At 47.1% G+C, this 141,460-nt stretch overlaps 5 protein-coding genes across 16 annotated transcripts; 4 read left to right on the top strand and 1 right to left on the bottom strand.

The window, feature by feature from the left end:
- Positions 1-12,497: 12,497 nt before the first annotated feature.
- On the top strand, positions 12,498-21,132 carry LOC137453616 (neuropeptide Y receptor type 6-like). Of its 4 annotated transcripts, none has more exons than XR_010990426.1 (5): positions 12,498-12,751; positions 14,899-14,990; positions 15,082-15,114; positions 16,064-17,355; positions 18,686-21,132. XR_010990426.1 is itself a non-coding variant. In XM_068163002.1 (4 exons), exon 4 carries the CDS (start codon positions 16,082-16,084, stop codon positions 17,201-17,203), a length of 1,122 nt encoding a protein of 373 aa, XP_068019103.1. In that variant the 5' UTR covers positions 12,498-12,751; positions 14,899-14,990; positions 15,082-15,114; positions 16,064-16,081; the 3' UTR covers positions 17,204-21,132. The 4 variants fall into 4 exon arrangements, 2 of the variants coding, with proteins under 2 accessions (XP_068019103.1, XP_068019111.1); XR_010990427.1 differs by having other exon boundaries at positions 16,064-18,778; positions 20,703-21,132; XM_068163002.1 differs by having other exon boundaries at positions 16,064-21,132.
- A 27,124-nt stretch (positions 21,133-48,256) lies between these two features.
- On the top strand, positions 48,257-62,108 carry LOC137446200 (myopalladin-like). The gene is made up of 7 exons (XM_068148594.1): positions 48,257-48,271; positions 53,576-53,638; positions 54,903-55,044; positions 55,605-55,628; positions 56,120-56,239; positions 56,793-57,051; positions 61,910-62,108. Exons 1-7 carry the CDS (start codon positions 48,257-48,259, stop codon positions 61,923-61,925), a joined length of 639 nt encoding a protein of 212 aa, XP_068004695.1. The 3' UTR covers positions 61,926-62,108.
- On the top strand, positions 61,408-74,695 carry MYOT (myotilin). Of its 2 annotated transcripts, none has more exons than XM_068162989.1 (9): positions 61,408-61,505; positions 65,757-65,907; positions 68,293-68,394; positions 70,365-70,414; positions 70,982-71,114; positions 72,179-72,386; positions 72,848-73,013; positions 73,516-73,649; positions 74,098-74,695. In XM_068162989.1, the coding sequence occupies exons 2-9, from the start codon at positions 65,770-65,772 to the stop codon at positions 74,268-74,270; spliced, it is 1,104 nt and encodes a 367-aa protein (XP_068019090.1). In that variant the 5' UTR covers positions 61,408-61,505; positions 65,757-65,769; the 3' UTR covers positions 74,271-74,695. The 2 variants fall into 2 exon arrangements, with proteins under 2 accessions (XP_068019090.1, XP_068019080.1); XM_068162979.1 differs by lacking the exon at positions 61,408-61,505 and adding an exon at positions 63,231-63,833.
- Positions 74,696-76,502: 1,807 nt separating this feature from the next.
- Positions 76,503-86,398, top strand: PKD2L2 (polycystin 2 like 2, transient receptor potential cation channel). The gene is made up of 13 exons (XM_068148584.1): positions 76,503-76,593; positions 76,808-76,941; positions 77,409-77,665; positions 78,435-78,653; positions 79,236-79,464; positions 80,157-80,327; positions 81,779-81,960; positions 82,384-82,504; positions 83,176-83,277; positions 84,393-84,460; positions 84,547-84,595; positions 85,321-85,433; positions 86,169-86,398. The coding sequence occupies exons 1-13, from the start codon at positions 76,503-76,505 to the stop codon at positions 86,278-86,280; spliced, it is 1,848 nt and encodes a 615-aa protein (XP_068004685.1). The 3' UTR covers positions 86,281-86,398.
- Positions 86,399-87,361: 963 nt separating this feature from the next.
- On the bottom strand, positions 87,362-138,594 carry FAM13B (family with sequence similarity 13 member B). 8 transcript variants are annotated; one of them, XM_068162921.1, is made up of 25 exons: positions 138,287-138,593; positions 128,346-128,512; positions 127,183-127,373; positions 126,535-126,747; positions 122,582-122,759; positions 121,099-121,243; positions 118,327-118,484; positions 111,544-111,585; positions 110,556-110,711; positions 108,330-108,465; positions 108,080-108,103; positions 104,740-104,807; positions 103,496-103,550; positions 102,940-103,087; positions 100,323-100,388; positions 99,050-99,260; positions 97,173-97,302; positions 96,566-96,647; positions 96,066-96,295; positions 95,615-95,698; positions 94,379-94,474; positions 91,978-92,061; positions 91,709-91,881; positions 90,904-91,005; positions 87,362-89,843 (listed from the first exon to the last, which is right to left on the bottom strand). In XM_068162921.1, the coding sequence occupies exons 3-25, from the start codon at positions 127,337-127,339 to the stop codon at positions 89,720-89,722; spliced, it is 2,862 nt and encodes a 953-aa protein (XP_068019022.1). In that variant the 5' UTR covers positions 127,340-127,373; positions 128,346-128,512; positions 138,287-138,593; the 3' UTR covers positions 87,362-89,719. The 8 variants fall into 8 exon arrangements, with proteins under 8 accessions (XP_068019022.1, XP_068019029.1, XP_068019035.1 ...); XM_068162928.1 differs by lacking the exon at positions 138,287-138,593 and adding an exon at positions 133,728-133,747; XM_068162934.1 differs by lacking the exon at positions 94,379-94,474.
- Positions 138,595-141,460: the final 2,866 nt, after the last annotated feature.

Here is a 141,460-nt window from a genome sequence, read left to right as displayed (position 1 = left end):
CTCACACCTCGGTTTCCTTCCTCGGCTTCAGTGCCGGACCCCTGCCCTCTCAGAGGGCTTAACCGTTCCCTTTGGCCCAGTACCCACCTGCTCCCTCCTCGGCTCTCTTGTCTCCCGTATTTGTGACCATTTTCCCCTTTGCAGCGTGCTCCTCTCCGCCCGGGCTGCTCCCTCGGGCAGCTGCCTCCCTGCTTTCCCTGCTGCTCCTTCCTCCTCTCTTCCCTGTCCTTCCAGCGCTGTCGCTGCCTCCTCACCCTTCAATCTCTGCAGCAGGAGGTGTTTTTGTGCAGGAATAATGGGAGCGCTTGGAGGGCGTGCAGACCCTGGGAGATGACTGACAGCGAGATGGATTTTCCCTTCTTGACTTTAACGGTACCTTAAACAGCTTGAAGACTGCAGCTCTGTTTTCAACACACTGGCATTTTCACCAGGAAGAGGATTGTCTGGGGTCTTGCACTCGCTGAGGTTTGGGTTAGGCATAATCCAGGAGCTAAGGCCAATTTTTGCTGTTGAATTGTCTTGCTGGAAGGTGAAAAGGGACATCCAAGGTCTCACTAGGCAGGGTAGCACCTGCACCCTCCAGTCCCTGAGACTTAGTCCTCCTGACAGATAACTGTCTAATCTTCATCTGAAACCTTCAGTGAAGACAATTTCACAACCTCTTCAGGTAGCTTCTTTGCTCATTCTTTCCACAATGAGACACAAGTTTCCATTTAGACACTGAGACACCAACCAACCATAATCAAATAAAGTGAGCACACACCTCAAGAACTCGTGAGGTGTCCAAGCAGCTGTACAAAGAGTACTCAATCCACTCTCCCTCTTGCTTGAGTAGATGTCATGCTAATAGACAATTATCTCTTCTGTTTGGGCACCTGTCCCTGTTTGCTCTATTCAGAGAATCACAGAATTGTCAGGGTTGGAAGGGACCTCAAGGCTCAGCCAGTTCCAACCCCCTGCCATGGCCAGGGACACCTCACACTACAGCAGGTTGCTCACAGCCACATCCAACCTGGCCTTAAAAACCTCCAGGGCTGAGGCTTCCACCACCTCCCTGGGCAACCTGTGCCAGTCTCTCACCACCCTCATGGGGAACAATTTCTTCCTGACATCCAATCTGAATCTCCCCATGTCTAGTTTTGCTGCATTCCCCCAGTCCTATCCCTCCCTGACACCCTCAAAAGTCCCTCCCCAGCTTTCCTGTAGGCCCCCTTCAGATACTGGAAGGCCACAATTCGGTCTCCTCAGAGCCTTCTCTGCTCCAGACTGAACAGCCCCAACTCCCTCAGTCTGTCCTCACAGCAGAGCAGCTCCAGCCCTCTGCTCATCCTCATGGCCCTTCTCTGGACACTCTCCAGCACATCCAGATCCCTCCTGTAATAGAGGCTTCAGAACTGGAGGCAGTACTCCAGGTGGAGTCTCACCAGAGCTGAGTAGAGGGGGAGAATCTCCTCCCTGCCCCTGCTGGCTATCCCTTGCTGCTTTGCTTTTTCTGGTATTAGATCCTGAGAAGCAAGGCCGCTGACGACGGAGTATGGAATCAATACAGATGACCAGAGTCTCTTGTTCGTTTACTAAGGAACCTCTACAGCTTACATAGACTCCCAGAGTATCGTTGGCATGGCTTCATTGGCTCCCCATAACTGACCCCACATCCTACTGTTAGTCACTATTGGTTGAGCTACTAATATCACGTGAGGTTGTTGATCAATGCATGTGTCCTGTTATTCCAAGATAACTCTCTGTGTTTGTAGCTACCAGTACCTTGCTTTAGTTACATACTGCAGGCACAGCACTGTTTTGCTAAACTCCTAGATACTTATGCTAAGTATGGCCTACCACTATGTCAAGCTCTAAGCTTATATTGCCAGATGCTCACACCACTTACTGCTGTGATTGCCACACAAGGCTGTCCTGTCTCACCCACGATAATAATTCCACAGATCTTCCCCCAAACTGTTCCCTGTGAGAGGGTCATATTATCTTTACCAATTAGCGCAGCCTGAGTGTATTTCTGACCACTGCAGTATTGTCAGACACTTCAGAGTTTGTCTCCAAAGAAAGGGTTTGACCTGCAAAGATCTCCCTTGAAATCCCCCATGTAATACCTGCTTGATCCCAGTGCCTGGCTTTTGAAACTCTCCTGTTCTCTACACCATCCAAGAACACTGGCACCAAGTTACCCTGCCCTCCTGATGGGAAATCCAGATTAGTGACCTGGAAATCAGGTGCTGGGGACTGGGTTAATAAAAACATTACTATCAGAACACCTGATTTCCAGACAGATCATAGCCTGGGTCCCCTGACAGTTACATTGCTGGTCCCTTGCTCAAGGAGAAGAGTGTAAGTCTTCCCTCCAACACCAATCCTGGAAGCCTTTATCAAGGTACACACTGAATATTCTGACCCTCCTGAGCTGGTGCTCACAGCTCTGTGCTAGGCACTGGATCAGGATGGAGCTGCCCAGCTGTCCGAAGTGATCTGTGCTGGGACCGCTGTGCTCCAGCCCTCCAGCCGTGCGATCCTGCCTTCTCCCATGGGCCAGCCCTGGTGCTTCTGCAACGCAGACAAGACAGCCAGAAACAATTATATCATGGAAAAGGGCTTCGGGTTTATCTGCCTTAGCTTTCTCAAACAGTTTTTGGCACGATCCTGTGGGTGCTGGTGTTGGCAGAAGGGAGGAAGCAGAACTGCAACATCCCCCAGATTTACATCAACTGCTGTGGAAACGCAGCCTTGGAGACTCGCAGATACAAGCATAACATTGACTGTGCTGGAAGGTTTCTTAGCTATAGCCCAGGAAGAAACCCAGAGAGACTGAACATTTCAGCACAAAGATTCTTCATTACTCTTCTTCAGATGGTGTCAACTCCAGAGATTAACACTGCTGGTAAAATCCTGCCCTCGTTCCTCTCGGTGGCCCAAGTCTGTGTGCTGCAGGCTGTGGTTGTCGTTATCAGCAGCATTAACACTTGCAGCAGAGGAATGGGATTTTTGCTTAAATTGGGTATTATTTTCTTTCCTGTCACAGCCACATCTGTTAAGAGTAACTTATTAACACGACTGGGAGATTAAATGGCTGTGTCTGACAGCTGCCTACAGGGAAAGGGTGGCACGTAAAGGTTAGATGCATTTGTCTCAATGTATGAGCAGACACAATCACTTTGTCTCGTTGTAGCCAAGAGAAGATGCCCATAATCTCAGATTTGTGGGTTTCAAATACACAAACACATCCTACTCGATTGAAAAACAACCAAAAAAAGCTTCTTCCCTGAGGCCATCTGCAAGCTCCACACAATTACAGGAAATACAAAACTACATTTTGCTTACCCCTCATTGTAAAACCTGTGGGGCCCTCCCCAAGATAACTCCCTTTCGTGTAGGAAATAACCCACAGGAGCTTGGAGTTTTAACAGACCTCTGAGAATTTACAGCAAAAATGGAAGAAAAGAGGCCTCAACCTAATGGCCTCAACCTAACAAAGACAACAGAACACGTGTTCATGGAGCACTGAAAGCAAGACAGACAAGGAGGCCAAGGAAGAGAGCAAAGAGCTCTCAGAAGGAGATGAGGATCTGTGAGATGTGAGCAAATCAGGCAAAATCAATTGCTGACACAGCTCAGGTATAGCCCAGCTGATCTTTTGCACTTCTGACTGCTTGATTCATGAAAGGAAAATGCCTTAAAAACATTAGACAGATGGATAGATAGATAGATAGATAGATAGATAGATAGATAGATAGATAGATAGATAGATAGATAGATAGATAGATAGGTAGGTAGGTAGGTAGGTAGGTAGGTAGATATCTTGCAGGTAGAACTGCCTCCTCTGATACTGCAGAAAGGCTGAACTCCACCTGCCCTGGTGTCCTGCTCACTGTCCTTTCCCAGCATTCAGGAGTTCTCTCAAAATCACACCCTCAGAGCTCAGCCTGCACACTGCAAGGGCCAAGCACCCCGCACATGTAGAAGTTTCCCGACACATACCATGAGGCTCCAGTGACCAAGAGTTTCCTAGACAGCTAAACATCAGCTCCTCCTGCATATCCCACAGACCTTCATACTTCTGAAGTCATCTGAGCCACCAGAGAGTCTCCAACCAGACCTCTCCAATTCCTGTTGGATTCACGCCTGGTGAGGCAGCCAGTCACCCGATCAGTGCCCCAGGTCACTTGGTACACACTCTCCTGTGAACAAGGTGCTCCTGAAATGTGCCCTTTCCCTCAAGCTGCCTCGTGATCCACCACAAACGTAAGACACACAGGTCTGAGGAACCAAAGAACCAGCCTCACATCATGTGAGATGTGACAAGTCTGCTGCAACAGACCAACAGCTACAGCAGCTTCTCCACCAGATTTTTCAACTGCTCTCACCTTTGTGTGAAAGTAACTGCACACTATCAGCCTACGTGTTCAAATGTCTCAGGCAGGCACTGTTAAAAAAGACACACGCTCCCCCCCAACAGGGCAGCCACATTAAAATGTTTCAGTTTTGATAGTTAGCTATGGAATAATTCCCCATAGAAGCAGCTGACATTCCTCACACAGGTGAAAGCTCCACCTCTATCACCTGAAGGAATTGTGTTCTCAGACCGGAGGCACTGTGTTAAATGTCTTCATGTGGTGTTTCAGTTAGTGTTAGAGCATTGGAAGGAAAACCTCCTTGTAGCAAAGGGCTGTGACAACGATTAGAACCCCTCTCCTATGAAGAAAGGCTGAGGGACTTGGGGCTTCTTAGCCTGGAGAAGGCTGAGGGGGAATCTGATCAATGCTGATAAATACTTCAAGGGTGGGTGTCAGGAGGCCAGTCTTTTTTCAGTGATGCTCAGTGGCAGGATGAAGTAATAGGCACAACCTTGAAATAGCAAGTTCCATCTAAAGAGGAGGAGGAACTTCTTCACTTTGAGGGTGGCAGAGCACTGCCCAGAGAGGCTGTGGAGTTTCCTTCTCTGGAGTCATTCTGAACCCACCTGGACACCATCCTGTGCAGCCTGTCTGGGTGAAGCTGCTTTGGCAAGGGGATTGGACTAGGTGATCACCAGTGTCCAGCCCCTATCACTCTGAGATTCTGTGACCGCTTTCATGCACAAAACATTTCGTTATTCCAGTATTCTACTGCCTAGATCCACAGGAGGGCATCACAGCTTAAGAGATCACAGAGCAGAGGCACCTAACAGTCTCTTCCTAGCTCTTGGCTTCCTCCTTTACTAAGTGTTCTTACTAAAAGCTGATATAAAATAAATTAAGGAAATCTTATAGCCATTCTTGCCACTGAAGAAACATCCTTCTGACAGGTTTAATGGGTCCAGACTGAAGTTCTGGAAAAGAGTATCAGAAGGACATAAGAAAGGCAAAAGAAGCTCTTGTAAGTTATAAACATTATGATTATCTAAGCCCTTGTGTAAACACAAAGCCTTTTAACTTGTTTCAGCTTCCTTAGTTTGTATCAATGTGCTTGGCTTCATTTCTCAACAGGTGTTGATTAAGTTTTTAATAGGATTTAAGTGTATTGGAATTTTGATGAGTTGAAGATGATCTGTTAGTATAGTGCAAGCCTCCAGGTTTAGGTCTCCTCTCAGCATTTCCAAACCTGTGGGAGCAGAATATCTGCTGCAATCAGCTCTGCATCAACATTATGCTCCTTGAAGGCTGCAGTAACATCACCCTAGCTATAGACAGATTCCATCTCCATTTTTTTCATCACTGCATAGGTGGAAACAAGTAAGAGTAGAGAGGATTCAACCATAATTTCCCAGATCACTCCCAAGATCCACACACAGAGGCAGGAAGGATTTTTAATGTAATTACAGACAGACTTTCAGCGGGCTCCCTCCTAAGCAAATCAACACCTCAGACAGATCTTTGATGAAACATGCTGGAGCAGCAGCACAAACTTCCCCATCCTGGCCCCTTGCTTTAGCTACAAGTGTGAAGATCTAAAAGAGATACAACTGTCTTTGAGGGACCCTCTGCTTCATTGGCAGAAGGTTCCTCTTTCACTCTTGTCTGCAGCTTGTACTTTAATCTGTACAAATGTCAAGTATGTGATCTTAACTTTTGAGACTGCCATGAAGTAGCACTGGTTGGGAGAGGGGTTTCATTGACTAAGACTGATTGAAATGCACTGTGAGGAAACTCAGTAGGCTTTGCCCACCTAAAGCGTGAACATGACACTCTTCAGGGTAAAGATGCAGATGGGGAATAAAACACTGCCCCTCTCTTTGATTTGCTTGATGCAAAATAAGGTATTCTAGAGATAAAAAGGTAACTACAGAACAATGCAAAATAAGGTACTCTAGAGATAAAAAAGTAACTACAGAATAACCCACAGGAACCATTTCGTCAGTAAGTGGCACCAAAAGTTCATCCCACTGAACAAAATCTTCCCTGAGCCCTTTGTAAGGGGAGGGACAAAGAAACTCAGCTTTGAGAAGGGTGAAGCAGAAAGTCATCAGAGAGTTCAGTCTGCATCCTTTTCTTTGGACTTCCATTATCATTTTCCTTCAATCTTGCCCTCCTTCCCCTTCCCCCTGAAGCTCAGATTCTCTTTTCCTCTTTCATCTTTCCATTCTTCTGTCATCATTGATTATTTCATTTCTTCCCTTTCCTAAACATTTATGTAGGAGCTGGTCAGAATTTGGAGTGATGGGGTGAAAGTAAGAGAGCAAAGTACCGTCTGAGGAGTCAGGGTTCTTGTAGAGGATCAAAGAACCCAGCACTGCTGTGGCAGCTGGGAGAGGGTGGATCTTTCACTGCATCTTAGTCCAAGACAGACCAGGATCATAAGTTTTGCCAAAAGAAGACCTGGAGCCAGCAGCAGTCTCAGCCATGCTCTGATCTTCTTCTTCTACAAGTCTGTCTTTATGAATTTTCCAGTTCAATTAAAATCTACTTCCCTTTTTTTTTCCCATTAGCTATTCCTAGACCTCATTTATTTCTCGCTCCACAGAACCTCTGTAGGGTGTTTTTTCGTGGTGCTCTTTCATGCCTGACATTTAGCTTTGTTTGAAATCAGCAGGAGGACTTTCCCCACGAAGTTCAGTGTGTACCTGCTTGAAATTAGCTGTAAGATGTTCATGCTTATTCAAGAGATTTTAAAAGGAGGTGGTGCACAGAAGTGAGGGTTTCTAGGCACAAAATAGCCATCCAGAATTGATATTCTTAGTTCAGAAAATCAAACCCATTACTAGAGTGTGAAACATGTAGGGAAACTGAAACAGGCTGAGATGAACAGGAAAAACCTTTTGATTGTTTCAGGATTTCTTCATTAACAATTAAGAGAGTGAGAAATGCCATGGATTGGGAACAGCAGGGTTTAGTGCTCACAGTGTTGTTGTAAAAAAGCTGTGGAATAGAAAGAGAACAGAGACAGAAATTATCCCATTCCCCCCCAAGAAGTGTGGCCAGCAGGTCGAGGGAGGTGATTCTCCCCGTCTACTCAGCTCTGGTGAGACCCCACCTGGAGTACTGCCTCCAGCTCTGGAGCCCCTATTACAAGAGGGATCTGGAGGTGCTGGAAGGTGTCCAGAGAAGGGCCACAAGGATGATCAGAGGGCTGGAGCACCTCTCCTATGAGGACAGACTGAAGGAGTTGGGGCTGTTCAGTCTGGAGAAGAGAAGGCTCCCAGGTGACCTCATTGTGGCCTTCCAGGATCTGAAGGGGGCTACAAGAAGGCTGGGGAGGGACTGCTCAGGGTCTCAGGACTAGGGGGAATGGAATGAAGCTGGAGGTGGTGAGATTCAGGCTGGAGGTGAGGAGGAAGTTCTTCCCCATGAGAGTGGTGAAGCCCTGGAATGGGTTGTCCAGGGAGGTGGTTGGGGCCCTGTCCCTGGAGGTGTTTAAGCCCAGGCTGGATGAGGCTCTGGCCAGGCTGATCTAGTGTGGGGTGTCCCTGCCCATGGCAGGGGGGTTGGAGTTGGATGATCCTTGTGGTCCCTTCCAACCCTGACTGATACTATGATACTATGATCTGTGAGCTATTGAAATAACTCACCTGTGGCAGAGCTCACTCTTGGAAAACATCAGCTGGAGAAGTTCTGAAAAGCTGCAAAGGCCTGAATCAGGCTTTGGAAAGTGGGAACTGTCCTACAATATGAATGACTGCTGTCATGTCCTATTAGAATTGCTCACATACCTTCTCTTTGTTTAATTTTTCAGTAAGAAATGTAACTTGGCTGACCCAAAACCTGACCTTCCAGCCAGAGAGTGCATCACTCTCCAGCTCAAGTGTGTGCCAGCTGAATGAGGTCCAGGAATCAGATGAAAGTTGGTGGCATGATAGGATTTTTTAACTGATTTTTAAAACTCATTGACAGTTCCAGCAGATTTCAGACCAGCTGACTTCTCACTCTAAGCATGACCTGCCTGAGAGGCACAGACCAGAATGAAACATCAAGGACACAGCAAAGCTGTCTGCAAATACAATGGAGTGAAACCTAAATGCCAGGGAGTGAACCTGAGTGCTTGCTTCTGAGTCACGGGGCAGTGCTCCAGCTCACACACAGACATCCATCCTTCTTCACTGCATGATCTCAGGAGAAAAATTTACAGGGAGTTCTTAGTTGAGACTCAGATGTTGCTCATTTGGTCAAATCATAATCTCTCTGCTGAAGATACCTCGTGGGGGTGTTGCTTTTGCCACAAAATGGGGAAATGGGAAGGGACTGTGGGTTTGCCTCCATCAGAACATATTACCTTACTTTCCTGACATCAACCAGCACATCTGGCACAAAGATAAGAGATTTTCCTGCTTATTCCTCTCTGCCTCTTTGAAGAGCTCCAAAAAGTAATACTTATGAGGAAGAAATATTCCAGAGCCTTCTGAGATGCTAGAGGTCACTGAACCAGCTCTTAGCCAAGCTGCTGCAAAAGAACTCCTTCAGCTAGGAAGCTGAGATGTCCTGTGTTTACATCTCTACTCAATCTTGCCTGCTGGAGGAGGAGGCTGCACCAGGTAAGAACAAGGACTGCTGCACAGCGGTGTGGGAGAAGCAGCTAAGCAAAAGCCAGAGGCTGGAGTGGTCAGCCAGCAGCAGAGCTTCCTGCTGGGCGAGGAATCGTGCAAGTGCCAAAGCAAGAAGTGAGCTCAGAGAACTTCTGCACCAGAGAATTTGTCACCAACAGGCAGCTGCCAACACAACAGCCCCTGGGACAAACTGCACATCTGAAAACCTCTTTACTAGGGCACTTAAATCACTTGACCTGGTTTTCTACACTGCCCATGGTTCATATGCCATAGCCTGGGAGCCAGAGTAACTGCTTCAATGTAATCAGGATGAGACTGCACTTCATAGACATGGACACTACAGAAGCATAGAACAATTCAGGTTGAGAAAGACCTTGAAGCTCATTAAGTCCAACCATTAACCCAGCACAGCCAAGTCCACCACTAAACCATGTCCCTCAGCACCACATCTACATGGCTTTTCAATCCCTCAAGGGATGGTGACTCCACCACATCCCTGAGCAGCCTGTTCTAGGGCTTGGCAACCCTTTCAGGGAAGAAGTTCTTCTGTTCAGCTATGAGCTGGCAGGTTCAGATGACAGTGCCCTCAGATCTGTGATTTCATGGTTAATTGCTACCTGCTTTAAAACTAGCTCAGGAACATTTACACAAGCTGAGGTCATGCCTCCAGCAGCTGTAAAACCAGAGGCTTGGAAAAGATGTTCCAGTTTATTTCAAGATGAATATCATACCTGGAAAGCCTTTAGGATCAGGCTTGTATTGGAATGATTGTGATGAGATGACAAGAAGTATAATGGTTGGCAGGCAGTACAGTCCACATTGGTTTGAGGTTTCTTGTTTGTTTGTTTGTTTGTTTCCCAAACAGAGACAGAAACCTCTAAGAACACTCTTTAAAAACCCCCTCAATATTCCTACTGTTTCCTATGAACAGAGACCTCTTGGAGCTGCTGAAATCCCACAAAGGCAGAGGTACTAAATTTACACCCCAGGCTGGCAAGTCAATTGCAGCCTTATCTGCAACGTATTCTAGTTTTTTGTTATCAGGTCACACATGAAGTTTGCTTCCCACTGCAGCTGAGCCCTGCCTTCCAGTTAGCTACCAATGTCTCCTGATAAAGGCTCTTTTTCCATCACTCCATGTTGAACCCTTTGGAAATAACACCATCATTTAGATAAAGTTAATGCAATTCTGCTATCCATTAACCTTTTTTTGCACAGAGATGCTACAGCATTTGCCTGAAAACAAGACACCTTGATCCCTCCAGACACAGCCACTGATTCCACTTACTATACACACCTCTGACTTCAGCATCAACACACAGAGAGCAGCTACACCCACCACAAGCCTCTGACATCAGATAAAATCCAGCTCACAACTGGTTACTACAAAATGCAATCCACAGAAGGCAGCAGATTGATGCAAGTGTGAAGGTGAGGGGATCACAGGTGAAACACTTTGGCCTTTCCACAGATCACAGAATCATTCAGGTTGGAAAAGACCCTCAGGATCCTCAAGCCCAACCAATAATTCTCCTCTACAAAATTCACCCTCCAAGCACCACATCCAAACAACCTTTAAACACCTCCAGGGCTGGTGACCCAACCACCTCCCTGGGCAGCCCATTCCAAGGCCTGACCTCTCTTGCTGTGCAAAAAGTTTTCCTAATGTCCAGTCTAAGATGTCTAAGTCCAGATGGAGGACTGCATGCAGAGTTAGATGAGAAGCAGAAGCCTCCATCAATAAGCAGCCTGACCTTTGTTTGAAACCCATGAATGGAATGAGAATATCTTTTATTTACTGACTTCTTTCCCTTACCAACAGATTCCACCTGCTGTGATCTGTTCTGGAGCTTATTTAGCACATTTCATTTTGAGGTCTTGATCCTCTTCCTGGGTTCCTCTACAACCAGAAGCAGAAATTCTGAAGTCCTTTGGAAAAGCTTTGGGTTTTGACATAATCAAACCCACCAAGTGCTAGAATCATTTTACAGAGTCATAGAACCAACCAGGTTGGAAAATACCTCAGAGGTCATCAAGTCCAGCCTATTACCTAATACCTAACACCTCCTGACAACTAAACCATGGCTCCAAATGCCACATCCAATCCCCTTTTGAACACCCCCAGGGACAGTGGCTCCACCACCTCCCTGGGCAGCACATTCCAATGGCCAATCTCTCTTTCTGTGAAGAACTTTCTCCTCACCTCCAGCCTAAACTTTCCCTGGCAGAGCTGCAGCCTGTGCCCTCTTGTTCTGGTGCTGGTTGCCTGGAAGGAGAGACCAACCCCCACCTGTCTACAACCTCCTTTCAGGTAGTTGTAGAGAGCAATGAGAGCTCCCCTGAGCCTCCTCTTTTAGAAAAGTATCTTCACATTACTTGATGCTTAAAACGTCAGGAGTCCCAGGGGACTCCTAGGATAAAAAGCAGTGGGGTAAAGAGAGGAAATTTTAGGGGGAGGCATAAAGGAAATTTTCCCAACAGCAGATTAGTCACTTGAATACCTAACTGAGGATGTTTAAAACACAGGTTAGACAAACACACCGTGAACAGGTACAGCCCTAGCAGAAGCAGGAGGTTTGGCTGGCTGATCTCAGAGGCTCCCTGCAGCCCTGTTTTCTCCCCATACAGCAGCATGACAAAAGACTGCTGTATTCTCAGACAGTCCTAACCTGCACTCAGGGTACAGCAGCAGCCTGCCCAGCCCAAAATCCTGCTGCTGTTCAAATGCAGGCACACTGCCTAAGCCAGACTCCAGCATCCTCTCAAATGTTTTGTCTGTGAGTTTCTACTTTTCTAATTGAAGAGGGAATCATAATCTCATTTCCTGAGTCCACTCCCAGGTTCTAACCCTGGGCTATTTGCTGCTGACCCTGCTTCTGCTGCTGGAGAACCACAGGATGGTTCAGAGAGAGAGAGATTGGGATACTGGGGGTTAAGTGGACCCAGGTGTGAACTGAAGAGTTTAAAAAGCTATGTACCAAACAGCCCATCTGGAGAAGGAGCAGTTCCTCAGCTCCTTTCCTGCCTCATGACCACCCACTCTAAATACCTAGCAGGGAAACACAGCATGCTGGTTTTTGTAAGGCAGCAGCTATGAAAGGTGCAGATTTTTACTGGAAAGGCAGCAATAGCAGAGCAGCTCCTGTTCAACACGTGCTGGGGTAGTGTGCCACGCTCTGCTCTCCAGGAATATTTCTACATCTCCGGAGGAAGAGCGAAAATAGCAATTTAAAGTGAAAATAGGAGCATCTTAATTGCCATGGAGCCAATGATACACTCAACAGGGTGTGCATGCTCTCTCTAAACAGCTTACTGTCTTTTCCTATCTGCCTCAGCTCACAAAGCAATAAGCCATCTGCAGATGTTTGTGTATGAAATCCGACAGAAGGGAAACATTTACCCGCCAGAGGAGATAAGATAACCGAAATTGCATAAGGTGTTTGACAGGGCGGAGGGAAGCCACGCAGCGCAGGAAAATCCATCCCCATGACTACTGCTCCTTTCTCCTCCCTGCTCATTGCCGTGCCACGCTTTTCGGATTCCAGAGCTTGTTCTATTCCGCAGCAGCCTTTCTCCGGATTCAGGCACAGTCGGAAATTGCGAGGCTGTGGTTTGTTGTCGGAAGGAGAAGAAAGGAGAGTTTAAGTGCTGCTCTAGCAGCCGATGGCTTTGCTTTGGATTCTTTCAGACACAAAGGAGATGTGTTTGCTGGCTCTGTAATTAACTCAAAAGGGGAAAAGCAAAGCTGTTAACGGCAGTGTGGATATGACTTGAATTTTTCATCAGGTAAGAAGTCGGAACATCCATAAAACTGTGTCCAAACTTACCGAAATCTGTCTTTGGAAGGATTATTGTCTCGTGTACAGCCTGTACTTAAAACTGAATGGGAAGTATCCTCCAGGTTCTATCAATGCAATACTTTGGAACTTAATAAACAGACCATGTCTGCAACCAAAACATTTACTGCTCACTTGGAAGGGATGGGACTATGCATCTTGGACATAGGTAAGAAAATACTTAGGGAAGAAAGCCTTTGTAAATCTCATTTTATCTTAGGCTAGCAGAAAGCCTTTTTAAATCTCATTTTATCCTAGATGAGGCTCTTGATTTGCTTTTGCTTATGCACGTTTCAGTAATGTTTCTGTATCTGAAGGGATGAAACAAAGTCGATTACCCTTTCTTAGTGTGAAACTCTCTCTCTGGTAGAGAAGGTTTTTCAGAAGGCATGGATTAGGGGCTGAAGTGATTAGTTCTTCTTCAGTCTCATTCTGATATCAGCTGTGGCTGCAGTTCAAAGATGCTGATTCTGCTGATATTTATTAGCTTGAAAAAGTGCCACTCTGCATTACAATGGAGTTCAACAGGCTGCAGGAAGTGCTGTGGAACTCATTGTTATGCTACAGATGTTTAAATAAGACAGGTGTAAATGGCCTATTGCCATGCAGTATGACAGGCACTACAGACTAAGCTTTTTAACTCTCAGCACAACCCAAATGACAAGAAATTAATCTCTTCTCCTTTTTTTCCCCCCTGAAAAATAGGACAATGTAGATGATCAGTGTGCCTAAAGCTGAACTGATCATAGGGTCAGTACAGAGACTTCTCCTTACCAGCACAAAGTGCCAGAGCAGCCCCACCAGCAGCACTGAATTCCTGGGAGAGGACATTCATCGCTCTCTAGCAAACTGTGCTGTGCAGCCAAGCAAGCTTGGCAAATAGTGCAGAAAATATTACAAACCTGGCTCAGCCTCATGTCCTTTGAGTCCCCACAGCTTCTCCTGCTCACATAAAAAGCAAGGAAGAGCAGAGCTTGTCTTTGAAGGCTTCTTGCTTCCAAGCCAGTTCCCCTGCTAATGCTGACCTCTCCTCAAAGGGCAGGGCTCAGATCTGTGTGAGTCTGGTGAATACCAAAGGCAGAGCAAAGAGAAAGATCACTCTTAGGATCAAGCAGCCAGACTTCAGACCCTTACTGCCAAGAGTGGCAGTAAAGCTCATCAGGGCAATATTCACCACTGGCTGCCCTCTTGTTCTTCCAGCACATGCATCCTTCTGTGTGAAAAACCCAACCAGTGCTGCTCCAGGGAGAAGTGGTCTACAGTGCATGCCAGGAAATCGGTTGCCTAAAGGTGCTGTCTCCCAGCATCATCATCAGTTTCTGCAGGGTGTGACTGCTGGCTTCAGAACCCCTTTCACCTCTCCCAGACTCACTAGGAGAGGAGTTTTTGCAAGCTGGTGCACACACAGTAGGGTACATAGCTCTTGGTTTCGCCCTCCTGGAGCAGGAGCAGCTGTGAGGGACTACAAAGACTATCTGAGGCACTAGACTTCAGCAGCTGTTGCAGCACAACTGGACAGGTTTCTATGCCATCCCCTCAACAGGGCTGTAACCAAGCCAGGTTGGGTTATTTAGGGAGACTATAGGACTTAATGTGAGCCCCTGACCACCGGCTGGGTCATATTTGGAACATCAGGGCCACATACAGTCACTTAAATCTACAGACATTTCTCACTCTGACATGAGCACGCTAGCTGAACAGTTTATGTTCATCTGAACAAGAATAATGAATGCTCCAAAGGTGGTTGTGGCTTTGATTCCCTTTAGAAACTTAATTTGAAACACCCAAATTTAAGTCAGGCAGAAGTATCAGGGTAAAGCAGCTCAGGACAGAACTCAAGTCAGAATATTCTCTGAGTGCCTGGGCGTGAAGAGTTACAGAATCATAGCTCCCAGCTGAACCCTGGCTTTGGTGCTTAGTCTGATGCAAGCAGCCAAGCATTGCTCACTCCTTAGTAATTAAATAGTGGCAATCATTTCTATTCAAAGGTTGGCAAATGTACACGTGGAGTATTTCTAGTAATAATAAACCATCCACCTCTCCTCTTCCTTTCCTGCATCCTCTTCCCACTGCTGCTTCATGCTCCTCTCTCCACAGGCTCTCAAGGCTCTGATATTTGTTACTAGGGGTGAAGAATGAACATCTTCCAGATAGTTTCCCACTAATTCCTGCTTCAGAAAGGAACTCAGGTGAGTTTTCAAAGGTATATAGGTAGATCATACTTATCTCTCTTTAAATTTGGAAAGTAATTCTTCACATCCTTTTTTTTTCCTCCCCCAGGTTGGAAACAACCTCTGGCTGGCCAGAAAGCTGGTGAGCTTCTGATTTAAGATTAACTTTCTAACTCAGTGATAAATTCAAACCCATCAAGATACTCTGCTGAACCTAATTCTTCCCACTGCTGTCTGTTTTGCAGCAAGAGATCTGTACTAATATCAAGTTTTGGCTTGACACTTGGTTAATTTAGAACTGAAGCGAGAATCAGCTCTGTGTCTCTTGAGCACAGAGTCTTGCATTTACCCACAGAACATTTTGGGGCTGTCATTCATCAACCTTGTAAACAGTGAGCAGTGTGTAGGGAAATGAGGCAACCTTTGGCAGCTCCTGCTATGGAGATAATTGTCTGTGTAACTAAGATGTGATCCTTGGTTCACATTATTATCAGATGAGACTGGGGGGAGAAGGCCATCTGATCTTTAATACATGAGCAGAACAGGAAACTCCAGGGAAGATGTTGTTCATAGAGGTGTTAAATATCACTCAGCACTTTGATTAAGCTGCATTATCTCACACTGCTTTGTACCCCTAGAAAATGTGTGTGATAGCTAAGCTAGCAAGGTGATGGCAGGACCCAGCTCTTTGCTGATCAGAAAAAGCAACAGCCAATCCTCACTGGAATTCCTTAAACCTTCAGCTGAGACAGATCTTAAATATTTGACTTTGAAAAGCAAAGTTTATCCCCAGCTGGCAAAAGAGGATTTGTATGGAAATGTGCAGAGCAGTGTGATCAGAGCTGTCTCTGATGTGCCTGACACATCACCACCAGTTCCAGGTCCCTAACTCTGTCAGAGAGGCAGCATCAGCCTCCACCCACATAGATGCAAACCCACTAACACTCACTCTCTGGCTTTTCCAATTCTCTAATAATCAATAAGATTAGATTGGCCTAAAACTTCAAGGACACCAACAGGCTCACAGTAATCATTGTCTTGGAAAGCTCCTTCTGAAGTGTCTTCTAAGTAACACCAGGTTTTGTCCATAGGTTGGGAGAAGCCTCAGGATGGACAAAGCCATTCAGCACCCCAGTGAGATTCTCTCTAATCAAACCCCCTCTAACATTAGCTACTCACAGTTTCTGAACTTTGAAGCATGCCAACTGTCCTTCCTTGCAGAACTCCTGCTTATCACAGCCTACACGTTAGTTACAGCGGTGGGGCTCTTTGGGAATCTTTGCCTGATCGTTATCATAAAGAGGCGGAAAGAAGCTCAAAATGTTACCAACATTCTGATTGCCAACCTCTCTTTATCAGATGTCTTGATCTGCATCATGTGCATTCCTGTCACAGTTGCATACACCTTAATGGACTACTGGATATTTGGGGAGGCTCTGTGTAAAATCACCTCTTTCACACAAAGTGTGTCCGTCACGGTCTCCACCTTCTCCCTTGTACTGATTGCCGTTGAGAGGTACCAGTTAATTGTGAACCCACGTGGCTGGAAGCCTACTATTTCCCAGGCTCACTGGGGAATCCTTCTCATCTGGGGCTTTTCCCTCATAATCTCCATCCCTTTCTTGATATTTCACCAATTAACTGATGAACCCTTCGAACATCTGTCTTCCCATAGCGATTTCTACAAGAACAAGGTGGCCTGCATCGAAGCCTGGCCATCTGTTGCAGCACAACTGACTTTTACCACTGCCCTGCTGGTTTTCCAGTACTGCTTCCCCCTGGGCTTTATTTTTATCTGCTATCTCAAGATCTTTGTATGTCTTCGAAGGAGACACTGCAAAATAGACAGGATGAGGGAGAGTGAGGGCAGGCTGAGCGAAAACAAAAGGATTAACGTGATGCTGGTGTCCATCGTTGCCACCTTCGCCGCTTGCTGGCTGCCTCTCAATATCTTCAATGTTGTTTTTGACTGGAACTACGAAGCGCTCATGAGCTGTAATCACAACCTAGCGTTTACAATCTGCCACCTCGTGGCCATGATCTCTACATGTATCAATCCCATCTTTTATGGCTACCTTAACAAGAACTTACAGAAGGATTTGGTGGTATTAGTCCACCACTGCAGATGCTCAGCATCGCAGGAGGAATACGAAAACATTGCCCTGTCAAATCTGCAAACCGATGCATCTAAGGCATCTCTGAGACTAACTAATCCCCCTGTGGATGTCTAAAATAATCCAACAGCATTTCCAAAACTTTACATTTTGTTGCAGATGGCCTCTGTCTGTGTGTCCTGATCCTGTTACTGCTGGGTTCAAAGGAAGTCTTTGCCATTTAGCTCTGCAAAAACAGGATTATGCTCCCACAGGCATCCTGTTAACAGGTACTTTATGGCAGCATTACTGCTAATAAACACCTTCCAAGAGTCTTAAAGATCAATAACAATGAATTGTAAACAGTATTAACATCCCTCTTAATCCACAGTTCCCAACTCACTGATATACTACCTTAGCACCGATAAAACTATCTGCATTTCAGCCACTGATTCAGTCGTCCACCCTGGCTTCACCCAAGCAATCCAGGAATACCAGGGCATTCCTCACTCCATCAGCCACACCACATCCTGTTTTCTGGCCTTTCCATTTCCCAGCCCCACATTGTTCCCACCTCCCTCCCTTCTGGATGACAGTTTATGGGCAGTTCACACTTTTAGTGATCCTAAGCCTCCAACCATCTTCCTTTCCGCCTCAGCATGCAGTTTGCTTTGGTTTAGTACCAGTTCAGCCTAGACACGGTATTCTACAGGGGGGACTGTATTCAGTCTGGAGAAGAGAAGGCTCCAAGGAAACCCTTATTGTGCCCTTCCAGTATCTGAAGGGGGCTACAGGAAAGCTAGGGAGGGATTTTAGGGTGTCAGAGAGTGAAAGGACTTGGGGGGAATGGAGCAAAACTAGAAGTGGGGAGATTCAGATTGGATGTTAGGAAGAAGTTTTTCACCACGAGGGTGGTGAGAGACTGGCACAGGCTGCCCAGGGAGGTGGTGGAAGCCTCATCCCTGGAGGTTTTGAAGGCCAGGCTGGATGTGGCTGTGAGCAACCTGATGTGGTGTGAGGTGTCCCTGGCCATGGCAAGGGGATTGGCACTGGATGATCCTTGAGGTCCCTTCCAAGCCTGACAATTCTGTGATTCTCTGACTGGGCCAGAACTGGCATGTCTTTTTGCTTGTTTGGTTTGGTTTTGAGCACTAATGCAGCCCCCATTTGATGTTCAAGATGAAATTTCTCCTAAAAGCATTGTGCTCTACTCCAAACCACCAGTCCACATTACTGCTCTCTCTGGTACCATCATCACTGGTCTTTAAGACACACCTTCCAGAATCTCCATTATCAAACAGACACACCACAAATTGAGGGTAAATTCTCTTTAGCTACTTACCCAGACTTCAGATTCCTCTTGGAGTAGAAAATGAGGTTTGTGGTTCAACTTCAAAAAGATCTTAGCCCAGCCTTCTGCCCTGGCAAGTGGCCACACGTGAGGCAGATGTGGTCACTTCTGCTGGCCTGTGTTTGGAATGAATTCCTTTTGTTACACAGTGCACAGAAGCCTAAAGGTGTGATGCTGCACTCAACCTTCACAAAGTAAAACCTTTCACAATACACTTTCCAGTCTGGCCATGAAAAAATAACCAAACCTATTCTTCATCCATGCTGCAGTGCTACACAAATAATCAGTGAATATCAGGCTGTTTAAACACCACACTTGGAACACTTCAGTGCTACAAGCCACCATGCTTCCTCTTGTTCAAGGTAAATATAATTAGTCACCTGTATTGCTACAGCCTCTTCTCTTTTTCAGCTCTAAGTATCACCCTCCTACATAAAACTCCTTGCAATTTATTCTCTTAAATCCAGCAGTTTACCAATGCCCCACTTAAGCAACGAGAATGAACATACAGGTTACAATCAGCTCCCTGGGGACTCAGCTACAATGAGACTCACCTGAAGGCTGTAAAGTTCTCTTGGGTAGGGACCATTACTTTCTGCACTCACACAGCTCTTAAAGGATTCCCTCAGTTCTTTTGTTCTGTAGCTGCAGCCTCAGTGCAAACTGTCTGCATCACTCAACTCACCAGAGGAGCTCTGTGGGAAGAGCCTCCCAAGCTCCTGCAGGTATGTTGGGTTGTTAAGTGCTTCCTGACACACACTGAGCAAAAAGACCTCCTTGACTTCTACTAGTGCCCAATGCCACTGAAGTCTTGGGGGCAGCAGCACTCCCAAGAGCAAGGGTGGCAGCACTGGTGACGTGGGTAATCAAGTATTTGAGTGGCAGGACTGCATTAGTGGTAGCATGAATTAGTATTTTCTTTCTCATTAGATCAAATCTCAGTGGTGTGAAGCAGAGCTCATGAACCATCACTTAAGCATCTACTCTGTGCATCAGAAAAAAAGGCCAGGAGAGGGATAACTCCCTAATAAAGGCTCACTGGACTATTCAGAGTATCTTAGTATTAATTGTTTCCATTAACTTCAATCCCTAGTCACTGGACTCCCTTTATTGCTGCTACAAACCCTCTGCTTGTCCAGCACAGCAGGTATTTGCCCAAGCAGAAAGCAGTAACTTACAGCCAGCAATACTGCAGACACTCCATCAGAGGGGCTGGGACCTGCTTTGGTGAAGGGCAGGTGATGGAGTTGGCTCCAGGTTGGACTTGATGATCTCTGAGGTCTTTTCCAACCTTATTGACTCTATCTATGACTTCACTTACTTCATGAGAGCAAATCTGATCCAGGATTTCCAATTTCCTTGGAGATTCCAAGTACCCACAGAGAAAGCTACCAAATGTTGTCAGAAGGTCACCCACTGAGCAGAGCATTTTAACAAATGGCAGTGCCACACCTGCTGGAGGGCTGGGATAACAGATGGATTTCTCCCAGAATGGAATACAAACCTCTACCATCATCTTCCTCATATTTAAGCACATGATTTACAGCTTCAGGTTCCATGCTTAGAGAAATTTACAATCATGTGACATTCCTAATGTACCCTCAGTTGTTAATATTAGGCACAGGAGTCCAGATTTGTCTCAGTTCTCATCATGGCAAACATCTCAGACAGTACTTATTGTTTGAATCAGGCCCAGTTGAGATTCCTAGGTGTGAACTGGGCTTAAGTGGCTCCCAGGACTGAATGGGTCAGGCCCAGCTGGGATTCCCAGGTGTGAACTGGGCTTAAGTGGCTCCCAGGACTGAATGGGTCAGGCCCAACTGGGATGCCCAGGTGTGAACTGGGCTTAAGTGGCTCCCAGGACTGAATGGATCAGGTCCAACTGGGATGCCCAGGTGTGAACTGGGCTTAAGTGGCTCCCAGGACTGAATGGGTCAGGCCCAACTGGGATTCCCAGGTGTGAACTGGGCTTAAGTGGCTCCCAGGACTGAATGGGTCAGGCCCAACTGGGATGCCCAGGTGTGAACTGGGCTTAAGTGGCTCCCAGGACTGAATGGGCCTTGATAATGAAAGGAACAAAGACAAGTTACTTGGGTTTAGTACATCAGCGTTATGGACTTCGTGGTGGTGTGTGGTGGTGATGTGTGTGACTGTAACCTGCAAGCATTAAAGATTGCTGCCTGTGTTAGGTAATGCTGAGCACTTCCTTTCCCCTGATTTTACTGGTGTAACAAGTAGACAGAACTACACCAGCCATGCTCACCAGACTGTTGTTCCTTGATGCAGCCAGCTGAGGACTGTGAGCTTCCCCGGGGAAAAGAGCCATGGAACCGATTACAGAAGGCTAAAGGGGGAGCCTGACCTCCACACAGCTATCCCAATGTACAAACAAAGCCTTAGCAGCGATGTTTGCTTAAAAAGCCTGCAGCAGAGCTTTGTTCAAGTGGTTCAGCCGTGTGGAGCAGATCAATAAACTCATAAACATCCCTGTAAATGAATATATCCTTAGGTGTATTTGTATTTGTATTTGATGGCTGGTTGGTTGAACTGTAAATACCTGGGAAATGGCAGCCCTTGTGAAAAGGATCCTGCTGAACAGGCAGCTCAATGGATCCTTGACTGCAGTGATGTACATGGACAGAAGCAGTGCCAGTGCTGTGTGTTATTTAAATAAATATTTTGACTCCTCCCTGTCTGCTGAGAAATAAATATTGCCCTGTGTGAAACTGCTACGGTGCCCAGCTGGTAAATTTTACTGCCTCTAATCCTGATAGGACAGAGCTCATGCAAACAGCTCTGGAAGGGGGCTTAGCATTTCATATGTTCACTTATTAGACAAACAAAGGCCAGGGGAAAATTAGATATTTATGGTTTCCAGAAGAGAGAAGGACTTAAACCCAGACAGAGAACCTTCTGAGGGATGACATACATCTGGTGAAGGTCATGACACAGACCTCAACTGAATTTATGCCTCAAGGGCAGAGTGACTTCTTCCTGTGGTACTTCATGGTTTGCACTCAGCTACAATCCATGTGTTCAGAACACTCTTTGCTCAGGCATTCTGCAGGTACCCATAATACTCTGTGCACTTTGCCAGTGTGGAAGTTTCCTTTCAGCAGCTCAGGAAATTCTCTCTGTAGCACAAATAGCGAAGGAGCTCCTCGGGGTGCTGCATTGCAGCCCAGCTGCTACACATTCAGTTCCAAAGCAACAGCTACTACTGTGCTTTAATTCATCAGCATTTAAGTAGGGGAAAGACACTGGCAGCTTTCCTTGCTTAAGCCCAAACAGTCCTACCACATTTGCCTGCATCATCAATATTTTATCACAGCTGATAAAAGCTGCTGGGCTTTATCAGTGACACAGACTACTGGGACAGATTCCAGCCTTGAAGATGAGCTGCTTTTACTTTATCCAGCCCTGATCAGTGGGCAAATGAGAAGCAGCTTCTGCTTTCCACATTGTATTTTTCTAATGTTAGCTCACAGCTGCAGCAGTTGCAAAGCAAGAAGGTTTCACCCTGCCATGATTGTGAGTCACCATTGCACTGACCTGTACTGCAAGAGGTAACATTGAGAACACCAGAGCTGCCTTTCAGGGGGATAGATTTTGCATCTAAAAGGTGTCTGAATCTCACCCAGAAATAGAAGTTATGGCAGGCAGGTAAGTACAAACTTGCAGACATGTGGCCAGGTAAGGAAATGGCAACAGATCTTTAGCAAGCTCTACTCCACACCTCTGCAAACACACCTTGGGTTTAGCCTTCATCCCCATAGAAACAAACTTCACACCATTATGCTTCTGCCCTTTTGGCCTCCATGACATCTTAGCCAAATGTTGAAGGACAAATGTCTCCCAGGTGACTACTACACTTCTAGCTTTGGAAGAAGTTGCCACCCCACTGAAGGTTACACACACAGCAGCACAGGCTCAGCTCTGCACCACCTGATCAGAAGATGTACAGCTTCAGACTAGCAGGAGCAGATGCTGTCCACCACCCAGAGCTTCAGAGAGCTGACACAGCAGTTTTGCCCCAGCACTTGGGGTCCTTCGAGGTCAAGCAAACAAAAACCAAACAAGAACCTGCACGCAAGCTGCCACACTGTGTCCCCATCTCACTGCTGGAAATGCATCTAAACCTTTGCACTGCTGCAGGCAGGAGTGGCATTCCAAAACATCTGCAGCACTGTGGCCAGGCCTATGGGGCAGAGCAAAAGCAAAGTCAAAAGCAGATGACAAAACCTCACCACTGACAGAGCTCTTTTTGCTACGAGGCAGTCTGGAGGCTCCCCGAGTAGCGCAGTTTGACTGCGGCAAGTCCTCCAAGCTCTCACCTCCTTGCACAGGCTGGGAGGGGTGAGAGCTGCCTGACACGATGCACAGAGTGGCCAACACAACCTGGCCATCAGCTCTGGATGTTGATTAATGGAATTAAAAGAGGGTTTGCCTGGCAAGGGAAAGCTCATTCTTTACGCCGTCAGACTCACCTTTTCCCCTTTGTTACCTCAACACTCCACCTTCCCCAGGCCCAGCACAGGAGATGAAAGCTGAGCCAAGCTATTAGGTGTACATGAAGTTTGCTCCATCATATGAATATTTGTTTGTCTCCTTCACTGTTCTGAACAGCACTCTGAGAGGAGAGCAACTCTGTGCAGCAAAGCTGTGAGTGACCTCCCAACAAAGGGTGAGCTGGGCAGCAGATGTACTTAGGGGGACCTCTTAGACTCCATAAATGCATAACAACACTGCCCTTGCAATTCTATGCTAATCAGACACTTTAAAATGTTCCAGGATGGCAAGCTTAGAATTAACTTGTCTGCTATCACTCATTTTAAACAAGGTTCCTCTGGCACAGAGCTTGGTTCCCATGCAAATGCACTGCCTGATGCCTTTTATTTCCTTTCTCCAGCTCCTCTATTAGTCACAGACTATTTACATAATGTGATGGAATTGGCACCTGTGGGGAGGTAGTCTCTGTGCAGGATTCATTTTACCCTCATACCTGGTGAGGAAGACTTGTTAATTCAGGTAACAGCTACAGGAATTAGTTCTTCCCACCAAGAATGGCTACTGGAGTCAGAGAGCCTCTCAAAGTTCGAGGTCCCTCTAAAGAGAATCACTTATACTCCCTTGGCAGCTCCCCTGTGAGGCTTGAGATTTCTGCTGTGCTTACCTCCATGAAGCCAGAGCAGGCAGCTCAGGGGCTCAGACATCCCAGGTACACACTTCTGTCATGGCTGCTGCACAGCCTCCACCTCCACAAACTGCCAGGCCACAGCTACATTTACCAGCACATTCAAATCTCTTTCTCACCCTCAGCACAGGCCAACAGGTTTGTTTATTAGCAGGCAACAAAATGACTCCTTTGGGGACTAAAATCATTAGGATGGTATAGCTGTGCCAGGGGATCTCATGCTTGAATTTCTACCTGGAAGCCCTCTCAGGATTTGCCAGCATAAGCACTACTAAACTCACCCTCTGACTGCAGTCTGGTCACCACGTTCCATCGTTTGCTCAGGGGCCAGCCAAGCCCATCTAAGCCCAGATCAGATCGCTGGGTTCAGGGGGATGGGGTTTGTGGGGTGATTTTGCTAAGCAAATGCAGCCACTCTTTTCTCACAGATGAGCAGTAAAGGGAGGCAAGAATAAAATTCAAGCAGTTTTGTGTGGAGTGGAACAAGAAAAGAGATCCCAGAACAGTCCTCATCCTCTCTTTTGTCTCTCTGGAGCCAATTATCCTATTCTTCTGGAATTCTCCTCAGCAGAACTATCTAGCTGCCATCCCCTCCCCTTTTAAGTCACTTTGCAGGAACTGGACCATCACCCAGCAGTCCTTACCCATTCCTCCTGACTCTTGGAGAGATTCCATGGCTGAAGGACCTCGCTTTGCCTGCAGAATTGAATGCCAAACAGCCTGGGCTTGGAGGAAGGTGATTTACTCTGAAGAGGGAAGCAACAAACTGAGTTTAGTGGAGAAGAGCAGAGCCAAGATGAATGCTCACAGGAGCTCAGACCCTGGAAGAGACTCAGGAAGATTCTGCAAGAAAATGGGGATACAATTTACAAGCCTCAGAAGAGTAACTGCCTGGAATCGTCCATGTGTGATTGTCTCAGCCCTCTGTGGCTACTGTCCAGGCTTTCAGAGGATAAAATCTGTTTGAGCAGCAAAAGGTCTAACAGCTGCATCCAGGTTGGTGCTAGGTTATGGTTGGACTCAATGTTCTTAAGGTCTTTCCCAAGTTGGTGATTCTATGATTTTCTGATCATATCTACAGAGGACATCTTTGCAAAGATGAAAGGGCACAGGAACCATTTCACATTTCACATGCCCAGGAGGGAAATCCACACACACACTGCAGCCATGGCTGAAGAGGTAACAGACATCAGCTCTCCCTGCAGCAACACATGGCCATCAGGTGCCTAAGGTGTTAGCAAGGGACCCCAAGCCTCCTTGTGTAAGACTGGGTTAGGTCTTACAGCAAAGAGCCCAAGAGTATGGGCTGCTCTGAGAACATACCTGACTGTGGCTTTGCTGCAGGAGGGGCACTTGACATCTTCACCAGGTGGCTGTAGATTTATTCTCTTTGGAGGAACTCCAAAGTAAAGGTCAGCAGGACATCACTACACACCCACAGGATAAACCTTTGGGAGGATAATTAGTCAGTAAATAACCTCCCTGAAGTTATCCAGGCCTAATAGAGGATTATTGGTAGAGAACAGTTTTATCAGTCAGCCTAGCAAGGCTGTCAGCATGGTGTGAGTCTGTCCAGCACTTCAAATGGCTCCCAGCTCCCATTCACAGACCCTTCTGACCATTTGAGCAGGTCGAGTTCTCTCACCAAGCACACCACTCACTGCTGCACTGGGCAGAAAGCAGACTGAGAGATCTCCTCCTTGGGACCTGTCTCAGCCATTTCACCCCACACCAGATCTCTGCCTAGATCAGCCAAGGGTTTCTCCTGACACTGGCTCTCCATGGGGCTGTCCTGCAGGCACTGTCTGCCTCCAGCTCTTTGTCTGAGCCTGGAGCAGGGAGGAGCTGTGGCAAATGTCACACTCCAGCAGCTCTGAATGTCACTGTCTGGGTTAGTGGCCATAAATGTGATCCTGAGAGACCACACTCTCCACAGCCTTGGAGCACTGCAGAACCTACAGCCAGCCAGTGTTGGACCCCACATTTGTTGGGCAGAAACCCAAAAGCTAAGGCAAATGAGAGCATAATCATAGCTTGAAGTGCTCTTTATTAGCTAACAGCAGCTGAAAGCTGTGCTGTGCTTGGGCATGCAGACAACCCCACTGACACACCACCCTTCAGCCTTGGATGCACTGACTGAAGTCCTGTGACTGACTGGCAAGGCACAACTGCTGGCTTCCAATTAGAGATGGAGTTGAGATTCCTCTACAAATTGGCCACAGAATTAGTACTGAATCCAAAAGGAAAATCTGAGTTGACTGAAAGTTCATCAAACAGAGGGAGATAATTGCTGCTTGAGGTTCCAGGAAACCCCAGCCCTGCCACTACATTGAAATTAAAACACAACCAACCAAAGAGGCCTGCTGGAAGCCTTTGAGGAACCATAACAAAAAGTTTCTTTCTTCCCATCCCCATCAGGAGAGCAGACCAGCCATGGATGTTTGTGCTTTGGTTTGGGGTGAGGGCTTTCTGTTGTGTGCTTAAAGGCCAATGCAAACCTCGTCAAGCTCAACAAAGCCAAGTGCAAGGTCCTGCACCAGGGTCAGGACAATTGCAAGCACAAATCCAGGCTGGGCAGAGAATGGATAGAGAGCAGTGCTGAGGATAAGGACTTGGGGGTGTCAGGTGAGGAGAAGCTCAACAAGAGCTGGCAACATGTGCTTGCAGCTCAGAAACCAACCCTGTGTTGGGATGCCTCCAAAGCATCACAGGCAGCAGGGACAGGGAGGGTATTCTGCCCCTCTGCTCTGCTGAGAGCCTCCTTAGAGTCCTGTGTCCAGCTCTGGAACCCCCAACACAAAAAGGACATGGAGCTGAGGAGGCCACAAAAATGATCAGAGGGGCTGGAGAACCTTTGCTATGGGGACCTCAAAGTCATCCAGTTCCACCTCCCCTGCCATGGGCAGGGACACCTCACACTACAGCAGGTTGCTCACAGCCACATCCAGCCTGGCCTTAAAAACTCTCAGGCATGGGGCTTCCACCACCTCCCTGGGCAACCTGTGCCAGTCTCTCACCACCCTCAGACTTGATTCATCTTTGCTTAGGCAGCTTTGAGTCCTTTCCTCTTTCCAAATGTAAAACACATGCTGCAGTAAGATGCTAGGAATCCCCAAGCTGTGTTAAAAGGCTGCATGGAGTTAGTGTTAAAACAATTTCAGGATGATTTTGCATGGAGGGGATCTGCAGCAGCTGTACAAAAAGTGTTTGAGAACAGCAACAGCAAGTTATGAACAAAACCTAATTAGGAACAAAGGAAAATGATGAACAGTTTAATGTCATCAAGAGTCAGAGCACATCTGCTGCCATGAAACAGTAACTGCTGCTTGTGCTCTTGGAAAACCAGCTCAAAACTGCTAGTGGAATCATTAAGAAGGCTTTAAAACCATGGAGAATGACTGAATGGTTGAGGGTGTGTGAAGGGAGCTCTTGAGATGATCTAGGCTAACCCTCAGTAAGCTACACTGCTTTTTCTGAAGTGTCATCATCCATTTACCCAACTAAAGTCCAGCAGGAAAGTGCTGCTCGGAGAGCTGGCCCCGGAGGAGCCGTGCGGGTGTGCACAGCCAGCAGTGCTTGCCCCTCTGCCATGGCATGTTGCTTAACCACTGGGAAGCTTGCTGCCAGCTCCAGCTCTGCATCTCTCCACCCCAGAGCATTTTTTTCCTTTTCTTTTCTCTGTCCCAGTCCACTGGGAATTGAATTTTCTCTGAATACCCAAAAGCTCCCAGGGGAGGCCACTCCGGCTGCCAGCCGCTGGGGAAGCAGTGGTGAGCAGATGTGATGTGGAGCTCCTGAGCTCAGTATGTCTGGGCAGAGGTGCAAGGCAAAAGGAATTTAGTTAAGTTTTGGTGGTTTTTTTTTTTCCCCAAAGACCCAAGCAGGGCTGAAATCAACAGAAAGTAGTTTTCTGCCCATTTCATCTGCGGGACCCTTATGGGTTTGGAAGTGAATGTTTCAGTAGATGGTACAGAGAGCAGCAGGGCTGCCTCAGGTAACCAGAACCCAGAGATCCTGCAAATGACTGCCCTCTACATTTTATATTAAATATGCCTGGAGGCTGCTTGTCACATGTAATCTTCAGGAATATGTGTCAGCCTTTTGTCCTGACTTTATTTGGTTTACCTTGAGAGCAGGCAGCCTGGAGGCCGAGGCAGCTGTCCCTCGCATGCCCCCCTGGACACAATCGGATCAGCGCCGTGCTCGCTCCAAGAGCTGCAGGCCTGGGGTGCTGCTGAACAAACTGCTCAGCACTGAAATGAGATCACCTGAACAGAGCACACAGCCTGGCCCCCATTTCCAGCCCCCTGCTCACCATATGGTGCTGCTGCTACGCCTGTGCTATTTCTAGCTTCAAAGACTGGAACTGGAAGGGATAGGTTTAAAAACAAGGCTTGGGCCCTGCCAAGAGCTCTGCTGACCACACCATGGACCTTTCTTGCTGGTAGTCAAACCAGCATGGTGCCAGGCACCCTTCAGATGATCCCTCTTAGTCCCTGCATCATACAGGTTCACAGCCTTTGTTCTTCCTTGCCTGATTCCTTAGACCCACACATACCCCACTGCTTTCTCTCCAGCTCTGCTTGCAAACCTATGGATTTGAATGTGCTTTGATTTAGGCATTATTTATCCAGCTGGGAAGAAAGCAAATCATGCTCTAGGCAATTAAATGAGTCCTTCACTTCCTGAAAACCTCATTCCACCATTGACCCAACATCCACCATCAGCACAAGGGCAATTTCTGCAGCACAAACAGACCTCCTGAGGACTGGCCAGTCCTGGGCCCACCACCCCGTGACTGCCCCTCAAGGGCACAGCTTCCAAAGGCTGGTGGGAAGCCAGGCTCTGGTGAATCCTTCTCATTCAAAGCTGCCCACATCCCAGTGTCAGCTTTAGGTGACACTAAGAATAAAAGAACAGTTGACCTAAAAGCATTCCTTTCTATATAAATTGCTGGATTTCTAGTTAATAGGTCTCTAAGGGGGGTTGGAGAGAGTCCTTCAAGGGAAATTATTAGGGCTGCATAAACCACATCCTTTTCACTCTGCTGCTCAGCACTTAGTCTGATGCAGGAGTGAAGACTTTGCAGCACTAGCCAAAAAGCCTCAAAAGGCTGCAGTGTTCCCAGGGGGGTGACAGAGACATAGGGGACATCTCCTGTGCACAGCCTTGGCCCTTCCCATTGAAAAGCAACATCAAGAAATCACTCTGCATTCATGGAGAAGCAATCTCACAAGGGCTGGGACTTGTGGAAGGCATAAGTTAATGTCCTTTGGGCAGAGCTCCTTGGGTTTCTTTACTTTTTTCCCCTTTAGTCCTTACAAAGCAACTCTCCCTGCTTTATAAGACTGCAGGCTGGCCAGGCACTGGCACTTGATTTGCTTCTCTGCTCAGTAACAGGCAAAGCAGGGTGGGAACTCTGAAACAGCCTGGACAAAACCAAGGCAAGGCCTGCAGGAAGAGGCAATCTTTGACACTGCTGGGTGAGAGAATCTTTCTGGAATGACCAGCCTTTCTTCATACCAGATGCAGGTCCATCTGCTGGAAATGTCTGCAGTGCCTTCTTGGGCACAGCTCATGGCTCACAAAATCTCAGAGGCTAGTTTGGGCCAAGTCACTAATTCCTTACTGAGCCTACCCAACACAGCTAGAGCTGTGGTCTGCATCTGAGAGGCACAAAGTGGGGTTTGACCTGCAGAAAGGATGAGAACAACTGCTGTCAACTTTTGGTCACAATAACCACCAAGAGCCAAAGTCAGTGAAGAGTGACTTGAAGCTAGAATGAAAAAGGTGCTGCACTTCCACTCCAGCTCTCTCCTGCTGCAGGGAATTCAGCTGGAGTTTATAGTTCAGAGAGGTTCAAAATGACTCACACACAAGACATTCAACCTCCCAAGTGCATGTTCAGAAGCACCTTACAGTGTCACAGCAATAAGGATTTGCCAAACATACAAAAGGAAATGGTCCCAGGAAGAGCAACACCCCACCTGATGCACTGTCCATGACCACAGCCTCCTGCAGGGGATGGGACAAGCTCAGAGAGCGCAGCAGATGCAGGGCCTGTGTAGATAGCCTCCTGGAGCCAAACTCAGCCCTTGTCTGCTGTTTGTTCCATTGAATGACATTAGCATGGAGGCTCCCTGAAATTCTCTCTCTCTCTCACATGAAAAAATATGCCATTGATTGGTGCCTGTCTTGTCAGGGCTTGGCAGCAAGCTGCTGTGAAGGACGTGTGCATGAAGTGGAGCACTCTTCAGGGATGCTCTGCATCAGAAAGGGAAGGTTCAGAGAGCTCAGCAGCTAACTGCAGTTCCCAAAGGGATCCACACACGTTGTTAATTGAGATTATTCCAGTTTCCCAAGCCAGATGGTTGATTGATCTGATATTAGAGAGCACACAGTCAGACTAAAGCAGTTTGTCATGCTTCATTACACAGCCTGCTTCCACGTCTAGCTGAACATCTTCACATCCTCTGGAAGGGGAAAAAAAAAGCTAAACAAGCCACAAAGATGCATTCTCCACAAGACTGTCAGAAGACACAGGTACAGCAGTACCCTTGGTGAAAAACTGGCTCCAACCTGATGGAAATCAGGGCAGTTGCACTGCAGCAGGACAACTTTCCCCAGGCAAATCTCTTGCTCTTCAAATCCTTCCAAGATGTGATGCTGTTGGACGTGACAAAGACAAGGCCCTGCAGCTCAGCCTCCTCATGTGAAAGGTAACAAAAGGCCAGGACAAACTCAGCCCTAGACTCCTGTCCCTGCCTACTTTTTCTGCGGTGATTCCCAGCAGCCTGTGAGGGCCAGCAATTCCTTTCTGCACTGGGAGCACCTGCAATGCATCCTGCACAAGAACTGTGCCAAGCCTTCTTCCTCAGCCTGCTGATTTACCACCCCTTACACTGGCACCACCATAAGATAGAAGGAAAGCATTCAGACACTATTAGCAATTAATTTATGTACATTTAGAGCAAACCCTAAGAGAATCCCAAAGCCCCTGAGCTTCATGCACGAACTGTCTGAGCTGTCTGACGAGTCCCACACCATCCTGCTCATGGTTCTAGCAGTGAATCTGCAACTCCCACCTGCTTTTTCTCCTGGAGGCCTCCAGCTGAACATGCAAGCCCTGAATTCAGGAAACAATTTTGCTCAGTTTGGAGAAGAAGGAAGAAAAAGAACCAATTTTTTTTCTCCCCTGTCTCACTCTTTTATGGTATTGACATTTTGTCTTTTTATCTCTGGAGACCAGAGTCATAGTTCCACCTGGGTCACAAGGCTTGATGGAATTGCTTCAGCCCCTAATTATTATTTGTCCACATCATAAAAGTGCTACCACACAGCCTGTCCTCATTAGCCACTCTTGTTTGGCCAAGGCAGCAGGGTGCTTTGGGCATATCTGGAGCAGAGGCTGGGTTGGGCAAACCAAATAACACAGCAACTACCTGCTCGAGGCATACCTTCAGCTAGGAGAATTGCTCACTCTTCTGAAAAAGAGCTAAATCAACACACATGTAGGAGGAGTGGTTGCTTCTTGGTGTATTTGCTGCTAGTGTTTTCTGGGGTACACACTGCAGTGTGCATCCCTGTTTCACAGTATCACTAAGGTTGGAAGAGACCTCGAGGATCATTGAGCCCAACCTGCCACCACAGACCTCATGACTAAACCATGGCACCAAGTGCCACATCCAATCCCCTCTCGAACACCTCCAGGGATGGGGACTCCACCACCTCCCTGGGCAGCACATTCCAATGACTAGTGACTCTCTCAGTGAAGCACTTTCTCCTCCCCTCCAGCCTAAACCTCCCCTGGCACAGCTTGAGACTGTGTCCTCTCGTTCTGGTGCTGGTTGCCTGGGAGAAGAGACCAACCCTTTCCTGGCTACAACCACCTGTCAGGTAGTTGTAGAGGGCAATGAGGTGAAGCACTATTTGCTTGCATTGTGGAAAATCCAGGCAGGATTATACTTAGATTGTGTCTGATCAATTTTTCATACCAAAAGCCCTCTCAGTGCCAGATGGGTGGCAAGTGGCCATCCAGAAAGCAGAAGGGATGAGTTACAGAAAGAGCAAAGCCCTCACACCTTTGCTCACTGAACATCCTTTCCACTGATGGCCTTGCTAGTCAAATTGCATCACACACCTGTGAAGAGTGCAGGCCCTGCAGAGAGGCCTGGATCTTTGTGATGTCAGTGCACCTCTCCAGCCTTCAGAATTATTCTTTCTCCTTACTCTCCAGGAGCACAGAACATTTGCCTTTGAGTTCTCTTTGGCTGAGTCAAAAGATCTTTGGGTCATCTTCATCATAGAATTGTCAGGGTTGGAAGGGACCTCAAGGCTCAGCCAATTCCAACCCCCTGCCATGGGCAGGGACACCTCACACTACAGCAGGTTGCTCACAGCCACATCCAGCCTGGCTGCAAAAACCTCCAGGGCTGAGGCTTCCACCACCTCCCTGGGCAACCTGTGCCAGTCTCTCACCACCCTCATGGGGAACAATTTCTTCCTGACATCCAATCTGAATCTACCCATTTCTAGTTTTGCTCCATCCCCCCCAGTCCTATCCCTCCCTGACACCCTCAGAAGTCCCTCCCCAGCTTTCCTCTAGCCCCCTGCAGATACTGGAAGGCCACAATGAGGTCACCTTGGACCCTTCTCTCCTCCAGACTGAACAGCCCCAACTCCCTCAGTCTGTCCTCACAGCAGAGCAGCTCCAGCCCTCTGCTCATCCTCATGGCCCTTCTCTGGACACTCTCCAGCACCTCCAGGTCCTTCCTGTAATAGGGGCTCCAGACCTGGACACAGAGCTCCAGGTGGGATGCACAAGGAAACCTAGTGTCTGGGTCTGCTGTGGCTCCTGTGGTCACCTTCAAGGCACAGTTTACTCTGGCAAAGGGAGAGCATCCCACCAGGACAGAGTGCTGCTGAATTCAGCACAACTGCAATCAGAGTCCATGTTTGTCAGTGCCTGAGTAGAGAGGAGCAAAGCACAGGTGAAGCCTGGGCTGACACACACAGGGCAAAGGCATTTCTGTCCTGTTTATGCCAAGGCTACCTGCTGGCTAACATTTGCCAGGATGTCACAGGGAAAGGGAAAAAAGTGCTCCTTAATTATTGTCCTTCTGTTGTTCAACTTGGGGCTCTTTATGAACAGGGGAAAAGCACAGAGAGCAGCTGGTTAGCTGCTCCTACCAAATGCAGGCAGGGAGACTGATTTTCCAGGTGATTAGTGATGCAAACACACATTTGCACTGCTCTAAACCTTTGTGCTTTTATCCAACAGCTATTTCACTACCCAAGGAAGGAGCAGAGAAGCAGCCTCAAATACTTAGGGCTTTATTACCATTTCAAAACCTACACTGCAGCTTTATTTCTATGGCCCTGAGAGCTCCACGGGTTCCTTCTGCAGCTTTAATTAGAAGCAAAAGCTGCTGCTGTACCTTTGCATGTATGATTCTTTCATGACAAAAACACCACTGGCTGGACAAAATACCACTCAGCTTCACACAGCCATTCACCACCTCCAGCAGCATTTGGCAGCATGGCTCCCAAGCTCTAATGACAGGGTAGAGCAGCTGCCAGCAACTTAGGGGCTGAAACAGGCATTGAATAGCTTACAGAGAGATGATATGTCCTGAGGGGAGCTAACAACAAGCATGGTGGCATCAGACAGCCTGTGTGGTTGCTGTGTTTCTTTCCATACCTGCTAGTCCCTTGAAGTATTGAGAACCTGCAGCTGGCTGACCTGCTGGGACCAGGAGCACTGGGTGCTCAGCACTCCTTCAGTACCCTTCCAGGTAAAGCCAAGCCACAGACTTTACAGTCAGAGAACTTGCTGTACTAACTAAAGTTAGATCAACCCTCCAAACAAAGGGCAGCTTTACCAAAGTCATCTCTTGTCTAGCACTCAGCATCTAAATTTCTGCAGCTGAAAGTCAGACAAGTTTCACCAGTGACTTCCTGAGCAGCAGACATCTTGACCTCCTTGCTCCCACAAACACTGTGACAGAAGATAAGCTTTTTCCCCACATGCCCCCTTTTCCCAGCCACATCCAGCAGGACAGGCTGGATGAGCTTTGCTGCCTACACCTTGAGGAGGAAACACAAGGGGATTTTCCTCTTCCCAACCTCAGTTTCTGTGACATGCCCAAACAGCAGTCCCAAATCCTGGGATGGCAGCAGCTGACGTTTGCCAGAGTAGGTGAGGGATGCACTCTGCAGCATGCAAAGCAGCCACACTGGGCAGTGGGAGACTCTCAGGCTGTGCAGCAGACTGCTGAGTGCAAAGTGCAGCCAAGGAGAGGCTGGCTGGGCTCTCACCCTCGGGACACAGCACCCTGCATGCTCCAGGGCTTCACACAGCGGGCTCAGCTCCCCCTCCCTGCCATGCCACACCTCGCTGGCACCTCTCCACTGGAATGTTGGCCCTGGGTGTGACTTTGGGCTCCAAAGACTGATGGAAAGGTCCTAGCTGGATAGCAGGCCCAGCGAGACCCCTGCCCACCCTGCTGCAAAGACTTTCCCAGGCTCCCATGGGAATTAGGATGTCTCTAACTCCCACTGGAGCAAGAGCTTTTCCACAACGAAGGAAACACATTTAGGCTGTAAGTACCTCAGTTCCCACAGCTGGAGAGAGAGAGGAAGAGGAAGTGATGCTTCTATTCCATTCTCATCAAAGCACCCTCACTCTTGCTTAGCTCAGAGTTTACAGCAGGTTTTAGATAGATTCTATTTCTTCAAGCTCTTGCAGCTTCCAAGATGCACCATTAATGCCCTGGGAAGGCAGAGGGCTTTGAATTAAGGGCTCAGTTGCGAGAGGAGCTGTTAGAGCTCTCCTGCTCTCACCCACTGCGCTCTCATTACACAGCACCACAGGATATTCACTTACACCAGCCACTGGAGCTTCACAGAGCTTTTCCTCCAGTGAAATGCCATCATTTACAATTAGTGCAGGACACTGTTAGCAAGCCTGAAGTTACCAATGGTAATTAACTGTTGGAGAAGCACGGGCTGTACGTCCCAGATCCACATACACTGTTCTTCAGCAAGGCACTTCATGCTGCACCTGCAAACCCAGCCTTGCCATGGCACTGCTTTCCATCAGGTCCCTGCACAGGGATCACAGCAGGTCAGTGGGACCAGGCAGAACATGACTGCATGGATTTGCCCCATGATTTGGAGCTCCCAGATCATTTTCCCAGGCCTCTAGGACGAGCCAGTCCTGTAGCAATCAGTGAATTATTTCCAGTCTCAATGCCAGGTTTGGTTTTCCTCTCCCAAGTGCCTGCACAGGCAGCTTTTAGAGCAAATTGCATGCCCAAGAGAAGTTTTGCTCCAGTGCAGAGCAGCTGGAAAGCCACCTAAAGTTCATTCCTAAGAACTGCTCTCTTGAAGAGAAATCCACTGCCTCGTTTAGGGCTGTCACTGAATCCTGTGCACCCCAACCTCCACTGCCTGGCTCGTGGCACTGATGGCAGAAGCAAGCCCTGGCATAGCCAGGTGAGGAGTTTTCTGGCCCCTGACATTGGTCAGCAACGTTTCTCCTCTCCCTTATGCAGCTTTAAGTTCCTGAAAGCATAAATTAATACCCCCAGGACCTGAAGGCAGGAGTTGACTCCTTGTGCTCACAGAGCCTCAGAGACAACCTCCCTGCAGTTCTCAGTGGAGTTCATTCATGCACTGTGGACACTCAGTGTGGTCAAAGTCTGAGGAGGAATGCATTACCTAAATATGTTTGGATCACAGGGAGTGCAACAACCAAAGCCAATTTTCCTTTCTGCTTCTGCACTTAGCTATTTCCCTCCAGTCCATCACAACCGAAGGGACTCCTTGCAGTCCTGCCTCCCACTTAATTGCTCCACTCCTGCCAGACACACAAGTTCAAAGGACATCCAAAGTAATGGTAAACCAGAAATACTCTTTTCCAAATTAGCCCCAGCCTCCTAATGGGTTCAGCATTACATGCTGGGAGTCTTGAAATGCACTGACTTCTGGTACTTCATCTAAAAAGATTTCCAAGGCATGCCAGCATGATCTGAGCTGAGATTTCCTAGGAAACCCTAATGGACCTGGGGATTCAAATCCCTCCGAAGATCAATCTCCCTTCCCATGCACTGCTGCAGACACTCTCCTTCCCCCACGTGCTCAAAGCAGAGCTGTCCCTCTGGGATCCAGGGCAGTGCCCACAGCCCACAGAAGGTTCAAGCCCAGCCTCCTGGCAAGGCAGCAGCCCACAGCGTCTGCACCCCAGGTACTCACACAGCTCAGGAGCAAAGCCAGGGAAAAGGTCACGAACCCAAGGCCAGAAGGAGAGCTGCATGGAAAGACACGGAGCAGAAGCTCAGATGGTGTCAATTTCTTTGACAAAGACTCCCAGGGAGAGGCAAGGACCAGCTACAAAGCCAGGCCACATGCCCCAGCAGCTCTGCTTGGGCAGATTTGACCTCACAGCTTCAAAGTCTTTACGAACGGTGGCCTAAGCTTGCCCCAAGCGAAGCATCTGCACCTCCAGACATCCTTGCTAAACAGCAAGCAAGAGCTGTGCTCACAGCTCCTGCCCCCTCCTGCAGCCAAGACAAGTGAAGGAGAGCAATTCAGCATCACCCCAGCAAGCACAGCCCGGGCTGGGCTGGGGTACTCCCATCCTGTGCTGCAGCAGAGGACGCTGCCATCGCTGCACATCACCTGCCAGCACAAGCCAGGGGTAACAGGGGCTCTATCCTCCTTCCCAGCCAGGAGGGCTGGAGCAGGGAACAGCCTTCATCCCAAATCTCTCCCTGCCATGCAAAGCAGGCAGGATGGTGAGGCAGTAAGAGACACTCAGCAGATGGCAGCCTGGCTATTTTCAGCACACAGCAACAGGCAGCAACTTGTTGCACACAAACCACAGCTTTTGGAGGTGTCCTCCAGGCCAGACTGGTGTCAAGGGAGGAGAAAGCTGACCAAGTATTCCATCCCTTCCTTTGACTTCACCAAGCTGCCACTTGTCCTGAGGGGGGCTGCTCCGGGCCCAGCTGGGCACTAAGGAGCTCTGTCCCACCCATCAGCCACAAAAGTGGAAACCAAACCTTTCCTTCTTCTGTTTGGCTACAAACCACTGCAGCAAGGCACCCGAGATGGAAAGGAGAATTACAGGAGGAACTGCAGCCACCAGCTGCCTATAAAGTAGCTTTATATATACATTAATAAACAAACAAACAAACAAACCGAAACAAAACCCAAACCTCAAAAAGCCACCTCTGCTATGGCTTCATTGTGCAGCTCAAGTGCTCACTGATAGCTCAGCAGCTCAGGCAGAAGCTGAAGAGGCTCTGCTGAAGCTCATCCGACCAGGCACAGGGCGCTGGTGCCATCTGCTGTTTGCTGGCCCCCGGCAGGCAGGCAGAGGCAAATCCAGGGAACGGCAAAGCAAAAGAAACTGACCTGAGGAGTTAGGATATGGCAAACCCGAAAATCCTTCAGGTGCCTGAGGGTCTCCTGCTGCAGTTTAGGGACGAACAGAGGTTTATTTACACGGGAAATACCACAAGCAAATCCCTGCTGACACGGTCCTTAGTGCCACATGAAATCAGACACAATGCCCAAGGTAATAACAGAGACAACCATTTGCTCTTAGGGTTGAAGGTACTGCCAGCTTTTGGGTTAGTTACTGTTAGCTCCTCAGCCAGGAGCAGGACTCCTGGACCTCATAAACCAAGCAGAGCAGCACCAAGGTGTTCCTAAGAACTTACTCATGTATAAAACCCAGAGAGAAATCCAGCCTGAGCTCATTCAGCAGCTCTGCTGACAGAACCACCCGAGGCTCATGACCTCCTCACCATTCATGCTGTCATGAGCCACCTCCACACACCACTTCCTCTGGAGCCTCCTGCTGCATCCTCCAACCAAGCTACCCCAACTTGCAGAACCCCCTCAGCGAGGCAGGAGGTGACAGACTCCTGGGGAAGCAGATCCTGGCTGCCCTGGCAGGGAAGGTGCTGCCCTGTGACAACGTGGCCGGTCAGCAGCGAGGCTGAGCACTGACATCCACCCAGCATGGGGACAGGGGCCCTGCCTCCTCCCTGCCTGGGGGGAGACCTCTGCAACCTGAGGGCCAGCAGACACAACCACTTGCCCCAGTGCCTGTTCAAGAGGCTCAGACTGCAGCCACAGCTGACACAGAGATGGCAGCTCCCAGGATACTGGTTTGGGTTTGAGAAGGGAGCTTCTGATTCTTCTGGGCTCCAGATCGGCTGTTTTGTGTGAGAACCATTTCCATGTCCTGCCAGAGGACCTAAGCACTTAAGCCTGGTGTCCTGCCAGAAAGCAGGTTTCCCACCAGACACAATGCCTCTTCCTCCCCATAGCAGTCACCAAACCCTGCTGACAGGAGCCCTGCCTTCCACAGAAGGCAGGTAGAATGTTTCTGGCAGAGCTCAGGCAATGGAATTTTTAGTTCTCCTTTCAATGCTTATGGGCACTGAAACCTGCAAACTGGAGGACCAGAGGTGCTTGTGTGGCCATCAAGAGGGCTGCAGCTGTTGGGCTGGCATGCTGAACATGCAGGAGGAACTCTGGCCAGAGCTAAAAACAGCAAGGCTGGGCGGTGCAAGCAAAGCGCAGCGAACCACACACGGCATTCGTTCCAACCATCTCTGGCTGAGGCACAGCCAAAGGAGAAGTCTCTGCTTTCAGCCATTCTGTCCACCTCAGCAAGCTGACTCTGCTCTGAAGCACCAAAGAGAAAGAAAAACCAACAGTGAGAAACACTGCTTTGGTGGGAAATGGAATGAGAGATGGTGGTGAAGGCAACCTTTTCTGCTCTAGCAAGCAGGCTGCGTAGGGAAAGGCCAGGATAAAGCATCCCTCTCTGGAAAGCCCTCAGCTCTAGCAGGAGAAAGTCTGGACCCACACCCATAACATTTTGAGGCATTTTGTGGAGGTTTGTCATGATGCAGCCTGCAGAGGTCTGCAAGGACCCAGCCTGGGGGCACATCAGTACACTGTCTCTGAAGACAACAGGCCAAGTGTCCTCTGCAGGGCTGGCAAACATCCAGCAATGTTCCCTGCTCCCCAGATTGGCTGCAGACAAGTCTGTATAGCCCAGACTGGCAGAGGCTTAAGTTACAGTGGAAAATATATTAGAGATCTCAAAATGTCTGCAGTTAAACCCAAGGGAATGCTGCCAGAAAGCACAGCTGTAAGATCATCCAGCACTGGATGCCTGGAGGCATCTTACAGCAACATCTCTACTGCAACACTGTGAGTGAACTTTGCTTTGAGAGCAGTCAGTCTCTCCACTGGAACACTGCTCCTGGGATTCAGCAAGCAGGCACCTCTGCTAAGTTGCTCTCAGAAGTTAGCACTGACAGGTGATAGAGGATGTCTGCCAGCAATGCCACTCCTGCTATGTCATTACACAGTTCCAAACCACTCCTCTGCAGTCCTCTTCCATCACTCAATCCCCTACAAGTGCCAAGCATCATTTAGAAGAGTATCTCCTCCACATCATCACAGACAGTCTGAATGTACACCACCAGCCCCATGATAGGCACCCAGGCCAAAACTGCTGATCTGTTGACTGTGAGAACATCAAACCTTCAGAGGAACAACTAGGATCAGCAGGGGAAAGGTCAGATGTGTCCTGTTGTCCAAACACATCCCTCACACAAACCTGCATTGCTCCTCTAAGCCAGGGGAGCTGTGCCAATTCAGGTTGGGGGTTGGAGCAGTTTACTCTCAAAGATGGAGACAGCCCAACAATTGCTTGTATCAGACAGGCTTGGTTAAGTTTAGTCAGTCAGACTGGGCTGAGGTTCCTGGTCCAGTTTCAGACAGGTTTGCCAACAGGGAATCAGCCAAACTTGGCTGAGTCTATCAGTGTTTACCACCCACTTGGAGATCTCAGTGGTTAGAGGATAAGAGGGAGGGCTTGGGGAGCCTCTCAGCACATACACACATCCCCTCCACTGCCTTTGGACCACAGGCAGGCTGGGACACCTTCTGGCACTGACACCTCTGTGGGACATGAAACTCCCAGGTCTCTCCTTCTCTGTTGACAAATGACTTCTTTGAGCTTGCAGCCATGTTCATTGCACTCCCCTGAGGATCTCAGAGGAAGAGCCCTGACTGTTACCAGCAGTGGGCACCACCACATTCAGACTTACTGCAGGCAGATGTAGAACTGTCCTTGCTGACCTGTCTGCCCTGTGTCCTCCCTCCCCACCCAGCCTTTGACTACCAAAGGTCAGGCACTCTTTGGAAGAGAGCAGCTGGGCCTGCCAGGGCTACCCAGAGCCCCTCGGAGTTCATAGCATGGCCAAGCTCCCCTGTGACATGAACACCAGCTCAAGCCCAGCTCCTTCCCAGGAGAGTGGGAACATGTGATGGATTTCCTTGCAGAAAGAAGTTTCTGTCTGAACTTTGAATCCAACCATAAGAACTAATTCAGTTCTTACTCTCCAAACTACCCTAGGCACCAACTTGCCAGTGACTTGGGTTTTGCCCAGGGCAGGTCCATTCCTCACACCCAGCCCATTGCTGCCTGCAGCCCTCCACTCAGAACAATGCAAATGCTAAGCAATACATCACTGCTCATCTGTCTCAGAGTTGGATGTGCTGTACACTGAAATGTCACTTCAGAGGCTCCTGACAAAGCACTTCAGGAAGAAGGGCCTCAGCATTTGTGGCCTTTGCAGCAGCTGCTTTTCCCTTTTGGGAAGGGTTTGAGATGGCTGCAACAGCCACTCTCTTCCCACCACTCCTGTGCTCAAAAGCTCATCTGCTAATGACACCACCAAGAGGTGAGCAGTAGTTCAAACTCCTCAGGCTGGATTGTCTGGCCAGAGGATCCCAGCAAATCCCATCGACTTGTGGCAGAGCTGCTTCTCCACAGGAGGGGGAGAGCAGCACTCTGGAGTTCAAGCTCCCTTTCTCAGAGGTCTTCAAGCACAGAGGAGAACCAGAGAGGCTAAAGACAGCCAAAGGAAGCAGGTACAGCTCCCAGAGCATCCCTGCTCCCCAGTCCAAGCTAGAAAGCAGGATCCACCCATCCTTGGGGCCAGATGGCTTCGATACAATTTGCAGTGACACCAAAATGACACAGCCACTAATAACAGTGCCAGGAGAGATGCTTTAGCCAAGACTAACCTATACCTCTTCACACAGCATCTGGGACTCAGCATGAACAGAGCAGGCAGCAGCTGGAAAAATCCAGAGCCCCACAAAAGTACTGCTGCAGCACACCTGGGACTGCTGGGCAAGGCAGTTGGGTTTGTGGTCACAAGCCTGATGGAGACTGGCAGTGCTGAGACTGGCAGTGCTGAGACTGGCAGTGCTGAGACTGGATGGTCTAACACACCTTCAGCTTCCCACTGTGGGAGGCACTGCTGTGGGAGAGGACAAGAGGCAGTTTGTTCACAGACCTGTTCAGAGTGATGGGCAGCTTCCTTGGGCAGCTTCCTCGGGCAGCTCTCCTGCTCCTAGTTTCTGTGCCTCCACACACAGCAGCTCCTCCAAAGGAGCTGTTAGCCAGCAGTTTCCATTCAAACACCAACCCTGGGCACAGACAGGACCCTGAACTTCAGCAGTGCCCCCACTCCAGCTCCTCCCCTGCACTGAACAATGCACCTTGCTGGGAACTGAGGAGCACAATGGCACTGTGCTCCTGCCAGCATGGGGACATTACCTCAGCTCCCAGGAGCTTCACACGGCTCTTCCACCAAGTCTGGAGGATGCTAATGTGAAACCATTCAAGTCCCCAAGATGGAGGCTGGCTCCATTGAACCCAGGCTATCTCCCCACATTCCTCAGCACTCAGAGCAGGGGTTCCAGGGCTCAGGTTTTCTTTATATCCCAAGTGAATAGGAAATTCTTTGCATTCCAGGTCTGTGTAAGAGTCCTGCTTCTAATGAAGTTTTGCTACACTTCCCTTTCTTGGCTCTCTCTCAATGCAGAGAGTCACAATAGACCTGAGCTGGCATCTCTCCAGCACTGAGGACTACTAGCATGATAAATTATGAGCAGCTATGGATCTGGCCACTGCTGTATCACAACAGTGAAACTGTTTTATCCCAGCTAATGGTGCTGCTCTGTTGACCTTCGAGCAGGCTGGAGAGCAGCAATTGCTGCAGTTTATTCCCATACAGCTGACATTCCCACCATGCCATCACTCACAAGCAGGGATCTGAACATTAGAAACGTAACCCACCACCCCAGACAGCCTTCAGACCTCAGAGGGAAGTTGGTGGAGAGACTTTCCACTTGCAGACTCAGCACTGACTCAAGCTGCTGGCACCAAGAGCCCCCAGACCCAACTGATGGCTTAGGGAGGTGAGTAACACTTTTAATTTCTAGCATACTAATCATGTTGTCAGGTAACATGAGAGCTTTTCAGGGGGGAGGAGGAGAGACAGGGATATGATTTTTGATTTCAGACAGCAGCATTCCCCTTTCTGGCACACTGAGCATCACTCCTAACTGTAGGCTCATCAAGGGTGGTTGTCTGAGCATCCTGACAAGCCAGCAGCTCCAGCCCCACAGCAGGCTTGGCTGCTCAGTCCTGCTTGCATGAGCATCTCTTACCCTCACACCCAGAAAACCCAGACTGGGGTTTCCAAGGCAAGAGAGGACTCCACTGCCAACCAGGGGGCATGCCAGTTCTACAGAATAAGTACAAGGGGTGAAGTCCTGATGAGCTCTGCCTCCCTGAATGTCTCACTTCATTACTGAGGTACTTTGCAAGCAGCCAGTCCACCCATAAATACCTCCTTCAGTACCTTGAGCTGGGAGAAGAGGCAAAGAGTCCACAGGACACTCAGCTGGGATGCAGGCTCAGCTGAGCAGCAGAGCATCAGGTGTGCTCCACAGCCTCCTCCTAAACATGGCACGTGGGCAGGTGTGTTTCTAGGGGGGGTTCTAGCTAGGGAGTTTGTGTCAAAAAGATGTCAGTCTGAGCCCCCACTAAGATCATAGTATCATAGTAACAGTCAGGGTTGGAAGGGACCACAAGGATCACCTAGTTCCAAGCCCCCTGCCATGGGCAGGGACACCCCACACTAGATCAGGCTGGCCACACTGCCTACATCCACTCTTGAGCAATCAGCATGCTCTCCAGTAGATTAGCAGGCCACCAGCACCCAAGCTCAGACCACTACTGGCTTTCATTAGAGGAACTTTTCACTGTAGAAAGCATTTTCCCCAGAGGGAAACAGAGAGAGAGTGTGACCAGAAACCCTGCCCACCAGTTTGAAACAGCATGGGGTGAGGAAACCCAAATAACTCCTGCCCCACTGTTCCAGTGAAATGGCTTTAAAATCTGCAGGTTGGATGCAGCACTCCTGTGGGTACAGAGCTGCAGCCCCAATGTATACTGAGCCAAGTGCCAGCTGGGACAGGGCCTGGCTTTCCAGGCTGCCTTTGGGGGGAAATGGACAGAGTTGCTTTAGCAGTGTGCTTGGGTGGCCTGACAGCTCCACGGACTTGTGGAGCAGCTGCTTCCATACCAAGTGCTCTCCACGCAGTTATAATTAGACTGATCACATTTCCTGGAGGGCTTTGGCTGGCCAGCCCCCTGCTAGCCTCTGCTCCCTGCTAGCCTCTGCCCACTGCCAGCCTCTGCCCACTGCTAGCCTGTGCCTGGGCTCCCCAACAATGAAGAGCTCCCTGCTTGGCATAAGCCAGGCATATGGCACTTTGTGGAAGCCCAAACCCCACAGCTATTCATTCAGACAAACCTTTAGCCCTCCCTGGGCACAGGGTATGCCACAGGTCACTGTCACAAGAGGTGCTTGTGAGCCCTTAAACAGTCCAGCCTGGATGCTTCCTGGAGCCAGAAGGTAACCATTAGTCCAGGTGCAGGTCTATTTTCCATCCACCAACATGCAGGTTATTCAGGTTTATGCAACACTCTCTCTCTTTGCCAGCTCTTTGCTAGCTTGGGGGTTGTAAAACAATGATTCCCCTCTAAACAGCTTCCTTTGACTGTACAGTGACAGTTTAACTTAGGCAACTTGAGTAATGATGACTTTGGGAATGACATGGTCTACACCTCAGCCCCACAAACATGCCTGTGAGCTGCAGTGCTGAATGACACTGATGATTTGCACTTCACCTGCATGATTTATGCTCTGTGTAAAAGCCCTGAGCCTGGAACCATTTTTTACCATGGTTTGCAGTGAAACAGGTAAGCTCCTGCTCTGAGCTTCGTGGTGATACTGCAGCATCTGTGATGGGACAACAGCACTCTGACCACTGCAGCTCTGCCAGCCTTGGTTATGAGATGCACTCTGAGCCACAGCAGGTTTGGATCATTGCCATGAGCCCCACTGGGGGAACCAGAGCTGTTGGTATTGCCTCAGAGTTTTAGATACCAACAGCTGCCCCAGCTTCTCTGGTGAACAGATCAGAGAGAGGGCCTGGCCTAGACACAGAGTGAGAGCAAAAGCTCCTCTGTCAAGAGGCAAGTGAGCTAAAAGCACCTCCTGGAATGTCAGGGAAACTGGAGACAAGAAAGCTTTAAATAACACTCCCCTCAAACAGTCTTCAGGGGGACCCTGGCTTTCTTGTTCAATTCCACATGTTCAGCTCTCACCCACTGACTTTGCTCCACTCATGGAAGCACTGGCAGTGCCTGTCCAAGGTAGCTCAGCATGCTGGACCAGAGACAGACCAGGCAGCATCACTGCCCCAGCAGCAGCCCTGTATGAACACATGCCCAGCATGAGTGGAACTACACCAGGACAATATTTTTAGGCCAAAATTCACTGTGGGCACAAATGGGAGGTGATAAAGTGCAGCACTGGATAGCCTGGAGGATCATGTGCTGCTCTGCCTGAGTATGGGCTCCCCTGCTTGGGGCTCAGGCTGAAAGCAGCTTTCATGGCCCTAAAGATCAGACCAGGTTCCTGAAACTCAGTCACTCACCTCCATGTTCACTGCAGCCTCTCCCTTGCACAGCAAGGGCACAGGCAGCTCTGGGGCCTCACGTGCAGTGGGGCAGGCAGGCTCAGGAGCCACTGCAGATGATTCACCTCTGGATCCACTGCTTTTGATGACATCACAGCTGTAAGGCATCAGCATCAGACAATCAGTCAGGAGCTGGGAGATAACCACCCAAGGCACATCTCTGTGACAGGAGACGGCAGAAGCTACAGCAGGCACACGCTGGTTTGCACAGCCCCCTGGAGGAAAATAGTATGCAGGCTCTCCAAAAACTACCCCAGACTCCTCTCTGCCTCTGAGTGCCACAGTTTACAGACACCCCACTGGAATATGTTCCCACCTGAGGATACATTTTCTCTTTATTCCTATTCCAAATAGTTTAAATCAGCTAAGTAAAAGTAAAAGGGCCTGGGACAGAGAAGACTGTTCATTTTGGTAACTACTGCCATGGTAAAGACATCCTATGCTGTTAGGCTGCATCCTACAGCACTCACAACTCACACACTGCTGCTCACAAAATTCCCTCTTCACCCAGAAGGAGCAACACACAGTCTGGTGGGTTCCTGCTCTGCTAAGAGGGCTGGTGAGAAGTTTGGTAAGGGGGCTGGTCTGGGGACAGCAGAGCTCAGAGCGTGCTGTGCTCTGCAGAAACTGCCAGTGTAACAGTACAGACAGCCAGAGCAGAAGCAGCAGGTCCTTGTTGGAGCACTGGAGAGCAAAGCCATGAGTCCCAACAGACAGCTGCATGCACTGACCACACAGTTCTCCTAAGCCTGCTGGAATGGCATCTCCACTTCCTGGGCAGGTGTGCCCCACATGAAGTGCCAAGCCAACTAGACTGCTCTGTCTCCTCCTTGGCTCCATTCACTCAATACTCCTCATGCCTCTCAGGAGAGGCACTGTTGTATTCTGAGGTGGAGAGGTGAACTTGCTGGCTGCAGAGCACAGCAGCACCCTCTGCTTGAAAAAACGGCTGGGAGCCAAGGCTCTGCCTCATTCACTGCAGGTATCCACAAGGAAAGCATCCTCCAGTGGTCAGCAGTGAATGGGAGAGCTGGAATTCGAGTCATCCCCTCCTCAGGCACAGCCAGGACCACGTCTCTGGCTGCTAACATTGTGTGGCTACAAGGAGAACTGAGCAGTCAGAGGGCTCTCAGCTTGGTCCCAGACCAGAGCAGCTCAGCACTGCCCCAGCACATCAGCCCTCGGTGCGAGCACTGACAGGGCAGAGCTCTTAGGAAGCAGTAACCCTTCAGGCACTCAGCCTGTGCGTCTCCAGAGCTCTCAGGAAGTAACTCTGCCTAGCTTTGGTACTACATAGCATCCTAACTGCAAAAATAGCAGCTCCCAGGTTCTTGAAATACCATGCTTCACATGGCACTGAACACTTGTCCTTAGGGCCCAAGACCCCAAAGCTCCACCAAATGCAGCCACTAGGATGTGCCTGTGCAACGTGAATGCCAAAGGCATGCACAGAGCAGGCAGCAGAGAGCAGGAGGGTGCATCAGGATGCCCAGGGACTCCACAAAGACTCTGGCCTTTACCCACACCTGCATACACTCTGCAAGCTCCAGCCATGGACAGCAGCATCTCCAGGCACTCTCACTGCCCAGGCCCTGCACTCTGGGCTCAAAATCCTGCCACATTCCTGAAACGGTCTGGCATGCCAAGAAGTTTGGCAGGGTTGGGGTTTTCATAGGGCAGAAAGGAAACAAACGCCCAGGATCCCTGTTTGACACGAATCCTCTTACTTTAACAAGCATGGGGCCTCATGCTTTCAAGTGGGAGCTTAGCATCTCTTAAAATAAGTTCTGGGCATCTTCTAATGTCGGTGCTTAAAAGAGGATTTAGTCACTTGGTTCTGGGAACTCCAGTTTGACTCAAGTGTCCAGTAGCTGTCGGCATTTCAGCTGTTAGCCAAATAAGGGGAGGGAAAGCCAGGATTTTCCAGCCCTGAGAAACAGCTGTAGTCAGAAGAGGCTTGTAACAAGAGGGATAAAACGAACTCCCTCTCAGCCCTAGCGGTGCGCTGCTCCCAGCCGCCGGCTGAACAGACGGTCGGCAGGTCCGGCAGGGAGCACACCCCACTAGGCGGCCCTAGAGCCACACCGTCAGCGACCTCTCCCTCTCCTCCAAGGGCTGGAGCAGCGGACCTTCAAGGCAATCAAAAGGTGATTTGAAGGGAGAGCTACTGAGGCCCCATCTGTTCACGCTGCGCTTGCCGTGGGCGGCGTACCGTGGGCAGTAACACCCTGAGTATGTGCAGCCCTGCGCACTGCCCATGCACACCGACAGCCCCGTGAGCCACACACAGAGTGCCAGTGCTCACCATCCTACCAGAGGCATGCCTTAACTACTTCTGAAATTATGTGGGACAAAGCCAGCAGAAAGCTTAAAGTCCGCTGCTGCCCAACAGATTGCAGATGTTCTCTGCTGGTGACAGCCAAACTCATCGGGAGCATAGCAAAGGCTTTCAAGTCTGGAGCCCAGCAGAGGTTTCAGCAGTCATGCTGCTCTCCATGCTTGACAGCCTTTGCTAATCCCAGAGGGAGCCTGCCCTCCAAAGCCAGCTCACCTTTCTGCTCTTCCTGGCCAGCAGGTATGGCGATGCCATGCACAATCTTGGAGAAGCAAACCTAACATCTTACCTGCATGGTGGAAGGCATTAAACCCCCCCTGATCCCCAGGAGATGTGCCTTCAGGTGGTGCACTTCACAGCCACAATGTCTGAGAAAAATAGGCCACCAAAAGTTGGTCTTTGAAACATATTCAACGTTCAGCTGCATTTCTACAATTGAGAAAGTCTCCCAGCAAGCTTCAAATCCAATCAGGATTCTGCTGTCTCTGTAGATAGCTCAGCAATGGCTACAACAATCTCTTGCCATTATTTGCCCATTTTCACAGTCCCTTAACTGATGCAGACTTGCCCCTCTCCCTACCCTAAGAGCAGGCATTTGACAGTGTGAAGCTATCACCAATTTCCCTGCCTTCCGACTGGCCATCTCAGGATCCTTGAGAGGGGGGGGGGTGTTTGATAGAAGAGAAACAACTCAAATCCCTTTTCTCACTTCCTACAGAACTCTTGTTATTCACACCCCAGGAGCAACAGAGAAGGCACTTTCAGATCACATATTCACACTACCAAGTAACTCACAACTAAGAAGTCTCACTTCCAGAGTGGTGATAATTTCCCCATTTAGCCATATGGCACAGAAAAAAAATTACAGCTTCAGGGAGAAATTTCTCCAGCCCACTGCCTTTGGGAAAGCCTCATTCTTTGCAGGGCTGTGTTCACATCATCCTTCAGCCACACAGGGGAGCGCCACAAGTGTCTAGCACGCACTCCCAGAGCCCCAGGAAATGTGTAACACCATCAGGTACATGCAGATGGCTTGCAGAACACATCACTTCCAAACTGACTGCAGGTTGCTCTCCTGTGCATCTCTTTGGGGCTGCTTCCTAAACCAAAGGCAGGCTGGTTCATTAATATGCTGATGCAGGCCAGGTCTGCCTCACTTCTAAAGGTACATTTTGAAGTGCTCTCCTCCCCCTTTCACACACCCTTCCCAGGGTATTTCAGATCCAGCAGATGCTTATTTTGTTCCTAAAACAGATTTGATGTGTTTTCCATGATCTAAACACCTGGCAGAAGGGCTCCATGCAGCTTTAATAGTTTCCTAGCCCCGTGTTAAATGTGTCCAAGGGCTGTATACGGCACAGCCCCGCAGCCATGTCAACTATTCAGGTAATGCTGGGACGTCGTCACTAGGGTTTGTGTCAGCAGGGTGATCTGCCTGGACCTTGTAATCATTCTGGTGTTGGGTTGCAAAGGTCCTTGGACTCTTCATTTGGCTGAGTCTAATTCTGTCCTCCTCACAAAGATCTAGAGTTACACTAAGTAAAGGCTGACATTTACATGAGACACTGGGCCTGCTGGAGTGAGTCACCAAGGTAAAGCCTTGGCTATGTGCTCTCTCAAGGGCGTGAGCTGTGCGGCGCTGACACCGCCACCGAGCTGCTGTGGAAAGCCTCTGTGCTTAGCCAGGCACCCAGGGACACGTGGGGCTCGGCAGGACTGGGAAACAGATCTCCTGAGTCTGAAAAGAGATAGTTAAAGAAGCCTGGAGCAGCACTCATACCTTAGAGAGAGGGAGAGACGTCAGAAGAGAAGCAGCTCTCTCAGAGGGACCTCCTCTCATGTCCACTGCTGAGTTGGACTCACACACAAGAGAGCTTTGCACCCACAGGGAAGCTCCCTGTTCCAATCACCTGAAACCAGCTGGGAGTAGCAGGGCTGGTCAGCATTGCAGCCAGAGTCCAAGTCCAGGCAGTACATTCCCTCTCCCAAATTCACTCTGCCCTTTAAAGCAGCACCTGCCACTGCATTTGGCACACCTGCAACTCTCCCACTTTACTAAATGTCCTAAGCCCCAATGTCATTAGGCCTCAGACAAAACCAGGCAGCTCCTGAAGTGATTGCTCCAATGATGAAGCCCATGAGCCTTTTACCTATTCCCATGAACTCTCTACCCCAATCCAACACAAACAGTGCCAGCAGCCACTGCACTGATGAGAAGCAGACTGTGAAGTGGAAGGATGACAGAACGTGAGATGAGAGCAGAGCATCTAACACAAACCACACATGTGAAGTGTGAGCTTGCCTACCAACCAGGCTGCTGCAAGCAATGTGGATCTCAGGGATGGCTTCTGCTTCAAGCAGTGGGCACCTACAGCAACCAGGCACAATCAGACTTCAACAGTGGGGTCTAGTGCAATCTGCTTTGGCAAACGATCAGCCCAGGTTTCCTCGAGCCCTGGCAGCTGCAGCTTCACACATACAGCTGCCTGCATTCACTGTGGACACTGAGAGCTCAGCATGTCACAGGGCAGCAGCCCAGTTTCACTTGCAACTTTGACAGCCATCATCTTTGGCCATGGGCTCTGCCACGTCAGAAGGTCTTAGCAGTAATCATCGCATCGAGGAACTAATGCCACACCACTGAGTAAGTGTCTTGTGAGCACAAACTCCCCAGCTAGTGCTATTCCTGTTCAGTGCTAAAGTTCAGTGCCTCTTTTATCATAGCTGGAAACTTGTCAGGAGCTCTTCTTATTCAGTTCAGTAGACCAACCTCTCTCCCAGATCTTGCCTCTTGCTCCAGAAAAGACAGGTCCAACCTTTCTGAGCAAGCTTCCTGGAGCACCTCGCTGTGCTTCAGTGTGAAACCACAGCCTGCCACAGTCCCCTTGGACCACTTCACTCGCTCTTGCTAAGGGGCACATCTGTGCCATCTGTTCCTGTGCATTGTCTTGCCTGATTCCAGACTTATCATGGACCTGGAGATAGAGAGGAACAAGAGCCATGGCCTCTCTACAGGAGAATTCGGTCTTTTCTTGTGTAGAAAAGAGATGGCATAGATGCTGCAGGGCAGCTTTGTTCCTGCTGTTTCAGTTGTGTGAGGTGGTCTTTACAGCAGACCATCCCAGGAGTTCCTTTCCCAATCAGTATGTGTCTGATTTTTCACCATCTTTTTTCTTTGTGGGGAAAAACCCAAACAGACAAACAAAACCAACACCAAATCAGCTTATTTCATAGATCCTAAAGCCCAACTAGCCTGCAAGGAGGCACTGCAAACAGCCTCTCGGGCACCCATGGTGGAGCACAGCCAGGAGTGGTTTGCGGCTGCCTGGGGCAACTCAATAACACTGACTTCCCAGGCCCTCCTCCCACATCCAAGGCTTTAGCACTATCCAGCAGGCTTTGCATCATGGCACAGCCCTCTTGATGGGCACATGACATAACCTTGGACAGGAGCCATCCTGGAACTGCTTGAGAGACACTTATAACTCAGGAGCAACAGGGAGAAATATGAAGGCCACGGGTGGTGCAAGTACACATGCAACCACTCTGCTGGACCAGGGCCACGACAAACATACTGCAGGTTTGGATGAGACACACAGTGACATGTTCTCACCAGAGAGACCTGACAGCCTTACAGCAGCCCATTGTCTCATGTGGCTGCCTGCAGTTGGCACATGGCTACACCAGCCAAACCCAACTAGGCTGCAAAATATCCTTCACTGCAATCAGTTGTGACTGGTTTGGAGAGGGACAGAAAGCAGGAGAGGGAGAAAGGACAGATCTCAAATGAATTCTTCCTTTGAGCCAAACAGCTATGCAAGCCTCTGAAGAGCTCAGGTGCATATGCTGATTTTATGTGATGAGATGGGTGCTTTTGTAGCCTACTGACCTGTTCAAGGGAACTAAATCCCAGTCTTCTGAGGTGCCCCCATATCTCAACACCATGCACCTCCCTACACATGTGACTAGAAGACAGGGTGGCAGCAGGAAACCCCACACTTGCAGTTGTTCTACCTATCTTGTTATCTCTACATGTCACAAATGCTGTGAGTACCAAACAATACCACACAGAACCAAAAGCACAAAGCACAGGCTCCAGATCCCAACAGAACACATACATGGGTCTGACCTAGAGCACTGCTGGTGTGCAGAGAAACAACTATCACCTTAAAGAGAGACTTCTTATCTGCCAAACCATAACCACTCACACCTGGTTCCTAGCAGGCTGCAAACACAAAGCAATGCTGCCACAAAGGCAGTGGTTCAACAGGCAAGGAGCTCACAAGGGGATAGTTACAATGGCTTTAGCAACTGATCTCTAAACAAGAAACAAGAGCTGTGTGACCATCTGCCAGTACCTGAAGGCACTGTTTGTATGACCACAGACACAAACACAGGGCTTGGCAGCATGTGACAACATCAGCTACCAGCAGAGGTAGAATAAGGCTCTGAATTTGCTGCTGCAGGTGCTGAGTGGGGGAACAACTGGATTGGTGGATGGGGAACACAAATCCCTGGGCACCCTTTATCAAGTCAGCAAGTCAGGAGTATTGCATCACACCAAAGAGATCAGCAGGGGACATACATTGCTTCTACAGCCAGCAGAAAGACAACTCATTTGTTTCCATGCCTTCTGCCTGCTGACAATCCAAGTTCAGTTCCTTCCCTGCAGCAGAGGTAGGAGCACTGTGTCCATGTCTCACACATGCTGCTGTTTGTCAGTCCAGAGCCACATTTTACTGTCCACTGCAGAAGTGGCACACATGCCAACAGCACTGCTGCAAGTTACTCATCAAGAGCAGCATTGTTACTGATGCAGCAGTGCAGGTGAGAAACAGCAACATGAGAGCCTTAGCCTGCAGTGCTCCACCGAGAGAAAGCCTTCCTGCCACGGTGAACAGGGAACAAAGGTCAAACCTGTAAGCCCTTTATTAATGAACTGCCAGTGACTACTCTTGTGTGTCAGTCCAGTGTGCCACACACAGTCCCTACATGAGAAGGAGCTGGCAGCTGGTTTGTGAGGTACCACTTTCACCTCAGCTGAAGTACCAAAGGTTTTCTTTAGACCCTTCCATCCAAATGCAGAGCAACACAAACTCCACCAGGGAGCCAGGTTTCAGGGGGGACTTGGGTCTGTTTCAATACCTTGGTTAAATGTCCCCATGCTCTAGAGGAGACCTGAGCCTACTCTGCCATACCAAGGATGCTTGTGTTTTCTCTGGCACATACCACTCGCTCTCTGACCAGCATATGCTCAGGTTGCAGGACAGAGGCATCATTGTCTTGTACAGAAAAGGAGATGGCTCTAAACACAAACTGATTTGTGTGTGTCTCTCCAGCTTCACAGGATAAATCTGAAGACCTCCTTGCAAGTCTCAGCATCCTGGCAGGGTCAGAGGAATGTCATAGTAAGTACAAACAGCGTTGGGTCAATTATAGCCAGCCTCCTAAAGCCTCTGTCTCCATCCTGCCCTCTTTATTTTTCCACATGCCCTGGGGAAAAAAGCAGAAAGCCATCAGTGTTTTGTTGACCAAATTGGGTCCTCTGGCAGCCATTCAGTTCACCAGAGCTACACCACTTGAATTCAGCTGTCACCTACTGACCCTCAAAGACCAGGTCACACACTTTAAAAATTACTATTTATAATCTTTTAGAAACACCTTGCAAGCACATCTCCAGCAAGTGGCTGAGAGAGAGGGCATCAGGAATATCAAGATCTGGACCCTAAGGTCTGGGAAAGGGCTTTCTGGCTTGGAACATTTCCTAGCCACAATTGCTAAGAGAATTGATGGAGCAGATGACAGGGCTGGAAATGCTTGAGGGGCTGACACACAGCTTAGCCATTTGTCAGCCTACTTCAGAGACTCGCTTCAGAACAGATAGTTGGTTTAGAGCACATACTTGGTCAGGAGCTAGGCAAGTCAGTGTCTCAAGACAGACTCACCTCTTAACTCAGGCTGTGGAGGAATGAGCTGATGAGTTATTTTAGACCAAAGACAGATTATAATAAAGACCAGTGCCCCAGCAAAACAAACCCAAGCACTTCAGTTGGACATCTATATGCAATACATGGCTCAAATGCTAAATGAGCCAGCCAGGAGTTCACATCAATGCTTCACCATGGCACAAGGACATATTCTGCACTGCAAACACCTGATAATTTTTAAACTGCCTTTCTTGCTTAATTAGTGACCTCACTGTAACTTGTGTGTCAGCTGAGCCTTAAAGGAGGATGTCAGGACAAAGTACCAAAGCTCCTGCTCGTTTAGCCTCATTCAGTAGAGAATTCATTCACTCATAGCTACCACACAAGCCAAGAGGAGCTAAACCTGGGATCAGCTAAACCAGGTAGGGATCTCTGTAGATGGGGACAACTACCAGCAAGCACCACTGATCTTTACATAGAAACTACAGCAGCAGGCAATTAATCAGCTTACAGCTCTGAGAGCAGCAACATTTACTGGTTCTCAGCTCCTCTTTCCCCTAACCTGACGTTCACAGTCCAGGGAGGCATTTCCTCTTGGAACACTTGAATGGAGACTCTCTACAGAGCATTTATTTGGCTGGCACATGAACAACAGATAAAACACTCTCACCTCTTCTCTTTCAAAGTGAAGTGCCAGCAACACAGCCAGGTTTCTGCACAGGAGAAACTCAAGCTCTAAAAATCACTTTTCTTTGCTCCACAGATGCAGAGTCCCTCAGCAAGCCTGGCTGGGTCTGCCTACGGAAGCACGCCTGTGTTTACAAAGGTAAAGAGCACAGCTTGTCTGAACAACGTGGCTTCCTCTGCAGCTGCTTGCACTGGATTGGGTGCTCCTGCTCCATCAGGAGGTGTTTTGAGGCTGGGACATGGGTTCATTTACAATTACAAAATGTCAGCATGCCTCATCAGTGATGCTGTCAAACTAACGTTTTAGCTGGTAACCACTTACAGTCAGAGCCACTTACCTGAACTCACCTCATCTGTTCCCTGCAAAGGAGGCTGAAGTGGAAACCTCTCACAGTAACATCCCTTATTATGTTGTATCCACTGAAGAGAGGTTTTTCCTGCATTAGTATCTTTATTTAAATGCATAAGCAAGCTAAAGCTGGTCTGCGGGTAAGAAAACCTCCACTCACAACCCACTGCATATGCATTCAGAATTAAATCAACTATTGTTAAGTCAAAGAAAAACATGAGAGTGAGATCATCTTCCTCACTGTTTCATTCTGGGAAAGAACAACCCCACAGACCAGGACAGGTTGGGGACTGGCCTGGTGGAGAGCAGTGCAGAGGACAGAGACCTGGGGGTGCTGGTGGGCAGAAGGATGCCCATGAGCCAGCAATGTGCCCTTGTGGCCAAGAAGGCAAATGGTATCCTGGGGTCCATTAGAAGGAATGTGGTTAGTAGGTTGAGAGAGGTTCTCCTCCCCCTCTACTCTGCCCTTGTGAGGCCACATCTGGAATATTGTGTCCAGTTCTGGGCCACTCAGTTCAAGAAGGACCTCAGGGAACTGCTTGAAAAAGTCCAGTACAGGGACACGAAGATGCTGAAGGGAGTGGAACATCTCCCTGCTGAGGACAGGCTGAAGGAGATGGGGGTCTTGAGCTTGAAGAAAAGACTGAGAGGTGACTGCATTCCCCTTTATAAAGATGTGCAGGGCAGTGTCAGGAGGACAGAGCCAGGCTCTGCTCAGGGATGTCCAATGATAGGACAAGGAGCAATGGCGCAAGCTGGGGCAGAGGAGGTTCCACATAAACATAAGGAAAAGCTTTGTAACTGTGAGGGTGCTGGAGCCCTGGAACGGGCTGCCCACAGAGGTTGTGGAGTCTCCTTCTCTGGAGACATTCAAAATCTGCCTGGTTGCAATCCTGTGTGACCTGCCTTGGGTGACCCTGCCCCGGCAGTGGGGTCAGACTGGATGAGCTCTCAAGGTCCCTTCCAGCCCCTAACGTTCTGTGATCCTGCATTAGTTGCTTCAAAGGGGAAATACTCATGTCAGCCATTCCATGGCACTGCTCTCCTCCTCCAGGCTCTGCAGAACATCAGAGCTACGAAGGGTCAGCTGGTGGTGTTGGAGTGCCGGGTCCGCGCCGCGCCCAGCCCGCAGGTGCTGTGGTTCCGGGAGTACGATCGGATCCTCGACTCCGCCGACTTCCGAATCCTGCGGAAAAGTAGGTGCCGCCCGGGGTGCGCTCGCTTCACTGGCAGAGTGGTAGGAGAGGAACAAGGGCTGCTAAGCAAGCCAGGGGAGGGCTCCATGCTCAGCTTGCAGGTATCCAGCGGCCGGCAGCCACAGACCGCTGCGCAGAGCCAGCGCTTCCGCTGCGCCGCCTGAGCAGAGCAGGCACAGCGGCAGAAGACTGCCACGCTCAGTCGTTAGTGGCGGTAACGCTGAGACATGCAGGCACTGCCACTGTCCATTGTAACTACTGATGAACCCAAGGAAAATACAACCACATTTTAAACGATTTGTGAGACTCCCAGGCACGAGGTCATAGCTCCAGTGGGCCAAATTCACAGCAACAGCCTCCAAAGCTCCTTCTTCGTCACCTCAGTGGAGATGGGTTTGTACAGTCAGGTTTCAGCCAAGCCTGAGCTTCCTCTATCCAGGTGGTATTTCTCTTGATGGAGAGAAAGTCCATCTGAGGTGGGAAGGGGGGTGAGGGCTGAAGGTCTTGCTTCCATTCTGGCATTATAATAATTGGATTCCTTTCTCTCTTATTTCGAGCAGAGGCTTGTTCATCAGCAGTTCCCGGTAAGTACACCACACACCCTTTGTTACACACCTCAGTGGTTAATTACCCCTCCCTCATCCACAACAAAACAATTATGGGCCAAGTGTAGCCAGAAGATAGCATTCAATGGCCTTTCAAGTTCTGAGTTTTGACACCAGCACCTAAGAGACCCTGATTTGTTTCCCAGCACTCTTCAGCCAATGAAGAGTGTCCTGTATGTTAAAGGAACACTTAGCAACCACTCTGACTTGTAATTTTCTCTGGGGTTAAACCTTGTGCAAGAGAAGACAGAATTTAGCCCCCCACATGGTGCCTTGTTTCATTAAAGTGCCAGGAACAGAGATTCTTCCTTCAGCTTTGCTCCTTCTGAATCCCTTGACTTCCTATGGCCTTTACGTCACTTCTTTGCAGTTTATTGCTGCCAAGCCCCAGTCCTTCTGCAGGCACCAATGCCTACAAGCTAACATCTGGCTTTTGTGGTACAACACCATGCCTCAATCTGTTATTTCAGAGGAAGTCTGCACCCTGGTTATTACAGAAGCTTTTCCAGAAGACTCTGGAATATTCAAATGTGTTGCTGAGAATGAGTTTGGATCTGCAGCATCCAGTGCACATCTCTCTGTTTCCCCAGGTAAGCACATGGATTTCTGGGCTGAGCAACTAAGCACAGAAGAATTTGCTGTTGCTTAACATCAGGCAGTCACAGATATTTGCCAAGCAGAAACCAGACTCAAACATTTCTATAGGCTCAAGAGAAAAGAAATGCCCCTGAAATGCAGTCTGCTTGGGTACCTCTCAAGCTGGATGCCAGTTGTGTTTCTGCTTTTGACTCCTCTTCCTCAGGTGAGGATGACAAGGTGGAGATGATGTTCCATCTCACAGAGGAGTTTCATCCCTGAGCTCCATCCCCTCAGGGATTCCAGCTCAGCCCAACACCCTGGCTGTATCTACACCCTGTTCATTGTAGCACACCACTTGGCTGGCTTGTGCTGAAAGTCATCTTCAAACAGAACAGCATCTTGCATGCAACCCAGAACTACTGAGGCCATATTTGGCTAACACAGAGCCCAGGCAGGCTGAACTCTGGTCCCCCTGCACAGACACACCGGTTTCCCTTCCCCTGTTACTGTGGCATGCTGTACCGGTGAGCTTTCTGCCTGACTTGTGGACAACCCTTCTTCTAGGAGCAAAAGAGCTGGAAAGCTTTGCAGGTGGTGCCCACAGGCCAGCTGTGCAAGTCACCATGAAGAAACCAACCTTCCCTAGGAACAGCCAGGCAGGAGCCAAGGAGCGGGAGCCGGCTGGGCTGCCGGCCTACAGCGCAGACACCGCAGGGCTGGGCGGCCGAGCAGAAGCCTCAGGCTTCAGCCAGGTGAACTCCCAGGGTGAAGCTGAAGATTTTCATGGAGCTTATGAGAACACACCTCAGACCTCACCTCTGCGGTAAGACAAAGTGAAAACCACAGCCCTGAGCCCTGGGTTGGTTTTATACAACACTCAGGGGATGAACTTTCCAGTGACACCAGCAGCACAACTGCAGAGCTCCTGTGCCCCGCAGCCTGACAGGGAAACCAGCAGATGCAGTAACCTCAGCTGTTTGCTGACATGGCAATGGGAACACAGAACACCAGCCCAGCCACAGAACAGCACAGGCTCAGTCTGACAAAGTAGGTAGCTAGCTAAGGGTTCAGGTAAGGGTCTAATGGCATAACTTTAAAGCACCGCCCCAATTAGTCTCTCGATAACCTTTGGCTCCACCATAGACCACCATAGAGCATGGTGCAAGATCAGAGTCCCTTGTAAGTTTCAGGTGTTGCCACCACCTTCCTCAGTAGCTTTGGCCAAGTGGCATGACCTCATATTTCTGCTTCCCATTCTGAAACACAGCAATAAAACTCAAGGTACTGTAAGCATGATGCAGGACAGTACCTGAAGGGCACCCTGTGGAGGAAAGGTACTGAACCAGTGACCCACTGGGTAGGAGATGGAGACTGTCCCCCAAGAATGAAGTGTTCCAGCTTATAACAAGACTCAATCCCATTTCTGTCCCAAATACAGCTCTCAAGTAGCTGTGTGCTTATTGCACTGTCAGTTATCCTGCTTAGTTGCTCCAGAGAACAAAACAAGTTAGAAAGCACATCTTAGCGCATCCACCCCAGAGCTGTGCAGTGCTTCTCAGGTGTTAACAGGCATAACAAAGACCTGAAACGGTGACAGCTGAGAGGTCCAAGCCCAGCACTGCAGAGGAGTTTGCTCAGTGCTGCTTGTGAAGCTGAGAGCTACGAGGCAGACCTGTGCCTCCTCTCCCAGCTGAATGGCAGCACTGCACTGCAGGGATCCTGTTACACTGTGTGTAAGCAGCTGCCCATGACAGGGAGCTTTATAGAGTATTTTGGGATGTACTCAGCCAGTCTAACTAAGCTGGTTGTTTTGATAATTCTGAACACCCTCCTCCAAATTCACTACAGGAAAGATCCTATTTCAATACAGATTTCTCCAGGCACAGGGTTAGGGTTAATCACCAAGTAAAATTGGGTTTGTTTAGATAACCTGCAGATCACTCTGAGGAGACTCAGTTTAGCTTCAAGCCCTTCCATAAAATCCAGGCTTACTCCATCCAGGACCCCAAACAGACCCCACTGAAGAATCAAAACCCTGGCTGAAGCTAATTCAAAGGTTTCTCAAAGGCAGCAGGAAGCCTTGTGGCACTTCTAACAAGGAGTCTGTGGGGAAGCTCTTTTAGGTGGCACTTGCTGCCCAGGATGACTGCTTGCAACACTCATTGCTTGCAGCAGCACCAGTGAGCTACACTCATGTTTTGAGCTTTGAAATGCAGTACCTGATGTCCTGCATGAAGGGATGTAACACACCACCACACACAGCTATGTAAGAGCCTCTAGAAATGAGGGTCATACAAGACATTACCTGCTGCACAGAGCTGCTGCTTTGATGGACAGCAATACTGAACCAGATTTTGGCAGGCATTTGCACCTCCCAAAACACAGAGAGAAAACCATCACAATGCCTAGACACATTCATTTATGAGCATTTAAACACCTGCAAACCCCACAGTCTTGTTGACATGTTGAAACATCATTATGAAGGGGACTCAACTACTCTCACCTCAAACTAAGCCATCTTCTCTAATGACTGGCTGCACAGTGTCTGGTCAGACAGATTGAACCACACATAACTCTCTCATGTAGCAAATGGAGTCACAACTGTATGGCCAAAGAGAAAAGGAACCACCCACAAAGGCAGTGATGACAGAACAAAGCTAGGACTGGGAGTAACTATAAAATGAATGAAGTCCTTGTACTCACACTTCTTCCAAGTGATTGCTTAGCAACAGCCACTCTGCAAAGTGCAACTCTAGAAGACTGTCACTACCAGCTACTCCTTTCTGAGCCCTTTATAGCTGGACCTCACAGTGTCCTTCTCAGCAACCTTAAAGAAGCAGAACAGAATCTATACTTACTATTAGCTTCAGTAAAGGTATTTAAGCCAAGCAAAAGAGAAGGCTTCAAACACCAAGCAGGTGGAGTCACCATCCCTGGAGGTGTTCAAGAGGGGGCTGGACGTGGCACTTGGTGCCATGGTTTAGTAGTCATGAGGTCTTGGGTGACAGGTTGGACTTGATGATCTTTGAGGTCTTTTCCAACCTTATTGATTCTATGATTTTAATATTCCTTAATAAATAAGCAAAATATTCTTTTTTTTCCTAGACATTTTCTCTCTCTGACTGCAGCAACTTAGGAGGACCCAGTAAGACACAGTGGGTCACCCTTCATAGCAAGTGAACCCAAGTGGAGCAGAAAAGCTGGTTTCTAGCCCCTCTCAGGGCTGGTCAGAGTACTATTACACTACAGTAACACAAGCTATGAGATATATCCCTCTGCCTTTATCAGTTCAGCTTCTAGGTCTTTCATTTTGTTTCCCTGCCTTCTGGATCTCATATTTTCCTCTTCCTTCCACACAACTTGTCCTAGTTGTGCCCAGCCATCTAAGTGCATAAAACTGTCCTTAAATTGATGCCTTGCAGCCTGTGTTTGGTCTGAATCAAGCATTCTGCAGCCTCACTGAAGTCCCTGGGACACCAGTGAGCTTGTACTGGGCACAGAGAGAAAACCTTAAACGTGCTCACAGTGCAACTGCTCCTGTTGCAGCCACCTTTAAGTACTCAGCTGTGCAAAGTACACTTTTTATGCTGTGGGGTTTTTTTAAACTTAAAAAGACCAAACCTCTCCAGCAACCAGGAACACACTCCCCTCCCTTAATCACTTTCATCGGGAGGAATTTAAATAAATTAGCACTCAATTAACACCTGCTATGTAGATTCAGTTCACAAATGCTGGGCTGGTGTTTAAACACAAACACTAAGCGTGGATTAACTCTTGAGGATTGCTGTGCTGAAGGGCTCAGTGGTATAGTGAAGGATGAGAGGAGGTACCCAAAGAGACCCCACGCTGCTGGCGTGTTCTTAAACAATAGCATGTGCATTAGGCAAGAGCTGCCAAAGTATAATAAAGGCATTTAAAACACTATAATGTTAATTTAAGATGCAGTTAAGCACTGAAGCCCTTGATTAAAGCGATACAAATCGCCTCATCTGCTAGCAGGATCTGTTAGAGTTCTGGTGGAAACATCAAAGCTGCATCTTTTAATCCAAGTAAGTATCTGTGATAATACACACAGAGAGAAAAATACCAACCAGCATCTTACCACCAAGCATCATTCATCTGTGTTATTCAGTTTGTGACTCTTGACACCCACGGGGAACGCCACTGCTCTTCACTCATCTCTGCACAGGAGCAAAGGTGCAGGTGGTTACTTAAACACCATTCACATCTGGCTTTCCAGTATCTGTTGCATTTAAGTGCATGGCCTGAAAAGCAGCAGCAGAGCGTTACCACACAGAGGCAGTCAGTCAATGAATGTGAAACAGGAATTTCATTGGAAGAACAAAGTGGGATTCAGGGATACCGAGTGGGATTCAGGGATGTTTAAGCACATTGCAGCAGTCTCTCCTCACTGCTCCCTCACAGCGGTTAAGGGCAAAACCCCCACCCTGCTTTTCTGTCCAACAGCTGTGGACTTCTCCAGCTCTTCCCCCTCTTCCCCCTCTCCTGCTCTGAGACATGCCTCGGAGCAGGGAGGAGTGCCGAGCACCAGCCACGTTGCCTCGGGCAGGGCAGTGCCAGGGTTGGCAGCTCCCTGCCTACACCCTACATCCCAGAATTGTTTTGGTTGGAAAAGACCTTTAAGACCGAGCCCAACCATTGCCTAACTACCTAGTCTGGCACTAAACCGTGTCCATCAGCACCACACTTAGGTGTCTGTCAAACACCTCCAGGGATGGGGATCCAACCACCACCCCATGGAGTCCCTCCCAGTGCTAAGAACCCTTCTGGTGAAGAAGTTCCTCCTGACAGCTAAGCTAACTTTCCCCTGCTTTAGCCTGGCTATTAGCAGGCGCTTCTCGTAAATCAGAAGAACCACCACCTACCCTCCCCAGCCTGGCAGGGGCCCGGCAGCACCTCGGGTGCTGGGGCTGGACCCTGACCCGGGAGAGCAGCAGGCCTGGGACAGAGCGGGCTGCGGGAGCGGGATCCCGCCCGGCCAGAGGCGCTTTACCGGAGCCCTCGGGGGTGCTTCGCTGGCGGCGGGATCCTGCCAAAGCCCCCGGTCGCAGCCCTCCAAGGAAGGGTGCCCGGGGCTGGCCGAGACTCTTATTCTGACAGCGGTGCGGGCAGGCCCGGCCGGGCCCGCGGTGTCATCTGCTGGCAGCACATTAAAGCCTCGGCGCTTATAACGCTCCTGTGCCAGCGCGGCTCAGTCAATGCCGGTCCCTGCCCAAAATAGAGGTTAGAGCCCAGGTGACAGCTCCCAGGCTGTAGGTAAGGCGCTGCCTTTGCTCTTTTCGTTGTTGTTCCTCCTCACTCCTTGCTGTGAGGCCGGTGAGGGAGCTGGCAAGGAGAACCTGCAGGGCGCTGGGTGCCGCTGAGGCGAAGGCAGAGCCGCGAGGGGTGGCAGTGTCCGAGGGAAAGGTGGGGGACAACAAAGCAGGGGGGAAAGGTGTGGTTTGGGTTTGCTTTCTTTAGGAGCGTCTCTGTTGTTGTTATTGGTTTTGACTTGCGAGGTCAGAAGTCTCTCTCGATGCACTTTCCCCCCTCAGACCACGGTGGAATGATTGGAGGGGAAGGCAGCTTGCCCCTGGCTTGTGACAAGCGGCTCTGCAGGCTGGGTCTGGGTTAGGAGCAGTATTCTGGCAAACAGAGTAAATGCTGGCGTCTGTACACAGCCTGCAGGTCGAATGAATGGCTCTGCACACAGGCATGGATAGAACAGTGCTAGAAGGATCAAGATTCAAGGAGTTTTCTGCACCGGTGAATGAGAACATCATGTGGACAGGGCTCCAAAACCCCCGGCCAGCTCCAAACTCCGGGAGCGTGGCAAGGGACAGCTCAGGGAATTGGTACGAGGGAAGCTCTGGCTACGTACAGTTAATTTACAACTAATATTGATAATTACCTTTAGGAAATTAAAGCTTTAAGTCTTTAAATCTAGAGTGATGTCTTCAGCTGATCTCCCCCCACAGGAATTTGTGACCTCGTGGAGCCCTTCTCCGGGCTGTCCGATGGAGGAATACAATACACTGGGTATATATAGAAGCCAAACAGCTGAGCTCAGTGGGGCAAGATTACCATTTTTTCCAGCACATGTAACTGTGTGGATTTATATTCTCATTTTTTTAGTAGCAGCTTTCCAAGTATTTTGGGGGGTTATTTATTTATCCTGCAGATGAAGTAGTTTGCTGTTTTTTAACAAACCCGCTCAGTTCACTCTGGTGAAACTTTCCTGGGGTTTGGGTTGATGGCAAGTCCAGGTTCAGACATCAAGGACCTGCAAAATAAGTGCAGGAGCTCTGAGCAGCTTGGCTTGTCCTACTTTGTCCTGCAGCTCTCTCATTCTGACGTTTATTAGCCCTCACAGCAAATCTCAGGAAATCACTTCCAATTGAGAAGCACAATCCTTGGCATTCCAATCCCAGATCTCAAGTGGATATAAAAAGGTCTGAATTCAAAACCCATTAGAGAATAAATCAGGCTTAAAAGAAAGTGGAGCTGTTTCATGCTTTCCTGTGGTGGAAGGAGTTTCTCAGCACAAATAGCCAATTCTCCAGGTAATAATACATTGAGTATTTTGACAGGGCACAAACCTGCAGGATCCAGAGATCTTTAGGTAAGATGACGTGTGACAAATCACCTTGCTTAGCAGTAATACCTATGGTTAGCTGTAAGCCTGGGCAGGCGGTGGGGCGTCTCAGCAAACAAATTGCTATTTCTTTTAGGAGTTACTGGGTTCATGCAGATCAGAGAGCTGTGGTGAGCACTGCACCTGAGTCAGACAGGCTGTGTGACTTGTTATTGTAATCTGAAGTGTTCATATGGTTCTGCAGCAGTTCTGATCAATCCTAAAGCTCTTTATGTTAAGCTCAGGCTGTAATTGTCAGTTGCCTGCACTTCATGCCCTTGGGGTCGCTAGTGCCTGCTCACGATGCAGTGGGTTTGTGATTCAGATGATGACGTGCCATTTATTTTATCTGTATTGTCTTCCTTAAGGGAAAATCCACACCAAGAAAGCCTCTATTCTGCAAGGCAAGGGTTCCATTCTATCCAGGAGCCCAGCCAAGAAAGCTTTCGTGGCCTACCACCTAGTTTTTACCAGCCACCTATCCAAAGCCAATTATCACCAACCAAACCCCAGGACAGCCGTGAAACCTCTCCTATGAGTGTCCCTAACTTACCATCCGTTTCCTCTATGTGCCAACCAACCATGTTTAACTACGAACGTCCAAAACACTTTATCCAGTCTAAGAATGTGTGTCAAGGGCAACAGCAGCCTCCAGGACCTGCAGCCTCTACAGAGTCAAGCAGACAAATCAAACAGTCCTCCATCCTAATACAGCCTCGTAACCCAAGTGGGCAGAAATTCTCCTCCTCGTCATCGCTGAGCTCTTCAATCACGCTCTCCTCGCCTTCCTGTAGTGCCCCTAAGGAATCCACATATCCTGTCACACCTGCATCTGCACAGTCTCCTGCTAGCTCATCATCTGGGCCACGGCTTATACCCATGCCTAACCAAACCCCCGCAGCATTCCTGTGCTCAGTGCTACCCTCGCAGCCCGACTATAACAGCCAAACTCCTTCTCCTATGGAACCTCAGTAAGTATATACAGGCTTCTAACCTGCCCTTGCTTCCCTCTGGCCTGGCCTCTCCCATGCACTGACCTCCCTAAATCCAGCTGTCTGGTGAAACACCAGCTCTGCCCAAGCCAATGGTTCGACTCCCATTGACTTCTGAAGTTCGAGGCAGGACTCTGCATGAATCAGGCTAGGAGGCTGAGCACTTGCCCCTGGTGTGGGAGACATGGCTGCTGTGCAGGTTTTCTGAAGTCACTTTGAGCAGATCAGTTTGATTTGATGGAAATCTTATTTAATAAGAGTATCCAGAACAGAAGGTGGACACTCCTCTAAGCTTAATTTCTTCAGCAAACATCAGCAGGGAGGCAGGAGGGAAGGTGGTTCTATTTCCCACATACCAACAGCTTCAGGATTCCTAGTAAGCCTCAGCAGCATTTCCACATCCTGATGGGACTTCATGCTCCCCTACAGTAGAGTTTTCCTTTATCATACATGCTAAGAGAAAGGCAGCCACTTGCAAATTTCACCCCTTTAGACCAAAGCCTAAATTCTTTCCTGAATATGTATTATATCATTTTGCCTTTGGGCTGCAATCCAAATATCTCCCAAGGTCAGAGGGATCTCAGAGGGAGCTGGGTCCTGCCTTCTCACCAACTTGTACTCCTGCCAACAGTAGCTGGAGGTCCTGCACAAAGTCAGTGCAGAATATGCAACAAACACTCAGCTGAGGCTATTGGAAAGGTGATAGGGGCAGGGGGGTCCTGCTGGTTAGGATATAAATTCAGGTCTAAGTGTCAGTTTGTATTCAGGAAATCTGAAGGCTTCTGGGGTGGTTTTGAATCGTGGCACTGTGGGAAGCAGGAAGGTAAGAGGGAGTGGGCTAGCTGGGGCGTGCAGGAGTGTGAGGGGTTAGCTACACATCTGGAGTAACTGCTGAGTTTTGGCTGTGTGGTGTGGGCTTTGTTTTCATAGCCAAGGGCTGTGGTGCCTCACCATGCTCTTGGTACAAGCTGCTCTTAAATGCAACACCCTTGTGAGCTGAGGAATTGCTTTCCTGCTGGTGCTAGAAAGGAGCTAACAGGGACACGAGACACATCCATCCGCTGGGCAAAGCACTCACCGTTTTAATTACTTCCCCAAGTTACAACTGGAGCTCAAGCCATGCTGGGAAGATGTACCAGAATTATAACCTCTCTACCCCAATATAATCACCAGAACAAATCTCCAAGGGACAGGAGGGAGAGGATTTTGAATAGAAATTGTTGCTGAATACAGCTGCAGCACAGGAGGCCTCGCTGCATGTAATGTGCTGTGTCCTCTTGTAGACCTTCACAACATCTTTTGTGTGATGCTCCTCTTTTCCTAATACCTACTGCTCAACTCCAAGGCTTGATTGTGTCTCTTGACTATGGGTTGCAGGATCAGGCTGTGTGAGGGGGTTGCAGAAAGGGCTCCTAAAGGCCCAGCCTAGCTTGAGATAGTCTTGACAGAGCCTCTGGACTGAACAGCTTGACAGCAATGCTGTATGAAGTTCAGTACAAGTTCTGGCCACGAATACGAGGACAACTAGGAAGCCATTTTTTCAGACCTGATCAACTGGTTTGTGGCCTTGCTGTGGATTTGCAGCCCCCAGGGCCTTTCTAGCAATTGAAATTGTAATGGAATGCAGTTATTAAGGGAGAACTTGCTCCTGGAGAGACTGATGATGCTCAGGGAGGGAATTAGTGGCTCCCTCAAAACACTGCCAGCCTTACTGCTTCCCCTTCATTTGTTTATGCCCAGTTTTACCACCTAGTCTTTTGGTCTCCCAAATACTTCATAGGTTCATCTGAACCACAGCTTCTAGGTACCAGGTTCACCTTTTGCTGTGCACCCCATGAAGCTGTAGCCAACAGTCAAGCAGGCCTACAGGAATAACTTTGTTTTCTCTTCCTGCATGAGCAGTTACTCACAACCAATGTATACCAAGCAAGCTAGCATCAACTCTATGCAGAAGGCATCAGACCAAGAAATTCGAGGAACAAAAGAGGCTCTCATTCAGGACTTGGAAAAGAAACTCCGCTGCAAAGACAGCCTTCTGCAGAATGGCAACCAGGTAAGGGCAGCCTGCTCAGTAAACAGCAGATTTGCTCTGACTCTCAGGACTGCCAGGAGGGATGCAGATTGGTTCTAGTGCCCCAGAGGCCGAAGCCTCCAAACTAAGCTGAAAGCAGTAGGAAATGCAGGAGGAGCAACACTGCCCAAACACCTTTACTCAGAAACTCAGCAGATCTCAGCAAGAGCTCTTTGGTCATTTATGAGCAGAATATTGTCTTCATCAGAGGTGGCTGATTTGTTCCATTAGAGATGTAGGAAAACCTCTCTTCCAACGGTGACTCCATCTTTAGGCATGGCTCAGGGCTGCTGTAAAAGGTGTGGTTTTCTAAGACTTAACATCAACCCTCTTTGCTTCCTAACACCCTCTTCACAGTGAGTTTTGCTGTTGGAATGCAAATAGTGCTGGTGGGCCAGGGTCAGCTCTGCCCTGAGAAGGCACTTCCCAGTAGAGGAGCAGCACATGGCTAGTATATGATGAAAGGGGGCCTGAATGTGGGGAAGAAGAGGTGGTTGCTGTAAGTCTGTCTGGAGGCATCTCCTGTAACTTCTGTAAAGGATGCCCTGACTTTGGAAAGCCATCTGATGCAGCAAGGTGGCTTTGAGCTGCCACTGCCTTTCCCTGTTGTGATCCCTTCTTGGCCAGCAGTCATCATCCAAGCTGTCCTTGAACTTGTGCAGTCAAATTAGTAAGGCTAGGGTCAAGAGAAAGGTATGAACAAACCTGAGTCCTCTGCTAGGGATCCTGCTGACTCTCATCTCCAGAGACAACTGGCAAGCCAAAGAGAGTCCCTCAGTTCTCCAGACATGATTTCACTCTGGCTTTCAATGCTGAGGTTAACAAACCACTCCAGATCATTAGAAAATTGGAGAAGTACCAGAGTCTGAAAGCTCCCTCTAGACAGCATCACCACAAGGTGTTCATATAGAGAGGAATCAAAGAGAATTCAGCACCACAAATCAAACTACATGAGCTTTGGCTGCAGTCTGTCTCTGTAAGAGGTCTGCAAAGGGACAAAAAAATCCTTGACTAAGAAATGAAAATCTGGGAGGAAAATTTTCTCACCAGTGGGGAAGCACATCACAGCAAGCTGGAGAGAGCAGGTCTCTAATGGGGGAACCTTCCTGCTGGCTGGAGGCAGACTGGTACAAGTCCAATATTTCCAGTTGCCATCTTCTTTCACCTGTAGCAGGAAGGAGATTTTCCATCACCATCAGTGGGAACAGGTTGGTGTCAGAGATATAAGTGTAAATACTGAAGAAAAAAACAAATAGGTCAAGTCTAACTCAATGTATCCCTAACAGGGATGTCCTCTCTGGTGTAAGAAAGCTTGCCATTGCAAGGCAGCTTTCCTTCCCATAGGAAGCCAGGCTAAAAATAAGGCTTATGCAATCACAGCTCTGTGTCCTCCTCCCCTTGTCCTCCAACAAGGTCTGGACTGGCCAATCTCAGCCACACTTGATACAGCCATCATGACCTCAGGGATATTAAGCTCTCACAGGTTTTGCAAAAGGGCTCTCTTGCTCTCTTCTAAAGAAGAGTCCCACAGGCCTCTCCAAACCCTTACCAACCCACACATGTCATCTCCCCACATACATGTCCTGTGTGCAGCAGAAACTCAGTCAGAGCTTGTCCTCACATCACACAATCCAAACCCAAGGTAAACTTCGTGGGAAGCAAACTGTGAGGTGTTGTGGTGCTCAGAGGTCTAACACTCCTCTGAAGGACCTCACCTGAGAGAACTTGAATTTGTCTCTGCTCATATTTATCCCCATTTGCTGCATCCATATTGCAGGGAGTTACTGTTATGAGGCTGGAAGGCACTCTGGCCTCCCTGGACAGCACACAGCATGTCACCAGGCAGCTGTCCCATGGCACAACCCTCCCCTGTGCTTTCAGGGGTAGTGGTGTGTCTGGCTGGCTGTGTCTGCTTCTGGTGAGGCTCTTGCTTTTTTGGGAGCAGGGGATGCTAGCATCCATCATGCCTCTGGCTCCTGAATAAAATCCACAGCTGAGTAACTTGGGAAGTTTTCCCAGTGCTAACAGAAAGGTACCCTGGGACTTCACTGTGGCTTCTGAGATAATGCCATCACTTACCCATAAATAATCTCAGTGGAGAAAGAGGAGGAGTGGAAGGCCACAGATGGCATTGGAGAGGCTTTGATGAACAGGCAGTTTAATCTTTTATGCATTTCAGTGCTGTATATATTGAGGCTGACTTCAGGAGGCATGACAGTCTGCAAAGCCCGTGGAACAGACATGGTGCTTCTGTTCAGCCTCTGCTTCCCTTAACCACAGCCTGAACTTGTGGTGTGTTAAAGGGCTCCTAGGAGCTGATCTGAACTAGTAAATGGACTTGTGACGAGAGTTCCTCTCCCCTCTAAGCGATTGACTTACGAGGAGCGGATGGCTCGCAGGCTGCTCGGGCCGCTCAACGCTGCCTCCGTGCTGGAAACGCCGGCCGAGGACAGCATGCAGAACGCACAGGTAAGTGGAGACCTGCCTCTGCAACGGTGCTCTGCACCTGAGGAGGGCAGGGAGAGTGGGTTTGTTTGGTACCAAGGCAGGGGAGGGAAGGGGTCAGCTCTGGCCGGCAGAACTCTGGATAACAGGGATTTGGGGGCGCTCTGGGAGGTGGGGGCAGAGGAGGGTAATTTAAGCACCATCCCCTTGCTGGGCCTGATCTGGAGGAATGACCTCTCCGGGGAGGAATTACAACAGCTGCTGCACAGCACGTTACACCCTGCCTGTGACAGGCAGGGAGCAGCACCGCGAGGGCTGCAGGTACCACTCCAACGGCCCGAGCTCAGCCTAGGCCAGGACAGCAAGATCTCCACCTGTCACTGTTCAGAACAAGTGACACTGACTACATGAGATCAGGGCTGTGGGGCCAGACTGGTTGGGTTTTGCTCCCTTGCAGGGGCCTGCAATTGTTAGGAGAAAGCAAAGCAGTTATTTTAGCAGCCCACACTACCGGCATTTGCAAAAGCATTTCAGCTGGACACTTGCAGCACTCTTGGGTTATTCAGGCCAGCTGAAAGTTCCCTTTAGTGCTCCTGAGATCAAAGTTAGTGGAAATCTCTGTGACAGGGCACTGGGTACCTGTGCAGCCAAAGAAAACATCCCTCCTGCTGCATGCACACAGAGAGCCAGCAAGCTCCAAAGTGCACTCAGCAAACCTCTTCAGTGCAAGAGACACTTAAGATCGCAGCAAGGGAGGAATCACAATCTGAGCAATTTCTCCCCAGCAATCACCTGCCAACAGCAGGCAAGAGGGGAACATTCTGGATGTCAGAGAGCAAGGGAAACCTCATCTTTTGCAGAGAAAAAGGAAACATTCAGTCAAAACAGGATGACTGACAACTTTACAGGGGGTGTGAAATGCTGCACAGAAAGGAACGCTGGAAGGAGAAATTGGCTTCTGTTTGGGAGAGCTTATTTCTGTTGTTCAGTCTGAATTTACATACTATAGTCACAGATTCATTCAGCCTCCTGATTCCTCAGGAACTGAACTACACAGTCAGTCCATTTAGCAGAGCATTAGAATTATCAGCACCTTCATCACCACAGCACAGGACAAGCAATAATTGTACAGAACCTGTGTGAGTGAGCAGATAAAAGCAACTGCCTATGGACTCAGCACTGAGCTCACTCCAGCAAAACCCTGATTCATGTAATGCTTTTCTGGAACTGAAGGCTGCTTCTATGCTTGAAGCCTAAGCCCTGGCTAAAAGGTTTGACAGTCTGGGCTACAGAGCACAGAACCAAGCATCGCAATGGCTTGGTGCAGAGTGGCTTGACCCCAGAACTTTCCATGCAGTGTTTCCTCTGCCTGACTCCATTCCTAAAGAGAGTCATTGATAATAACAGCTCTGCTTGAATTTTGCCAGCACCCAAGTTCCTAGCAGGAATCAATCCTGGATGCTGTAGCAGATTCACCCATGTGATTGTGGAGCTGTCAGTGAGCTTAGTTGGTGCTGTGATGTAGAAAGAAAAGTATTTTCCAGCTCAGCATGTGTCCATTGCTATTGGTACCATATTTAAGTGGGCACAATACACTTGCCAGCAATTCCACTTCTATTCCTGCTATGGGGAAGGACACTCTGTACTTAGCTCCCATTTCAGATACTGCCAGTAGTATTAGTCCTCTCTAACAAAGGTTACTGGCTGGCCAGCAGCCTTGTGTGCCAAACACAAGTGCTGCACCTATCACCTGTGCAGTGATGAGAAGTTGTGCCATGCTATTAATAGTGCTTATTACTGTCATGGCAAAGCCCAGGCTGAAACAGTGTGGATTAGCTCCTGATTAGCTTCTTTCGCCTCTATGTCCCAACAACTTCTGAAGCATTCTCTTTGCTTTTAAGCAGCAGTCAGTGCATGAACTGAACATGGCTGCTGCTTCAGTTTATACCTAACACCTTCTAAGTTAACTCACCTCTCCACTTTCTCTTTCCAAGCACCAGAATTCAGAGAACATCAGGCTGCAGGTTCCTACAACACATGTAAGGTAAGGCATGAACTTGTGCTGCACTGCTCGGCAAGACTTGCTTTCAACTGCTTTCAGCCACTGTTAGTTTTGCTTCACTACACATCACCTTTGCTAAAGTAACAATGACTGACTTCATTCACTTCCTTCCTTCCAACTGAAATGCTACCATCTGTGGATGGTGATGCCTGTCACCTTCATCCAGCCCATCCTAAGGATAGCACTGGAGGTTTAAAGGCTGCCTGTAGCCAGGGCAAACACATCTTGTATTCTGGAATGTTAATCTCTAGTCAAAGCAAGGCCCAACAATGTCAACGATGAAACACAGCCTACACTGCTCTTGTTAATTCTTCTGGCTATTGGGACAGAGATGAAAGTTTCTTATGTTATCCTTCTGTGTTGAGCTGAACAGCTTGACCAAGAGCAGTAGCTGATCAAAACCCCACACCTCCCACCTTGAAACCAAGCCAGAACTGTAGCGCTGGGTTCTGAAACACGTGGAGGGACTCTAGCTGCAATGGGTACTTCAGTGGCATTTGTGCCATTCTTACCTTTACACAATTAACTGCTCCCATCCACTTTTTGTAGGAGCAGACCATCCTCCAGAGGAGATGAACGTGGGCATGACTCAATCCAGGAGAAGTTTTTTCAGCCCCGCTTCACACAAGTGCCTGAAGATGTCATCATTGAGGAGGGGAGGTTCTGCAGGCTCGACTTCAAAGTAATGCCAGCCTTTCACTGCCACTTCCAGTAGCTCTGTGGGGTGTGGGGCACCAAGAGAGCTCCCTGAGCTGCAGGGCCTTTGCAGTGTAACAAACAGAGCACAAGTGGCAGGTGGGGCAGGGTCCCTCCAGGCAATCTACACCGTAAACCAGGAGATGGTTAAATGTTGTAGCGTTTCCCCTCAGACAATGTAAATGGAATTAGCTGCATAGTGGTAAACATGGAGCACCACAGAACACCTTCCAGACCTCACTGGGAAGAATTACTATTCAGGCCCTGCCCAAAGAAGGGATGTTTGGGAGAGAACCTTGTTCTTTGTGCTGGGACTCCACTGACTCCAGTGGACGTGTGCTGGACGTACTTCCAGCAAGGCCTGTTCGGGCCTAGCCTGCCTTTAATGAGTCTTCACTAAGGTAACTGTGCCCTTGCTCAAGCAGACAATCTGGCAAGGGAATGTCTTAGTTACAAGCAAACAAAGTGCTAGAGTGGCCTGAAACTGCATTGCAGTTGTACCAAGCCTAGAGTGAAAAAGAACTTAGGTCATGTGCACCTTCCACTGCAAAGGGTGTTTGCTGATTGTGGCTTGGCTTCCCTTTTCCTAATCACTTCCACTCTCTCTCCTTCATTCAGTAAACTCTTGCCAGACCTAGGCATGACCTTTAGCCATTTTCCTGTAAATTGCTTAACTTCTGAATGCCATGGACACCCTGGAGCATGTCTGCAGGACAGTTTATATGTACAGCATGAAAACATGCTGTGGGATTAAGAGGGTGAGTTCCTCCATCCCACCATGGGCATTTGGCCTAATCAAAACTACCTCACACGGTGGGAACAACAGGAGGGTCGCAGCAATGGCACCTACTGTCTTGTAGCTACAACTCATCTTACTAGAGCACTTCATGAGCCTTCCTCACTTTTAATACTCCAAACTAGGCAAGACTGTGAAGTTTTGCAGTAGGATCATGGCTTGATCAGTTGTCAGCATCAGTCTCCCTAGGGCACTGACAGGATTTGGTTAGCTTAAAGCCATTTAACTCTTCACTGCTTTCCCCTCCTTCACAGGTCAGTGGGCTGCCGACTCCAGATGTGATGTGGTATCAGAATGGCAGGATGGTTCACCAAGATCAGTTCCATAAAATGATAGTGTCAGAAAAGGGCTTCCACTCCTTCATTTTTGAAGCAGTCAAATCCTCTGATGCGGGGACGTATGAGTGTGTGGCTGTCAACCGCGCCGGGGAAGCCTCCTTCGCCGTCAAAGTGGAAGTCATTGGTAAGACTGAGAGCACTGACACTTACCTGGCCATGCAAGGAAGCCCTCAGTGTGCCTTCCTCCATGTGTTTGGGACATAAAACAATTAAGAGGCAGAGGTACACCTCCAGATATTCAGGCTCTAAACGATAACAGGCACCTTGCCTTTTCCAAGACTATTTTAGTAGCTACACCTGGGATCCCATATTTCTTCCAAGCACTCCTAGTAGGATAGTTAGCTGCAGTGGGATGTCCAAAATTTGGGAGTTATTCATTTCCCAGGATTGACAACATAGGCTGATTGACTTCCCTCCTGTAGCAGATTGTGTCTGCTGCACCTTTATCATGGGAATTGCCTGTAGGCTGAGGAGCTGCAGTAAGGAACACGTGCCCCTGCTGAACTTCCCACTCTGAAACATTCAAAACCCAGCCTGCTGCTGGTGTTCAATACTTACAGTAACTCCTCCTTGTCTTTAATCTAGCAAAAGAACATCACACACCTCCAACTTTCATCTTTAAGCCACAAAGTAAAAAGGTTTTTGAAGGAGACACAGCCAGACTGGAGTGCCAGATCTCTGCTGTCCCAACCCCCCGGATTTACTGGAAAAGAAACAACGAAATGGTACAATATAATACAGACCGAATAAGGTACCCTACTAATGAGCTGGCCATTGGGGGGGGGAGGAAACAAGAACCAGGGTCTGCTGAGTCAGAGGTGGATTGGCTGCTTTAGAAAAGCAGCAAGCTGCAAGGTTAGACCTGCCCCTCATTTCCGATGCCTGGTGACAGCCCGTGTGCTGCACGGGCGTGATGCGGAGTCTTGTTTTGAGGACACAGAGCAGGAGCTCTGGCCAGCTGCCATGCTGGGTTCTAGCAGCAGTTACAAGGCCCATGGGGAAGAACATGCAATGCACTCAGCATGCTCCAAGGCTATGTGGGGCTACAGGAGGGCCTTGATGCCACCTGAATGGCATCACAATGGGCATTGCTGGTGGGCTGTAACACAAACACAATGTTGGTGCCTACAATAGTTTGCAGTGCCCTGCAAGAATTGGCCTAGGGCTTTCTCAGCTCTTCAGTATGTAAACCAACTCTGATTTCAGTGTCCTCTCCCTACAAGCACTTACACCCAGACACCTTCATTTTTCAGCTTGTTACATGACAATACTGGCAGGATTTGCCTCCTGATCCACAATGCAAACAAGAAAGATGCTGGTTGGTACACAGTGTCTGCTGTCAACGGAGCAGGCGTGGCCACATGCCATGCCAGGCTGGAGGTAGCAAGTAAGTACCACATCAGTGTCACAACCACAACTGAAACTGCCACTGCCACTTAGATTCTGAACAGAGCCTCAAGAGGAACCTCATGAAGCTTAGGCTGCTGGGAGGGCTTCTTCCCAAAGATACTGAACTAGGCAAAAAAGAACTACCTTGAGAAACTCTCTTCTGTTTAGTGCCCAGACACTGAGATGTGTCCTCAGTGTGTTTATGTCTGCCCCCTGTGCTGGTCAGAGACATCATCTGATTGATCCCAAGCAGGAGGATGAATATCAACCTCTGCTGTCTGAGATACAGGCTTGTCTGTTACATTCTTCCTGAGGGTCTGCTGGTTTGTGTTGCAGATGAAAAGCCACTGGGTTGCTCTACCACAGCAATTGGGTTGCTCTACCACAGCAAGTCTCTCCACAGCCTGGCAAGACACTGAAAGAGGCTTTTTTTTTGTCTCTTGCAGCACATGCAAACAAGCCAGTTCCAGCCCCAAAGCAGTTACGAGTTCGACCAACATTCAGCAAGTACTTGGCACTCAATGGGAGAGGGCTGGATGTGAAGCAAGCTTTCTCACCAGAGGGGGAGTTCCAGCGTTTGGCTGAGCAGTCTGGACTGTATGAAAGTGATGAACTTTAACTGGAAAGAAGAAAGGAAAACTCACACCTAGAAGAGACAGTGACAACCTAGATGCAGTTAACTGCTGATTGCTCTCCTTAGCAAAATACCTATCTACATATTTGTACCTTGACTCTTGCACATCCTGCAGTTCCCAGATTACCAGGTTAGGTTTTATTTATATGGTTTGGTGACTGTAACAATTTACTGAGTATTGTATTTTAACTACAGAGCCTAAGCAAACAGGTTAATTTAGTCCTTACAGGTGTGGGTGGGTTTAGCTCCACCTGTGCTTGGTTACATGCTGAAGTAGATTGGTTTGTACTGCTTCTCTAATACCACTCCTGATAGGATCAGAAGCCTGTGCTATCTGAATAGTTAAACCAAATAGCCTAGAGTGTTTTTATGAGAGTAAATTAGAGGCAAATAAAACTTTAAATAACCAACATCAGCTGTAACTCTTCCTTGATCTGGTAAACCAGCTCACAGACACCTGGCATCAGCTGCAGCCTGGCAAAGATGGATTTTTACCCTGCTCAGCCAGCCACTGGTGGCCTCCTCTGTCTCATCATTTGGCACCTGACAGCTAAAAACTATTTAGCATAAACTAGCTGCTGACACTCCCTTCACACTAAAACATGTCAGTGAGGCAGCATCAATACTTTTTTTCCCTCTTGGCACATGTGACCCAAAAGCTGTGCTGTAGAATACGAAGTGATAAGGCTCCCATGTTTTTTGCTCTTTAGCCTGTAATCAAGGAGTGGCTGTGACTTATTTAACTGTTGGTCCTCAACAAGCCATTGATTTGAGTCATCCAAATTGTTTCCCTGCTGCTATTCACAGCCATCCTGCTCGAAATAATGACAAATGCCATGCAGCCCCAAACACTACCTGCTGAAGTCCAACCAACCTGGTCTGTGAAGACTCTTCAGCTGTACTTGCTACTGAAAAACCTGTGAGGGTGGAACTAGCTTTGACTCAGTACCTGATAGACTCAGGATGCACAGTAACACTGCTGCTGCTAGTCAGCAAAGCCCACCAGCATCTGCCAGAATGCAAAACATGAGGTCCTGGCTTCACACCACACACTGTGCTATCATGGAATAAATCTCCCAAATCTGAACTGCACAACACTGACTGTTAAACTCCCAACAAAACCCTGCAGCTCTGACACCACACTTCTCCTCTGGGCTTCCCCAGCAAGGAAATACCCTAAAATAATTCCCTGCACTGGGCTCTTTGTGGGTTTGAGCTGATGGGATGCTGACCCATACCCACTTCTTGTGAACACAAAGCCCTTGTGATGCCTGGCAAGAGCATGGGATCAGTGCTGAGCGGCAGGGCCGAGCCTGGCAGGGGAGCATCCCAAGTTCTCGGAATGCCTGGAAGCCTCAGCAGCACCTGAGCTCACAGCGTTTGCTTAATATACATTCAAATGAACATATCCCACGTCCCTTGCCAGGTTTCACAGCAGGAAGGGAATTTCCTCATTGGACGAGTTTAGCCTGGGAGCAGCCAGACACTGCAATTTATCGTTTAATTTCCCCTGGAAGGAACGGCTGCCAAGACGGGGGCTGGAAGCCCAGGCTCTGCCTGGCAGCCCAGGCTCTGCCTGGCAGCCTGCGGGGCTCCGGGGGGCCAGGGCGCCGCAGCCCATGAGACACCGCTCACAACAACACGGCTGCTCGGGGGCGAGGCGCAATGGACACGAACTGAACACAGGCGGTTCCAATGAAAACATTCCTCCCTTTGAGAGCGGCAGATCTCTGCTACAGGCTGCCCAGAGAGGTTGTGGAGTGTCTGGCAGCATGCAGACCCCTCCTGCACCCTGTGCCCCTGGCTGATGCGCTCCGGGTGATCCTGCGCTAACCGTGGGGCTGTGCTGGATGATCTCCAGAGCTCCTTTCCAGTCCCCGGCACCACAATGGCAGCAAGCCCCGAGGGCGGCAGGCGCAGCCCTGCCCCGCCGCGCAGCCCGAGCCCTGCCGCAGCCTGCGGGCGGAACCGGCCCCCGCCGCCCGTTGGGATCCAAAGCGGGCAGGGCCGGGGGCCGGCGGGCTCGGGCTCGGGCCCGCAGCGCAGCAGAGGCCGCGGCGCTCCCCTCCGAGCCGGCCCGGGCCGGGCCCGCAGCTTGCCCTCTCCTCACCCACCGCCACCGCCGAGCCGCACGTCCCACGCTGCGGGTGGGCAGCGGGCGGCGCTGACGGTTCCGACTCCTCTCGGGCCCCGCCGACATTGCGCCGAGCAGGTGCCATGAAGCGCAGACACAGCAGGAAGCTGGTGCCCAAAACCACCCAGCGGGAGCTGGCCATCTACATCGTGTTCCTGATAGCCCTCTGCACACGTAAGTCATCCAGCCACGGAGGTGACTACAGCTGCTGGGCAAGCTGCCCCTCTGGCGGTGCTCACCCTTGCTCCACCTGTCGTACGCCCCAAAGGGTCGCCTCACCCCCTAGCAGCATCACGTAGTGACAGCTGGAGCAGAGGAGCAGCGTCAGAGGCTGCTGTCGTGCCCCAGTTTCAGCCTGAGAACGTCCCCCTCTGCCCCTTCTTTGCAGTGACGCTCGGCATGGTGAGCTCGGACATGTACTACCTGCACAAAGTCATGTCCCAGGTCTTCGTGGAGCCCTCCTCCTCTGACGGCAACAGGACTAGTTTCAGGAGCATTGGGAGCAAAGATGATTTCTGGAGGGTAAGGCTTCCTTTGCAGAGATGTTTTCCTGGAAAGCAAGGGAACAAGCTCCTAGTGTTGAACCAGAGCAAGACAGTCATGCAGTTCTCCCAAAAGCCTTGTACCAGATGTTGTGCTTTCAGCAAACAACCTCTTAAAACACACTTGGAGACATTCTGGGTACAGACAATAATGCTGATAGTACTGAATAGGTAGTGGAAGAAACCAGCAGGCCAATAATTGCTGCATCCTATTCTCAGCATTAGGCTTGGTGTGAAAAGAGTTTCCACGGAGCCAGAAAGGTTTGCAGTTTACATTTACAGTTCTTTTGACTCTCAGCTGTTAAAACCAAAACCCACCTGGGATTCCCACCAGGGCAGGGAGGGGAATGTACCATCTTGAGTCACCTGGGTTGCTCTTAAAGTAGGCTGAAGTAACAGTGGTATCTAAATCTCCTTTTGAACCTCTAACCTCACCCATCCATGCAGTTTGCAGAGGGACCCCTCCTGGATGGCCTCTACTGGGACAAATGGTACACCAACAGAACGCTTCCCCTCCAGCACAACAGCAGCCACATTTACTATGAGAATTTGCTGCTGGGAGCAGCCCAGATCCGCCAGCTGAAAGTGCACCACAACAGCTGCTCCATCCACCCCTCCTTCCGTGTCCTTCTGGACGGGTGCTACAGCAAGTACCACTACGGAGCTGAGGACAGCTCTGACTTTGGGCCAGGGAACACACCTGAGTAAGTCCCAACCCAGCACTGAAGTGCCTTGGAAACCCTCCCCAAACCCTTAATGCCAGCATGCTTCAGTGGGCAACAACCACACATGCAATTAGCTGAGCTTTCCTCTTGTTTACACGGAGGTAAAGCATGGATTTGTTCCTGTGCCAGCCTTATAGCTGGGAGTTTGGCACGGGAAACGCGCAGCGCAGGGGCAGGAAGAACTGGAAGCAGCAGCAGATGTTGGTGTGCCTGTCTCCACCAACAGCTCGGCACAAGTGCTCAGTTACAAGAAGCCTGGATTTAAATCACACCTTTGTAAATTGGAGTCATGCTAAAATGCTCTGGAAACAGAGCCAGAAGGCTTGCTCCACACACTTAGCATTGACTGATCACAAAGAAGACTGTAGGTTGGACTTGATGATCGCTGAGGTCTTTGCCACCCTTATTGATTCCATGATTCTTAAGTCACGAGCATGCCACAGTGACAAGGAACTGTGCAAACTCCTTCCATCTGTAAGGGTTTTAAGGTGATGAACTGGGTGCAGCTCAGATTCAGAAGCAGCTGCTGGCTTGTGAATGCACTGAGCAGCTCAATAAAAGGAGTGGGAATACTTCAGGGCCGTGTGTTTGGCATGTACTGAGCACAGGTGTTGCTCAAAGGCTTCACTGCTCAGCTAGGGGTGCAGAAGACAAGGAGAGCTAACAGGGGCCATATAAAATCAAAGTTAAAGCCAACTTGAATCCAGCTTCCTCACCCTGAGCTGCTTTGTCTTCCCATTTCTGACAGGTGGAAATACTCCTCAGCCTCCTCATCCCTTTGGTACTGGGGGGCTGTGGCTGTGTACAGCAGTGGAGGATACAAGGTCACACTACCTAGGTCGAAGCAGGGGAGTCTCAAGAAGTTGGAGTTCCTCAGGCAGCACAGCTGGCTCACCAGGGGAACCAGGGTGGTGTTCATTGACTTCTCAACATACAATGCAAATGTAAACCTCTTCTGTATAATCAGGTGAGTTCTTACCTTGACTGTGTGTGAACTGCAGTTCACTGAGGCGTGATGCTTCTTCCATCAGGACCCAGGGAGGGCTGCTGAGCTCAGGACTATGCAGCCACCTTTCTCAGGTACCAGCTGGCAAGACAGTAACTCATGGGAAATGCAGAACGTCAGTGCAGGCAGCAGGCCCAGCTCCTTCCTCTCTTCATGTTTTAGTAGCTTGTGTCTGGTCTGTACAACAGCTGCTGGCTGCTCCCTCTTGGAACAGAGCTCACAGCATTTTGCAGTGCTCAAAGACTGAATTATTATCCTGGTGTCAGTAGAGGAAGTAGACTCAGGGTAGGGTGAGAATTTGCTCCTCTGAGCCCTCTAGCCAAACACCATAGCTTGGGCACCCCAAGAGCTTCCCTTTCTCTCTTCAACTTTCCCTACTATGTAATAGGCTTCCTTGGGGCACTTGGCCCTTGCATGAAGATCTTGCAGATGTAGGAGTTCCATTAAGGTATGATGAATGTTGTAATAATTAGTACTGCAACACCCAGGAGTGAGATGATGTACAGGGATGGTCACTGACACCAGGCCCCTTTCTTTTTGCAGGTTGGTGGTAGAGTTCCCTGCCAGTGGGGGTGCTCTCACCTCTTCACACTTCTACTCTGTGAAGCTCCTCAGATACATCACCTATTATGATTACTTCCTGGCTTCTTGTGAAATCTCCTGTTGCCTCTTGGTCTTCATGTTCATCATCCAGGAAGCTGGAAAAATAACAAACCTGAAAGGGAAATACTTCAGAAGTGCCTGGAACTGGCTGGATCTGCTGCTGGTGGTGGTGAGCTGCCCTTTGACTTTCACCTCTGTGCTTGCCAGCCTAGCCTAGGCTAGCACTGGATAGCCAGCCAGCATCTTTTCCTGGTTAGTCACCCACCTGCTGTTCTACACTGAAGAGGCCACAGGGCTCACCATGGGGCAGCACACCTGAACTCTTACCTAGCCTTGCTGTCAGCCCACTGCAGGCTCCACATCCTTTCTACTCATTATCCACCTCCTGTGCTTTAGCCTTTGTCTTTGCAGAGCAGGAAAGCTCCAGCACAGAGCTGAAGCAGTAAGGTTAGAAGGTCTGCAGCGTGGTACACAGCTCGAGCCCAGAGCTGTCACAGGACAGCTGCAAGCTCTGTAGCGAGGGGAGCCTCATTGACACAGTCTGTGACAAAGCATCGAGGCAGGCCTTGGAATGTGCTGCCCAGGGAGGTGCTTGGGTCACCAGCCCTGGTGGTTTGGCTCTGGTGCTTGGGGATATGGTTTAGGGGTGAGCTTTGTAGAGTCAGGTTCTGGGTTGGACTTGGTGACCCCAAGGGTCTTTTCCAACCTGAACGTTGCTGTGATTCTGTGCTCCAAAGAGCTGAGGTTCTCCAAACCTAACCAAGGGCCTTTTGCCATCAGCAGTCTTTGCTGTGCACAGTGGCAGCCTGAAGAGAGGCCAGGCAGCTGGACTCCAGCCTCACTGTCTCTGCTTCCCCTCAGCTCTCCGTCCTTGCCATCGCCTTCAACATCTACCGCACCGGACAAGTGTCCCTGCTGCTGGAGGAGCTGCTGTCTGACCCCCATCTGTACCCAGACTTCTACTTCCTTGCATTCTGCCAAGTCCTCTACAACAACACAATTGCTGTCACTCTCTTCTTGGCTTGGATCAAGGTATTGGCTCTCACTCCCTTTAGCTGTACTCCTGAAGCAGAGTTTCTAAGCACGACTTTAACCTTTCTGTGGCTGAGCTGCAAAAGGTGGGGCTAGAAGGGACAATTCTGGTTAGGAGATTCCAGAGGAGTTTAGAGTTCCCTCCTCTCCATAAACAAGGCTCTTGCAAATTCCAAGCCCATCTACAGAAAAAAATTGGGGTGTGGGGAAGCTGGGAAGTTGCCATGGCCAAGCAGCCTCCTCCAAGTCAGTGCTTCCCTACACCAAATACCACCCAGCAGAAGGAATAGCTGCAGGAAGTGAAGCTCTGGACAGCTTCTGCAGCCAAAGCTATGGAATCAGTAGCTGCTTTTTAACTTTAGAGGAAGGCAAAAGGTGTCTGAAAGGAAGGTGCTCACAGCTGCCAGCAGCAGTCAGGCTCTACACTCACACCCCAAATACCTGGACATAAGCTGTCATGAAAGGGCATCTCCTTTGACCATAAACAGGCTTCTGGCCTTCCTCCACCTCTGAGTGGAGGCTGCAGGAGGAGGCTGTTTGGGAGCCCTGGCTGTTCAGCACTTCTGTACCCCAGCTGCATGCTCCTTCTGCATCATCCTCCCCTCAGCCTGAGGATTGTTAATGCAGCAGCAGCCCTGTGGTTATCATCAATAGTTGTCATGGGACAAGGCTTTTGTTCAGGCCTTGTGTCAGGCCCAAAGTAAAGGAGAGCTCCTTACCAAGTCAGGCAGTCAGGGAATCCTGAGGGGCAGGAGGGTGGTGTGGCTGGCAGTCTCCTTGGCCATATCTGCTGGAGCTGATAACACATAAGCAGCACCCAGCACTCCACACACTGCTGGCTGTAGCACATCAGTGTATTTGTCCTGCAGAGTATTCATCTCTCCAGAAGCACACCCAGGCCAACTTCCTTCCTTCCAGACCCACACCAGGCAGCTTCCTTCCTTCCAGACCCACACCAGGCAGCTTCCCTCCTTACAGACCCACACCAGGCAGCTTCCCTCCTTACAGACCCACACCAGGCAGCTTCCTTCCTTCCTTCCAGACCCACACCAGGCAGCTTCCTTCCTTACAGACCCACACCAGGCAGCTTCCCTCCTTCCAGACCCACACCAGGCAGCTTCCCTCCTTCCAGACCCACACCAGGCAGCTTCCCTCCTTACAGACCCACACCAGGCAGCTTCCCTCCTTACAGACCCACACCAGGCAGCTTCCCTCCTTACAGACCCACACCAGGCAGCTTCCCTCCTTACAGACCCACACCAGGCAGCTTCCTTCCTTACAGACCCACACCAGGCAGCTTCCTTCCTTACAGACCCACACCAGGCAGCTTCCCTCTAGGTATGCCCTAGCCTGTGGAGCACCATTACAGACCACACTCCAGAAAGCCTGCTAGGGTGTTGCAGTGCCTTTCCATCCCCCACTCACCGTTGTTCTGTGCTGTTCTCTTGCAGATACTGAAGTACATCAACTTCAACAAGACCATGGCACAGCTGTCCTGCACCTTAGCTCGCTGTGCCAAAGGCATCCTTGGGTTTTCCATCATCTTCTTCATCATCTTCTTTGCCTATGCCCAGTTTGGCTACCTGGTCTTCGGGTCTCAAGCTGAGGAGTTCTCCACTTTCCAGAACTCCATGTAGGTCACTTTCTGAACTCCTTGATACAAACTCCCCAGCTGGTGCAGGGGCTGGGATGTGAGCTAGTTCTAAGATGCTAAGAGGTATAAGTATTTACCTTAGCTGGGGATAAAATCCCCTACAGAGAGACAGAGAGACCTCTGCAGTGACCTTCTGTTGCTAACAGGGGACAAGGGATCATGAGGCTGGAGCAGGAAGGAAGGGATTTTCTGCTTTTAAGGCAGGTGACTCAATCTCAAGTGGCTACTGAGCTCCCAGCTCACCAGTGCTGCACTGTCATGGCTGGCCTTTAGATTTCAGTGACCAAGGTCCAGGTCAGTCAGTCTCAGCCAAGCCTGTGGCCTCTGAGTTTGAAATGTTGCTTACAAACCTCCTCTGCAGGGTGAGAGAGCCAGCCTCATTCTGCCCTTTTTCACTCCTAGCTTCACACAGTTCCGGATGGTGCTGGGAGATTTGAAGTTTGAAACCATAGAGGCAGCAGACAGAATCCTTGGACCTTTTTACTTCATCACGTTTGTGTTCTTTGTGTTCTTCGTATTGCTGGTAGGTAGCATTTTCAAACTGCCTAGCCTCTTGCACCAGCACTACAGAGCTGTTCCTCAGTGCTCTGAGGCAGTTTTCACCCCAAGATGACTGTGGGCTTGCCCTGGCTGCCCCTCAGTACACCTGGGGGGAGAGAGAGAGTCTGAACTCCTCTGCAGGAGTCCCTAGCAGGCAAAACATTTCCCAGCTCTGCTTTCCTCCAGCCAGCCACTAAAGGGCCTTGGGCACCACCTTGCACTTTTCACTCTGCTGCAGCACTCATTTCTCAAGGTTTTAACTTCTGAAACCTTAATTGGCTGCTCTTGAACACTGCACAATGCCAGCCCTGGCAGGTGGGAAGCTTGAAGAGCCTTTGATGGGGCGGTGTAGGTGTGGGGTTGCTTTACCAGATCGATGCTTTCCTCTGCTGAAAGACCATCTGATAACTCTACAAGCCAGGAGGTGTGGTGCCAGTGAGGAACTGGGGGCTCTTGGCCAGCTGGGCAACAAGTGCTTTGTCTCCCCAAAATACTCCCTGAGGTTATCAGGTGATTTAGCTGCATTAGGAGCACAGCTGCACCAAGCAGAGCTCTTAGGCCCCCCTGGTTAGCTGCCCCAGCAGGGAACAGCCCCAGCACAACACAAAGGCAGTTTGCAGAAGTGAATAGTCTAACTGCCCCCTTCCTGTGCAGAGCATGTTTCTGGCCATCATAAGTGACACCTATGCAGCAGTCAGAGCTGAGTTTGCAGTGATGCCCCGTCAAGAATTTCAGATGAAAGAACTTTTTAGACAGGTAAGTAAACATTTCTGTGACTCCCTCCTGGAATTCAAGGTAGGAGGAGGAATTCTGAGCTCCATCACTAGCAAACAGCCTGGAGCAGCTGGGCCATAACCATCTAAGAACAGCCCATATTTGGTTTTTCATTACACAAACATTTGCCAGGTACAGAGCCAGCCTTCCACCAAACCCACAGGAGGGAACTCCTCGTGGGGAGGCAGGCTGCAAGGAGCCTACCTTTACTTCACCCTTGGGAAGGGAGTATTGCAGAGCAGCCTGGTCTGTGAGCTATCCCATCACCAGCTTGCTTCAGGGGTTACTGTTGCTGCTCTGCCCAGCTGAGGAACTAAAGAGCTTCTCTGCATGGGAAGAAAAGTGGAAACGGCCACAAAGTTCAGCCCATTCTTACCTGCCAGCAAGGAGTGAAAAAGGGAAACAAGCATTTCCCTAACTTCTCTGTTCAACTGGAGAGCACAACCTCCTCTCCTGCCCCATGCACACACTGAAGCCAAAGGAGGTTGCACACAGCTGGGACAATTCAGTACCTCTGCCTCGAAGCCTGACTTCAGCTGGGGATTACAGCATCACCAGGGAGATAAGACTGAGATGGGTGCAGGGTGAGCCCTGTGCATTCAGTGTGTCTCCAAGTTAGCCTACACTGTGCTGCAGAGGGGGCTGGCAGCTCTGCCTACCTGAAATGGTCCTGGAGGATTTCCTGAGTGGCAGAGCCAAGTCACAGCCCTCCTGCAAAGCCTGGGGTTTATTGAGGGAGTCCCTGGGCAGGATGCAGCTAGTCTGGGCAGCAAAAGCACAGCTTAGATTCCCCTACTTGAGCTCATTCTCCTACTTCCCCAGGACTACAGTAAGCTTATACTGAACAGGCCTGAAAAGAGAAGCTCTTACTGGATTTGGATGGCTGTTACCTTGAGAGGTTTAATGACAAACCTGAGACAGAGCAGGGCAAGTTCTCTGAGCTGAGCTAAGGGAAGAAAGAGAGAGAGTGGTGAGGTTTGTGTTCAGTTGCCAAGGCAATGTGCTGACAGTTTGTGCCTTGCATCCAAGTCCTTGTGCAGCAGGGTCTGGTTAGACACAGCACATTTAACCTGCCTGGCTTCCCCTGTCTGCCACAGGCCCTTGTCAAGCTCAAGCTGAGGAAGCCAGAGAAAGCTGCAAGTGCAACAGAGGAGAACTGGGCAAGGTAGGAGCTCAGCATTTGCTGTTCCCCCCTGCACCGAGCACAGCCTGACTCTCACAGGACTTCTGCCTCTTCTCATTTGTGTGAAGGACAAGGAAGGAATTTTCAGCCTCTGATGGAGACAGTGATACTGAAAAGGTAGCCTTGATTCTTTTCTTCAAAAGTGCTGGTTGTATTTCAGGAGTTGAACACCACTAAGGGGGTCACAGCTGTCCCCACTGCTACTCACCAGAGCTCTTCCTCCCCAGGTTATTGTTAGCATCACAGGAACAGCAGAAGCCCAAAGCTTTGCACAGGAGCTTGCTCAGGCAAGGTCACCCCTTGCAGCAGCAGAGCTGGCAGGAGGGTGAGGGCAGGGGCTCAGCTGTGCTGTGAAGTTGGGAGCTGGGCATTTGCCCACATGTTAAACAGAAACAGATGCATGGGAAACAAGCAAGTTGGAGAGCAAGCTGTTGGGTCAGAGGCTGCATCTACAGCAAGGAGAAAGATTACTGCAGCTTCCTTCTGCTTTACATTGCCACCAATCTTTGCTAGCTCCCTGTCTGGGCTAAGCCTGTGCTAGTGCCTCTAAAACACAGGACTAAAATAATCTCCCTTCTACCACAGAAGGGGGAAAAGCCTCTTGGCTGGCTGGGACCACCAGGTGTGCAGCCTCTGGGAAGCAATGCAAATTCCTAGATCCTGTCTTTATGGAAGGGCCAGAAGGGAAAATCTCCTTTCAGCTGGGGAACCTTTGTCTCCCCAAAGCTGCACACACCATCTTTTCCTGCCTGTCCCCTCCCTGCACAAGTGACGGTTACAGATGTCTCAGAACCATGCTGGCTTTGACATTGGTTTATTTTGGTCCCTCTGGTGCTGAACAGAAGCCATCAAAAGTGCAGGAAATTGAAGAGAGACTTGGTCAGCTGCATCCACCTGCTAGGGACGTGGACGCCGTCGCAGCTCAAGGCTCCGTTTCCTCTGCAGAATTCCTGATGTAAGTGTCTGCTCCTGCAGCCTCATTCCCATTCCAGGGCAGCTGCAGCCACAGCTGCAACACTGACTGACGCTCCAAAAGTCACAGAATGGTAGGGGTTGGAAGGGACCTCCAGAGATCATCCAGGCCAACCCCCTGCCAGAGCAGCATCGCCTAGGGCAGGTCACACAGGAACACCTCCAGGTTGGGTTTGAAAGTCTCCAGAGGAGACTCCACAGCCTCTCTGGGCAGCCTGCTCCAGGGCTCCAGCACCCCCACAGTAAAGAAGTTTCTCTTCATGTTGAGGTGGAACCTGCTGTGTTCTACCTCCTATCTATTATTCCTTGTCCTATTACCAGGCGCTGCTGGAAAGAGCCTGGCCCCTTCCTCCTGACACCCACTCCTCAGATATTTATAGACATTATCAAGATCCCCTCTCAGCAGTCTTAAGATAGAGCACTTCAAACTGATACAGGATGACAAAAGCTGGGAAGGAGGAAACCAAGTCACCTGGCAGAGCAGTGTGTAACATCAGTCAAGAGAGAAGTGGGACAAGAGTTTCTACCAACTCTTCCAGAGCATCTCCTTGTGGCTGCTCAGGGAGGGGGACACAGGGCCATGAGACCTTGTGCTCATGAGGAGTTATTTCAGGACTTAGACCCTTGCCAGCTCACACAGGTGAGCAGAGGAAGGCTGCAAGTGGAAGTTTGAAGGGCAGCAGCATCTCCAGGAGACGTGGCTGTGTTTGTGTTGCAGGCTCCTCACGCACATATCTGAGCTGCAGGGAGAATGCAACAAAATGAAGGCAAAATTCCAGAGAGCCCTGAAAAACATCAAGCTGCAGCAGCAAAGGAAACAGCCCTGGTAACAGAGGTGGCCTGACCTGTCACACACTGTAAATAAACCCAGTCCCCAGTCCCTTTGCTTTTCTTTTTTCTATTTCTGGCTAGGAGCAGCAGGATTGTTAATAAAGTTAGACACCGCTACTGCTTCTGGCTCTTCTCTCTGCAAGTTCCAGGTGCACTGACTCTGACAGCTGACCAACCTCTGCTGGAGGGTTTGCATCTCTACAAATGACTGAACATTTACCCCTCTGCCTTGTTTTGGGGCAGCTGTGAGACAGATGGGTAACCAAGAGAGCAGATGACAATAAATGTCACCCTGGGCCTGCTCCCTGCCCTCTGCTCCACCCCCTGGCCCAGTCCAGCCCTCACCTTGCCACACCGAGCCCAGCACATTGGTCTGGGGAAGTGAGGGCCAGCGACCCTTCTTCTTGCTGCCAAGTTTAATGCTGAATTCTCAACAATCTTGTTTCAGGCAACTGTTGCTTCCCAAACAGCTCACTGCTGCCTTCAGAGAAAGCAAGCAGTAAGTATTCTCCTGCCAGGACTAAACAAGCTCTGCTCTTCTGATCAGGCCTTGACCGCTGTGGCCGCTAGAGGGCGCCTGGCGTCAGGCTGACACCAGCCCGAGCCCGGGGTGAATGCGACGAGGACTTAGGTTACGCAGCCTCCTGTCCCGCAGGGCGCCGGCAGGACACCACAGGCTCCCTCTGCGTCTAACCGCAGTGTGGAAGAGCTGTGGCACGGAGAAGGGAGCAGACAGGCACTTGAAAGGACCCAGAAAGAGCCCAGCAGCACAGCATGGTCCTGCGCTGGTTTCCCCTGCAGGGTTCACTACTTCAGTCTCCCGACCTCATTTATCTCCTGGCAGAGACAAAACACCTGCACCCTAGCAGGGACAGAAGCCCACACCACACAGCAAGCTGTCAGTTCAGGCCACTTCCCTGCTGTCTGGCACTGTCCAAACAGATGAAACAAGGCTGAAATTGCCGTGGCTTCATCCCAGCTGTCTGAGAGCTGTGCAGCTACAGGAACAGGCAAGGACTCTTGCTTTCAGGAGGTGGCAGTGGAGGAGAAAGCAAGATGAGAAACCAAGATGTATGACAATAAAGGTTAAGGTACTTTTATTATAAAAGTCTATACAATGAGCCCCAGACATAGCAATGCAATTATATCTGGTTTAGTTATATATATTCCATATCTATATATCCATAGAGATATATAGGGCTTGCTTTTACCAAAGTAAAACTGTTTATATCACAAAATGCCTAGTTCTACCATTTATTTATTGCTCAACAAGGATGGCACAAAACACACTCAGCATAACTGTTGCCATGCTTCTTCTTACCTACTCTACTGAATAAACAGCCAAACACTGCAGAACGAACACAAAGCAGCTGTTAATTCTGAACTGGAACCAGTCTGATCACTCACTCACTTATAAAAATATTGGAATCATATAGATTTAAGCATTATAAAGGAGGAATATATTATTTAAAACATTTAAATAGTGCATATTGACATTTTGCATGTGGTATATAAAACACAAACATTCATGTACAACACTATACAGTACACCTTAGTTTCAATGCTCGGATACACCCGTGTCTGCAGACCGAGAGAAAAGGAACTGAAGCCTACATTGCACAATGGAACTGAGTAAGGTTGAGAAATGGTCTCAAGACTAGTTTAACCTCATCATTCTCCAAGGTCCCAGGTCACTTTGCAGTTAAAAAAAGGAAAGGAAAAGAACAGAAGGCATACCGCCAGTGCTCAAGAGTTTTAGTGCTTTTGTTGTTGTTGTTCTGAAGTCCCAAAATTACATGCCTACAAGCAGAGTAAAATAAATCAAGAAGTATTCTACAGCACACAGATGAAATCTGAGCACTACAAAGCCTACTTCCAACCTATTTCCATAGGCTTCAAGACAGAAGAGCAAGTCTGTGAGGTTACAGGCTAGTCGCTGCAGTTCATTTTTGGTCTTTCATTAAAGCAATGTGAATCGTTGCTATGTCGACATTAGCCAGTCATCCCAACATGCAGTGAGGGGAGGTGCATGCAAAACCTGGCCACAAACTCAGACACTGAAGAGGGGAAAGGAAAAAAAAACCAATTGAAAAGAGAAAAAGATAAAGAAAACCTTGAGAAAGCACCAGGTCAAATTAACACTTAGATTCTGCCAGATCAAACCCAGCTGCTGAAGGCTGTTGCAGAGCATAAAGCTAGTAGCTAAATCATCATTCAGCACAGCAGATGTGATACTCAAAACATTAGTTTCAACTCTGAAGCTAAATCATGCAAGGCCCATAAACTGGTTTGCTTACATCAGGAGGGTTAGGTAACATTCTTATTCTCCAGCTGTAAAACAAAATCGTTGCTAAACAGCGGTAATTGCTTGGGGTTCCCACTCAAAACCCACAGTTCACCCTGTGGTGCACACCAACTACACTGAGTTGTTTTTAGCCCTTGATACCACGCTTACTTCAGGTACAGTGGAACTGCAACTGTCCTAAGCCAGCTCTTTCCTGCTGGAGCTTACGGGAGGCCGAGCGCCATCGCACACCGAAACGTTCCTCAGATCTTCCTCAAGTGGAGATGCAGTATCCAATTCAGACAAAACACTACGTCACCACTAGCTGATGAACAACCCCCCAGACCATGAGAAAATGAACAACAGTAACACAAGTCCTGTAGGCAGCATGTGAGAGAACTTTGCAGGGTTTGCCCCAGTGTGAAAAGCCACCAGGCAAGGTCACTTGCGGGTTTGTCCAGCGGCATCTTTATCAGGGAGGAAGAGTGACCGCTCATGAGCCAAATCCAGAGAGGTTAATTATTACTGTGGTACAGGTGCAATTTAGAATACCAGAGACAATTAAAGGTTGTTCCACAGCAGTCCTGGGAAAGGAATTTCAGTCTGGTTTTCTAAAGTGTTCCAGGAAAAAGAGCTGCACGGTTAAAATCTGCTGACTTCCCCCCACCCCACCCCCCGTCATTAAAAAACCCCTAGGCAAGAGGAGCCGTTCAGTGGAGCATTGTGGTATTGATCAGTGGAGCATTATGGTATTGATCACTTCTTCAGCAATGCAAAAAGGTGGCAAGAACAAAAGTCTCAAAGTTCTTGAAGGCTAAAGGAAAACAAACCCCAACAATACACAGAGATATTTGTATAGATAAAAAAGCAAAGCTATGGTTGGTTTGGAAGGAGATGGATGGATGCATCTGTAACGCAAGGCTCTGATGGAAACTGTGTTTGCTAAAGTTGGACAGAGCAGTCTCAAACTTGGAAATCTCACTTGCTCTCTAGACAGGACCTACTCACCCTGCAAACGTGTTCTAGTGGCACCACAATAAAGTGCACAAGCTGGATTCTTTCCACAGTGCATGACAAATGAACACAAGCACCCAGTAAGTACAGTGGTAGCACATGGAAACATCAGGTGATTCAATGGGTTGGAGGAACAGATCTTAAATTGACTTTGAAGAATCTTGTTTGCTGATCAGGACTTCCAACAGCCTCAGCTTGGCTTTGATTTTCTTGTACTCCCTGTACTCATCCAGCATGGGCACTCGGTCTTCTTTCTGCACGTTCCTGCAAAGAGCAGCACACCCGAGGTGAGAGAAAAGCCTCCCTCCTGCAACGAGGCAGGCAGGAAAGCAGCGCTGTGCAGCTAGCACCGGGCAGATAGAAACGGCTTGGGCAGCAATAACAAACACACCATCCTATTTTAGCTTGTTGTAATTAAAGCTGCCATCACCTACACAACTGACTAGAAACCCCAGGAGCAGGGATCCAGCACAACTGCTGCAGGAGTTTATTACGGATCACTCTCTTCAGCTTCCCTTCCCTGTCTCTCAGGCTATGAAGACTTTCAGATGCTGTTAATAAACACCAATACCATTTAAGCTACTTTGTGTTTTCACTGTATGTAGCCTGACCCTCAAACAGATAGAGAATTATTCCAGAGGACTGGACTCAATCAATTAATCTATCAATGTGACTTATTTCCAATCAACCCTTCATTATTAACCTCATTACTTGCCACTGAAGTCAAAGGGAGCTGTGCTCCAAACCCACTAAAGGCCTGATGAAGGCATGTTAGTGAGACTTGTGTGCCCAGAGGTCCAGGAGTTCATAGTTAAGGAGAAATACAGTAGAAAGAGTGAGATGAGAATATCTGCCAGTCAAAAGACTGACCTCTGAAGAGTGTTTTGACTTTTGTTCATCATGCACAAGGGGCAGCAGCTGAATCAACTTCCTAACATTATATATTCAGAGTCCCAAGGAACTAAACACCGCAGAGAAGAATACAATTTCTGTCCCCCTTCAGGCCTCACTGTCAGGGCTGCCTTGCTGGAACAAAGAACAAACAGGCAAACTTCCCTGCCCTGTGTTAAAAACAGAGATAATCTGAGGGGGGAAGGGAGTTGCATTAAAGTTTGTTTAGTGAGTGTGGTTTTTAAAATGGATCCCCCCAGTTCTTCTCTTTTCATTATTACACTTTACAGGCTAATCGAGGGAACAAAACTCAGGAGCAGGCTTCCTCTCTTAGTAAAAGCAGATTCCATCTGGCAAGATCCACACAGAAAGCTGGAAAAACCAAAGCAGAATAGCTGGCCACGGAGCGAGGCTGGCCTCGTGCTGCACACACCTGCCGTTCTGCTGATAAAACTCCTCTTCAAATTCCCGCAGCGTCTTACGTAGCTTCTTCTTTTCAGCTCTGGCTTTCCACAGCTGCTCCAGTAATTCAGGCCTAAAACATTTCAAGTGAAGGAAGAAGAATACTGTTGGCCACACAATGCAATTTAAATCCTTCAAGGCATCCTCAACCCCCACTGTGCTAGCTGCACTGATAAGCAACCTGCCTTGCTCACGAGGAATATGTTTTGGCTGCCTGAGGGTGAAATACTCAGAATAAAGCAGTGGTTAATAAAAGGCTATGAACTGTCTGCTGTCTACACAGCTCAAGGAAGGCTGCAGGAGGTTTGGAAGACACTAAACAATTCAATCAATATAAAAACATCTTAGTCAGACATAGAATCGTAGAATGGTGTGGGTTGGAAAGGACCTTCAAAGGTCATCCAGTCTAACCCCCTCTGCAGTCAGCAGGGACATCCTCAACCAGATCAGGTTGCCCAGGGCCCTGTTGAGCTTCATCTTGAATATCTCCAGGGAAGGGGCCACAACCACTTCCCTGAGCAACCTCTTCCAGTGCTCCACTACCCTCATGGAACAGAACTTGTTCCTCACATCCAATCTCAATCTGCTTTGTTCTCACTTCACACCATTGCCCCTTGTCCTGTCACCACAGGCCTTTGTAAACAGTCTCCCCAGAGAGAAGACTCATTCAAACCAACAACTTCCTATGAAGTGCTAAACTTCCCTTCCACCCAACACCACCTCTCTGCTATCAGGACAGTAAGTGCAAGAACTGCAACTTCTTCTTTCTGACGTACATGGAAGCAGCCCGGGTGCTTGACAGCCTCAGGTCTCGGGTCAGTTTCTCTTGACCATCTTCAACATCAGACTCAGAGTTTTCAACTGGGCTTAAAACAGGCTGGGTTTGGGCAGCAGTTTTTAAGATATCATTCAGCTCTGCAGGCAAACCATCACTTTCTTCCTCCTCCTCCTGAAAGTCAAAGCAGAAGTTCAAAACAGATATGAAATCTTTAGGTTCCCTGCTGCAAGCTCTGGGGAGTTCTTTCTCCAAGCGCACTGGACACACCTTGATTTCCTCAAAGAAGTGAGCAGTTTCCCCTTCAATAATGGGCTGCAGCATCTGCCCACGCCTCTTGGTTGATGGAGAGCCCTGCAAAAACAGAAGTTTGCTTCATGAAGTGCTGTGTGTGGTCAGAGTCTTCTTCAAGTCCCTTAAGACAGAATCACAGAACGCTAGAGGTTGGAAGGGACCTCTGGAGCTCATCTAGTTCAGCCCTCAAGTTAAAGCAGGTTCAGATTTCTTCTTCTGAAAGAATGAGAGGCTGCAAACATACTTAAAGAGCACAGACAACCAACCATATAACCCCAAAAGCTCAGATGCCTCAAAGCATCCTTGACCCAGGAAAAAATATCTGAAAGCCTAACATTCCTCTTACTTAATTAAAAAGCACTACTCCCCTCCCCTTCTTTCGGCACCTTTGGGAGGGAACTGACAAAGTTCTCTCCACATTCCATGTTTACTCTCCTTCCTCCCAAAGCACAGGGAGGTTAGAAAAACACACAAGGCCAGAGCTGGTTTTTATCTTCTGCCAGGCACACACTGGGAGTAACACTGCCACTTTCTTTTGCCAGACCTCTCTGAAGTGCTGTGTAAGAGCTATCTGTTGCCACCTCAGAAAGAGGGAGTCTAAATCCTTTCAATTTTGGCCTGCACCAGGTGCTGCTGCTGCACAGTGCTGCCCTGCTCATCCCTTATCCCTGCACAGCACAAGCAACTTCCACAGATGGACTCTTTGAACAGGAGGAAGGTGGAACATGAAAAGCCACACAGACAATGACCTGTCAAAAAACTTGAGTTCATGACAGGCAAATAGCTTCCTGCTTCTTTGGACACAGGCCTCAGTGATCAGCATACCAAGATATCCCAAAGAGGTGTCTGATGGAAATATCATGAACAACAAAAAGCAACCCTTGAAGTACCTGGCACTGAACACAGCCTACCCAGAAGCTATCACTGAACAATTCCTGGTAATTAGAGAGCTCCATGTGGCAATTACAGCTTTCAAAAGCAGAGGCCTGTGAAAAATGCTTCACAGCCATTGCCTACATCACAGATCAGGAATCATGTTACCAAGATCTTTGCTGAATGTAAAGTCCTTTCCCTTGGCTCTCACCCATCCCTGTAGTTCACAGAAAAAAACCAAACCAACCAAACAAAACAATACAACAACAACAAAAACACAACCACACCCCCACTATGGTATAGTCCTAAGGCTCCTGGTAACATCAAATGCATCTCAGCTGGTGAGACAGATATTTGAGGTGAAAAGTGGGAGAAACCCCAACTAGTCAAGGGTGCCACCAACGACCTAGGACTCCCCAGCCAGGAAGAAATGCTTAGGTGTTTAGGAGCAACCTGTGTTTATGAAGTTCAAAGAGGAATACTTAAGCCCCTCAAGTGAAACCTGACTGCAATGTAAATCACATTTTCCTACAAAAGCAGCTACCCAAAAGTCTATGTGGAAGAAAGGAATGATCTTGGACAGCTGATCCCTCAGTCTCAATGTACTTCACATCTTAAAGAGGATAGCCAAGAACTGTCAGAGTCAACATAAACAGCAGATTACATTCCTGCTGAGTAAGCCACTGCCCAGTTATGTAAATGTGGTAGAGAACTGCTGGTGTTTAAAGACATTGTCTCATGTCAGCTATGCAGCCCCTTGCAGAAGCATCAAACAGTCACCATCACAACTGTTTTGCTGCAAGCCTGGGTCAGCACACAAGATTTTGATCACAGCTCATGAAGCACAAAGACAGTCAGCTGGCTGGGACTCCTCAGCTGGTTTACAGGCACTACAAACAAGCTTCCATCGGTCTCCTTGCACAGTACAAGCACTGCTCTTCACCTCTCACAAGAGCAGAGAAAGAGGAAAGAGAAGACTAGAAAGCACTGCAAGTTACAGGCAATGGAGTGCAAAGACAAGGACAAAGCACAGCTGCTGAACAGAAGCTGCAGACGCTGGTAACATGTCTCACACAGGGCAGGATGAAGGGATGAAATGGTTCTCATGGCCCCCTGGCACTCATGCCTCTGGTGACACCAACCTGCAGTACAGAAGAGAGGCTGCTTCATTGCAACTGCTGTTACTATTCTTGGGAGGACTAAAAGTACACTATGCCCTGTGGATCCATACCTAATGACCTGGGAATGCCTCAGCCACAGCAACTTAAAACTGCTTATTTACTTCCACCCAGAACCATTTACTTCCTAAGAGCCACCAAGGTCACAGCCAGCTTTGAACTGCTCTGCTCTCAGCAGTAAACCAAATGCCTCAAGCACAGTGACAACAACATCTTGTACCTTCCACAGGAAAGATGTCTTTTATGCTCTTCTTAAGGCAGCCTAGCAGTTCAAAAGTGGGGGGTGGGGGGAAGAAAGGAAAAGAAATAGCATTTGTTTTACTCACAAGAATAGGAGTAATGCTTGCTCTAGTTAACATTTGTTTTACAAGTCTGTATCTGTCATAAAGTGGCTTCACAATATGTCTGTCTTCTCTAGTAACCTAAAGGCAGAGAAACCACAGAATTAATTATACCAATCACTCAGTCACAGACAAGCAAACACAAAGCAGTCTGCTTCGCATGCCAGGCCACGTACATTCCGCTTAGGAACAGCAAACTGAAGTGTCTATGGCATTGGATGGATGCAGATAAAGGGGAGTAAAAGGCTGCCTTTTCCTCCTCTTTTTTTTCCCCCCATACTTTAACTCCCTGTATTTTTCATAAAGAAGTTTTAAAGACATCCTAAGAGTTAGGGGAGCTTCAGCAGAAGCAAACTCTCTGTTTTGTAAACATCTGTGGCAAAAGAGGCAAACCAGGGACCAAGACCTGAGAGAGAAGACTGTGTGCCTAGCAGTGAGGATGGATCTACAGAAATGAGGGGGAAAAAAGAAAAGATGGAACTGCAGAGAGAATTTGTCTGCTGCCTGATTTACTCTCACTCTTGGCCACTGTGCACTCAATCAATCTTAAAAGACCCTCCTGAACAGTTACTGGCATTTGCTCCCTACAGGGATTGTAGCAGCATACCAGCATCTCCAAGACAATTATTCCCCTTGGCTTTTACACTCCAAGGCCTGGTCAGGTTTATACAGCAGTGCTGATTATAAAGCTAATGTGCCAAGTCCAGAAGGCTGATAGAATGGGAACTGGAAAGATCTCGTGACAGGACTGGTGATGCTGATCACTGTCCAAGATAAAAACCCACACAACTTCAGGCACCAGCTGCCAGTCACTCACTCCAACTGCCAGATCTCCAGTTCTTGAAGAGAGATGCCACAGACTTGGGAAAAAAAGAAGTTAAAAGACTTTCCCTGTCTGTTTTTGTGAACTCCAGAACAGCATTTCAGGCCTTTTCTCAGGAAATCCAATACTGGCTTCACAGACATGGAAGGCACCAAATGCCACCAGTTACTCTGCAAACTCAACAATCCACCCAGCCGTGGGAAAAGCGCCCAGTAAGAGAGAGAGTTTTTTAGGAGTGAATGCAACAGCTTCCTCTGATGGCAACATGGAAGCCAGCAGGTAACTTTGTGTCTTGGAGAAGGGAAGAAATGAACCCAGGAGCAGCAGCACATTCTGCAGAGAGCGCCTGCTGTCCGTGCACACCCCGACACGCTCTGATGAAGGGAAGCAAGCATTACCGGCCGGCCGTGCTGACTTTCATAATAGAGGAGGCTTTTCTGGAGAGATGTTTTCTCTTCTACCAAATGGTCCTTTGTCATTTTCTGTCAGAAGAATAAGTCACACCTTGTCAAACACAAGTCACTTCAAGAACGTTTTTCCTACATTATCAGCTAGGCAGAGATGCCTTAGCCAAACTCAGTGGCGTTAATAACCATACATCCCACCTTCATCCATTTAAAGCTGTCCAATATTGTCAGCACATATTTGTAAGTGTTTCAATAAAGAGTGAGCAAGGAAAATGGTTCATCTTGATCACTTCCCCACAGAGCCTGAAATACAAGGCCTTGCTAAAAGGCTGATAGACAGAGACATCATTTTGCTGATGAAATGATATCTGAAGTGTCCAACAGTGCTCTATGTCCCTGTGTTATCCTCTTAGAAACCACCAACCCATAACCTCATGCTTACTTTTATATCTTCTGGCAAACATCTCTCCACTCGTTTTTCCTTCAGCCTCTTCAGAATGAGCTCCAGGGTAGCTTCCTTGGAGGGCTTCTTCTCTTTCTGCACGGCGCGCAGGTCCTCGCCGTTTTCTTCCTCCTCTTGGTCAAGGGAGGAACCAAAGCTTTTTGGAAGAGTGTTACTTCGAGGACGTGGCTGAGGTATGAATTCTCCATCTGAGCTCCTCTGCTTTGCATCTGAAAAGGAGAAAAATTGCTCAAGCCACAGGTTTAGAAGAAACCACTCTGAGTTTGTTTGGCTGCATACAAAGGCACAGCAGAGTCTGCACAAGCGGTTTCTTTCTCCTCCAATGAACTAAAAGCAAAGCAAGGAGGAGAATGTGAATGTGAATTTATAATGGTTCAGCATTTGTACTGTCCTGGGGAATCTCACTGACTGACTTGGCCATTTCAGTCACACAGATCCTCTGTGTCTGCAGCACAACCCGAAGCTGTAGCACCCCTTACCTTTGATTTGCTTTCTCAGTTTGGTAAGTTCAGTCATCCACTTTAAGACCTTTGGATTGGCTGCGATATCACTGTAGGAGGGCTGGAAAGCAACACAAACCAATGACAGTTCATGAAACCAAACACTCCACACCTTGCTTGTAAACGCTTCTTTCCAGGTCTGGAAACCTTTATGACAGCGAATCTGACTAGAAACAGGGATGCCACTCTTAGGACCAGATCTCAGTGGCAACATAAGGCTCAGAAGGGCTCTGGGCAATCTGATCTAGGTGAGGATGCCTCTGCTTACTGCAGAGGGGGCTGGACTGCATGACCTTCAGAGGTCCCTTCCAGCCCAGACAATTCTGTGATTCTGTAAGGGACAACACTTGTGAAAATCAACTTCAAGCAGGACAGATCCCATCCAATATGCCCTCACCTTCACCCTTCCTTGGCCTCAGGCATTGGGGCAGGTCTTCTGGTACTGCTCAGTTCACTGTTGCAGACAGCAGTGCCTAACAAACTCATCTCATTTGTGGCCCCAGTTTATTTAGTGATGAGCTACACAAGGAACTTGGCTGTACCCTGCAGCCCTTTATCCTCAGTACCTTCACAGGTGGCAACTCACCTTACTGTTTTTCTCTTTTTCAAATTGTTCTTCGAATTGCTTTATCTTTTTCTGCAGTTTCTTGACAAGCTGATAAGGTGTCTTGTCTTCCCTTTTGTCATCTTTTGAGCTGAAGGATCCTCTTCGTGTTCTGCATTAGAAGTGGGGGTTAAATGGCCATTAAGTAATGAAGTGAGTGCCAACAACTTGTGTATTTGAGTAACAGCTGGCTAATTTAACGTTTGTCTGCTGTTCATCATCCATTCTTTACAGGTTTTCAGTCAAAGCTATTTACTACAGAATCAAAATGTTTATCTGTTGCCTTCAAAACCTGATGTGCTATTTTTCCCTCCTTTACTTTCAGCAATACAGGGAAACAGCACCTGAAATTCAAGTGTAATAAACTAATGTACTGGTAGTTCCCTCGTGCCTGCAACAGTTCAGACCTTTCTGATGGCTGAGCTACTTAAACAAGTTACTAGATACTCAGTACTCCAAGTATTGGGCACAGAATAAAGCCTAGGCTAGAAGCTGCCACTGAACAGTCCCTGGCAATTAGACTGCTCCACTTAACTGTCTTAGGCAATTTATAAGATACTGATCTAAAAACATCTGCACCATCTGTTGGGCTGTATTTCTAGAGTAGGAGATTCTGGCTTTAACTCAGCTTTTGCACTTGTTCAGCTCCTTGACAACTGCAGCTCCTGAGAAGCCTTTTTATTTCCAGGCTGACCGTCAGACTTTTCTAGTACACTTACTACTCAACATCCCTCAACACAACTACAAAGCCCAAGATATTAATCTAATCATCTACTAGTGGAGATCCTTCCTGGTTTCAAAATAAGAACAGCCATCAGGGCAGTCTCCTGAATCATTTCACCAGCACCTGTTGGCCATTTTTTGGTGGGTAACTGGAGGAAACTTGGGCAATCTTTTTGCATCTATAAACCTCTGTCAGACAGAGCTGGAGATTCTAAACTTTGTCTGTCATGTTCCAGATGTTCTCATTTTTATGAGATTATTTCTTCCCTAACAAGCATGGAAATTCTTCTTGAATTCCCTTTTGTAGTGGCAGTAGTAAAGAATACAGGGCACAGGTTATTTACAGGTCACAGGTTATTTACAGGTGTGGAGGGTCACACTCCCAGTGTCACACAAATAGGCTGCAGTTCAGCTACAACTCTACTTTCATACACTGGGTTAAAACAGACTCAATCTTCTAAATCTGCAGAAGACCTGCATTAAGAACCACACCTCTTCACTGCACTGCTGCCCCATGCCTCTCCCTCTAACAGCTGCTCCTTTCCTGTAACCCTTCTGAATGCCCTTTCCACAGCCCACACGGAGACTCTGCCTAGACCATACTTCAGCTGCAATGGTTTGTATAAGCTGTCTGTCTTTACTGGGAGTTGATAACATGCTGTGCAACACAAATCTACAATTATGCAGCATGAAAGTAGATATTCATACTACTGGGAAAATACACAGCCCCAAACTTACATGAAATCACAGGCCAGCAGCCCAGTAAAGACTGGTAAACAAAGATATAAATACTGTCTTCAGCCCAGGAAGTGCCATCACAGCAGGTTGTCAGAAGCCCCTGACCAAATGCCAGGGAAATCTGTGCAAGCCTGCCCTATTTTTACACTATTTCCCTCAGCATCTGCCAGTGGCCACTTTGAGAGACAGATACCATCCCAGATGAACCTCTGGTGTGCCTCACTGTGGCAGCTCCCGGGCAGGCAGAACAGGCAAACGGCCACACAATGCTAAGTCTGACCTTGCTCTTCAATTAATCCTTATCATCAAAACCCATGAGGTTCTCCAACAGCTCTATTTTCATGCTGGCAGTAACACCTCCTGCCCCAACAGCCAGCAAACCTCATTGCAGCCCATACCTAACAAAAGAAAGTGCTTTGGATGAAGGATCTAAGGTTTCTGGATCGTGCAAGAAGCGCTGGCTCTGCCCAAAGTCCAGGCTACGGTGTGACAGCACGGGGTGGCAGTCCTCTTCCAGCGGGTGATTAGTCATCCTCCCAGCCTGCGGGGAAAGCTGAGCTTCTCCAGACTCACTGTCCTCCTGCCAAGACTTGAAAGCAGGAAATGGATCTAGAAGATAAAAAAAAAAGGAGAGAAAATGGTACTGCTCTGCTCAGAGAATGGGAAAGGAGAGCCAAAAGGAAACAAAAATGCAAACCCAATGCTTAGTCTTGCATGTTATAAAGGATGTGGTGTCGTACACAACGTGAATCAAAACAGTGAAGTACATCAGAAAGCTACAGATTCTGTCGTATGACAATTGAAAGAAAAAGGTACTGCAATGAGGTATGCACACTAGGATCCCTTTTTCAAAGTGTATCTTGCATTTCTGAACAGTTCAGCAGTGTAAAGGAGCTGCATTTGCTCCGCAGAAATCTGCAGTTAGAGGAATATTTGTGGTCCATTGCCGCGTTGGGCTGTGGAAATTGATTGGCATACCACGTGCAGGTGCTTTGAAAGATCCTCCTCTTGCTTTTGAAGAAGGTAAGCCTGACAATACCTCCTTAGGTACCACACCCACCGGCTTGTTAAAGGAGTGTTGTTGGGCTTTTTAAGCTTAAATCTCTCTTGACACCACTGAGAAAAAGAGATTTCTTAATTTGTGGGAGGTGATTTCTTTTAGGCAGGGGATTCCAAAACAATCATTTGATTTTCTTTTTCCCAATCCTCACAAGAAGTGAGCTGCTAAACATTCCTTACGACTCTTGCTACCAAAAAGCTGATGTGGCCTTCCAAGCACTTCAAAATCCCCCTCCCTCCCCTCTTCCTTTCGGAGAGCTGCCTTTGTTTTTTTCCAGTTCAAATCAGAAATTTGAAAACTGGGTTCAAAGTGTGCAGAACAACAAGAAAAACCCACAAAGTAATCTTCCAGAAAAATATAACCCTTGTACCTGCTTTCCACTGTACATTTCTTAAGAGTTGCTGGGCTTTTTTGGGTTGCTTTTGTTCAGCTAGAATCTTGCCTGCTTGCACAGCACAAGATACACGGAGGGGATCTTTTAGAACTAAAAAAACCAAGTGTGAATCAAAAAGCTTGCAGATCAGAACATTCCCAAGAGATGAGGGACAGCAGGTGAAGGGTTAATTTGAAAGCAAACCATAATAACTGAACGTATGGCGAACCATACTTACCCTCCCCTTCTCTCTGCAGATGCATTGTTTTGAAATCAATGAGGGGGAAAGTGATAGGGCATGGCGCTAATAAAATGAAAAAGAATGGCAAAAATACTAAAGTGAACACACAGCACAGTCAGAACAAACCATACATAACATGTAAAGCAGGAAGATACAGTACCCGGGGGAAACAGCCCAGCTGCTGGGCCAGGCCCTGAGCACTCTCAGCTTCCAGGCAATTTCCATGGCAGGTAAGGATGCTCAGTCCTCAGCAAATCTCAACTCTTTACTGCAAAGGTTTACAAAGACCTGACAGGGCAATGGCAAAGGCTTGCTGGAGTTTGGTGAGAGCCTCCTGCAGCCTCACCTTAACAAAACACAAGGTCCAACTGGTTTTGCTCACAGCTTGCAAATACAGATGGTGGAGATTTCCCAAAAGCAGGACAAATGCAGAGAAAGGACTCGAGAACACAGATTAACTGAGCTGCATTTCTCCCTTAAGCCAGCAAGCATTTGATGTTCAAGAACTCTGTTGGTATCAGGCCTTTAAGTTTTCTGTCACATAGGCTTTAATAACCCAAACCTTGTAATAAGATTTGGACTGCTGTAGATTTCTTTACAAAGCCAATCTGCTTCAGTGGGACACCACAGGGACCTGCAGTGCCTTAGAAGGCTGAGATCCTAATAACAATTCTTAGAAGGACTGGAGAACAGCCAAAGTTAAACTACTTTGCAATGAAATAACACTTGCAAAATATCCCCATTTTACTACCAAGAAGTTTATAATCTAAATTTATATACAGATATGCCACTTCCTTTTCAAAGCAAAGGGCCATAAAGCTATTTGGATAATTCAAACCAAAGCAACTTTTATGAGCAGGTTCAAGGAAATCATGAAAATGGAAGCCACAAACCTTCTGAGAATAGGTATTAAACCAGATTAGCACACTTAGAAGATGCCACAAATGGGATGTGCAAGTAAGCAATTCATGTAAATAAAACACTGAGAATGTAAGCAGGAGTTTGGTTTGTTTAAGAACAACCAACTTTGTCTAAAGTTATTAACTTGGGCAACAAGAATGAAAATCTGGCCTCAGTGTCTTCAGGTGCCTGCAAATGGACTTCTCCATGATGTGACATACTCTGAAGGCAGCTTTTGCTAGCATCAACCAGGCCAACCAGCAAACCTTCTGCACACCTGAACAAGTCAATCACAAATTGCAAACCTCATCATCTGTAAAAGGGTTAAAAGGGAAGCATGGAGTCATGCAGGCAATGAATTTGGAAAACAGCCAGCACTGATGACAAATGAACAGGAACTTATCAGCCTTTGACCTCCAGGATAGAGCTTTAGGTGCTGACATGCTACAGCTACAAGCTGCCTGTCTGAGCTACACACGTTCCAGGTGTACATCACTAACTTCAACTCCTATCACACAGCAAACAGAAGAGTAGTGCAGCTGTTGTTTGTTACCAGTGTCTGACTAACATTTGACTGGGACACTTAGAGCTGTCTCAAAGAGTAGTTGCCACTGGAACAGCTTGTTTGCCCCTCTGTACTCAATCTGCACCAAGGCCTCTGTGAGTTTTTACAAGTGGAAACGTTTGGGCTGCAGCCACTGCACTCTTAGAGGCAGCTCCCAGGGTTTTAGCAAACTGTATCACTTGTATTTTTTAAGGTGTGATGATTCAGAATATCCATACCAGGCAGAGGAAACAGGATATAGAGAACATACATAAAGATAAGTACTCAGAAAAGATGATATTGACAAGAGTGCTCTGCTCTGGTTACAAAGGGATTATGTTTTCACACAAATACAACAAAAATCTAAACAGTTGTTAGCAGACATCTGAGCAAAGTTCAGCTTTGCTTAAGGGCTTGCCAAACCTGGAAGGCCATGAAGAATAAGGTCACAAACATTAGGAACCCTACCTGAGAGAAAAATCATGTTTCAAACATTTAATCCAACCAATGGAGGGACAAGGGGCACAGAAATAAAATCTATCTGCAACTTTTAACTTCCATTTGAAAGAGCTGTTTCCAGTTGTCCAATGACAAGGAAAGCCAACATCTGAAATTTCTGATGTTTGAAACAAAACCACCACCAGATTTTCCAGAATAAATCAAATAGCAATTGCTGTGTTTAGTAGCTGGGAGATTTCAAGTCAAACTGAGCTAGTATGAGAACTTTAGCAGCTTACACCTAAGAATAAAAACACCCAAACAAGACACAGTGAATATGGACTCCATGACAATAATCAGAGAAAGTGTTTCTAAGGACTTGAGACTCAGCATCCTGGAAACCATGAGTCACTGGGGAAAAAAACCAACCAAAACCAAAACCAAGAAGCAGACACCAAAAATCCCCAATCACCTCTACTATGAAACTTAGGGCTTTTTGGTTTCTTTAGTTGCTGCTTTGACTACCTTTTCTTTGCCTTTTTATTTAAGGCTCTTAATGAAGCTGCAGATAGCTCTAAAACAAGATGGGCCCTAGGCCGTGGCTTGGTTGATCTTACCACCTGTATGGGAACTGAAATAAAAGAAGTGTAACTTGTTTGCTGCTTCTGCTTTCTCAGCTGTTCTACTTTCCTTACTAGCTAACTATATTGTGAGCTAAAGGGTGAAAATTACCTTCCCATTTGTCACCATCAGATACATTCTTCAGGTCAAGACGTGGTACTTGGACACCCAGGGCTTCCTCAGAACCATTAACGTTGCCATCCCCCAACACCTCTGAGTCAGTATTTGCATTAAGATCACAAGTCTTGCTACTTGAATCCTGCATTTAAATAACAGAAGATGCTTTTTCATTATTTAACAACAGGAAATCAGGTACCTCACCAGCGACAGTCCCAGCAGTTCTGGAAAGTTTTAGGGGGTGAGGCCTATGGGAGAGTGAGATTTAAAAGTTCCTCTTCTTTCCTAATTCTCCACAAGCTTCCCTGCACTCCCAGCAGCAGTTATTTATTTGCATTACAAACACAGTCCTTACATGAGATGCATAAATGCAAACGTGCTCTGCTAGCAAAGCTTTGATGATGAGATCTCTAGCACAGGCTCTGCAAACCTTGCAGCAGGCCAACCCTGGAGAACATTTTAGAAGTTAAATTTCTGGGGTTTCTTCCTGTATTTCATGTCAGTTCCTAAGCTGCTGTGTATCTGTGCACAAATGGAATCACAATCTTACCAGCAACACCTCTGGAGATGTTCTGTCATCGCCACCAAGTAATAAACTATTCTGCCTGAAAAGCAGACACAGAGCAAGTTATGATTTTAAATGCAAGTGGTTAAAGGACAGTAAACACCATGCATTTCCTTCACACTTTATTCTTGCATACCCTAGTCCAGTTTTAGCACATACACAATGGATTTCCTTACAGTGACAGGTAAATTTAACAAAGTTACATTGCCTTTGTTTTATTTTCTTCCCCCCTCTCTCCCTAACCCCCTTTGCTCTCCACAGAATTTCAAGTTGAAGCACATAAATCACTGGACTTGGACCAAGCTAGAAATAAAACCACCTCAGACCTTTGTTTTCAAACTGGAAGGAAATAGTTTTAAGTAGTCAATTGAACTCAAACTGAAATTTCAGTCAGTGCTGAACTCAAGCTGCAAATGTACTTACAGTCCCTCTTAGCAGCATTAATTCTTCAATCACTAAGAGCAATAAAATATGCCCAAATGTTTTAAAGAAAACAACTTTTTCTTCTTCTTTTGGGTGGTTCATTAAAACAACATGATATACATGGAGGCTTCTATTTCTTTTCTGTTCTATGGGCATAAAGTTCTGTACCTTTTGTATCACCACCATCAAAAGGTAACTCCACCTTATCCTCTGTTTACACATGTGACAAGTTACACACAATCATAAAACGGTCTGGGTTGGAAGGGGCCTCCAAAGGTTATCTAGTCCAAGCCCCTCTGGAGTAAGCAGGGGCATGCTCAACTAGATCAGGCTGCCCAGACCTGTCAAGCCTCACTTTGATTATCTCCAGGGATGGGATGACAACCACCTCCCCAGGCAACCTGTTCCAGTGTTCCACCACCCTAATGGTAAAGAACTTGTTCCTAACATTCAATCCAAATCTGCTCTTCTCTAGTTTGAAGTCACTGCCTCTTGTCCTTTCACTGCAAGCCTTTGTAAAGAGTCTCTCTCCATCCTTTCTGTAGGCCCCCTTCAGGCCCCCTGGAAGGCTACTATCAGGTCTCCATGGAGCCTCCTCTTTATCAGGCTGAACAACCCCAGCTCCCTCAGCATATTTAGTTTCACCTCCCTTATAAAAATCATGGAATGGTTTGGGTTGGAAGGGACCTCCAAAGCTCATCTAGTCCAACCCCCTTTGTTGTCAGAAATCACCAGGTTGGTCCACTTACAGGTCAGAACTGAACTTAGACATTCTGCCATCTAAGTGACAAAAGCAAAACACATACCCTTCCCTATTATTTTCTCCATCAACATCTGCATCTTCATCACATGGTTCCAATAATACGTCTGCAGTCTGTTGGCAAAGAGTTATGTTTAGAAAAGATTCAGGAAAGGCATTCTGGGCTGAAAATTGTTTCTGGAACCATCTCTGGCCACAAAAATACCCTCAAGAACTAAGACACAGCTTCTTGTGTAAGAGTGGAAATCGTTAATCCTAAACATGCAGTACTGTCATACCTAAAGTAAGGCCACTACCTAGGTGCTTTCATCACTAAAAGCCAGGCAATGACTGATGGAAGCCTTCAGATTTGTACTGATTTAACTATTAACACAAACAGTTCTACTGCAAACTGTCAATCACAGCCCGAAGCTTGGGGTGACTAAATGATGGCAGTATCCTCGTCTGGAAAATAACGGAGTGGGATGTGGACTTGTGCTCAGCATATGTGAAATGGAACAAGTCTGACAGACTTTCTAAAAGGAGGTACTAATCCCTGCTACTAAATAAAGCAGCAGCAGAACTGGAAGGGGATGAAGAAATGCAGGCATTCCTATGACACCATCTCACTAAACAAGTTCAGATGAATCCATGTCACCGGTCTGTGCACTAAGTGCTGGCACAGGAAGACTTGAAGCCCTTGGTTTCTCCCAGAAGTGTCTTATTTGGGGGGAGTACAAGACATTTGAAATATAAAATGTATCATTCTTAAGATAGCAGATTATATTTGGTTTCAGACTTCAAGAAGTTCTCACAAATGAGCTTTCAAGTGTGTGACTATAAAAGAGTTACCCTGAGAGTTCAAACACAAACACCAGCTGCCAGTTTTACCTGCTGCCTAACAGTCACCCTTTGCAGGCAGAACTCCATTCTTCTGTTTACATTTTTTCAATCCTCCAGTCAAATTCCAATTCCAGGAAGCAAATTTTAATTATAGTGCATTTGTCATACTCCTGCAGATAATTTCCACCCTGGAGATGAGCTGTGCAAGCTTTGCATAGTCACACTTATTGTGGCTCTGGAAACAGCTGCTTCTGCTTCCATTTCAGCCCCAAAGGAGAGCTCACATGCACATTGTTCATTTCCTACAGCCCTGCATGACCCTCTCCAATTCCTTTCCTACAGCAGAATCAGTGATTTCCCTTTAGCATCTCCTCAAAAGAGAAAGCTCTCCAAAAACGTTTGAAATGGTGCATTAACAAAAAGAAGGTAGAAAACAACCCCAAACTTCCCCCCAGAATGCAACCCTACTGCTGATATCAAACACCAGAAAAGCAAAAAACAGTTAAGAATGACATCAGGTAGGACAACAAAACAAATCTTTACATGACCCTGCACTCCCAAGCATCCTCTTTCCCTTTAGATTCTTAGCACAGTAACATAGTTGGACCCCTGAAGCGCACACGCTCCCTAAGAAGTGCAATTCCCATTTCTCAGCTGTTCTTTGAAAGCACTGAAATTGCCTCAACCCTCCTGAAAAGCCACCAATTTGCATTTTTTTGTTTCCCCATAAGTATTTTCTGAGGTTTGATTTCTAAAGCTCAGCATACATTTTCAGGAGGAAGTAAAGTTGCTCCCTACTGCTTCTGAAGGCTTTCACTGCCAAAAGCCTGAAAACCTAAAGCAAACACTACAAATAAAAGACAACTCACAACAGCCAGACAGAAAAAGCCATGGCAGAAATATGGAACTCTACCCTCTGCTTTCAACAGGGCTCTTGCCAGCACAGCATTCACCTGAACTGGATAAAATAGCATCTGATTTCCAGCAATCATTTGTTTGTGCATTTTCAGATACAGGATAACAACCTAATTATCTGTGAATAACAAGATTTGGAGCTAATGAATCGGGAAAGAATCCAGACAATCAATACATTCCACGAGATTCCATTTTACAGAAGGGGGTTTAAAGCCATATGCTGGCTGAGTGGAAGCCATTGAAAAAAAATGTGGCTTGTTAGGTGATTCAAAAGAGTAATTAGGGATCTGTGAAAGCAAACAGAAGGCTAGGAGAACACATGACAATAGCAAAAAGCACCAGGGCAACATTTTGTTTTAATAAAAACACAGATTCCAGACAAGACAGCCTCGCAGTTTCACTATGCTAAGGCATCCAGCTCGAGCTTTTCAAGTTCACAGACCCATTAAATTCTTCCAGTTAATTTAAGTCTGCTAACAATAGGTTTGCTCATCTAGTTATCTTTCAGGAAACCCTCAGAAAGATTTATGGACTCACAGGCAAGAAGCTCAAAACCACTGCAGAATGCTCTCTGTGTGTTTAGCAAATCTCCTGACCCACAGAATCCATCATTTAGATTTGTGACAGCAGAAGCTTTACCCAAAAAGCCAGGGAACTACAGAAGGGGATTTGTCATTAGAGGAGCTTATTTGACAGCTGCATATGTGCTATTTCATACAGAGTGGTAGAAACTATATCCTCTTGCACATTGCTGTTCTACTTGATTTCATTTTTGTCAGCACATATTTTAGAGGACTGCTGGACCACATGGAGATATCCAAACGACAGACTCATGCCTGATTGCTGAGAAAAAGTTCTGGCACAGTTCAGGCCATCATTACAAGCTCAGGCCACACATATCATCAAAAGTGAAAGTTTGTGCTATGTAAAGAGCTAATAATTTTCAGCTCAGAAGAAAGCTGAGGCATGTCTCTTGTACAGGGCAAACCATTATTGCAACACCTAGAATTGCTTTCTGAACATCAACAGCAGATTCAAGTATCAGTAAAGCTGTATTTTTGGAGCACAGCAGGTCAGCATCACATCCTAAGATGTGCTCATGCAGGTCTAGACACATTTTCCTGCTTTGGAATACAACTGGTGAATCCTGATGCTTTTCAAAATGCCAGTTATTAAGTGTTGAACCTCTTCAGGAGCTCCCAAGTCTAATTTTCTTTTGTTTTTCTTTTGCTGGACACCTCAAGTGTAAGAATTCTATGTGGACACATCAGTATGGAGGGACACAAGCTGTCAGCACAGCAGAATTCAAATCTCTAAGCAAAGAGCTCCAACAAGAAGTACAAGAACCTCTTTCAAGTAGAAAGGAGATGAAGATGGGTTGAAAAAACATAGGATGTCTATGCTTACCACAAAAGAAACTAGAAACAGTGAAACAAACCCTGGAAAATGAGCTGATTACATAACCACAGCTTCCTAGCACAGAGACAGTCAAGAGGCTGCAGTCTGCAGGCAACTGCTACGTCCTCCCTTTCTTGACTCAGTAAAAGTCATGACTGTGGGCTATGCTACATGCACAGCTCTAGACCTGCTGCTCCTCAGAGGCTGTCTTAACCAGGCCTATGCTTCCTTTTCTGATACCTCCAACTTACCTGAGCAGAAGGAAGGGCTGGTACCTGTGAAAGATCAATAGAAAAACAGCAGTCAGGCTCCAACCAAGTTGCTCAAAGGACATACAAATTTCTTTGTGCAGGTCTATGTCTATGAATCATGCATAGCAAAGAAGGCACCAAGCAGCAGTGCCATGTAAAACTACAGCACAGGGAAACCTGGATCTCTAAAATGCTTTGCTCAAGTCACAGCAATTTATCGTTTTCATATATAGGAGGCTCTTCCTCTCACCTGAATGCTTTCTTCTTCCTCAGTTACAGTATCCTGTTTCATAGCTTCACTGTCTACATCAGTGCAACCCAAAACTTCAGAGCAGTCTGCTGTGTTCTCACTGCTACCAGTGTCATTATCTTCATTAACATCATTCCTAAAGGAGAAGCACAGAAAGACTTTAGCAAACTGTTGCTCCACCTTTAAAAGAAAAGAGTGGGTTTTGGTTGGGGTTTTATTGCTTTGTTTGGGGAGTTTGTTGTTGTTTTGGTTTTGTGGTGTGAAGATGCCCTGGCAAGGGGGTTGGACTCCATCTCCAGAGGTCCCTTCCAACCCCTACTATTCTGTGATTCTCTGCTGCTGCTGTCTGCAGTTTTTTAATCTAATACAGTATTAAACAAGAGGGTTTATTTCAACCAGATTACTCTGATTATAGACACTGGTAACATCTACAATTCCAATCACCTGCAGGCAAATTTATGTAGTTTAGATGCACTCCTGAGGTTTAGTGAGAGATGTATGAAAATGTACTTATTTAACTGTTGCACTAAAGGTTGGGCACACAGCCCCCACTTACTCAGGAATAAAAGCATCAAGGGCCAGAAGCAATGACATAAGGGAATTACCACAAGTGGAAGAAGTTGCAGTGGCTACACTCCTCTCACCACTGAAGCAGCTGGTTTATAGCTAGTGTCACTGTGCCCCTCCAGTGAGAAATCCTGGAATTTCTAACATGCAATCTTGCTAGAATTCAATTTAAGGCTTGTAACAGGACAACCAGATTAAGACTTACACCCTATTTATGTCCAAAGATTCTTTACATGCCACCACCCCAACTGCCATGTGAGTCCATAATTCATCACAAGCCTTTGACTTTCTAGTCTTCCTCCTGTGTGCTTACAAAGAATTCCAAACCACCCTCAAACCCCATGCTCCTCCTCCTCTTTAGATGGAGAGATACTAAACAGAAAGGTTTGGAAACTGCCATGTTAATTCTCTTTTCTCAAGTCTGGCATTTATTTTAAATCAGCTGTAAGAGATTTGCCCTGGATCACTGCATTTTGTCAGTTCTTCTGTAACTGTGTACTTGGCTGGTGCAGAGTCTGGTGGGGGTACTGCTTTAAAGGACCCAGATGACCTCTCCCAAGAACGCTATCGTGTAGCCTCTATTACGGCTAATCCCCAGCGGAACGGTGATCAGAAGCACTTGGAATAGTCACCATGCCAGGAGAGGATATTGGTTTCAAACCTGTAGTGATGGTACTTCTAGCCTCCACTCCTGTGAAGTCAGCCAGCCTTTAAAGCACTTAGCTGTAACTGAAGGCATTCAGCTACAAGAGGGTCCTTCAGGCAATTACCCACTTACCTATAAATTGCTTTGAAGACATTAAGTCTCTAACACTAAAACTCAAGATTCAGCTGATGATTACCAGCAAGGATTATTACTTTTATGATCAGCTGGTAACTTAAGTGTGACCTCTTGTCACAGAGAAGACTTCTAAAGCCAGCTAAGATTGAACAATACAGAAAACAGCATTTGAGTCTCTGAACACTTCACATATTCCAGGCTCTGAGCCTGGAAGGAATTCGGGTCCTGAAGTCCTACTTAACTACACATTTTTGGAGTTTGGGTATTAATCATGTCTGTTTATTTTTAATAAAGCACCAAAATGTACCAGCTCCTCAATGCTGCCATGGCAATCACTCCACTCACAGCATGGCAAGATTCACAATGAAAAGCAGAAGCTGATCCCAAAAGGCTGAGCCTCTGTGCAAATTGACCCACAGGGCTCATTCTATCCTTTTTCAGCTGGTGGGTTGACACTGGCAGCCAGAGCAGTAAACCAGCTATGCTGACATGGAAAGACAGGGTAAAGAAACTTAAACAACATCTGTAACAGCTTTTATATGGTAAAACTGTGTCATATGTAACATGTGTGAGGTAAGAATGAAATCATTTGGGTAAGCTAAGTTCCTGTGCTACCTGCACAGAAGTCAGCAGTGAAGCAGCTACACTTCACAACGTTTTCAGCAATAAAATCAACTCAAAATATTTGCTTTAGGAGTTGTTGATTACTGGGAACTGATAGAAGCTGATTTGGTTTAAAATGTGAGATAAACTGAAGTTAATAGCAGAAGCTCTAAGTTTTACTTCAGGTTGAGATGGGGAATTGGGGTATTTTGGTTTGGAAGAGTTAAGATATGTAATAATTAGAGAATTCATTACAGATGCTACAAAAGTCTTACTGGTTGTTAGATCCTTCCTCATCCCCACTGGGATTTTTTGCTTCATTGTTACAGCCCAGTCTGTGTTGCTGTATGTGTTTCAGATCATTATCCAAGCTGCTCTGCAGGTCAAAAAGGTGCTGTTCCACAGCTGCTCTAATTGTTCTTTCTAAAATGCTAAAAAGAACAAAGACAGGACATTCATATTAAGAACTCTCCTTCTGCATTGATCAGCTATGCAGAAAGGCAGAGATAAACTTCACACACGAGAGGAATCTTTGATGACAAGCACTTCAAGGCCCAAAGCAACTAGCCTTCCCCAAAAGGGAGTGGCAATTACTGTACCTACTATCTTCTCCTTCATCAGATTTACATACAGTAGTAGGAAGTCTATTAACAGCATTTTAAGAGTGATCACCACATGACAATGACTAACTTTTTAATAACTACACACAAAACCTTCTCAAAGTCTAATGTACTAATGTGACAGTAATGTACTGTTATCTGTAACAGGTCAGAGTCAACCCTGGAGCAGGAACCCCTGCAGCACAGTTGGCTGGAACCCCCCCTGAACAGGGCTGTAATCTTAAAAGGCAAGAGGCAACAAATAGCAGAGTCAGTGAGCAAGTGCCTGATGAAGGACACAGGCTGTGCCCTAAGATACATCAAGAACAGAGCAGCCTTCATTAAAAACAGACCACTCTGAGTGCTTCTGAGCCAAGGTACACAATTAGGCCTTTAAAAATCTCGTCCTATAAGAATCTTCAACTATTTTACCCCATTTTTAACTCTGGAATTGTGTGTTTATTTTTCCTCATGCTTCTGCAGCCAGCACCACTGCCAGGCATCAGGTCTTTCCTGCATCAGTGAAATACTTCAGACTGGAATGTTTATTCCTAACTGTAATCACCAAACCTACTGCATTCCCTGTCCTTGAAAGAAGAGATATCTTCTAGGCACATTCTTGTAACAGCATAACTCAAACATTTTATATTTTCATTATACTTACTCTGCAGAGGCTGGCAAGATACTTATGGGAGAGATATGAGCACTGCAATAAAGAAGAAATAAGTTAATGCAATGCAAAACTTACCACACTAAATAAAAGTCTTGAAGTCAACAGAAAGTAAATTAGAAGAGACTCAAAGACTGCAAGTAATGTGGCTAATAAGAGTAGAATAAATAGGTATAGAAAGCACGGAGTTTTGCAGTCCCCTTAGGATTTAGATGGAGAAAGCTTAAAGAATGCCACTGTAAGACAAAGTTTTAGAGGCAGCAATGCAGATTTCTGTCTCTAAAGAGCCAATACTCAGCATATCATGAAGCTATAAGCTCTCAGATGTACCATCTTTCCCATGGGAAATACAAATCAGTTTCCAAAGGTCTTCTGACACCTTGCTTAAGAATGCAGATTCTAACCTTGCTGCCTAAAGCAAATTCCAAGCTACTCTGCTTCCCTCCCAAGATGCAATTCAGAGAGGTTCTTCCCAGCCTGTCAGACTCTTGCATAACTTTATTCTGCAACATTCAACAGATCTGCAGCACCCTCCAAGGACAGCCACATTACAAGCCCAAGGCAGGTCCCCTTCCAGAGGTTCTGGGGCATGAGCTAGCCATTTGTAAAGCATTTGGGAGTCTCCCAGCACAAGCCACTTGAGCCTTGAATGTTAAACTCCTAGAGAGGGTGGAAATCAGTGCAACTAACACAGGTAGGTTACCTGGTGTATGTGATCCCTTGACAGTTTTTCATTAATATGCTCAAACTTCCCTCATTATAAACAGAGCACTTCAGTTTTACACAAAGTGATGGTAAATATGCCAAGAATGAAATCATAGAACTCTACTGTAAACAGCAATAAGTTACAACTTAGATGTCTATTTCCAGAAACAATAACCACCTGGTTCAGTTCAACTAGGAGGCAAGGAGGGAGTTAAACAAGTTTATAGATAACTAAGATAAAAAACCTGAAAAGTAGCACTTGAATCTCCCCTTTACCAAGCACCAATACTGTTGGGAGCTGGCACTGATCGTGAATGCATACAGTAAGCCTTGGAATACAAGGGAGGCTTGCAACTGCACTGGAGAACTGAACAGGTAGAATTTCTGCAAGGTAGCAGAGCCTTGCTTATGCTGAAAATCATAGACAGCCTCTCTGCTTACACAAGAATAGTTTTAATGCAGCAAGGAGTATCTTTGTTAGATCTTATCAAGTTTATTAGTAGTTCCATTACCTGAGAGGCAAGATAATTAGACCACCTCAAGCAGACTTTCTGTTTTTCTCTTCCTCTAAGTAGGTGAAACACAAGCAATAAAAGACTTTCAATTAAACACTTGCTGATAAGGAAAGTGGTTGAAGTATTTATTTTAAAATAATTATGCCCTTTTTGCCTCAGACAACTTGTACTGGGCCAACAACAGAGTGCACTGGAGTCAAACAGCCCCGTGGAACTACGGAAGCAAGCTGCTTACAGCACTTGGGCTGGGGTGGGGTGGCTTTGTTTAGCTTTGGGGGGGGGTTTGGTTGGGGTTTTTTTTGTGTTGTTGGGGGTTTTGTTGGCAGACTTTTTGGGGTTTTTTTTATTTGTTTTTAATATGGAAAGTTGATTTTGAATCAAGCACACTTCATGATTTGTGTGTGTGTTTGCCTGGGTGAAAACTCAACCAGGTCTATTTCAAATGCTCTGAGAGAACAGGCAGCTCTGAGCTGTTTCAAAATAGACATTGCTATGTCACTTCATGAGATGAAGACACCTGATGGAGAAGCCAGATACTGTAGCCACTAATAAACAACTGCTTCATTTTATTTTCTCTTCCCAACAAAGAAATAGCAAGAGTAAATTTACAACAGAAGATATTTCTGTGCACAGCTCAGCACAGCCCTCCTCCTTAGCCCTGCCTCTAAATTTTGTGATAAACAAATTCTGGTTTGATAACACTTGGGGGGGGGAAGTAAAAAATGAAGCTGTGCAGAAATTCAGCTTCATGAACAGGGTAAGAGAAGGAACATGTGCAAGACCCTCAGAGAAAAACAACTACCATGATTTCAAAACAAACAAAGGTTGGTTTAAGTATCCAGCCTCGGTATTTTCAGTGCTACAAAACCTTCACTGTCAAAGGCATGCTTACTTTCTACAAGTCCCAATACATGGTTGTACACACTAAAATCAGTTTACTATTAAGACTCAGCCAGCCCTGGGATAAATTGGAGGGGGACAGGGGGTAGCAAAGCAGAGCACAGAACTCTGCAACACTCTAGCTGTAAAAGAGAGCAAAAGAAGATTCAGTCAAGGGCACGAGAACAAACACTATTTATAGGAAATTGTGATGACCTGGAATCCTTTCATTCTACCACTTGAGACAATAATGAACTGTGTCAAGAGTGGGGAGAATCAAGCTCATCTCCAAAGAATCCGAAAGATTTCGGACAAGGTTCACCACCGAATTTTCCATCTGCCTGCATAACCTTCAGCCCCCAGCACAGGAGCGGTCACAGTGCTTTCATTAAGTACCTTCAGATGCCTTAGAGGTGCTCAGCAAAAGATGCATAAATCAGCAGCATTGCAAAGCCTGAAGAATCCTCTTACTACATAAAGCACATCATCGGCCTTCACCTAAACCATTTCAACAATTAACCACTTTTTGAAAGGAGTATGTCAGCTGCTCCTGGCTGGAAACACCTGCCACCTTCCCGACCCAGCCCCCCCAGCTGAAGGATACTTTTAAAAGCTGTAATTTACACAGCCACACAGAGCCTTAACGCAGCATGACACAGCAAGACACAGAAAGGTAAACATCTTTGTTTCATAATGCTAACCCTCTCCTGAGAATCCCTTTTGCACTGTCTACCCATAAAAAGTCCTGGTAAAAACATAGCTTGAGCAGAAAAGCACATTCACTAGAGACAAAAGCATTACAAAGCTGCTATTTTGTTGGTAGTTTACTGAGCTTAGATTATTATTTCTCAATTAAAAAAATAAAGCAGTTGTTACATGATTTCATTTCTCTCCAAAATACATTTCACCTCACATCATTTTAAAGTTAACCAAAGTCCTATCTGCAATCACACGACAGGAAAAACGTTTCTTTGATATATTTACCTGTGCAGCAGAACTTTACAGGCCATTCTGATTATTTTTGCTATCCCAAACGAGCACTTCATGTAGAAGTGCTTCATTTGAGAAACAGCAAAGCGTGATGTGGGCTGCTGGCTGTGCATGCTGCTGGCTGGGATTCGATGGCTGCCTGTCAGGCTGTACTTCTGGAGTGCTGCGCTAAACCCTGCAGTCTAAATAGAAATAGACTGCAACATGAGGTCACTCCTGACAATAAGCTGCCCAATCAACACTTGAAAGCTTTCCTAACGTCTTGTTCACAGATATTCTAGAGGGATAAGTATTTGGATGTTAAAGAGAGTGCTAAACCAAAACAATAAGGATTTTTCCCCCCAGCAATTCAGGCAGTGGTTGTATTTGGGCAGCATTTAGTCTCACTTTGTTGCTGTGAATGTTATTGCCTCCCTCTCACCCATCGCAGCTTATGAAAACAAAAAAGGGTTAACAAAAATATCCCTGCGAAGCAGCGAGGCTGTTGCCCTTGTCACTGCATTTAATACAGACAAAAACTGTTTACAGAACTTCCTACTCGCCATCTCTCCTATGTTTTGAAAAGCCCAAAGAACGCATCAGGTTTTTACAGTAGATTTCTGACTGACAATATAGGAGATGAACTGCAAAAAGTAAAGCAAATACTGCTTGGCAAAGCACAGCAATGAAAAACGTGGAATAATGACAAAGACTGATTGTAAGGGACTATTTCCACAGCCTGTCTTAAAAGTCAGCTGCAATGCTGAGTCAGTGATTCTCTTCTCCAAGTCAGGAGAGCAAACCCGAAAGAGCCTGGCAAAAAGGCTTCTGAGAACGGAGAATAGGAGGTCTCCTTTACATACACAATGTCAACTCCTGTGCAAGGAATCAATGTCCCCTGGCTGGGTAAACAGGCGTCAAGATCACTCAACAGGTTTCTTTTAAATACCATTTTCAAGCAGTGACTAAATCAAACTGCATTAATGATTATCCACATTCTCACCAGATCTCTAACTCACATTAACACCATGCAGGGCATGAAGGTCACAGGGTTCAAAAAGAACAAACAGCATAAGAAAAAAAGGCAGTGAGCAAAATTATGAGCAAGTCACAGTCCAAACAACTAGAAGGAAGGTCATATACCCCATAGTATGAATCAAGACAGCCAGACTTTAACATATAGAACATGCAAACTCAGCATTCTTTCTCTTCTTTCCATGAAGAGCCCAAGAAAACAGATAATCAGTTCTCAAAACCTGCCAACAGCAAAGAGGCAACCCTGCCACCAGCTTAAGGAGCTGCAGCTATCACATTTGAAGTCCTCTTTCTCCTCCTCTTTCCTTTATAAACTGCTGCAGGCCCTATGTCAAGACAAACATCCCAGTAAAACTGCATTAGCATCTGGGGGACATAATTGTTCTTTTACACCAGGAAAAAGAAAACCAAACCCCAAAAGCCATTAAGTGCCTGCTATGAAAGCCTTTAAGTTTGGAAAACAGATTTACAGTATTTAATGTGGTTAGGAGTTTGCTGAAGCATATTTGGTCATTCTCTGCAGTATGTTTGGTTGGTTGGGTTTTTTCAATGTTTCTTGCAGTCAAACTCTTCTCTTCTTCTCCAGGATTTCTCCTTATCCTTCCCCACAGATTATATAAAATAGCAACCATAATTAATGCCTATTAATTTTTAATTAACCCTAAACACAGGAGGAAAAACGTTTTGCTCTTCAGGCTATCGAATTTAAGCTCCCAAACATGTTGAGTTTGTCGCTGCTGCTGAGCTTACACATTCCACAAGCAACTAAATACCTGTGCAGAGCTAAACTGCTCTGAAAGTTCCACTGGAAGGAGCAGGTTTGTAAAAATTCCAATTTCTGCAACACTTTTTGGGGTTTTTTTGTTTGTATTGGGGGTTTGGGGTAGGTTTTTGGGGGGGTGGGTGGAGGGTTTTTGTTTGGTTTTGTTGTTGTTATTGCTGTGGTTTGTTTCTTTTTATGTAACTCAAACTAAGCAGCTCCATTGCTGCAAAGATGATGAGCTATCAAAATCAAGTTAAATTACAAAACAGAATGATGTTTCTCCCACTTTCTATTTTACAAATACTTGCAGTGAAGTAGAAGAAAACAGGCAACCAATCAGCAGGACAGATTTTCAACCTGAAGTCCACATCCTTCAGGCTGCTCAGGCAGTAAACTTACTTGTGACTTCCCCTGCATTTCTTCTGCTTTTAGTCACACTTTTATCACAGATTCTTCCTCACCTCTCTCTACAAGGTCTTACATGCAATGCCCATACCAAACACATGCTGCAGAGGGGGCAAAATGCAAACTCTAAATGAAACAGGCTTAAAAACAAAAGCTTCTGTACAACCAAGTCAAATTCTTGCTTGTAATACTCGTGTTTCGCAAGCAAGAGTAAGTAAGCTTCAAAATCTTACTTCCATTTGAGTATTTAGGCACCTCCTTTTATTTAAAAGCTGACTCCTACTCCTATGCTCCTGCCTCTGCTACTTCTCACAGCTCTCTACCAGCAGAGCCCATCCAAACAGGTCCCTCTACAGTCCGGCTCTTAGGCAGCCAACACAGGTCCCTCCAGCTTCAGCAGCCACCACACCTGCTTGGACAATGCAAGCCCTTGGCTTTCTGTGTGGTTTCCTAATTACTTTTTTCTACAAAGCAGTTAAACCTCAGCTTGTGTATAGCTGCCAGTCATGTCACTCCTACACTGGGATAACAAGGAAACACCAACCTCCAAGAGAAATTTAGTTGGCAGAGTTGAAACAAACTGGAGAAGGATCTACAGGTGTTTTACAAGTATATTAGCAAGTCAGCTTTCACAATCCAGAGCCTTCATTTCAACTCAGATTAAGACTTTCAGGACCCTCTGGACCCTCAAACCAAGGATTTTTGCAAGCAAGGCATTCTACAAAGTCTCACATATAACCTGACAAAATGTCATCTTTAAAGTGCTTTGTGTTTCCTCCACATTGCTCCTATTAAAGGCCTTCCAGAACCTCTAAATTCCAACCTACAAATCATTAATGGTCAATTTCCCCACTTCCTCTCCACTATGGAGAGTCACTTTGGTCATTTAAACTTCCTCTTGGTCCCTGGTGTTTTCCTTCTAGAATATTTTCAGGAAGTGCTCACATCCACAGAGCCATCATTATGATTGTTTATGAAACATATTCCACTGTCCTCCAGTGAAATAACAAAGTATTCCTCTCATTTAACATCTCATCAAACTGACAATTGAAAAAAAACCAACCCACACCTGGACAAATTCTCACATGTTTAGGAAGGAGAGTTATGTAGGGACACATTTCTACTCACTAGCACACGACAAAGGGTGCTAGGATTTCCCACTGAAAGGGAGTGCTGGAGAGCTGGCACAGAATGGGTTTGCACCCACCAATAGTCACATTCTTTTTATATTTCTGCTACAAAATTTGCTGATTAAATATCACCCCAGAGCTTCACTGCAATATGCCCTCTTCCACTTCCTCTCCATAAATCACCATAGCTGATCCAATCCAAGTTCTCAGGCATTCCTCTGCAGAATTTGGGAACCATTCTTTTATCTCAGATTTTACTACTACAAGAACAGCAAAGCTTCAGCTTGTAGACACCACCACTAATCTCAAAAGCCTGACAGCTTCTCTCTCAGGCAGAGAAGACTAAATTGCAAACTCCAAGGCACAAACAAGTCACCTTGTTGATGCTGTAACGCTCCTGGAATCCGAGAGACTCCCTGTCACATCTAGATGCACCACCGCTGGCCTTTCAACAGGTTTCCCTGTGCCATCCTCTGGAAGTTCTTCAGACTGCTCAAGCTTTACATCTTCCTCCTCTTCCAAGAGATCATTGAACTTAAGAAAAATAAATAAATACATATTTAATAACAATTAATGGCTTGTAAAGTTCTTGTAGGAGGTCCAGGGAACTAAATGAGCATGAGAGGTATAAAAGCAATGTACATGTGAGAGAACACATTTCAGGTTTAGAGGAACAGGCACACTAGACTGGCTTTTATGTAAAGCCATCCATTCCACATCATTAAAAAGCTACATAACCCTTTGCAGTTTTTACCCAATATTTCAAAAGAGAAGCCCCTTTGATGCAGTAAATGAACACAGAATGAAGAAATAACAAGATCCCAGTCACTCCGAGGTCACAAGGCAGAGAACCTTTCTTGCTCTATGTCTAAAACAGATAACTCTCCTGTTCTACAGGCAGCCTTATTCATATAGGAGTAGCACTTCTATGCACCCTTCTATGAAAGGCTACACAGAAGCCTAAGCATCTGAAGTACTGGGTTAATACTTAAAGACAAACATAAGAGCAAGAGCATTGAGAAATTTCTATGAAGCCTCTTGTCTGTTTTTGTTTCCAAACACAGAAGACCTTTTCACTGAAGCAATAAAATACAGCCAATTTGAAAACAAAACAATACAGCCAACTGACAGCTCAAAAGAGTCACCTTTTAAAAGCAACTGTCTAAAACATACAAAGGTAAAGACAACAAAGTGACTCTGTCTGATTACAAAGCTCCTCTGTAATTGATTACTGATCTCCCAAACCTGCAACCCCCAAAATTAAAGGAGCAGCAGCCTCAAGAAAACATGCTGTGATAGTATCTGCCATGTGAGCACAAAGCCAAACCACTGAACTAAGGAAAATCAACACTTGAGAAGCTGAGGATTACACAGAAGTCAGAGAAAAGGTGTTTGTTTCTAAAAGGGGTGCAGTGTGTTAGATGGCCCTAGATTTAGGGCAAGAATGTATTCATTCCCGAGTTCCCTTTGTAATTGCAAGAGGATGTGCCGCTGAACCCTGGGCAAGTCCCACCCACCACAGCACAGTCATGGCACGGCCACCCCTCCGTGCCCTCACCACTCCAGCCCAGGAGGGAGTAGGACCCAGCAGAAGTGCACTGTTGACATCTGGTGGAGACACCACGAAATTAAAGGGACACCCCATCAGGTCCAAAAACCTCGGGGTAGGAAACCAAACCCATCAACCAAGCAGACAAAAAGCCATCCAACAAACCCAAAAGGCCCCAAGACACACTACACAGACTGTTGTGCTTGGGAAAACCATTTGTTAAAAGATATCATGACCCGCAGACAAGTCTGTCAGTTTAAAGCATGAGAGCACAGGTCAGCTAGCTATACTTTAAAGAGCTGTTACCCAAGCCCAAAGTAAAAGTCCTCAGCCTCAGGTTGCAAAAGAGCTTTCCTGCATGCAGCAGGGCTGTGTCAGTTCTCAGTGCTAGACACACTCCTGCAAAGAGCTGAGCAGACAGCAAACACTGCAAAGCTGCAGCACTTTGCTGGAACAGTTAGCAGAGCAGAAGCTGCTCCATCCAGAACTTGCTGCCCACGCTTGGCAGACCAGACCAACGGGTGAGGCATCCACTGCAGTGAAGAGGAAGCAACCAGCTGCCCTAGTACTTGCCTTACCTGTCTTGCTAGAGGAGGGGTTTGTGGCACAGTTGGCTTTAGAGATTCAGTATTTCTTGTTACCTTCCTCCCTAGCAACTGCTGGCTATTTACCCTTTCTCCTCTTTAAAGCAAATACATCATTTGTTAGGCCAACTGGATATATGAAAATTCAGTTTACAGCTTTCCATATTTCTGAGGAAGGGTTTGAGCCAAGGCTTTATTGACAATCCATGAACCTGGCCTGGATGATACAAAAGTACTTCTTCCATAGGTTATCACTTACATACCACAACTTATTAGAATTAAAAATACCTGCCAACAGAAGAAGGTTGTACCACAAAATGGTAGTCTTAGTTCCCTAACAATTCTCCATCTCTGTTTATCCCAGCATGACATGGTATTTTAACTCACAAAGCTGAATTTGTTAAGGAAAGGCACAGAGCAATTCTGGAAGCCATCAGTGAGACAGGCAGGTGAATGTGGCCATCCTGGCTCTTGGATGCTAGGACCCAGAGTACTTTTGTTCCACTCAGCTCTGTTTCTCTCATTTCACTGCTTTTCCCCACTAATGTCAAGATGATGTTTTGAAGTCTTAGAACCAGAAACACCATTCAAAAATGTTGGCAGAGGGAACCACCACTGATAAGATCAGCAGGTGGAGTGCGAGACCCTGCATGCTTCTGTAAGACACACCTAGGTGTATCACTGAAGACCAACAGCAGCACAGGTCTGCTTTTGCTTAAAGAACAGTTCTCCTCTCCTAAAAAGGTCATTGCCAAGCTGTACTGTTTACATAGCATAACAGAGACTGTGCTGGGCAGGACACTGCTGGGTTAGTTCTTTGGTATTTTCTATGCAGCACAGCTATCCTGACCACAAAACAACTTCACAAGCACACCTGTTAAAGTGCATTTAAGGAAATACCAGGGTTTGTCACACTGCAAGAAACCCCTAAATGGTCTGCTACTAAATAAAGTGAAATGTCAATACATCTTTCACAAACAGAAATCAAACCATACTGCCATTTCAAATACTTTACCTGCTCAGTTATTGAGCTTAAATCGTTCGTAGATGAAAAATCTTCCTCTTCGTTTTCAAAGAAGTCATAGTAGTTCTCCAGAAGTCCTGCCATTATTCTGCTAACCAGTTCTTGTTCTTTCAGATCCTCCACATCTGTGTAAATGCTGAAGATTTCAACACCAGTTTAGTTTAAAAACCTAAACACAAGTTTCCCCAAAGAACTCCTGTGACTGACTTCTATGACTAAGGGCTACACCCCACAGCACACGGGAAGGCCAGAGGCTCTTTAGGAAGGACAGGCAGGGGAAGGAAGGAAGGAGTGTCACTCTCCATGTCAATGACCAGCTGGAGAGCATGGAGCTCCACCTGGGGATGGATGAGGAGCCCACAGAAAGCTTATGGGTCAGGATTAGAGGGAGGGCAGGGACAGGTGACACCCAACCAGGAAGACAGAGCAGATGAGGCCCTCTGTAAACAGACAGGAGCAGCCTCAGCTCACAAGCTCTGATCCTCATCAGGGACTTTAACCACCTGATACCTGTGGAAGGGACAGCATAGCAGGGCAGAAGCAATTCAGGAGGCTTCTGGAATGCACTGCTGATACCACCCTTCTCCAAGTGACAGAAAAGCCAGTGAGCAGAGGATCACAAAGATGACCAAAGGGACAGAGCACCTCTGCTACAAATACAGACTGAAAGAGCAGAGGTTGTTCAGCCTGGAGTGGAGAAAAGAAGGCTTCTGGGAGAATTTAGACCAGCATTCCAGTGCCTAGAAAGGGTCTATAAGAAAGCTGGAGAGGGACTTTTTACAAGAGCATGCACTGATAGCACAAGGGGTAATGGTTTTAAACTGAAAGAGGGTAGACTTGGATTAGATCTAAGGAAGTTCTTCATAGGAGGGTGGTGAGGCACTAGAACAGGCTGCCCAGAGGGGTTGTGAATGCCTCATCCCTGGAAATGCTCAAGGCCAGGTTGGATGGGGCCTTCAGCAGCCTGGTCTAGTGGAAAGTATCTGCCTACAGGAAGGAGGTTGGAACTAGGGGGTGCTTAAAGTCCCTTCTAGCTCAAACCACACAGAACTTTAAATACACCTTCACACCACTACAAGCTTTATACTAAAGTGATGAATACAACTTTTCATGAGGAACATTCAAAATTCAGGGATTTTCCTGGAGAGAGGAAACTCCACTATACATTTGTACTTTAACAGCTTTCTCCCAGAACTGCTTTCTTGCTACAAGCAGTCATCTACACTCTACCTCTAAAAATTCTGAAGCTTAGTGTAGTAACAATAATGCAACAATGGAATCAGTGGTCTGTAATATCCCTGCTCATAGACAAGCCACGGTTTAGATCTGAACAACAACTGCAAGACAAAACTGGAGGAGAACAGAAAGAGAGTGTCCAAAACATATTGTTACTCATGGACTGGGCAAGGCTTTAGCCTAAAGACATACACAAATTCAGATAAAAAGGCTACATGAACTTTTACAGCTAACTTACTGAAAGACATCCGGGCCAAAGACTGCAGCTAAAGAACTCGCTGACCAAATTTCTTCATGATGCGAAGCTACGTTAGCTAAAAATTTACACAGAAACTTCAACAAACTGTAATTAACAGGTGGAAGCTGCTGCAAGAGGAACCTCAGCTTTCTCCCAAATTCATCTTCATTATTATAATCTGGAAAAGAGAACAACAGTATTTTGCACACAGAAATAAGAGAGCTGCTTCTTCACGTCAGACAGAAATCAGCTTTTGGACTCTGCTCACAGCAGTTGCACTTCCAAAGTAAGTTTTGTCAGCTCACAACCTAAAATGTCAGAATTTGCCTTGCTTTGTTCAGCCTGAGATGCTCCTACTAGATTCATCCATTGAAAAAGTAGAAAAACCCACCCTAAACCCAAGATCTGAAGCATCCAGCCCACATAACTGAAAAGCATGCCTAGTGGTAGTACTTCAGAACAACCTATCTGTCCCAGCATCTCAGTCTCTTCCTTTCTGATGTTTCCAAGAGAGGCTGACAACTCATTTCCCACTCTGTCAGTCTTCTTCAATGATGTCAGAGGTTTGAAGGGGTGGTGAAGAGGCAGAGGAATGTAACAAAGGAAAAAACCCTCCCTAGTCTTGTAGGAGAGCACCACCAGACTACTTTCCTAATGATACATTCAGCTATACATTTAATTTCTTCTGTGGAGCAGAAACTGATATCCTAAACCAATGATTTCCACCACATTCTCCTCTGCAAGTCCAAACAGCAGTTTTTCCCAATTAAAGCTCACTCAAGTTTCTGATGATGTAAGGATGGCTCCTCTCTGTCCTTCCATTTTACAATTATGTAACAATTGCTTTGCAGAAAAGCTTTAGAGACAGAAACAGCTCCAGAGAGAGTAAGCTCACTTAAAAGCTAGTTAAGTTCTCCCCATTTCAAGCCAGCTACTTGGACACTCTACTTCTGTCTCTAATATTTAACCAATGAACCTAAGCAGTCTCACTGCAAATTACCCGAGTGCATGCTTAGCTTGAAGCTTGCTGATTCCATTCCAGACCTGAAAAAGGGGCACCATAAAGCTTCCAGATTCTCACCCCACGTTTAGCCATACCCTTCACTAAAATATCTCCCCCTCTTATTACATTATCAGCCTTAGGGGTAACAAGGTTTAATGAGTTTATAACCACATTTAAACTACACTATCCACCTAGAAAGGTTGGACCAGATGATCCTTAGGGTCTGTTCCAACCTGGCATTCTGTGATGCTGTGAATTCTTTGTACCTAACAGAGAAATTCCACATAAAGGAAATGTCAGGAAAGCAAAATGGGGGGGGGGGGGGGGGGAATACCAACAGGCCTCCCCCTTCTTTTCTAGACAATTGAAAACTCTTCTCAGATCAGTTTGAAAGGAAAAAGGACGTTTGAAGATGAGGAGCAGTCACTCTGCTTCTCCAGATAAGAGCTGTGACATCCTAGTCCTTAATACCAAATGAAAGAAGTGAGTGAATTCCCTGTTGTGTAGGTACAGTAATAGCAGGCAGCAGCTGGGCAGGACATCATTTGCTCAGACACAGTCAGCATCCACAGTGTTTGAACACAAGTAACCAGGCACAGAAAAAACATTCTCTCTAAAGAGTAACAAAGCCAAATGAGTATCATTTCCTTAGGTGTTACTCCAGAAATGCTTTAGAAAACAAGAACTTAAAAATTACATTCACAAAGTGGATATTCAAACAGGAACAGAGAGGTGACAGCCAGACCACCTCACACACACATCTGCATGTGCTCTGTCTGACCAAGCTGTCTGAAAATGTAGGTTGTAAACAACAGACAGGGACCGGAAGTGGGAACACTCTTACCTGTAACTGAAATCCTCTGACAGTCAGCCAGGGATACACACTTCTGGGACACATGGCCTAGCACACTGGGATCAAATTGACACTTCAATTACTAAAATCACTTGCTCTTTAGGAACTGAAGGGCCTGTAGGGAATGAGTCTCCAAAGGCGTGTATGAGCCACACCTTGCTGTAGAACTGAGCTGTTTTGGGAAATAAGCTTACCCTAATGATGTGGAAGGCCTTGTAAAGCCAGCAAATACCAGCGGTAAGCAATTCCTCCGCATAAAAGGCAGCTGATACTGCAATCCAGAAACTAACCAAGATGTGTCTACCAGACAGCTGAAATATCAAAAGCCAGAACTGGAACAGAGGAAATCAAAACTTTGAATTTTAGTAAAAGGAAAGAACATTTACAGGTTCCAATGCCTCGATGTCCTTGGTACAGATGATGTTACCTCTCACACTTTATAAAAACACAGCAGAGACCATGAGCTGCAAGTTTCAGTGAGTTTCTCTGTGTGTTTAACAAAAGGGAATAAATGAGGACTCACATACTGAGGAAAGCTCTTTTCCCACCCACCTGTCAATCCTTCCACAGTCCATCGACTCAACCATGGGAACCTCCCTATTTTCATGTCCCTATTTCACAAGTCACAGAAGGGAATTACACTTCATACCAAGTGAGTACTCCTCAATCAATCCCATCTCCAGCCCTGGCAGATAACATTGCAAACCAAGGGGCAGACCAGTACTAGCTGAGCACCCAGAAGCACTCTGTGTTACTGTCCTAACAACCCTTTTGTATTTGTTATCTTTTTCATGGGGAGTGGGGAGGGGGGGTGCAACAAAACAACCCCCAAACAACAGTTTACTAGTTACTTAGGTCCCATGAACATCAGCAAGACAAACCACACAGCAGCTCTATCACTAATGAAATTTCCCATCCCCTTCAGTTTCTCATTACTGCACAGGACAAATGGAACCTCAGCCTCAACAAGCTTCTCTGGTCTGTAGCTTCCAAAAGCTGTTTCCAACACAAGACTACTTAGTACCTCACACCATGAGTGCTCGGCCTCTGCTCACCAGCTACAGGCCACCAAGGGGATAAACACAGCTCAAGAGTATAGGAAAACCATTCTGTAGTCATCCCAAACCAATTCCTCCTTTGAACAAATAGGAGTAGCACAAGCATTATCAAGAATAAACTTGACAACAGAAAACTGAATCAAACAAAAGTGGGCATCTTACAAAGCAAAAGAAGCCCAGCACTTGGAAGGAAGTACAAACTGACACTGGAAAATGAGCAGCACTCCTGCAGAGTGACAACCAGCAAACCCCTCGGTTACCTCACAGGGTGCAGAGCTCCAACAGCAGCATACCCTTTGAGAACATTACTAAGGCAGTGCTGCAAGACAAGTGTTTCTACTAGTCAAGTTATGAATCAACTCCAACACCAATCAACACAGCAGAGGGCAAAAGACCCAGAAGAGTGGATACAGACAGACAAGTTGGGAACTGGAAAAGAAAACACTGCGCCAGCATATGGGTGTCAAATTAACAGGGTAAGGTTTAGCAGTATATGAAAAAACATACTTAGCAACAATATGCTGATGACAGGTGGTTTTTTCCTCCTACAAATGAATCTTAGACTGAAAAAAAACCCACAGTGGGAGAGGAAATATGACATGAGTATAGGGTTGAGAGCTCTTGTGTAGCATGTAAAAGCTCTAAGTACCATGAAATTGTAAACAGAGTAAGTGAAATCCAGTGTACATAAGAGACAAAAGCATTCCCTACCACTTCCAAAGTGATGGAAAACCATCAAACAACTCTGATTCCAGTGGCTTTGAGCAGTGTCCCAGTATTCTCTCACAAGAACATGGAATAGTCACAACTAATCAGCATGGTATGTGGCAGCTTCTCTGTCTTTGAATCCAGACTGAGTTTCCCAAGAAAGCCCTATTTATTTGGGTTTTGTGCTAAGAAAAGGTGTGTTTGAATGCCTCCTGCTACACACATTATTACACAGAACTCCAAAGACACTTTCATGTCACTACAAAATTTAATGGAGGTTTTTACTCTTAAATTAATCAACTGAAAACACTGAGTCAAAAATAATTACTACCTTGAGAAAGTTGCATCAAATGTATGTGCAAACTGCCTGGGATAACTGGCTCTGGAAGTTCTTGAAGAAAGAATCTAAGAAGGCTAATAGCTGAGGGTACATCTGCTTCTTTAACCAGGTCCACATCTTCTCCATTATCATATCGTTGCCGAAGCCACTCCACTGTCTCAGCATTCCCATTGACTTGAAAAAGTCCTTCTTGTTCCAGACCCCCTGCATTTAGAAAAAGTTGCAGGAAGAAAGTTTTAGATCTAGTATGGACAAATAGAACAGAACATACTGATCATCAGATATGCACAATTCAAGACTTCCTGGGCAACAGTTTTGCAAGACTTCCAGCAGTCCCCCTCCCTGCAAACAGAGGCTTCTGCCCAGTTAGGAATACAGTAGTAAGGTAAATGTTGGCAGTACCTGAAACATACCTGTGAAGTCCCCTACTGAGCTGACTGCATTAGTGCTAGCTAGACAACAATGACAATCAAACATAAGGAGCAAAGACAGGAAGTGTGTATCACCAAAAATCCAACCCAAATCACATCCAATTAAATCTAAGTACCTTCAGAAAACAAATACTGTTCCAAACCCCCAATGTGAGCTGTAAGAAAAACAGCTAAATCATTCCATGAAGCACAGCAAGTTGATACATACCATGTTCCTCAATATAGTCCACGACATGGCGGACTATGAATGGAACCTCATTGTCTGGTTGCCCTTCTTGCTGCAGCTCATCAAGTGGAATTCCAAATATTTTGTTAGCAAGAACAGAGTTGCAGTTACTCAAGGAAGGGGAGGAGCTCTTCCTCATATCTTTTTGCAGCCAAAAATCAAAGCTGTCTTTTCTGTCAAGTAAGAAGAATTAAGAGTCATCCTTCGGTGTACGCTGTTGAACGCATCGATCTGTAACGCAAGGGGCTTTAACTGCCTCATGCAAATACTCTGTCTCCCTTAACAAGTTCACTGATTTAATGAAGTTCTGCAATGACTCCAAATTCAGCTAACTAGATAAATGACTTTAACCTAGGTGTTCTGCTCGGTCCTCAATAGAGGACCAATGAGAATATACACACCGCAGCAAAGGAAATGAGGAAAATTCTGGTTACAACATCATTACTTCAGTTCGAAGGTGCTCTGGCAGAGCTAGATTCTTCAATACATATTTTGACAGCATTTATCAGTCAGGCTTTGAAAAGCCAACAGAAAAACCTCTCCAGAGGAAATGAAACTACTGGATTATACCAAACCAAACCCTCAAGTTTCGGTTTCATTAAATGATTAACTACTTTGTGCCACACAACTATAACGAGTGCAGTTCTGACCTATTTGGCGTACTCTGATCTACACAATAAAGCTCTCAACACCTGCATCAAATTAAAAATTTCATTGAACATAAAACCCCCAAAACTAGTTTCTAGATGCTCACTGATACCATTCTTCCTAGCGTGCAGAAGCTCAAGCTTTACTTGCAAGTCTTTGCTTGATACAGGATCTAGATAGATAACAACGGCATTACCAAAGGCATTGTAAGTCACTCAGTGCAACTGCTAGCCTGTCAAACCCAAAAGGTTTCTTCCAGCAAGGGAAAAACCTGTCTTTTCAAAATAAATTAATTAAAGAGAGCAAACATACTTAAATCCAAGCACTTTCATAGTGGATGGCTCATAGAATACTGTCCATACTGCTAGTCAAAGCACTGTAACCAAACTTAAGTCTCCGTTTACGAATGGATTAATAAACACAAATAAATTAGACAGACTGAAATCCACACTTCATTTGCTTTCCACAGCCTGAGAACAGCAGTTGAAGAAACCTACCTCAGAGTACTTAAACAGCCGAGTATGAAAAACGTTTTCTGCGCCAGCTGCCCTCACTGACCAAGCATTCTTTTGTCATTTATGGTTGTTTAAGATTATGGCAAAAGATCAGCCTGTAGTTCCTCATTGAAGAATAGCAGAACTCGATCAGTACTTCAGCAGTTAATCTGGAAATAAGGAAAATATTATTGAACCACAAAGTTTTCAGCAGTTTTCAAGTGGGTGACAAGTCTAAACATCACATTTGAGGAATTCTCCTTGTCAAATCCTCGGTTTCTTGTTCAGAACAAGGAAGCAGAAACCCCACATCAGTCTGGCTCACAGGACAAAAAAACAAATGCCCTTTTTGCACTTAGTGGCTAACCAAACTTAAAGTTAGCATGGGACATCTTAGCATTAACCATTATGAAATCACTTTCAGACTCGTTCATCCTTCTTCCACAGAATCACAAAGGGCTAAGTAGGTTATAGCCAGAGGTGTTTCACAGTACCTACCGCAGAAACGTTCCATGTCTGCAACACTTCTGGAAGGATCGCAGGCACTGGTTTATCACGCTGTCTTTACATGGCACAAACTAAAACCAAACTCCTGACTAAGGAGCAAAACAGCTGAGCAGACCTCAGTGGTACAGAACATCTTCTCTAGAAAGTTAATTATGTGTCCTAGCCACCGGTTCAAAGTCCGAGTGGTCATCAGATCCGGACACAGGAAGCAATTTCCCAAGCTGGGATTCTCTAGAACCACCCACACTCCTGCCACCTTTCAGAATGAGTCCTGATTAGCTGGGTAATTCTTATGTTCTCAGCTCCCAAAGAGCTATGGGCCACAGCAACAGCCTTTGGGGCTTTCTGTGGTACTAAACGTTGAAACTACAGTTCTGTGACACAATGGAGCTGGCTTTAACATCCAAATACAATCAAAAAGTCATCTATTGCCTTGGTCACATCCATTACCTGTTCTAAATAAACTCCAGCAACTTTAACTGGGCAAAACTAGCTTGCAACATACACATAAACACAATACACATCACCCAAATGAGACAATAAAAAGGCCTCCCCTAGCTTCACTTCATAATATAAGGAGTGAAATCTTCTGTTCATTAAGATTGTTATGAGAATTCAACTGGCAGACTTGAGAAAAGCATCTTCCCTCTTTTTCTTCCCTCTGAGTCTTGCTCCAATTCCACAACAAAAGACATCAACTTCATCTCCAAAGTCCTCACAACCTACTACTCTCATTTCTATACCAAAATGTCAGTTCATTCCTTAGCCCATGACACCAGGAATCCAGGTTTTCCTGTTCCAAATCCTCTTTAAACTGTGCCCCTATTTTAAGGCAGCTGGCCATAAGCTCTACACAAGGATGCTTGATCGTCCTCTTCAAAATTCTCTTACACTGAGGCCTAGAGGAAAAAGTATTTTGGGCTTAAGTGTTTAAATCTTAGCCTATAGATGTAAACAATACTGACCAATATCCTTTTCTGTTCTTTGCCATCTATCTCTATCATCTTGGATCACACACAGGTTCTAAGTCTGTTATGTGTCTCACACAAGTGGATCCGGGTTTGAGATCAAGATTGCAGGTGAGTTGACAACAGAAAACCAAGGGTTATATTCCAGATAACAGGCTTTGCTTTATTTGTGTTTGTTTTAACCAATCAATCCCCAGGCAGCAAGCAATATTTAAACTATAAAGATGCACACAGTTTATTGCCTCGAGTTCTACCAAACTCAACCTATCCGCAGTGAAGCAGAAAGACTCATGCTGGCCGGCTGTGGGGTTAATGGCAGCTGGGAAAAAGTCTTTGATGGATCTGCCACAACTGCTCCAGGCTGCCTTGCTAAAACAAACAACAAACAAACTTCAAAACAAACATCATCTAATAAAAAGAGCAAATTAGAAGCAACCACTTCTTCGTAATTCAGAAACAAACAAAAGATCTTGACGTCCAGCTCATAAAACGTTAATAATTTAATACCGTATCTCCCCTTTTTGCACTGATCAACAGCTTCCCCACTTGCCTTCCCTTGACTCAGGATGTACACCACTTGAGTGCAGACACAAATGATGACTAAGACAAGATTTATAGCCTCCAGAATTATTTCTAGAGCCTTTAACAAATAATGAACAATACTTTGAGGGTTGGAACTCTTTTTTCTGCCACGATCAAGCATCTCAGAAAATAGGAGCGGATGCATTCGGTTAACTATTCCTACCTTGGTCCGTATTACCCTAACACTTTTGAGAAGGTGTTTCCTCCTCCCAATTTCACATCCTACAGGCTTCACAAGTCTTATTTTTTAAAATAAATATATCTAATATTAAATTAAATAAATATAGATAATAATTTAAAACACAACAACAACCACACCCACCCCACCTAAACCTAAAACCCAACCAGCTGGCTACATCTTTCTCAACCTACCTCCCTCTCATGCTGCTACAAACATTTACAAAAATCCCCTAAGCTACAAAATTCCACTACAGAGAACTAAAACCATAACTTATTGTGACCACCTATTACAAGAAACTTTTGAAAGAGGCTCAAAAATCCCCACCATACTATATCCTGTGCAGCATCGTGAGTCCAAACATCTGAAGTTTAGAGCATCGAGTTTCATTCTGTGTTGTGTATTTCAGAGCTCTCAGCTGTTATTTTAAAAACAAATTCTGCTGGGGGGGGGGGGTAGAGGGGGGGTTGGGTTTGTGTTTTTAAACTAAAGCAAGCACTTCATAAAGTCTGCTGGGAAAACAGCACCACGGGTTTCATTTTGCCATCATAATAGCATTCACTTATCTTGGCAACTGAAGAAGCATTCACACCCACATATGAAACGCCACTAAAGAAAACATAGAATACAATTGCAACTGTTAAAATTTGAGGAATAGGTATGAAAGCTTAGACTTAAATTTAGCTCAGCTTTTACATTACTGGCTGAACCACAAATAGATGGGTGTCATTTTATATTAAAGCCCTTAGGGCTCTACCACCCTGCCTTAAAACAAAGGAATGAAACAACAAGTAAAGATAAAATAAACCAGAAACGGGCTACGAGCTGAAACCATGCCAGGAATGGAAACACTAATTCTGAGCCTAAAATTATTCCACAAGTCTCAACTATCCCAGCAATTCTTTTATTTGCCTGTTTTTGCAATAAATTCATATTGTCTGTGAAGCCAAAACCAAAGCTAACCACGACCGCTGTTCTGCTCTAGTCTAATGTTTTATCTTGTGGGACTAGCAGACGTCATCGATGACTTTTTTGGTAACACAGGAAAAGTAGAAACTACACATAAAAAATTTAGATATGGAAAAAGAAGTGTTACAGGGTACCAAAATCACTCATCATACTTCTCGGGGAATGCACCTCAGGTTTAGACTTTAGCTTTTTCACTTCACAGCACTGTCACCCTGTGAGCCACCTACATGTTTGCACCCAGGGGCCTAAAGGAACATCTCTGGTACAGAGGATCAGGGCTCCTTGTCTGCAATACAAGAAAGTTTATTTACAAGTACAATCCCACAAAAACATTAAGGTGGCCCAAAGTTTTCAAGGTCTTCCTTTATATTTGATAAACAAAAAAATAATGTATGATGACTTACTTACGTGACATCTTTACATGACTGACTGCTAACTTGGCAAAAACCTGAGAGCAAACATGCTTCTAAACCCAAATGAGCTGATTTTGTTTCTTTAGGCTAAGTTTGAAACGTTCAAAGTTATAACAGATTTCAAGAATGGCAAAAACTGTGCTTATTTTAATTAATCTGAGAAGATGGCCAGGTTGGGGCAGGGGACACAGCCTGGAGGAAAATAATAATACATTTAAAAAAAAAAAAGAAAGAAAGAAAGAAAGAAAACTGGAAAAAGCCTTACCCCAAGCTCCCAGGCTTTAAGCAAACAAACAGACACTACCACAAACAAACAGACTCTACCACAAACTCCTGACACAGAAAAGGACAAATACTTGACTAAAGAGCACAGTTAAAGCCTCCAAAGCTCTGCAAGGGCTTGAATAGGAAGAGCTACAGAACAGCCTCCATGTAAGAAGAATAATCATCTTAGAGATGCATTTAAGTACTTACTAATGTACTTGAGTAGTCAAACCAAATTATTTAATGAAAAGAATTTAAAACCAGCAGGATGAGCTTAAAATAGATTCATAAAGCAAGGTTTCCTCTTTTTGACTGTTGGGGAAATTAGCTATCAAAAGGTATTTTAGTCAAGTTGGGATTGGCAAATCAGGCAGTTGGGCTTAGATATTGTTTCAAACTTAAGAAGCTGGATGTCTAAAGACTACCCTCCCCAGCTCCACAAAGGCACAATGTCTTAAAATAAGCACAGCTACAGAATTTAACTTGCAGTGCTGAAGGAAACCATGTTAGAATAAAGGTCTCTTCAGGCAGATGCAACTTCCCTGCTCCCTTCATTCCTTGGTAGTTACTAACTCTTCGCTGACATGTTTGCTTTCTGGTTAAACAGGAATGAAAGGGAGACAAGCTTGCTGCAGTTTTGCACACAATCACAAAAGGAGTCAGCAGAAGCATGAACACCAGCTCTCTAACTAATCAACTCACTACTCACACATATGTGCAAAGGCACATACATGCTTTCTCTCTCACACACACACACTCAACATCAACTCAGTTTGCTGAAATTTTCCATCATCTTCCACTAGCACCTCTGAGATATCTTCAAAAACCACCCAGCTGACAAAATCCTGGTTACACTGACACAGCAAATAAAAGCACAAAAAAAGGCAGCAGCAGATTTTGCACAATGCAATTGTAATGCAATTTTTGTTTCCTGGAAATGCAGTAGCAAAGCTTCTAATTGTCAAATTAAGCCTTTCTGTTCTTACCATGGAAGAATGCAAGAAAACAATTCAGGAAGGCTCCTCTGGAAAAGATATTACTAAAACTGATAGAATTTGGGAATTTATTTTTCAAATTCCCAAGCCAAGGAGCCCTGCTATTGATTAGTATTTATTTTCCAGCCATTAAAGTTCAGTCTACAATTCCAGCTGACAGAAGCCAATTACACTTTCTCTGAAAAAGCCCATTATCAAATACAGATCTTCATGAAAGACATCTCCTGTCTGCCTCTTCGCAAGAGGCAGGAAAATGGGCTGCCTTTAGACACATTAAACGCAGAATTTAGGGGAGAACACCCCACAAAGCCTCACACTTTAAGAACCAAATTAAACATTTAGCAACTGTACTTTTACAGTATCAGTAAAGCCTCAAATACAGCGACTGATTTAAGACAGATTCCCCCCCAAAAATGTACATTTTAGGAGAGCAAGCCGAGAGATCACCAAAGCGTTCGCCGATTTCCGAGTGCTCCGAGACACAAAGATAACGTCACATATTCACTTACTAGATAAAATCCAAAGGCTTTTTGCAGCATTACAGCAACTCATAATCCTTCTATGATTCTGCTGTAGCAAGAGGAATTAAAACCATCAGCGATAGCAGAAGAAAGTAGCTGTTTGCTCGCTGCCTCACACCCACACTGAGCGCTGCCAGATTTGCTCTCGGCTGCCGCTGCCAATGCACATGTGCAGAATTATAAAGAAACTTCCTGCTCGCACAGATCCCATCACATTCTTAACAACGGTAGTTAATAAATAAAAAGGCTTTTGTATCTTGTGTAACAGCTAATTGTATTCATCCTACTTGCCTATCCCCCTTCCCCCCAAATGTAAAGCCAGCTCCACCAACCGCACACATATAATTCCCACTCCATCAGATAATACAGAACTTAATTGCAGTGGCATTATAAAAGTACAGTAAGGGAAGAGACAGGAAGAAATTACCAGCAAAGCTATGCTGGAAAGGCTCACGTTAGAAAACCGAAGGAGCTTTACAACTGTCGTTGCTGTTAAGACAGACTTCGGAACAGAGGTCACGCTACCTCAGAGACACCAAAAAAAGCAAACTATAAATATATAATGCACTTAATTTATTATACATAAGTTATCCTATTACATATATTTATCATCAGCTTGTTTCTCCCCCTCCAGACTAGGCAAGCAGCAATACATGCTGGAACCCAAACCATTACAAAATGTACTGCATCGCCCACTCGCTACAGAAACACTGCCTCTGTCCTAAGGATGACCACGTGCCACCAAAATAAAGGACAGTCTCAGCATCCCCACTGAAGGAGCAAGAAGAGTTCAATTCTGTAGCAATGACTCTTTGAATTGCAAGGGAAGAGAAGAAAAAAGGGGGGGGGGGAAGGAAGAGAGGACTTATAATGAGGTCTCCTCCACAACCAATTCTTGTCACAACTTGATCATGACCAAATCTGAAGATACCACCCGAAATCACAAGGTTAGAAATTACATTGCAGACTAAAATTAGGTAACCTGGTTGCAGTGCAAGAGTGACAAGACAACAAAAGATTTAATGAAATGTGAAGTTTGGGAAAAAAGGGGGGGGAAAAGCCTTTCAAATACACTCCCTTTAAAAAAAAGAGCATAAAGGAAGAAAGAACCACAGCCATAATACCCCAGCTCTCATCTTTTCAGTTTTGTCCAAGTATTATTATCCTACACAGCTGAGCACAGATTTTAATCCTGATACACTGCTGGGAATGCTGAACAGAAGAGGCATGTGAAGAGAGTAGCTAGCCAGGCTGGAAACTGGACAACCACCATGCAGGGTTCCCTAAAGGTATTCTGCTCTGCTCCAGCTGCCCCACCCAAACGTCCTAACAAAGGTTCAGACAGTGAAGTATATAAACCATTTCAAAATCTTAATACATAACAAACCCTCTGCAACCTCTTTGTTACCTGTTTGTTTGAACACAAACTCGGTGCAATATATGTGAAGCTTGTTTGTCTTTTCTGCTATTAAGACAAACACACAGGATAAAATTTCACACATTCACAGGTGAGAGCCCACCGGAGCTGATCTGTAACCGGCACAACAGAACTATTCATCTCACTACAATCAGGACATGGTCCTAGATTCAGCTGCAAAATATTACCCATTTCTTCTCCTGAACGACTCCACCCATGTGTGGCAAACAAGACAGGTTGTCAGCAACACAATCACCTTCTAAGCTATGATTTTGAAGACTTCAGAACAGATCAGCTCCGCCAAAACCAAACCGCAGTAACAAATCCATCAGCTTTTAGGCTCCCAGATTACACAGAATTCATCTGAATCGACCCAGCCTCCACAAATCCCAACAGCTGGCTACAAAACTGGCACAAAACCACAAAGGCAAATCTGAATTTGCTAAGGCCTTGAAGCAGTCAGTTACTCCTCTCAAACAAAGGTTTTGCAGGTCAAATTGGTAACTTGCAGAAGACAACAGTCAGCAAAAGATTCAAAAATTATTTGGCCAATTTCACTAACTTTCCAGGGAGTGAAATTCTTGCACAGTCTGAATGCAGTTTTCACATGAGACACACAGCCTCTCCACTGAATGACTGACACATCCTTCTCTTTAGTAACTGCCTGACAAGAAACAAATCTCTCTCTCTCTCTCTCTGAGCCCTTCATAGACTTCATATTCCCTCAATTCTCTGTCTCCTCAGATGTTTTGGATAAAGTGTTTTTTTCTTTAGTTCCTAAGTAAGAGTCCTCATATCTGAAATGATTAATAAATACATAACTGGCTCTGCAATGTAAGGAAAAAGTTAAAAGGCTTACCATCCTTCATCCTCACAGAGCCAAATGCTGAACTGCCCTGCAAGATGTCATTTCACACTCATCCCAATGGCTACCAGATTTTTGTTCTGTGTGCTAGCTAACATGGCAGCAAAAAATAATCTGGTGTTACAGAGAATTTCAGGATAACTCAAAGGCATTCTCCTACCAAGCTCACTTCCTCAGAGCTGCAGCTCTTTTCTCCTACCAACCTCACTTCCTCAGAGCTGCAGCTGGTTTTTTTTTTTTGGGGGGGTGGTGCAAGGGGGAGAAGAAAACAAAACCACCAAACCCCAAAATTTTATCCAATAAAAAAAACCCTCAGAGTTGGCAGGTTTTCCTCACTTTCTAAGGAGCCTTAGAAAAGGGCAGCACTGCTGAGCTATAAACTTTTGACCAGAGATCAAAAGGTTGAGTTTTTGCAAAGGAAAAAGCCAGGGCAAAAAGCGTTCATACCCAGAAAGCAGGGGTGGGTTCACAGAACTTCCTCCTGTCTATTCCAAACGCATGGAACATTTCTCCAGTCTCACCTGCTCTTGCAAACATGCTGATACGTACATTAGAAAAGCCTCACTGCTTGCAGGGGTCTCATACTATCAGCCACATGTGACAAACGTTAAATTAAGTCTTTTAATGAGCTGTTAGAAGCTCCTCCAATGTTACAAGCGGCGCACATGGCAAGAGCCCAGGCTGACTAAGACTGAGCATTTAAAAAGAACCATTTGCCAAACTCAGATGTTTTGACACGTTGTCCATGTCAGAATTTGCAAGCACTAGAAATCACCAGGAGCTCCTCCTAGTCAGCTTCTTTGAATGCATTCACGAAACACTCTACTTGATTGATCTCTCTAAAATAATACTGCAAATTTCCACTCGGAGCCTTTCAAAACATTGAGATATTTGTTTCATTACTGTAAGGTTGTCAAGACAAGGAAAAGGATCCCTGTGGTGCTAGACAATATATAACATACAGACAAGGCAGGTAAAAAAAAAAATATATATATATATATATTCTAAATACCTTCAAATCTTTGTAACAAAGAACATGCAGAGCAATTTACTAGCAATAAGCAGTAAAAAAAATATAGATAGAAAAGAAATAGACTAGCAAGACAGCTGAATTGATTACAATATAAGCCAGCAAACTTGCTTTCTCTTTTGTGTTCTGGGGGTTTTGTTATGCTGGCAGATTACACAGAAGACAGAAAAGCTTCAAACCTAAATGCTAATCCAGTTCAATAACTTATTCCAAAATCACATTCTGACTACTCTATCCCTGAAGACACTCAGGAACACAGCCCTGAAAAAAAGCACATTGTGTGGGTTTTGGGATAATCTGTTTCTTTTTGTTTTGTTTCGAGCAGGCAGCAGTGATTAGGTAGGGATCTATTTCCACCATGTTACTTTTTTCACCCTTTTGAGCCTGACAGCAGTAACAAATTCTGTAAACTGTAGCCAGGTCCAGGAACTGGAGAGTGAAAGGGCTGCATTTAAGCAGCAGGGTTTGACCGCAGGGCTTTTATTGGGTTGGGTTTTTTCCCCAAATCTGGAAGAAGCACCCTAACGTTTGATTGCTCACGTTAAAGCAACTTCTTGGTTGGAAGAAACATTTACACCCAAATGTTTAACTCCCTAAGGAGCGTCCAAGAACAATGGGAATTCACACAGAGTTTCCTCAGAAGATACATTTAGCCACAGGCTAGAGCGTGAAGTCCGTAAGCTGGTGTTCTTAATGCCAGTGGTGCCTACATATTCACAAATGACTTAGTGACTACGCCTCTTTAACTTCGGGAACCAACTTTGCGGGCAAGGAGCTGCTAGGCTAATGCTGTCAGCGTGCCAAGTCTCATCGCAGTGGGGGATAAGGCTGGTCCACCGTGGGAGGAGGGAACAGGCTCGGCAGACAACTCCGCTGGAAGAGCCAAGAAATGCCTGCAGGCTGTCAGGCCGCCTCGAAGGTCCTACCGACACAAGTGCAGCCTGGGAAATGAACGCACCGCTTGACAGCTCCCGCCGAGAGGCTCTAGCAACTTCTGCACTGCAACACGCCCGGCTCTGCCGCCCCGACGAGGAAGTTCCCGCGCCCCTTATCAGCGCTGCTCCCAGAAGGTTCCTGAAGCCTGACGTGACAGCCTCCCTACCCTACGAATCTCCCCCAAACCGGGGAGCCCGGGCCGGGCCACGAGCCCACCACCGCCCCCGCGGCTGAGCGGCGACCCCCGCCCCGGCCCGCGCAAGCCCCGCACGCTGCGCATGCGCCCCGCGGCCCCTCACCGTTGCCGGGTGACTCGCCCTCCCCGCCGTCCTCAGCACCAGCAGCAGGTTCCTCCGCCTCTTCCTACCCCGGGGGCCGGCGCGGGCCTCTCCTGGCCTCTTGGCTCTCCTTGCGGGCCTCCTCCTTCGGCCTCCGCCGCCCCCGCCGTCTGCCGCCGCTCTGCCGCTCCGGGCGCTGTCCGTCCGTCCGCCTGTCCGTCCCCTGAGCCGCTCACGTCGCTCGAGCGCGCCTCCGCGAGCGGGGGGTCCCCAACGGTAGCGGCGGCAACGGGCGGAAGTGACGCGCTGACTGACAGGTGCAGCGCGCGCGCCCCTCTCCCTCGGGGTCACGTGCTGCGGGGCGGGGAGGGGTCGCCGGTGGCCGCGGGGCGGGGCGGAGGGGAGCCGCTTCCCGCGCTCGGCGGCTGGTCCGCTCGGGGTGACGCTCGGACAGCGCCGCGGCGACCCTCAGGCTCCGAGCCGGGGAAGCCGCCCGAGGAAAAGGGGCTGGCGGCCGGGGGCAGGCTGGAGGGCTGGCGCGGCCTTGTCCCGGGCCACCCAGCCACTGCCGCACCGCACCCGGGAACGACGGCGTTGGAGCGTTTTCTGTTGTTAACCTTACCGTGACTCAGCCAGCCGCCCGCCTCGGCCTGGGCGGGCTCAGACCTGCCCGGAGAGTGACCGTGGCCGTTAGTGTCACCGTGCGGGCTCCTGCCCGGCCCCGGCCTCGAGTCTCTCGTCGCCGCACGAAAACCTCCCCTGTGCATTTTGTGAATTAAAAGCGTCGAGAGCCATCCCTCCCAAACACCTCCCCGGCGTAAGCCTGCCAGAAGTAACGAAGTGCCCTTTGACAACAAGCTGATGCATTTGGAAATCCAGCATTTAGCACCCTGGAACTGAAGTTAGCACAGAAGTTGGTGCGGAGATGCGAGCTGACACCAGAAGTGTTAAAAGCTCTGCCTGACAGTCTGCGGTTCCCACATGCCACGTTCGAACTACAACAGCTCTTTCTGCCATGCAGTGCCAGCAGCCATAGGTGGTGGGTTTAATAAAAGCACTTAAGGAAATTTGAATTTAGTTAGTAACAAAAGAGAAAAAATAAAAACCACCACCCAAAACCCCAAAGCTCTCGGGAAAAGCTTTTCTTCCTCGTGAAAAGCTGACAATATCTGAAAGGGGAAAAGAGTACAGGAGGAGAAGGGGATTAATTGGACCTTTTGCATTGAGAATAAATGGGAGGGTTTTGTTTCAAGTTTTTCTATATGGAATCACTTTTATCTCAAGATAGGTTTGCTCATTAAGAGGATTTTACATTTATGAGTCCCGAGAAGAGTCACAGGATCACAGGATGCCAGGGGTTGGAAGGGACCCAAAGAGACAGAATAGACAGACTAGACTAGAATAGACTAGAGTAGAATAAACCAAGTTGGAAAAGACCTTTGAGATCATCAAGTCCAACCTATCACCCAACACCATCTACTCAGCTAAACCATGGCACTAAGTGCCATGACTAGACTAGACTAGAGTAGAATAAACCAAGTTGGAAAACACCTTCGAGATCACTGAGTCCAACCTATCACCCAACACCATCTCATCAACTAAACCACGGCACCAAGCACCCCATCAAGTCTCTTCCTAAACACCTCCGGTGATGGTGACTCCACCACCTCCCTGGGCAGCACATTCCAATGGCCAATCTCTCTGTATAGAACTTCTTCCTCACCTCCAGCCTAAACCTCCCCTGGCGCAGCTTGAGGCTGTGTCCTCTTGTTCTGGTGCTGGTTGCCTGGGAGAACAACCTCTACATGGCTACAACCTCCCTTCAGGTAGTTGTAGGCAGCAAGAAGGTCTCCCTTGAGCCTCCTCTTCTGCAGGCTAAGCAACCCCAGCTCCCTCAGCCTCTCCTCACAGGGTTTGTGCTCCAAACCCCTCACCAGATCATCACCTCCAATGCCCCTGCCAGAGCAGGACCATACAATCTAGCTCCGTTACAATCCCACAGTAAATTAGCCTGGTTTTAATCTAATCTAAAACCATATTTTCCTGCTAGGAGACTTGGTAGCGTTAGGAAGTGCCAGATCAGAACAATAAAATGTGTAGGGTCAGGAGAAATTACCTCTCAAGCGGTCTCTCTGTGCTGTCAATCTGCTTCCACAGCAGATTTCTCCACTTGAACAGCTAATAAAATTTCCTTGCACGGGGATGAGGTTTCCGAATTTGTATTTTGTATACATAGCTGTGTTCTTTCTGATTCATTTAGCCTCATCAACAACAATAAAGATACTGAATCAGAACAAGCTGGCAATTTTGTTGATGAAACATGGGAGAGAGCGGACTCCAGCTGGCTCTTCAGCAGCTACGTTGGACAGTTGACAGGAATAAAACCGCACGAAACCTGACACAGAAAGCACAGGCAGTGAGAGGGGACAGAGAGTAGAGGCAGGTAGGCAGGCACTGCACAGCACCTGCTGTGCTGGTTTGGAGTCCAAGACAGTGCCTACCCTCCTCTGAACTGGCTCCAAATGTGCCATTTCTTGCCAGCTTATCCTACCTCCTTTCAAGCACTTCCAACGTTCCTTGCAGGGGGCAGACATATGCGGTCCCAGGCTGCCATTTGAGTCTCTTCTGCTCACTTTGTCTTCTTGTTGCCTATTTCTGAAAGGTTGAGGAGAGCCCTGGTGCTTTAACCGCTTGTTCTGAGGTAGTAAGCATTAAGGGAAGGGAGGCAACACCTCAATGAGCAGCCGAGTGGTTACATCCCCAAAATGCAGCTATTGAAGGCATCTGCTTCTCAGGTCACTGCTGAATGGTGGAGCAGCGTGTGGCTGTCCCTGCCCATTTCCCACTCTCGGGGCACAGCTCAGATTTTATGGTGGCAGTTTCTTATTCTCCCACTTGATGCCACACGGCTTGGACACCAACAGTCTGGACAGGGTGGTGTGGAGCTCCCACAGGCTCATTTACCCCCTTGGTACCCTCTGGTGCATGCAGAGCGGCCCCTGTGTGAGCAGAGTTTGTGCAGGTGCATGGCTGCAGTCCCACCACATGGCACAGGACTGTCACCCACATGTCATATGACAATGCTCTGCCTTGCACAGTGGTGAGGCCCCGGTGTGAGGCTGCTCACAAGGAGCAGGACCCATTCCCCAGCTGCTGCACGGCTCCAGGAGCTTGGCAGATGTATCTGCTCAACGT

Source organism: Melanerpes formicivorus, unplaced genomic scaffold (genome assembly GCF_026170545.1).
Source record: "Melanerpes formicivorus ecotype bairdi unplaced genomic scaffold, bMelFor1.0.p_v2 SCAF_2, whole genome shotgun sequence".
Lineage (NCBI taxonomy): Eukaryota > Metazoa > Chordata > Aves > Piciformes > Picidae > Melanerpes > Melanerpes formicivorus.
This window is presented reverse-complemented; position numbering and strand designations above follow the sequence as displayed.

What these genes read in the sequence shown, in the direction of transcription:
- LOC137453616 (XM_068163002.1), top strand. Translation starts at nt 16,082, where the DNA reads ATGGACAAAGCCATTCAGCACCCCAGTGAGATTCTCTCTAATCAAACC.
- MYOT (XM_068162979.1), top strand. Translation starts at nt 63,397, where the DNA reads ATGAGTGTCCCTAACTTACCATCCGTTTCCTCTATGTGCCAACCAACC. An exon ending in CGTCAAAGTGGAAGTCATTG is followed by an intron (nt 72,387 to 72,847) that starts GTAAGACTGAGA and finishes TCTTTAATCTAG; the next exon opens with CAAAAGAACATCACACACCT. An exon ending in TGCCAGGCTGGAGGTAGCAA is followed by an intron (nt 73,650 to 74,097) that starts GTAAGTACCACA and finishes TGTCTCTTGCAG; the next exon opens with CACATGCAAACAAGCCAGTT.
- PKD2L2 (XM_068148584.1), top strand. Translation starts at nt 76,503, where the DNA reads ATGAAGCGCAGACACAGCAGGAAGCTGGTGCCCAAAACCACCCAGCGG. An exon ending in TCCACTTTCCAGAACTCCAT is followed by an intron (nt 81,961 to 82,383) that starts GTAGGTCACTTT and finishes TTTCACTCCTAG; the next exon opens with CTTCACACAGTTCCGGATGG. An exon ending in TTGTGTTCTTCGTATTGCTG is followed by an intron (nt 82,505 to 83,175) that starts GTAGGTAGCATT and finishes CTTCCTGTGCAG; the next exon opens with AGCATGTTTCTGGCCATCAT.
- LOC137446200 (XM_068148594.1), top strand. An exon ending in GCACGCCTGTGTTTACAAAG is followed by an intron (nt 53,639 to 54,902) that starts GTAAAGAGCACA and finishes CTCCTCCTCCAG; the next exon opens with GCTCTGCAGAACATCAGAGC. An exon ending in ACATCTCTCTGTTTCCCCAG is followed by an intron (nt 56,240 to 56,792) that starts GTAAGCACATGG and finishes CCCTTCTTCTAG; the next exon opens with GAGCAAAAGAGCTGGAAAGC.
- FAM13B (XM_068162921.1), bottom strand. Translation starts at nt 127,339, where the DNA reads ATGAGGAAGAGCTCCTCCCCTTCCTTGAGTAACTGCAACTCTGTTCTT. An exon ending in TAAGCTCAATAACTGAGCAG is followed by an intron (nt 118,485 to 121,098) that starts GTAAAGTATTTG and finishes ATTTTTCTTAAG; the next exon opens with TTCAATGATCTCTTGGAAGA. An exon ending in AAAGCACTTTCTTTTGTTAG is followed by an intron (nt 97,303 to 99,049) that starts GTATGGGCTGCA and finishes CTTCTAATGCAG; the next exon opens with AACACGAAGAGGATCCTTCA.